The 144,179-nt window shown below is 45.8% G+C and overlaps 1 protein-coding gene across 5 annotated transcripts; it reads right to left on the reverse strand.

Annotated features, from left to right (window-relative positions):
- Window positions 1–4,725: 4,725 nt before the first annotated feature.
- LOC147617160 (catalytics) lies at window positions 4,726–117,089 on the reverse strand. Of its 5 annotated transcripts, XM_086776766.1 has the most exons (16): window positions 116,711–117,089; window positions 97,797–97,869; window positions 97,649–97,670; window positions 53,536–53,614; window positions 53,305–53,337; window positions 52,931–53,079; window positions 21,819–21,975; window positions 21,074–21,314; window positions 20,155–20,396; window positions 19,718–19,984; window positions 18,740–18,850; window positions 18,416–18,640; window positions 5,783–5,986; window positions 5,532–5,689; window positions 5,305–5,399; window positions 4,726–5,060 (listed from the first exon to the last, which is right to left on the reverse strand). In XM_086776766.1, exons 1-16 carry the CDS (start codon window positions 116,987–116,989, stop codon window positions 5,047–5,049), a joined length of 2,349 nt encoding a protein of 782 aa, XP_086632892.1. In that variant the 5' UTR covers window positions 116,990–117,089; the 3' UTR covers window positions 4,726–5,046. The 5 variants fall into 5 exon arrangements, with proteins under 5 accessions (XP_086632892.1, XP_086632891.1, XP_086632890.1 ...); XM_086776765.1 differs by lacking the exon at window positions 5,305–5,399; XM_086776764.1 differs by lacking the exon at window positions 5,305–5,399 and having other exon boundaries at window positions 5,513–5,689.
- Between the last annotated feature and the right edge of the window lie 27,090 nt (window positions 117,090–144,179).

Genomic DNA, 144,179 nt, shown 5'->3' on the forward strand with positions numbered 1-144,179 from the left:
TGTGACTACAAGTCAGTGGTGGTTACTCCCATGGAGGTTGATGCAAAGCTTTCTATGGAAGATACCTCTTCACTTGTGGATATGGAGGAGTACAGAAAGTTGTTCGAGAGTTTGGTCTTTCTGCACTTGTGGATATGAAGGAGTACAGAAAGTTGTTGGGGGGAGTTTGATCTTCTTGTGCAATACATGGCCTGATAACTTTGCAGTTGGTGTTCTTAGCATGTTCTCAGACTGGCCTCGAGAAAACCACTAGAAGACATGGCTAATATGCAGGTTTTAAAGTACCATTGGGTATAACATCCCTCACAAATCAGGCAATTCCTTGACTGAATTTTGTGACTCAGATTTGGGTAGGAGATTGTGATAGTAGAAAATATGTTTTTGGTTATTGTTTTCTTATTATTAGATTTAGAATTACATCTTGGATGATGGCTCCTCAATCAGCACTTGGTTGATTTTAGCTTGTGGTGGTTGTGGTAGTAGAATAGGTGGCGACAGAGGTGACATGTCTTGTGTTCGAAACATCCCCCTAGGTAAATGGTATGAGTTTGGTTGTCCTACAGTCGCAGTGATTTGCACTAGTAATGCTGGTAAGGCCAGTGGTGCTCTGGGTGCTGGCAGTTGTGCTACGGTTTGGAATTTCGGATACCTGCACATGGAAGTGTCATGGTTTTCTAATTTTACACAATGAGCGCAATAGAGTAATGGCCTTACTCTTAATTAAGGGCATTCAGTGGTGGTGTGATTCATTCTACACATAGAACACCATTCCAGATCTCTACGAGGGTAGAGATGAGCATGCCCATGCTCTGATGCTTCTCTTCCATCCTTCACCTTCAATTTGTCCAGTATGGCATTACTGAGTTCATTCACAGTCATGTTGGTGACTCAAAACTCGCAAAGTCGTCGCTGCTGAAGTTGCCTTGACATCTTCATGTAGTGGCAATTCAAGCATATTATCTTCATATTCGATTGCCAACTTACAGCATGCATCCACAATAATCGGTCGGGCTAACACTTAGGAAGTATAAGAGCCAACCATCTTGGAGGAAGTATTAGTATATTTAAATTAGAGAGAGACCATGCAATCAGAGTATGACTCAATTTTTGAAAAAACACACTTAGGATCTTGTGGATCATCTTGTAAAATAGAAGGTTATTGGCACCAAGTGGGTTTGGAAGGCCAAGTTGGTACATTAAATAAGTACAATGCAAGGCTTGTGTGGAAAAGGGTTCATTTTTCAAGAGACACTCGCCCCCATAGCTAGATTGGTTGCTCATGGTAAGTGGATGGTAAGTGGCAAGTATTGCAAATGGATGTGTAGTCAACATTTCTAAATGTCCATATCAAGGAGGATGTTTATGCGGTGCAACCACTTGGGTTTGACATACCCGAATCAGAAAACAAGTATGTAAACTCTAGAAGGAGCCCCACAAGCATGGTACCAACATATAGATACTTTATTTGTAAGTATTGGCCTTTTTTAAATCTTCTCAAATGCAAATTTGTATATTTTCTTTAAGTAATGTAGGTACATGATCATTGTCCTCCTATAGGTGGATGATGTCATTATGATGAGACCATGAAGAGAAGATCTGGCATGATACAATATATGTTGAGTTCATAGTTTGAAAGGACAGACCTTGGGCTTATGTATTTCTATTTGGGGTATTTGGGGATTGAGGTCTGGCAAGAGTCACACAAAATCTTCATTTCTTAGCAAACTATGCAAGAGAAATTATGCAGGTATTTGGCTGTGACTACAAGCTAGTGGTTACTCCCATGGAGGTTGATGCAAAGATTTCTATGGAAGATACCTCTTCACTTGTGGATATGGAGTACAGAAAGTTGTTCGAGAGTTTGGTCTTTCTGCACTTGTGGATATGGAGTACAGAAAGTTATTGGGGAGTTTGATCTTTTTATACAATACATGGCCTGACAACTTTGCAGTTGGTGTCCTTAGCATGTTTTCAAATTGGCCTCGAGAGAACCACTAGAAAGTAGGGCTGATGTGCAGGTTTTAAAGTACCATTGGGTATGACATCACTCAAAAATTAAGCAATTCCTTGACTAGATTTTGTGACTTAGATTTGGGTAGGAGATTGTGATAGTAGAAAATATGGATCCACCCTTACGTGGCCCATGTTGAGCCTCGATACTATATATAGACTAGTTTGACAACCTTAGTTGATCATCAGCGTCATTGTGTTTAGGCACTCTTATAAGCAAGAAATTCTCCGCCTAGCGTCTGTCTAGATCACCATCAAACCTCACTTGAAGCACATAGGTGGATAGACAACCATTGGTTTGTAATCAATGTTTGTAAGCAATAAAATGTTGCTTATTCTCCACTTCTTTCTCCAATTTAGTGCTTTGTATTATGTTGATCATGCTTTTGTTAATGTGTTTTCTGAACTCCATGGAAAGCTTCCCCTGAAAAAATCATGAAAAAAGGATAAATATATGTAGTTCAAGAAAATCTGATACCATATCTTTTATATAATTTTCAAAATTCAATAAAACTTTAGTAAATATTTTTAAAAGAGTAATAAAATTTAGGGTTTATATAACATACATTTATGTAATTCATTAAATCTTGTAAAATTAACCAACTTTATAAAATTAAGGTTTATTTAACAGTGCATTTAGGTATCATTGTATCATATTGAATAATATATTAAATCTTGTGAAATTAGCTAAGTTTATAAATTATGTATTATTAAGATTAACGTGATCAAATGGCACTCATATTATGTAAATGCCAATAGGTGCCCAATGTTTGTAGAAAGTGTGAAGGTTAATAAAACCTCAATAAATATTACTAATAAATTCACCGTGAGAAAGAGATTGAAGATCTTTCCACCCACAACCTTCTAGGTATTGGCATGTTTTGCTTGGATAAATGGCAAGAGAAGCACACTAGATTTATTAGCAATCCCACCGCCTCATTGAAGGTGCCTTTTGTAAGCTTGTAGATGTTATTGCTTGGGTTCCATAACGCTTTGAGTAGGCTCGTTTTTGACTATCCTATATAAAAAGAGCTATTGAAACAAAAATCCCATAATGTACATCAGGTTTTTATTTCAAAGGGACCCTTAATACGCTAATCCGATGTGTTGCATTGAGTTTTCTTCTCCGAGGCCTCTTTTTTTAACAAATTAAAATATGGAGTGTATTTTTCCCTCTTTAAGGGCCTTGAAACTCAAACCTAATGTGATGCATTAGCTTTGCATTTCATGGAAACTTTTTTTCAAAATAAGTTAGTTGAGAAAGTGACACCTAAGCCTAAGAAAGTGTGGAGAAAAATGTAAGCCACAAAATTGAACCAAGAGAGTCTGCACAATCTTCAGATCATCCTATCTTACCTATCCCTTTGCAAAACCCACAAATACGCGTAGAAGTGGTACCCTTTTCTGACCGATTAGTTAAAGGATGATTGACAGGGAAATTGGTGGATCCACACAGTGTGTTGATTCATGGACAAAACTAGAGGTGGTCTCCTTGTCCATAAACTTAAGAAGGCTACTCAAGATTGCTCCTAGTTGTAGGAGACAACTCACCAAGAATTGGTAAGAAGAGTGCATATATAGTTAGAATGGCAGATGATAGATTAAACCCTAAGTCTAGGAAAGCAAAAGATGTACAAATAGTGGATCTTTTCTTAGGCCTCCTTTTTCTGATGCATACTCTTTATTTCTAATGCATATCTTCTCACATCTATGGGAGCATCCTGGTGATAAATGGTGCCATTGTGCCACAATAGAATATCCACTGAGGCCCCTGATGCAAGGGCTTTGAATCTCCCGGAGAAGAACCCCTCTTGACATGGAAGCGAGGCCATCCATCCCATGAATGTTCCAAGAAATTATCCACTTTACTATGCACTGGCTGAATGTGAGCCAGGTGATCATGCCCTCAATGAAGGGTCAATCAGACCTAGCCCTAATGTGGGTATACTCGAGGCTCCATCCATATCAACGTCAGAGGGACTACCACATGTGACAACACAAACACGCCTAGATGGTGTCTTCAAAGCCTCAAGACCTACCTAGACGGGCTCTTCAAAGCATTACCACTCTCAAAGTCATCAAATGTACAAGTGCACTACACTAATTAAGAGGACCCTTATGTCCCCCCCCCCCCTCTCCAACCAAAAAAAAAAAAAAAAAAAAACCTAGATAAGATAACTATATGTGAAATTACCAGCACATATTTAATGTAATAATGTAAAGTTTTTCCCTATATTACCAGCACATCTTTAATCGAATAATGTAAAGCTTTTCCCTATAGGAACTATAATCGTTAGGTTAATCGCTTCTCCAATTGCATATACATGTACTTTATGTTCCAAGCTTGTGTTTACATAGGTCCACAAGTTCACTGTGTACTAAACTTCAAGTTTCTTTCAAGGTGATAAATTATTGAAGTACAAGTACTTTTTACAAAATGTTGCCCAGAATCCCACCCTTTAGTCGTATATGAATGTACGAGGTTAAAAAATAATTACCATAGCACTTTAAAGGGAAACACCATAAAAATTTGTTGATTTTAGCACTTTTAAAAGAGCAGATGCTTGATGACTGTAGGCAGGTTACAGATATATCCCTATGACCATGCCAAGGGCAGAGGGTTGAATGGGTAATCTATTGATGGTTGGGCCAAGATGGGCCCCGCCAATGACAGGTGCAAAGGTATCTGTAACCAGCCTTAAGTTGATAATGTGATACAGAGTGAAAACATGACATTTTATTTATATTAAACTTGAATACTATACATGACAAAAATCCTGGACAAAATCAAACCACAGGCGATTCTTTAAACCGTCTCATGACCTGATTCCACTTCCCAATTTAAAACTCGTTATTTTTGGAGCTGAAGGACTTTGAAGAAGCTGCACAAGACTAGTTGGATCATCCACAGGCGCATGGCAAGTGAAATTCTGACAAACATACGCCATGGCTTTGCCTGCTGGACATTTCTGAGCCATTGAAAGTACTGCTGGGTTGTGCACCAGCCAAAACTCCCCATCCTCCGTACTGCTAGGATCAATGGGAATGATCTGCCAAAAATGACAGATTGTGTGTTCAAGACTTGTGGTTAAAAGCAAGCAACTTGCCTCACTGAACAGGAATATCTCTCGAGCAAATACGTGCTTGCAGTCTGTGTGCATGTGCATGCACATGCACGTCCACATGAGAGAGAGAGAGAGAGAGAGAGAGAGGAGGAGGGGGGATTTTGTGACTCACCCTTAGTGTGCAGAGAAGTAAGAGAAAAGGGGTAGTATCTCTAGAGATGAGTCTTACAATTCATAGCCAAGCCAGCAGACCACATATAATACAGAGCTGCAAGGAATGTGACTTGAACCCGAGATCTCTCAACTAGGAGCTTGATGCGTAGACTGCCATGCCAGCACTCCACAAAAAGAACAAAAGGAAAGGGGGGGTGGGGGGAGAGAGTTTGGATGATGAAAACTTAAGAAAATGGAACTAGGAATTGGAAGCATGAACTCACAACTTTGTCTGGGTCATACGATGTATGGCATGCACTGAGGAGATCTTGAAACTTGGGCGAGCGCTTTGGTCCAGCTATCACAATTTGGTGCTTGGTTGGGACACCCAGCAAATCGGCTGCGCAACACATCAATGGAACAGCCACTGGTAGCTCTTTCATCCTTGTCTCAAAAACAGCCTGCCTCAGAGAGTTTAGCATCAAAATGCCTTGCCCATTAGTACAAGGGCCCATCACAACCACTCCACATGGATGGGCAGTATTCTAGCTTACCAATAAGTGCTCTGCAGTTCTGCGGAAATATTCAGCCTGATCACCATATACAAGTAACGAGAGGCGAATAAGGTTGATTGCCGAGACCGAATTTGGTGAAGGCTCTGCTCCATCATAATCATCCTTCACCCGGAACAGTATGGAAGGATCCCCCTCTGGGGTACTATAGTACCCTCCACCCGCTTTGTCCAAAAATAGGGTATCCTGCACAACAACTATCCATGTCAATGGGGACATTTTTTTAACAGACAAATTTGCAATCAGGAAAACATCAAACATAAAAGTATTTAAATGAGAGAATTTCGTGTGTGTGTGTGTGTGTGTGTGTGTGTGTGTGTGTGTGTGTGTGTGTGTGAGAGAGAGAAAGAAAGAAAGAAAGCTGTATTAACATCTACTAGAGGCCGAACTCGACCTATGAGACAAATCAACGTACAATTGTCAATGTCTTCTGGATGTCCAAAAAAAAAAGGACAAAATGAACATAAAATAAACTATGAAAGTACTGAGCTAGTGGGGGGGTGTGATGGATGGAGCACTATTGCTAGAGGCTCAGTATGCAACCTATATGCGTAGGGTATACAAGAATGCAATGCAGATCTGTCTAGCTCCAACCAGTACCATAATGGGGGTGTAATATGTGATACATAGGCAATGGCGAGGCAAAAATACCTCGGAGCATGATCTCCGGGTGTGAGTGTAAGTGAGCTAGCCGCTCCTGGATATGGTGCTGATGTCGAGACTGTATCTCTGTGATCTCCCTCTGATGTAGTCTGCGAGTCTGGTAGCCTGGTTCTCTCGGTCTCCGTCTAGCTCGAAGTTCCGCAACGCGCTGAAGTGTAACCCCCTCTTGTGTCAAGGTAGGCACTGGGATAGATCTCTGGAAGAAATCAGTGAGCTGGAGCTGTCGCCCACCTCTCCTTGTGTTATGAGTCCGTAGCAGTATCTCTCTGTGGCGCTGTGTCTCTAGCACGAACTGGCCAAATCTGCACTAGTCTGCGGACTCCATGATCTGGTAGAGTGAGGGATGTCCACTAAAGATGGTGGTGTATCTCTCTCTAATGACACTATATGCTCTGCATCTGCATACATAATGTTCCTCACTCTCAACCTCCTCTTGGCATAGACTGCATATCCTCTCTGCTCTGGGGATCCATGCTACCCTACCTGCCTCAATCTCAAGCTGGTGTGATGGCACTCTGAGCTGGCCAATCGCCACTCGGGCACTGTGAGGCATGTACACATCCATGTATCCAGGTCTCTGTATGAATCCATCTGCTGAGATACGCATAAACTGATCTCTGTAGTATAGCATCTTCGACAGTAGAGGCTGACTGGGTGTAATCCAAGTCTTTTGAGTGTATCGCTGCCATAAATCCTGTTCCTCTCACTGTGAGAGAGCTGGATGTGTGGTGCATGCATATCATATTGGAAAGGTGGTAGGTGATCTATGTCAAGACCATGCTGAGTGAGCCACTGTATCATCTGTGAATACCATGATCTCCTATATCCACTCTCTGCGAGCTGCCTGGACGCCTCAAAAGCTCTATGTGAGAGTCGATCTGATGGCATATCTCTGATCCTCTGTATGAAGCAGATCGTTTGGAAGAGGGCCTCTACTAGCATAGGAGGTGCAGTAAACTCCGTCCAGACAATGTCATGTGGGACGGAGGGTTTGCTGCGGATCATCCGTGAGAGCATGAGAATCTGAGGCCTCTCTATCTGAGACCATGTGGAGGTGGCGAGCCCACGTGCCCATACTGCTGCAGCATACATCAAAGTAGGGGTGACTAGTGTGTCAAGCAACCACCCCTTCGTGCGGGGCTCCTGGAAGTGTGCCTGGTGACACTGTCTCTCTAGCATGGCCAGAGCTACATACCCTCGTGTGAGTCTATCCCTGGCTGCCTGTGCCATAGTAAATCTTCCTGGCAGAGTCGTAAATGTAATCCCCAGGTACACATATGAGTCTACCACCTCTACCTGTCCTCTTGCTAGTATGAAGATGGCCTGTCGTCGAACCGGCCCTGAGGTGTGGAAAATCATGGCCTTGGTTTTCCCAAGGTTCATTGTAAGCCCCCTTTGTGTGCAAAAGTCATCGAGTGCATGGAGATGGTGCTGTAGTCCCATTTGCGACTGAGAGACCAGAATAATATCATCTGCATATAGCATAGTGTGGACTGTGGTACTTGAGACGTCTACCCCGTCCCCACCACCGTGACCAATGAAGTCAGCCACCTCATCGATGTATAGCCCAAATAGTGTAGCAGAGAGTGGGCATCCTTGCTTCACACCCATGGTGCTAGCAATAACATCAGATAGCCCCCGGAGGCATCGTATGCGCCCGAGGACTTGCTCATATAAAGCATAGATGCCCCAAACCATCTCTGATGGGATCCCCAATGACTGTAGGCGCTGGAAGAGTCTCTCTCGTGGCACCGTGTCAAATGCTTTGCGGAAATCCACAAAGCAGCAGTAGAGAGAGAGATAGAGATTAAGCGTCTACTAAAGACCCAATGGGCCTATGAGGCAAAAGTGATACAATAATGTCCATGGCATATCTCATCATGGAACGGAAAGTAAAATAGAACAAATCAAAACTCTCTCATTGGAGTGATACAAATTGTCCATGAAAACCTCATCATGGAATATGAGGAACATGGAACACAAGAGAAACATTAGGCCCCAATAGATGTTGTACTGTAACATGCAGTGGAAGTATTCGTAATTTGAGGATTCTGTCATACTCTAGGCGATGAGGTCTTGAATGCTGATTATGATCTGAATGAATAAATGGATGATATGCTGAGCTATTTATATAGACATGGGGTGCTGGTCGGCTGGCTACAGGGCTGACCGACTGCACTTGTCCAAGAAAAATATATAAATGATGTAAAAAATGCCCAATAAATGCTGAAAATATGGGAATAATATTGGATAAATACTAATGGCTGCTAGATGATATCTGAAGGCTTTTGCAATGGTCTAGATGGCCTACATGCATATGGAATGAATGCTATGCATAAATGCACACATGTCCTGATGCAAACTCTAAGGCTTCTACTGACTCTACATGCATGAATGCATCTCTTCAAGTGGGTTAAGGGACTTGGACTGACTAAGTGACTGTCTAAGGCTGAGAAAGACCTACGTAGCTCGTGCCTGACTTACCCTGGACTAAGGATTACAATGGGGTCACAGCGTACAACAATTATCATCCTAAAAAGGTACTAATAATGTACAATGTTGCATTGATGATGATGAGCCATCTTGTCACCATGCACTACAGTGCAAAGTGCATGTGAAATGTACCTCTCTCCAAAAGAGATTAATGCCTACAAAATACCCAAAGACCCAAAGTTTCTATGAGACCCAAAATGATGCATATGATCCAAGAATAAATAGGATGACAAAAACGCATTAAAATGGTCTTCCGGCCTTGCTGGTGACATTCTAGCAAGCAATGGCTCAACAAAACACTACTTAAAAAGTTCAACCATTAGCATCAGGTAAATCCATAGGCACATAATCATGTTCAATAACATCACATGCAAAAATCAAGTACGAAGAAACACCCTTCTTCATAGTTTATTGATTTGAATGTTGGATACAAGCATAGAGGTGTGGTTGTTGAATGAAGAGTTATATCTTTAGACGAATAGATATGACCCTTAGATGACGACCCATGTGATGGGATGTGACCCTTCACTGGTGTCCTTACAGTAAATCAAGGATTAAGGATGAATTAGAAAGAGATTAATCACAAATCGTGACATTCCCTCCCGCTTAAAATAAGATCGAGGTTTATATACGTGACTATTGTTGCTGAAAGAACTCTCGAAGGTAAAATTCCAAGTATTGTTGTAGAACTTCATTACATTACCAAGTTGAACCTGACTCAATTAAATCTTTTCATAGTACCAAGAAGTCTGTAACAATCCTCTGTCAAGTTTCTTACTGTCGAACATCAAGAATTAGAATCGTGTGCTAATCTTCGATCTCGGGAACATGAGCTGGAACATCTGGTATAGGCAAATCTCCTTGAACCTATTTCTTGATCCACAATAAGTTGAATTTTTTCCCATATGAAAGCAATAAATCCAACCTATAACTCAAGGGAGAATCTCCTTAAACCTATTTCTTGATCCACGATAAGTTGAATTTTTTTCCCATATGAAGGCAATAAATCCAACCTATAACTCAAGGAAGAATTCTTCTTAACAATCAGAAAAGGACCATAGTAACATGGTCCTAACTTTGAAAAGTTTGATTTCACTGTCTTGTAGCAATAATGAAGAGCGACGAACAAAAGAACCATATCACCTACTTGAACTTCATCATGTTGGTGATGTCAATTAGTTGTTCGATGATACTGTTTCTGAACCCAAATCATCTGATCTTGAACTTGAAGAATAATGTTTTACATTTCTTGAACTAATTGATCCGCTAATGCCAGCTTGTGTTGAAGAACATAAGCAGTGGCTTGAAAAGGAGTCATACTAGTTGTATTTGTGAGCGCACACACTAATAGGGAGTGTTCACACACATCAATAAGAGCTTCGAAATACCCAACGCACCCTCCTTCGGACCAAAGGTGGAGATGCTTGAGAAGACCTTCAATAGCCAATACAATTTGGACTCTAGACTGCAACGCATGTTACAAAAGATCATAGTGTGCCAACACCTGAAACTCTCATGTCAGGCTTGATATAAGAGCTTGACCACACATGGTTCTTCCTACATCATTTTCTCAAAGTAATCCCCCTTGAATCTAAGTAGGGATATGTTGTAAACAAGGATTTCGGGGGACATCCTGGACATGGAGCCCTTGACTCATACAAGAATAGTTAGAAAGCCCACACGTAATCTTCATCATCAAGAGAAAGATCATTCATCACTGTGAGAATCTTATCCGGTGTGTCATAGATGTCTCTGCTACATCTTCGCCTTCGTCTTCTACTACCAAAGTTACATGATCTTCAAATTGCTCCTTGGCCATTCCCTTGTCCAAGCTTTCTACAGTAAGTGCATTTTTTGGTTCTCCGGAAGGTCATGTCTGGGGACTTTGACTTGATGGTGTGGTGTGACGAGGCGAGAATTCGAATTCTCGCTTTCCGGGAGTTGATCAAACCCAACCCTAATTGCTCGGATAGCAACCAATGCACATTGCTGAGTGATAAGGTGGTTTTTTTTTTTTTTGGTGTGTGTGTGGTGGGGGGGGGAGGGGGGGGGGGGGGGGGGGGGGGGGGGGGGGCGCAACCACACACGTGGCCTATAGTGCCAAGTGGACTCACCACCACTATAAGTCAGAAAGGCACCATGACCCCAAATCCTCATGAAAGCCTCGCAACACTTCCCCATACAATCAGAGCCACCCTGAAGCTTCCCCCACTCTCCATAGAGGGTATGAATGATATCAAGCCAGATACTCCATATGGACTCCGCTAACAGGGTGAGGGTGCCCTCCATGGCATCGCTAGAGCAAGCTCTCCAAATGTGCCAAGCCGCAATACTATTGAAACTCTCCCATCTCTAGCTGAAACCAGGAGTCCAATGATCAGTGGATGGAGCTAGAACTAGCACTGCAAAATACAAAGATGAGAGACCTGCAAGGCAAGTCCCCCACCCTCCTCATATGCCATGGTGGCCTCGGTTTTAGGGGACAAAGAAACTATGTGGGAGGGGGCCCAATCCATAGTGAAAGTGCAGAGAATCCGCTGCCAAACCTGTTGAGCCTTCAAGTAGTCCCAAAGGCAATGACGCTCGGACTCTTGGAGATGGCCACACCTCGAACAAACTACTGCCCTAACTCCTATGAAGTGCCAACCGCCAGGCTCCTGTGCGCTAGCTGCACAGAAAAAGAGTGATCTTTCACAGATGAGAACTGTCCCACAACCTCTCCCAGAAATCTGAGAGAAAGTGAGGGAGCCCTAAGGCTGCTAGTGCCTTGCTAGTACTGAAGTGGCTTCAATCTCAGGCATATAAATCATGCAGCCTAGCCGTGTGGTGTAAGCAAAGAAAGGGGTGATGGGAGCCTCCTCACTCTCATAGGGATCATGCCATGTCCACTCCCCGAGGTTCCACTGGAGTCATGTGAGAGGGCGACCCTCCTGAATCCATAACTGCCAGAATCTCTCTCTGGCCGCCTTGGCCAGTGGAGGGTCTATGTGCCATTTATGTGCATGGAAACCAATCACCCTCACCCCTTGCAAGGTGCATCCACTGAAATCCTCCGAAAGGGGCTCTGCTCTCTCAAGTATGGCATGTGGTCCGATAGAGAAGTACGGCGGAGCTCTCATCGACGCCATGAACGGCCACAAGTATGACATGCCTGGTAAACACTCCCAACCACTGCGGGGGGTGGGAAGGGAAGGGGGGGTGGGTTGGGGGTTTTCTAGGATCGGGGCCAGCCACTCCCCACAATACGTGCGACAACACGTGACCATTGGGCAAACGGACCAAGGGGTTCCAAATCAAAGGTTGACGGAGGTGCTCCTCGGATGCAACTAGAGTGGACTACTGAAGGGCCAGCCTGAGGTGATCCCAAGCGTGCAAGAGGCTGGCTGCAAATTTGTCCTCAAATGCAGGGCTAAAGCCACAAGCCCACATCTCCATGAAAATCCAACTCGTACTCTCCTCCCAAAACCGGGATGCAAGTGGAGATCTTGGCAAGGAGTCGGTCCTTCCACAGCTCGTCACCCAAAAGAAGACCACGAACTATCAACTTGCCCTAAAGGACGCGGCTTTGAATAGAGGGGTCAATGATGCCCAAGCTATTGGAAGAACAAACCCCACCAACTGCCGCGTGGTAGGGGGCCTATCCCATATATGCTAATGAAGTTAAGAGTCCTAAGGGTTCATATGCGCAAAGGTTCAAGGGTCCTCTTCCATCCCCCGACATTTATGTGGACTGAGGGAATGCTGAGGTGGGGGGAGCCTGTGTCGGTGGGCATGCGTTGATCACTGTGGTTTTTTGAGTCTTGTGCACCTTGTCCGTCCGACCCAACAGTGGTATCAGAGCAGGTTGGTGCTCATGCTTGCGTGGGCGGTTGCGTCTCCTCATGAAGTCTTGCTCTCTCGACATGTGTGCAATACCTGCAAATATTGGTATTGGCTGCCGACCTTGCCGTAGTACAGCTGCTTGCGGGAGGGAAGGTAGATCTTGTCTCTCTACCCTAGGGAAATCTAGAAAGAGGCCAGTTCCCGGAGGACAGGGTGACGTAGAACCCTCTGCATGTAGGCTTCCTGTTCGTAACCAGGCAGGTTTCCACACGCCCCTCTCACTTTAGTGAGCACGGACCCTCCCCCTTTCAAGCTGGCCCCATTTAGGCCGGAGTAAAGGAGGGTTTTAAGAAGGTTTTTGGGTATATCATCTCCCCATTTAGAAAAGATGTGGGCCCAGAAGGTGCGGAACGGTACGCCTCCCACGTGCGAGGGGCCGCAACCTCCCCTGTGAGCCCCACGTATATGCCCATGTGGCAGGCCACCATGTCTAGCTCCTCCAAGGCTAAGCCTTGGGGGAGGAGGTGTCTCCCCATTATGGCCTTGAGTACCCTTTTGAAATCCCTACGTATGCTAGCTATGGTGCCCGACCCTATCCCGTATCGGGGTATAAGCCTAGGATAATTGGCCTAAATAGCATGTAGCAAGTGTGGGCTGGCATGCCGGATGCGCGATTGGCTGGCGAGGCCGTTGATGGGGCCGGCATGCCGGATGCGATTGGCAGGCAGGCCTTGTTGACGGAGGTTTGGGTGCCGGGTGGTGGTGTGTATCGCCATAGCTGGCCGCTGGTGTCGAGGGCGGGTATCGGAAGAACAAACGCCACCAGTTGCCACATGGCAGGGGGCCTATCCCATATATGCTAATGAAGTTAAGAGTCCTAAGGGTTCATATGCGCTAAGGTTCAAGGGTCCTATTCCATCCCCCCACATGTATGTGGACAGAGGGGATGTTGAGGTGGGGGGAGCCCGTGTTGGTGGGCATGCGTTGATGGTTGTGGCTTGTTGAGTCTTTTGTGCCTTGTTTGTCTGACCCAACACAAACCCCCCTTGAGTCGTGGCTGAATGATCACTCTCCAAGCCACCTTGGCCCGGGCAGGCCTCCCATTCGCTACTAGCCCAAAGAAAGTTGCACATCAACCGCTGAACATCACCAATGCAAGCCCAAGAGAAGGCCCAACAAGAGGTAATGTACCACATGGTGTCGAGAAGAACCTGGTTCGCCACCACCACGACCCGGCCAGCTAAGGAAAGCCAAGCTAAACTCCAGTACAACAGCTTTTTCTGAATACTCAGAAGAAGAGGGGCTAGCTACTACTCCGAAGAAATATCCATACTAACCTGGCATCCAAAATAACGAACTATCCAAGATAATGAACTGGAGTCTTGAGATTCACTCAAAAGCCTCAAGTAGCCTCCAAGTGAGGGCAGGCGCTCAGCCAACCCAAAATCCACATGACTTGTGCCAGTTAATCTATGATAGAAGATCTCTATCGCCTCAACGAATCTCTGGAGATCCCCCTCATCTCCGGATAGGTATGCCGCTATGTCATTGGCAAACTTTGAATCAAGCACCTCCTGCGTAGCGCACGGATGGGAAGATGTAGCCCTTGAAGCCTTGTCTCCTGAGTGGAGAGAAAACTGCACATGGCCTTGGCAACACACAAAAATAGAGGTGCCAATGGACAACCCTGTCGGACCGAGTGAGAAAGGATCTGTCGTCTCTGGCTCCGTGAATGAGAACCTGGTTGTAAGAAAGGATATGTCGTCTCTGGCTCCCTGAATGAGAACCTCGCTGTGAGAAGCCGAATAGAGCCCAGAAACACCTTGGACCCATTCCTCGAGAAGAAGAGTCCACCCTGACATAGGCCTTCTAATAAACAAGAAGGAGAACTATAAGATCCTGCTCCTTCAACTTGGCCGAAGCGGTCGCCTCCCAAAAAGTGAAGATGATGTTCACAATGCTTTGATCCTAGACGAAACCCGCCTGTGTGCCATGAATCAAATCGGGGAGAAAAGGCTGCAGTCGTTGGCTCATGGCTTTGGCTAGGATTTTGTAGGCAGTCCCTAGGAGGGTGATGGGCCTCCACTACCAAATCTCCAATCTTTCACCACCCTCCTTGGTAATCAAACGAATCAATCCCTTTGACAGCCTCTCCAGCATGGAGTCCGTGGTCATAATCTCATCTTAAAGCTGCCTTCCATGAGATCCCAATGCCAAAGAAATAAAGAAACCGGAAGCCCATCTTCTCCCCTCCCCAGGGGCATTTGCCCCTGGGAAGTGCTTTCAGAGCCTTTGCAAGCTTCTCTGAAGTAAAGGGTGTCAATAGAAAAGTCCAGAGAGCGGGGGGGACCACCTCTCTCGTGTGTTGCCACACCCCTCACAGACATCCAACACCTGAGAGAATAGGGGGACACCCGTGAGAAGAGAGCTGCAGAAATTTGTGGCAATGGCTCACACCCAAGGGGATCCTCAACTATGAATCCATCTAGGCCTCGCAACGTGCGGATACAAAGACATCTTGGCTGACCTTGTCACCTACTTGTATCCAAAATTAGGCTTTAGCATGGTATCTGTACTCCACTCTCCACTCCTCAATGGAACTAAGCTCTATACAGACTAAAGCCAATTGGGCCACAATCCACACGTATCTAGGGTACTCTCTTGAAGCCGTTGTAAGGAGGCTAGGCTCCAACGGACGCTTCCATCACGTGCACAAGGTAGTGCCATGTCTAATTCTTGATCATATCCCTTGTTACGCAACAGTTAGACCTAGTCGGCAGCATCATATGGACAGTCAGCAACATGAAGACCCCACACATGAGAAGCATCGCATTTCATGTTACATTTTCCTCAGTCATGGATATCCAAAATAGGTTGACAGCATCATCAGTGCCAACCAGTATTCTAGAAGATTATATGAAGAAGTAGCATGTTAGTTCATTGATGATCTTTCTCCCTTTCAAAGGTTGGTCATAAGTAGTCAGTAGCCCTTTTGGGAAGGCCTATGACCAAGCATACATTTAACCTTTTCCTATGTACATAATACACATTGAAAGCCAGTCTATCTGTCTCTCTTCTCTCATGTGTTTATTGTTAATGTTCCTACAGGGTGCTTAAGGGCTATGATTAAGGCATGAAGGCTTTTGCTATAATGCATTGCTATCGAAGCTGCAAGTTGTGACCAATTTGGCTACCCAAAAGTGAGAGCATTCCGTGGATGGTAAAATTGCGGTCAGGAAAAACCACCCAGGCCTCCACAATGTCAGGAGAGACATCGGCAGAAAGCTACAAAGAAGATATGGAAGGAGAGATCTACAGAGGAGATACCACCACTACAAAAACGCTTCCGCAAAGCAATGAAGACTTCATGAAACAAAATAGATTGTTAGTGAAGAAGTGGCCAAAGAAAAAAATAAAGCTGAGGCGGCGGCTGAAAAAGCCAAGGAAGCAGCTGAAAGCCAAAAGAGCTCTTAGAATTGGAAAGATTGTTCCTCATCATGGAGCAACAAAGGCAAAAAGAAGATGCCAAAAAGGCGGAAGAACGACGGGCCAAAGAAATATATATACCGTCATAAGGCCAGATGAATCTGAACTTATGAATAATTTTAAAAGAAGGAAGAAAATCACCAAAAAACAAACAAAATTTTTAATAAATTAAAAAAAAGCTTAATAGAGACACCTGAGAAAAAATAATAGTAATAATAACTTGCAAAAATAGACAAATACATAACTAAACCACACACGCCCACATACACACAAACAAATTCTTTATTGAACCACAACAAAAGAATTTCTAACAAACAAGCTAAATTTTTAATAACTAATTAGCAAAAACAAACTTTAAATGACTAATTCACTAAAACAAAACAAGTAAAGACAAGAATACAAAAAAGTGTGAACGACGGAAGAACGATGGGCCAAAGAAGCTCAATGTGAGGATGAAAGGATACCAAACGCAAGGCTGAAGAAGAACAAAGACACGCAAACCAAACAACCCGAGAAAGGCTTGAACATGAAGCGATGCAACTCCAGAACCAACAGTTGATTGTAGCCGCTATGCAGGCAAACATGATGTCTCTTCCCCCTACACTGGCATACCAAGGACTGAGTTTTTCCACCACCCCAATCACCATCGTCATACGAGCTCAACCAAACTTTAGTAAGTATGATGGTAAGTGTGGTCATGCTGTAGTCATGCAATTCATTCATCAATTTGTAGCATATTTTCCATTGGCTAAGATTTCAGATCCTCAAGATCGCGTCCACCTAGCGGCAACTCACCTTTCCACGGCGAGGCGGTTACCTAGTGGCAGCATTGGTTGAGTCTACATACAAACCCGATCACAGGGGCTCCTCAATATGTATGGGAAACGCCTTCGTGTCCGATCTCAAAAAAATGGTTTCTACCTCCCCAATATACCAACCTTGAGGATGCGTTCTCTCCCAAAATGGGTCTCCCCTCCTGACATAGAGCAAGCACGTCAGCACAGTAGCTAGGTATCTCCAAGGAGGATAAATTGAAACAGTTCATTAGATGTTTGGATACTAACATTAGGTTTATTGTACGTAATTTTGAGCCACAGTCCTATGACAAGGCTCTCACTCTTGCTCAGAATCAGGAAATGATGTTGAACGGAGGTAAGCCCAAATAGATCCAAGCTAGATCCAAACCCCAACAATAGTCATCCACCACCCAACAGTCATCATCTCAAGGGGAGAAGGGAGGCAAAGATTTGACCCCAATAATACTCCCCAAAGATCCCCCAGGTGCCTTTACTATGCCAGTCACTACCTATATAAAGCCATCAACCCCCATATCATATCTGGTGGAAACTGAAGCTGTTGCAGTTGTCTCAACAAGGGGGACCAAGGCCCCGATAGTACTCTGCAAATATCCCCAAAGAGCCCCCAGGCGCCTTTACTATGCCAGTCACTGCCTATATAAAGCCATCACATCCCATATCATATCTGGTGGAAACTAGAGCTCTTGCAGTTCTCTAAGGTGGGACCGAGGCACATAGTCAAAGGCTTTGTGGAAATCCACAAAGCAAAAATATGCAAGTTGTTTCCATGCCCTCGCCTCTTCTATGATGGCCCGTAGGGTAAAGATGTGATCAAGTGCGGAGTGGTTTTTCTTGAAGCCTGCTTGCCTTGATGCTCTTGAGAGGCTAGAAATCTGATCTCAAACTCTAGTACTACCCCATAAATCTTGGCCATTGTATGGCCAATCATGATGAGCATGTAACTATTCGGATCCATGGGATCTCTTGCTTTATAAATGGGAACAATGGTGTTTGTGGTCCACGTGGGGGGGAGCCTTCATGTCTAACCAATGGGATTTTTGAGACCAAGAGTGTTCCATGTAAACTGAAGATAAAAACATAAGAATAAAAACATAAAAAAGCCAAAGAAAATAGGCTTACTTACTACGTGGGTCCTATACGTCCAATGAGTAATAAGGCCACTAAAATTAGTGAGCGGATAAAAAAGGAAGAGAGGAAGGGAGATGCCAAAGGGGTACTTTTTTATGTTTTTTGCTAAGCCAAAATTCAAATACAAGACTTAAGGCCTTCCTTTCACAAAGGGAGGCCAAGAACAATGCACAATTCTATGGAAACTGGAATGAATCATGTTTACCTGAATATCTTGAAGTTCAAGCGCCCAAGAGAGCCATTTTGTTTGCCCTCCCGCTTCAAACAGGTCTAAAAGGCCCCCTATTAGGAAAGCATAGTCGTCCAAGAAACCTGGGGCCATGGAGGGCCCCTGCCGGAAGCTCCGTCTCAATTGTTTTGTGTTCTCATCAAAGAGCTTCTCCTTTAAAAATGCTGCGGCCATCTCCGCAATGTCCAAACAGTCAAGCAGCTGTGCAGCGGTGGAAGGAAATATTCCACCTATTAAAAATTGATGGAAAAAAAAACATGGTGCAAAAAAATAAAAAATAATGAGCATGATGATTCTTACATCAGATCCTGTGACTGGAAAATAGTATGAAGAACCTTTGGGTTCCGCCCTCAACATTCTAGAAGCCCTTGCAAAGGCCGACATGGCAAGCCCGTTCCATGCAACTATGACCTGCATGTTGGCATGATGGAAACCTAATCCATTTGGGAAAACAGACACTAGAATCATAACTTGGAAAACTAACCATAGTGAGTTTCAATGAATTGCTGAATTTAATTAATCCTTAAAAAGGGATCAATTAGGTGCAAGTGAGTTTCAATGGAGTGCTGGAGTTAAATAATACTTAGAGAGAGATTAATTACGTGCAATCTCATGTGGGCACAGTAGAAACCAAATCCATCACTTGGAAAAATGACCACTTGGCATGTCCCTGACCTACAATCTAACCATAGTCTAACCATAGTGAGTTTCAATAAAGTGCTTAAGTTAATTAGTCCTTAAAAAGGATCAATTAGGTGCAATCTTGTGTGATAAACTATTACAATCTAGCCATACTACATAGTCTAGCCATAGCAAGTTCCAATGAAGTGCTTAAGTTAATTAATCCTTAAAGAAAGATCAATTAGGTGTAATCTTGTGTGATGGACTATTACACTCGTTTAATCCCTAAGGACAAATTTATTTACATGCAATCTCATGTAATTAACAATAACATTAGTGCCTTGGAGCACTAAAGTTGATTAATCTTGAAGGAGGGATTACTTAGGTTCAAATTCATGTAATTAACAATTCCACTAGTGAGCTCTGGAATGCTGAAGTTAATCCCTACTTAGGAACAATTTCAACTAATGAACTATTATACTAGTGAACTTCAATGGAGTCGTAAGTGTTACATAATTAGGTGCAATCTCATGTAATTGATTATTAAACAAAACTCTACAAAAAGATATAAATGTCGTTAATCCAGATTAAAAATAAACCAAGTAACTATTAATAATCCAAGAGTAGAGACCTAAAAGCTTTCAAGTGGAGTCGTACCTTATCATCTAGGTGCGGACGTGGCCTTCTTGACCTGTAATCGAAGAGCTCTTTACGGCAAAACCCTAGAATTTTAGCACATTCATCTGGGGATTTATTGAAATTTGAGCACAACTCATCAAGTCCAATGCGCTCAATAAGGGCATTCTTCCCAACAAACTCTCCATGTGGATCACTGAGCCGTGAGAGATCACAATTCCCATTGCGTTTCACGAAATAATTTGTCATGAAAAGCTCTGCATTTTCCTTCCCCAGAACCTCTTCGATCTTGATTCCGAAAGAAATCATTGAGCAAAAAAAACACACAAGTTTGCAAGATGCATTCATGCACACACACACGCCCACCGCCAGGCCCAAACACACGCATGCACAAAATGTATATAAAGTTATGGAGTGTGAAGAATGCTAAGGAAAAACAAGGGAACTGCTTCCCTTACCTCCTGACTGGTCCACACATAAAAGGCACCCTCTTTTTTTCTTGCTGCTCCCTCTTTCTCAGCACTATCAGCATCTTCAGCTGAATAAATCCCACCTTCAGGGTGAAGCATGTCTCTCTTCAAGTAATCCAATATGTCTCGTGCCACATAAGCATAAGTCGGATTTTTTGTGATGCACAAAGCATCTAAGTAAGCATTTACTAGCTGCCCTTGATCATACAGCATCTTCTCAAAATGGGGCACTGTTGAAAATTCAGAACAAAGAGGTGATTAAGTGCTTAAAAACAAGCCTTAAGTATAATTATATGCTTTATACAAAATCTGTGATATTTTTGTAAAATATGACATGTATTTTATATATAAATATATATATTTATTTGATATATATATCACATTGTTATATAGGATACAGTAAATTTTGTATTTTATTTTATCTATTACTATCATGTGAATTGCAATGTATTTCACATTATACAAATACAACATATTTTTACATTTTCTATATTTGTTTTCATATTATATAGTAAAAAATTTACGCACTATGCTTTGCAAGATGTCATTATTTATGATTCTATATTATCATTATAACCCATTCTCATTTTTAGCTATTTAAATATTATAGATTGTTATAAGAGTGAGTGTGTGTGTGCTAAGAGTAAGCATTGAGTGAATAAGTGAGCTCTTAGAGTGAATGAGCAAGCGAACGGGTCTTAGGGTCAGCAAGCTGAGACTGAGATGAGAGAGAGAGAGAAAGAAAGAAAAGAATGAAAGATTTTATTAACGTCTTCCAAAAGACCGAACTCAGCCTATGAGACAAATCGGAGTACCTGTATGGAGAGAGAGAGAGAGAGAGAGAGAGAGAGAGAGAGAGTATTTACTTAATCACTTATTTATTTATATAATAGTAGTGGTTACAGACCGTGCCAGTATTCATCCACACTGTATCTGTGAAAACCACCCCCGACATGATCATGGATCCCTCCTTTTGCCATGCAGTGAAGAGTGTGTAACGCCATCTCTAGGGTCTTGGACGCAGCCGCCTCTTTTCCTGCTTGATTTAAACGCCTATAGTGGCGCATAACAACATATAATTCCACTGGTCGAGGGAACTTTGGTGGTCCTCCAAATCCACCTAACTTTGGGTCATAACCTTTGGTAAGCTGGGAAAAAAGAAAAAGAGAGAAAATTTGAACCTTGGGCAATGGTTCAACAAAAGCAGCTAATGATATCCCAGATTATTGGAGAGATCAATTGGCTGCATTCTATAAATGTATATGCATACATGCAAGGCCATTCACCCACCCACCCACCCACACGCACACATATGCATGCATGTACACAACCAGCTACCCAGCTCGATGCATTCCATAAATGTACAAGCATACATGCATGGCCGTTCACCCACCCATGCGTGCACAAACACACATGCATGTGGACAACTAGCTACCCAGCTCGATGCATAGCCACCACCCCCCCCCCCCCCCCCCCCCCACACACACACACACACATTCATCATGTAAAAGAGCCATTATGGTCCCCAAAAGGGATTTTTCCCCCTTTGTGGGACTTTGCCCCCTAACCACTCAACTACACTTTAATAATGTGTATGCATTAACAAACATATGTTGAAAAATGATTTATTTCATAAGCATTCTTTTGCTGACCTGGTTAGCGCACAATTCGACAGCTTGCTGTGGAAAACCTTGGGCAAGTTCAGGTGACGACGCAATTGCAGCTGTTGCCTCAGCAAGTTGTTGCACAACCTGCTCTCCATTTTGTCGAAGTGCATCTTTCTTCGTATCCCAAACTTCCTTCACGCGTCTGAAACAAAAATCAGATTTATTTAACAAGTGAAAGAATTCGCCAAATACTTGCATACATACATAAATAGCTGTATATACACAAGCGTGCGTGCGCGCGCGCGTGCGCGTGTTTTTGAGCGCATGTGTGTAGATACATATATATGCACAAATGCACGTACATTTATATGCATACTGTACATATAACCACACGGTTAGCCAACCTAATCCGGGGGCTAGGGGGCCCAGAGATTAGGAAAGCAGCCTGATTATAAGGCTCAAGGCTAATAAAAACTCATAAGTGAGTTATAAGTGAATAATCACATAGGTATACCTTATATTGGAAAAAGCTATGTAAGTTAGGGTTATGGGTGGAGTGGGTCATTGTATTGTTGTAGCCTTGTGCTATGATGTCAGTACCTAGGCCATGAGAATGCTAACCCACTCTTGCCAGTCCATATTTATTCAAACAACCTTCCATCGGTCCTTTAGGACGGGTCATAGTGGTATGGGACACTAGGGCCCCTTGGTTGGGTTTGTATGGATAGGAGCCTTGGCCCCTATGCTCGGGGGTGATCCAGCGTTCTCAGATCTACAATTGGGTGGTAAGCCTAAGTGTGATGTTACTAATTTGGATTATCCATGTGTTTATGTTGTGTTTAGGGGATCTTGGAGAGACAGTTGGTATCAAAGCAATCTTAAACCAACGAGAAAGGTGGTATGGTGCATGGAGCGAAGTTCTGAAAGCTTTCCAGCCCGCTTTCCTAAAGGTCCGCGCAAGATTCAAGTATTCTTCGTATGACTCGCTTTTGAATTTATGATTCATGCTGCACATGGAAAGGGTGTTGATGTTTGTGTTTGCATGAGTTATTGAAACCGGCCTCTGGTAGAAACCAAAGTGCGGTAGACTAGCAGTCACCCAAACACAGTTGTAGTCCAGCAAATAAGACAGACAAAAGGGAGCTAGAGTGCTCCTACACAAAAAGAAGAATGACACCTGTTGGTCCCAAAGCTCGGCGCCCCTTTCGGTATTTCTTTATTCACATTCAATGGAAGAGTTTAATTGAATACATCATGGCCATTCATGGCTTCTACATATGCATGTCCAAACTACTAGTCCTCTAGACCTCTTAGCATAGAGGTTTCACACAGCCCCATGTCCCAAAACACCACACTGTTATTCACCTCTAATCAACCAAGATAGTACATCCATGAGGCCTTGAATACGCATCAAACTGGCCCATGCACATAGCCAAAAACACAGCCATACATCAGCTCGTAATCTCTTCCAAAACATGCTAAGTTTACTCATGTTTCTGCCCTCTTAGGCTGCAAATCCCTCCTCTCACAAGGGACCAAGAGAGACACTCCCGAACAACCCACGAGCCGGAAGAAAGAGGAGTTTGAACCCGTGTGCGTCTGACACCGCCCACAAGCCTGTAAAAAGAGAGAGAAAAGAATAGTCAGCTTCCTCTGCACAGTAGCAGTCCACCGCCTTCCTTTTACTCTTCCTGCTGTCCACTGTCTTCCACGAGATAGAGAGAGAGAGAAGCGTGGAAATGGCCTGCAGTCCAGCCCACCTATTGGCAATAGCATGCCCAGCACTGTGCACCTTCTGTCCTGCCAGTCCGCCTCCTGCAATCCAGCCGGTCTCCTGCAGCCGTACCTGCTCACAAATGCTGCAGTCCGACTGGGTGCCCAAGGCGATAACCAGCCAGTCGCCTGTGTGCCTGTCTCCTGCCCCGCCCTTCACAAGAGTGTGACAGAGAGCCAATTCAGCGTGCAGTCCTGTGCATCCAGTCAAGCAGCCTTTCCCAACGAAAAAGCCAGCCCCCACATATGCTGCAGCCGCCTTTTTCCCAAAGAAAAAAAAGAGAGTTCCAAAAATAACGTGGGCTTCCCCTAAAAAGGGCCACGATTCCCTTCAAAAGGTTTTGAGAACCTTTGTCCCCTTGTCCCCTCCACACATGGGATTGTTTTAATAAAACCCTTGTCCCAAGTTTACTTTAATAAAACTCTTGCCCCAAGTATGAACATTAAAAATGTCTTGCTCACCGACCACCATGCTCACACTTATGCTGCACAAATTCACAGGGTCATGACAGTTATGATTGGTCCCGAGGGAGGAGAAGAGGCTGTGCGCTTGAAGTGTCCCCCCCCCCCCCCCCCCCCCCCCCCCCCCCCCCGCGGCCAAAAAAAAACAAACAAACAAACAAACAAACAAAAAACAAAAAAAACCCCATTTCTAGGCTTGGCCTTGGTTTGCGCATGGTTGATCGAGTGTTTTTTAAAGGCTTGCTAGCATCGACGTGGCACAAAAGAAATAAAAAAAGCAACACATCAAAGTTTTTTTTGTATTAGAAAAAACGTGGATAGATTATGCTCGTTTTTGGGTACGAAAGCATGAGTCTCATTTATAAAACAACACTAGACAAAAACGCACAGCTCCTCTATAAAAAGAACCCAACACTTCCTCTTTTCTCCACATTGGCTCGACGCTTGTGGAGAATGTGGAGGAGCACTGACAAGTTTGGACCAACCCGCAACAGTCCTGGCTTGCGACTGTCGACATTTATTTTTCCCGTCTTCTTCACGGGAGCACCCTATTCTCTACACTTTTTCTTCTCTATTTCTTCTCACCATGGTGGATTTACAATTTGATGATGATGTAGACCATGTCGAAGACAATCCAAGTGACGACGTGAAGTTTAGTGAAGTCGAGTATGTGGAAAAAGATGAATTTGATCAGCTTAAGGAGGATTTGGAGCTTGTGCATGCACAACTTGAGTTGGTGCGACATGTTGTTATGAATATTTAAATGACCCCAAGATCGATAGCACCTTCTTTTCCTCTTGATATTTTTGGGGGCGACAAGGAGGAAAAAACTCAAGAGTATGTGGACTCTTGGTTGAATAGATGGAATACTCACTTTGAGTTTCTTTTTTTTCTGGATTCCTAGAAGGTTCAGATGGTACAAGGTTTCTTCAAACGGAAAGCCTCGACTTGGTGGAATGCAACAGAAACCCAATACATCACAATATTAAAGAAGGCCAATGCTTCAATTCCAACCAGAAGGCCACACTCACAAATTTTGCTTGTAGGCAAAGGGTGGCACTAAGGCGGTGTGACTGAAGCTAAAGGTAATCGTAAGTTTACTTCTCTTGATCCTTTCGAGTTAGATCATAGTACTTACATTGATTCTAACTTTAGTTCCGCAATTTTCAGTCCCAATGACCTAATTCCTATGTATGGATCGGTCATGGGGAAGAGTGTGGTCATCTTCTTTGACCCCAGAAGTACTCACAATCTCGTTAATACCAAGTTAGTGCAGAATTTGGGAGAACTGATGCACCCAAGTGATCACGTCATCGGGTGAATTTGGCGGCACAGCATGGACAAGTGTGGGATAGACAAGTGTCCTAGTTAACTATCATGATACAAGGTTATTTTGAGTGTCAAGATTTTTTGCTTATGAATCTAGATACAGTGGACCTCTTATTAGGTAACAAGAGGTTCTATGCCAAGAACCAAGATGTCCATGTGGATTGTGTTGGGTATTTCAGAGTCTCGTATGAGTTGTCCCATCATGTGTGTGTGAACAGCCTCTAAAGGCTAAGTGTGCTACTGTGTGTGTGAACACTCACTACGACTCAGGTGTAAGTGTAACGTGCGTCAACATCACATGTGTGTATCACTTGTGTTTAACAAGTGTCCTACCAATATGTCAAAAGATAAGGCTATCCTTTAGCCTACAAAAGGCATGTACTTGCAATCATTTTCTATTCAATAAAATCCATCTTTGTGAGCCGTGTAACATAATTGTTCTTTCACCTTAATTATTTCATTTAGTACTTTCACTCTCTCTCTACTGCACACACGCTACTTTCATGGAGTATCATCCTCCATAGCCGCCCTGCCACAAACCCTAGCAGCCTCTGTACAAACAAATGGTACCAAAGCAGCTTCCTATACTTGTGTGCATGATGGGCTCCGTTCTGTACTGATCTGTTAACCCTCTGTATCATCAACCCGCTGCCTGCACATGGCCATCTCCCATCTCATCAGCTGCTGCACTTGGAACTGTGCACATGTGAAGCCTGTTGCACCTGGCCGTCACGGTTGTCCGCCTTCCTTACCTGATCCGCTCCGCCTGTGTGTTCTCCTCGCCGTGGTCTGCTCATCCACACAGCTTGTGCCCTCATCGCCTCTACTGCCAATCACCTGAGCCTTCTCTGCTCTCGAGACCACCTCTCCAGAAGTCAAAGGGCATGGGTGGACTGCAATGACAAAGCACTTGCCCATATTGGTCCCGGTCTTACAGACAATTTAATACATCACATCAACTTCGACAAAACTGCACAAGAGGTATCGAACGAGTTGGAAAATCTATTTGACAATATAGTTGTTCAGGAGGTTCAGCCTCCACTCTCTAGGATGCCAACATGGCATGAGCCTCAATCTCTAGAATTGTACAGCCCCTACCTCAGTTAGCCACTACTTACCTTGTATGCAACTGATGCGGTTAGTTTTGGGTTCTTTTTCCTCTACGTTATTTACTAAGATCATGGTAAACCATGGATACAACATATTTTGGTCTCATAGATCGTCGCGGTCTTTTGAAGACGTTAATGTGAGACAAAGGAGCATTACATATGTCATTGCCCAGCATACTATGAGATCCGCAGGGGGTTTCATTGTCTATTCCATGAGGGATTTGGCCCACTTTCCAGGATCATTGACTTCCCCAACCAATGTTGCCTAGGGCTCTTCCTGCTCGAGCTTCGCAAACATAGAGACCATCCCCAACGTCTTCCGGACCCAAGAGCAGAAGGATACCCATACAAGGGCTCCCGTGGACCCACCTCGCACCCACCACGCCCGAGAGGAATAACATTGGATCAGGCCTCCGCATTCCAATGTGGACAGCATCCTCGGCCCCCCAGACATCAGCTACAATCCCATCATCAACTCCAGTTCCAGGACATGCTCCATCGCCATCAAGCTACCTTTCCATGTGAAGTAGCTCAACGAGACCTCTCGCCCATAGTTGCAAAGAAACGCGTTTCATTCAATTTGAATGAAACGAAATGTTTTGTAAACGTTTCATACGAATGAAACGCGCTTCATTCATGTCCACCTAGGAACTGTACGATTTAGGCGTTTTTTACCCAGATTCTTTAGTTTTAACTTGAAAACATGCTTTAATGTGTAAATGATGCATGTTTAATATTGTTTTGCAGGAAAGGCAACATATTTTTTGTTGGGTATGAGGGCAGCTAGCTTGTACACACACACACACACACACAACCTCAAGCGCAAAAAAATAAGAGAGTGCTGGAAAAGATGTACTCAACAATAATGAAATGAAAGTACAAGTGAGTACATATAGTAGCCTAGGGCAAAGTGCCCAACACATATAAGTGTGTTCACACAAGGAAAAAAACCTATGTCTAGTCACAGGGAAAAAGTGCCCGTGAGTAGGCTGGGTTCACACCTGAACTAGCCGGGAGTGGACATGACCAACAAACCCCCGTCAAGTGAATGGTGTGAACAGGTAGCAGCAGGGTGATAAAGCTGTGAATGCTGCCCTGCACTATGCTCCACAGTAAGAGTGAATTGTAGTGCCAAAGGGAAAAGCAAGCACTATATGACAAGGAAAGGAGAATCCCCAATGTCATAGTGCTAATGCTAGAGCACAGTAGTACATAAACGCATCACCTAAAATGCATGGCAAAGATCATGTGGGCAACAACTGCATCAAATCAAGAGGCATCGCATAATACCCCCCTGAAGGTAAGCATCCAAATGCCAAGCTGAACTGCATGTAATTCATATCAATGACAACAAGAGAACAAAGCATAGCTCTGTAACTGCACTAGTGATAAGCATAAGAAGAGGTAGTAGATATACGCATGTGTAAAGGCAACAGGATCCAGAAGTCATGCTTGTGAGACATGCAATGTAAGCTGCAAGAGAGAAACTCATCAATGGAGGATCCGATGAGGAAAAATCAGCAATGGTAGGGTTGACAAAAGTAAAAATTCAGCAATGGTAAAAGCTCAAAATGGGGAGAAAAAGTGGGGGCTCGAGGCGGGCATCAACCAATGCTATGAGAGGATAGGTAAACTCTTAGCGATGCCATGATCAATGGCATGTATGGGAAGTGTAAAGATGCATAATCCCACAATGAATAATATACATGTGACATGTCAAAACCATGAGAGCAAGCCAACACTGGCCAAGTGTGTAAAAGGCACTCCCAGTAAACATCACATGTGAGAAAGTGACAATGTCAACACTGTAGAAACAATCCCGTTGCAAGGGAAAACAGCATAAAAGGCATCTCCAGTAGACATCACATAAGAGAAAGCGTCTAGCATAGACAAGCATAAGGGTCAACAAGCATAAGTGACCATAAGGCATCACCAACTACATGTGGGCAAGTAAAATCCCCCCCTGAAATGCATCTGCCAGACAATGCATACCAAGGAGTACAGACTATAGAGCATAGTTACCAACAGCAACGGCATCAGAAGACATCTCTGCAAGTGATGAAGATGTAAGGGTCAAGGCTGATACATGTGTAGCCAAATTGGCCTGATCTGCATCTGTGGAAGAAGATGCCAGCTTGTTCTTTTTTTCACTCTCAATACGCTTCCTACATTCATCTATGGTGTGCCCTGTTTTCCTGCAATAATTACAACGCTTTTTCTTTTCAAGCTTGTCCTCTGTCTTGGGAGGATCCGATGAGCTAGGTTTAGGCCCAGATCTATTCCCACGAAAGGGAGCAGCCATTGCTGACTCAGTAGACATTATGTTGTTCCTGTTGGAACGAGATTGCTCTACACTGAGCAAGAAAAAAAAGAAAGAAAGAAAGAAAGATTTTATTAACGTCTTCCAAAAGACCGAACTCGGCCTATGAGACAAATCAGTGTACCTGTGTGGGGTATCCTCTCTCATCCCAACAAAAATGAAAAAGTACTGAACTAAAAAGCTAAATCTGGGTATGCAATAAGTACAATGAGTGGAAGGTTGTCAAAAGTGACCGCATTAGGTGCATTGCCAGCCAACAACCGCAAAGTGGTGCCAAATGTTTGATAAGAGTCGGGCAAATTACCCAAAAACTGTCTGAACAAGATAGCCATCTATCTAGACCTCATCAATGTTAATGAGCTGCTCTTGTAGGTCTTTCACATGCGTAAGGTACTGATCGATAGAGTCACCTTCAAGCATGCGATCAGTCTCAAGCTTGCCCCGAAGGTAAGCTACACGAGCCTCATTGCGACTTGAATACAATGCCGCCAAGGTATCCCAAGCACCCTTTGCAGTGGTGCAAGAACGAATGCGCAGAATGATATACCTACGGCACGAGAGAGCAATCAACGTATGGGCCTAAGCATCCCTAGCATCCCAAGTACGCTGCTACTACTGAGTAGGAGGACGAGGAGGTAGACCTGCAGGAGGGTGAGCGGGAATCACTTCACCTTCCGCTAGAGCAGGTGCAAGAGGACGCTCCTCAGTGCCATCCACATATAGCCATACATTCTTGGCAGCCAATACATGACGCATCATATAAGCCCACATAGGGTAGTTATCCCCATTGAGCTTGTTCTCTTGAGATAGCATTCCAAAGAGGTCATTATTACTATTGGCCATGATAACACAGCAAATTTGTCACAAGTCACCACGAGTAGGCAATGCCCAGCAAAACCGTAAGAATGCGGGAGATAAATAGCAAGATCATCAATGGACTAAAAGGGAACTCCACCACGAGAAATACATATGCATGTCCCAAATCTGCAAGTGTACTGCACGATGATTCAAATCTGTCAACGTGTCCACAATGGCATACATATAGTGCAGCAAACCACAAGTGTATACATGTGCCGTGAAAAACATGATCAGCTGACACCTGTAAGAGCTACAATTGCTCAAATCCTGGCAAAATCAAAGGTAAATTGGTCAAATGCTGCAAAGATGGGCTCAATGTAGAAAAGCCCCAATTTTTAGGCAGCCAAATCTGAACCGGATTTGCACTTGTAAATCTGCTAAAGCAATTGTCACCTATACCATATGCTATAATGCCCCAAAAAATTGGGGGAAATGCCCCAATGCCAAGTAAATGAGCCTGTAACACCCAAAAAATTGGGAAAAATGCCTCAATGCCGAGTAAATGTGCCTGTAATATCCAAAATGCCTGCAAATAGTGCCAATTTCTGCAAAATCCCCAAATTTCTAGTGCAATTATGCACCAAATCTGCTGAAACCAACGCCAATGTGTGCCAATGTTGCAATTGTAGGCTCAATGGTGAAAAGCCCCAAATTTTAACAGACAAAATGTGCAATTTCAAGTCAAAAACTGCCAAATCCCACAAACCTATAAATCTGCAAATTTATGTGGGCTGAAATTTTTGAAAATTTTCAAATGCCCCAAATTTTGTATGTTGTCAGTGCTCGCCAGGTACAATCAAGAAGCAAATGCAGTCGGGTTGGTACAGTCGGCCAAGTACAATCAGGCAACAATACGGGTAGTGCAAGGGCGGAGCAAGGCAGTGCAGATCTGAGGCGCAAGCGGCGAGCGGCGCAGCAATATGGGCAGCGTAGAGGGCGGTGGGCAGCGCTGATACAGTCGACGGCGGCACTTCTACAGTCGCGCGACATGCAGCGGTACAATAGGCAAGGCGACGGGTACAATCGACGCGCAACAGCAGCTGTAACAGGCACGTGCGAAGAGAGATAAAGTGCGGGCAGATCTATACGTAGCAGAAAGAGTACTTGCAGATCTAGAGAGAGAGTGTGCGAGCAGGAGAGAGAAGGTGCGTGTCTAAAGTGTGCAATAGGCTACAGCACGGTGCAAACCCTAACCCTAATGTTGGGGGGAAGCAGGGTGTAACCCTAACCCTAACCAGGCTCTGATACCAATGATGGGTAGGAGGGCAGCTAGCCTACACACACACACACACACAACCTCAAGCATAGAGAAACGTGAGTGCTGGAAAAGATGTACTCAATAATAATGAAATGAAAGTACAAGTAAGTACATATAGTAGCCTAGGGCAAAGTGCCCAATACACATAAGTGTCTTCACATGGGGAAAAAACATGTGTCCAGTCACAGGGAAAATGTGCTCGTGAGTAAGTTGGGTTCACACCTGAACTAGCCGGGAGTGGACATGACCAACATTTTTTACATATTATAAACTTATACATAAATTTTGGGGCCTGTAACCCCCCTGTTTTGTATGAAAAGTTTTTGAAACGTCTGGGATTTGAAAGAAACGTTTATGAAACGCGTTTCATGAAACGCTTGGTAACTATGCTCTCGCCCTTACTCATTAGCCCCATGCTTGATATTTTGGAGAGTGGTATACCATCTATGGGGGCTGATCCTCCTCTCATGTTTTATGTTTCATGCTCCTGGTATTCCATGATGAGATTTCCATGGACAGTTTTGCATCACTCCAATGGGCCCATTGGGTCTTTCGGAGTCTCCCCTCTCTCCGAAAGACAGGCTGAAAGTTATCAAGGACATCCTGACATGCTAGGAAGTTACACAGGATAAGGAAATTATAGAGCTCAAGGAAGCCCATGCAACCAAAGTGGGAGAGTGGAAAGCACAAATTGAAGACCTCAAGGAGGAGCTACATGTATGTAAAGCACACATGAAAGAAGGGGAAATTAATCCCTCCCTTGCCTTGAAGGTTGAAAGCCTGAAAAACAAACTGCAGTTTGGTGGCCACAAAGAAGGAGATGGAGAAAGCATGGCCAGCGGTGGTTAAGCAAGAAGTAGAGAAAGAATGGAGAGAAGTGGTGAGAAAACACCCCACACCCACCCCCACCCCCATCATACATGATACCTTGGAAGAGGAGAGGAGGAAGGTCTGCACTCTTCATGTGAGGGTGACAGGACTAAAGGAGGGGGGATCCCCCAAGACTAACACTCTAGCCCTATGCAAGAAAGTCAAAGTGGAGGGGACCCTTATGTGGACACATGACGTGTGGGACGAAGCACCTCATGGGAGCCCCCCCTCATCTTGAAATTCCCGGACCTTGCTACCCGAGAGGCCATCATGGACACAAAGATAGCTCTCCAAGGGGAGAAGATATACCTAGGGGATGGTCTTACACAAACCCAGGTAGAGCATAGACGGGAACATGCCCAAGGTACACGAGGCCCCCAAGGCGAGGAAGTGGGCAATATACAGGAATGGGTGACTCATCATCATACAGCGGTGTCCCAAATAGGGGCACGGGGTTTGTGGGACCACACTTGGAGCTGGCAGTTTGGAACTGCAATGGGACACCGTAATCGGACATTGGGGGACTTAGGGAAGTTTCTAACAGAGGAACATCATCATCTTCACAGAGACCCACTAGAGCCTAGAGAGAGGGCTACCACACATTTCAAGATATGAGTGGGCCTCCGCCTCCGAGAGGTGGCACGCACATGCGGTGGGGTACGCGGTTCTCGTCGAGTGGTGGTACTATTCAGGGCACACCTACAACCCATGATCAGCATAGTCCGCATGGACATAGAGGCATGCTCTATGTGGGTGAGGTTACAAGTCATAGTGGAGAGATGTATACACATTGCAGTATGTTACTTCCCACCAAGAAGTCCTCATATGCTATTCTGGAGGAGGGAGCGCAATTTTATCCCCTCCATGCAGACATCATTGAGTTCTCACGCTTGGACGAAGTTCTCCCTTCAACACCAGGACTCAGAGCGAGAAAACATCCGTATATAACAAGGAAAAGCCAACCATGCAAGAGAGACTCGGAGGAGATTTGCATTCAGCAGGCATTACAAGATAAGAGGGGACATTAAAGCATTAGGGAGAGAGTTCCTCATGGGGACCACAAATGGCTTAGCCATCTTCAACGGGTTGTCCCATTGACCTCCTTCCGAAGCTCTCACATGCTTCCCACAAGGCAGAGGCTCGAGTATAGTGGATTACCTGATGGGATGTCCCATTGGCCGCCTTCCGGAGCTCACATGCTTCCCACATGGCGGAGGCTCAAGTACAGTGGATTACCCGATGGGATCTCCAGCTTTACCCACATCCATACATGCCTTCACCATTCCCACCTGCCCCCTTGGAGCCGACCATGCCTAACTCTCCTTTAGGTCCATCTTGTCTTGACCATCCTCACCACCACCACCACTGCTACGACCCTGTCTTTTTCCCTCTGGACAACAAGCAGGTGGGCACGGGCACGGGATGCACAGTGTGGACAGGCATCAGTTGAATGAGAAAAGGAAACTCATAAGTGTGGCCAGCCCAAGTGTGAAAAAGGACAAAAGGGATTTTGAGGTTATAAGGTTTTTAAAACCTTTGATGATAAAGAAAATCTTATTATTTTTGAGGCATGCGTTTTTGCTAATGTTGCTTTTGGCGTTTTTGAGAAAAGCGATTTGAATCGCATGCTTATAAAAGCAAAGGTGGCGGAGACTCGTGGTGTAGTGGTGGTGAGGAAGTGTGGAGATCGCCGTATGGATCTTTAGGGGTGGCGGATGGTTTATGTACCGCTGCCGCCGCCGGGTACAGCCGCCGCCGCCGCCGGGTGCTGCTGCCGGGAGTTGCTACTGCAGGGCGCTGCTCCACATGGGCAGCCAGGCATGCGTCAAGCAGGAATTCTCTGCAGATAGTTGGGCAGCCAGACGAGTGTCAGATGGGAGGCTCTCTACACCAGGTGGCTGCATGTGTGGAAGCACTCAGCGTGGGTCTCACTCTATCTCTCTTGAAGATGATGAGCTGAAGGAGGCACCGAGGGGCTAACAGCCAAGGGGTCTCTCTCTCTCTCTCTCTCTCTCTCTCTCTCTCTCTCTCTGCAAGCAGACTTTGTTTACGAGATTGGAATGAAGAGGATCAAGTTAAGATGCACAGGATGATGTTCTTGGAAGAGATGTGTGTTGCACTTCGACTTGGACCTATGTGTATTCAGAGTTTGCTTGACACGTCCTCTATCTTTGTCCTCTAGGTTTTTAGCATCGTGATTGGATGGTGCATTTGAGGATTTATCTGTCATGGAAACAGGACATTAATCTTTCGTGAAGAAATAGGACTTTGGTATCGAGGATACAGGACTATGGTTTATGGATACAGGTCTATGGTTTATCAGATACACGTCTTTGGTTTCGTCTGGAAAGCATGTCTCTGGATTCATGTGAACAGGTTCTGGTTTTCTCGAGGTTACACGCAACTTGTGACTGTAGGAAGGACACAAGGTTTGGGACAGCCCTATTGCTGTTACGGAAAGGGTTTGTGGAATCCATGATGGAGAAGACCTTTTCAAGCAGGGAGGTGTCGTACAAGTGTGCCTTCTCTATAGAATGCTTTGTTGTACTAAGCGAGAGTTCTTATTTGGAAAGTCCTGGGTGAAAAGCTAAAAGGGATCCTATTGGTAAAGGATTCAACAGGTTGTACTTTGTACTCATATTTGATCAACTAAAGAAATACCGCAAGGGGCGCCACTGCGTTTTGGGGCTAGTCAGTGTCCTTGTATTATTTGCAGGAGCATTCTAGCTCCCCTGTTTGTTTTCCTTTTCCAAGTTCCCATGGGTGATGAAGTGTTTTGTGTGCGAGTGTTTGTTCCACTGCCCGTCAGATTTCTGAAGGCCGATGTCATGTGCACAGTGTGTATCTACCGTGTGCTACATGCACGCAAGACTAGTTTCGAGGCTTGGGGAAGCTTGGAACTAGGCAGGCTCATTGACGAGCTGAGTTAGGGATATACTAACGGGCGGGCACCCAAGTATGGACGGGCGGGCGCCCAAGTGTGGACGCCCGATGACCGGCCAAGAGCCTATAAAAGGGTGGCCAAGGTTAGTTATTGGGATATAGAGAGTCTCGCGATTTTGTGAGAGCTCTATGGTCTTGGAGCCTGGATCTAGTGTAGACGTGCACCTGCTTTACGCAGCCGAGGCCGGCAGCAATCTTGAGGCCCGCGAGGGCAGCTTCGTGGCGGTATGGGACGTCGCGAGAAGGAGATTGGTCGGTACATCAACCTAGTTAGCTCAGCTCGTGGCTCGGTGGGGACAGCCAAGACTGTGGGCTCGCCCACGGCTATCATGGTTGGGAGGTGAGTCAGGCCTACACCCCCTTGTTTGTTTGTTTGTTTGTTTTGTTTGCAGGATTCGAGTCTCGAACCAAGGACGATCACGAGGAGATCCGTGGGGATTTGACAGTGGTATCAGAGCATACCTCGTGAACGAGCAAGTCGGTAGGTAGAGAAGATGAGGTCGAAGAAAGGTATGTGTTAAAAAACTTGCTGTTTTTTCTGTGCATACTGCTGTTTTCAGATTCAGTATGTGTTTTTCTTCATCAAAGAAACCCATGTTGATGGGAGGTGGTAGTCTAAGTAGGGTCGTTTGCTTTGCAAAGAAGAGAAGAGACTTGTTTGTGCAGTCGCATGAACTGCAGGGAGAGAAAACAGAAAAAGCACGATGCTTTTTTGGTTGAACGCGTAAGAGAGAGAGCGAGAGTAGTGCTGGTTGACGTGTTGCTGGCGGGTGTGCATCTTGGTCGAAAGAGGCCCTGCTGGCGGGCGCCCAAGGCCGTGTAGGCAGCTGCGTATCCAGGCGGCCTAAGGCTTGCATGACCAGGCGGCCAGGCTGCGTAGCCAGCCCAGGCACCGCCTACGCCAGGCGAGCAGCGCCCAGGACAGCCCAGGCCTGCGCAGGCGCCCCAGCCAGGCCCCTGTAGGCGGCCAGCTCTATGTTGGCAGGCGGCCCAGTGCAGGTAACGGCTGGCGTACACAGCCGTGGCCTCCATCTATAGGCGACGCCGGTAGGACAGCTGACGACCGGCGAAGGTGACGACAGCCAGCACGTCGACGGCTAATCCACGAGGAAAGAAAAAAAAAAGGAAAGCACACGCCTTTTTGGGCTCTCACTTTTTTGAGCTTTTTTTTTTTTTTACCCCTCCTCCAAGGTTTCAAAGGTGTTTTATTTTTTTAAGAACCTAGAATATATATATCCATATATATATACATATATATTTAAAAAAAACACAAAAGCAAAGCAAAAGCTAAGCCTAGCTTTTGGTGGGGCTATCTTTATAAACCCCTTAAGTGGGCTTCTTGCCACACATCTCTCAAGTTTTCAAGCTCTCAAGCTCTCAAGTTCACTCGCACTTTTGTTGTGCAAAGATCAAATTTTCTCTCCACTTACCCTCTTCACGATGTCGACCCAAGAATCGGAGTTGCAGCCCCTTGTGGAACGCGAAGGCTTGCCAGCTACGGAAGGTACCGATGCCGATCTTTTTGACGATTTTGTGTCAAAATCAGATTTCCAAGAGTTCAAAGTAGCTCTCGAAGCTTCTTCGTCGGAACGTCAGGCACAAATCGCAGCCCAGATGCAAGCTTTGGAACTCCATCGCTCTATTGACCACTACCCTCTCTACTTTTTCGGGTATGGATACCTTGGCTTCTGCGTTAGGCCCCAATATCACTCTGGAACCGTTTGGGGGCGAGCAAAAGCAGCGCACCAAGGAGATCGTGGACACGTGGCTACATAAGTGGCAAGTTCACTTTCAGTTTCATCCATATGATGATGGAAAGAAGATCCAGTTAGCAGCAGGTTTCCTGTCCGGCAAAGCTTTGCTTTGGTGGAAGGAACTCAACCCTAAGCCAACAACTTGGGCACAATTCGAAGATGTCTTCAAGAAGGAATTCCTCAAGAAAGAGGATGACTATGATGTTGTTGTCCGGTTTTCAGCTTTGACCATGACTTCACAGCACCTCACTTATGAGGTCTACCTCCAAAAGTTTCGTGACTTGCAGATGAAAGCTACAAAGATAGATCCCACTACTCTTTTGGGTTTTTTCGACTGGTTTACCAGACTCGTACCGATTACAGGTTAAAAATAACAAATGTAAAACATTGGACGAGGCCATTCATTCAGCTCGTATCTATGATGATACAATGGTCTCTTCCAAGTCGAAACCCGTTACCGAGCAGGGGAACAAGCATAAACGAAAGTTCTCCGCACCTATGGCTAACACAACAGAAGGAAAGTCTTCGGACCAACCTTCGAAGGGTTCCAGTTCGACACCATCGAAGAAGAAACAACTCCTTAGGGCTTTAAAGCTCAAGAAGGAAGGACGTTGTTTTATATGCGAAGAAAAAGGACACATGCGTAACAAGTGCCCAAAGCAAAAGGGTACCAAGACAAACGCAGGACCCAAGCCAAAGGCAGCTAACCAGTTGTCTTTGACAGAAATTGAGTCTTGATACGACACCCAGCGATCATACCTATGAGGTACGCTTACATGCGGGAAGACAAGTATGGGATCGAAAAGTGGAGATGCTTCCAATCCAGATTCAGGACTACAAAGATACTCTGGATAGCTATACAGTGCACCTAGAGAATGTAGACTTGTTATTAGGGATTGAGTGGTTTGAGACTCTTTAAGTCCAGATAGATTGGTCTAGTCATATTTTTTCTTTTCAGCATAAGGACACCAAGTATAGTATTTTAGGTGATTGTATTCATCCCTCTCAGGGACCTCTTGTAAATACAATTGATTTTGGAAATATAATGGATTCTTCTTTGTATACCGCTTTCCATTGTGTATTGATTCCACTCTCTTTATTTCTCATACCTTCCATGGATGTCAATGAATTAAGTGTGTTTGAAAGCAAAGAATTACAGAAGATACTTGATTCGTTTCAAGACGTAGTTCCAAAGGAACTGCCATCGGGTTTATCACCTAAACGGGCAGTAGATCATCATATTGACTTGATCCCTGGTGCTCATCCTGTCAGTATTCCACCTTACAGGATGAGCCAAGCTGAGGAAGATGAGTTGGCTAAACAACTCAAAGATTATTTGAGGATGGGCCAGATCCGTCCAAGTAAATCACCTTGGGGTGCACCTGTGTTACTTAGGAGAAAGAAGGACGATCACGAGGAGATCCGTGGGGATTTGACAGCCGGTTTCATGGTTCCATCGCTGAGATATCGTCGACTTTCTCAAGGAGGCGAGCCCGTGGTCGTCACATCAAAAGCTTCTTCATGAGGAAAGTGAAAAGGCAGTGCAAGAGACAGTGCAGGATTGTGTGTCTTTGCCTATATGAGGTAAAAGAGCAAAAGCTAAAGATGAAGCTCACGAGAAAAGACACCAAGGACAGGGAGTAGTCAGCTAGGAACAAGAAGCAATTGAAGTGTTATGGTGCAAGAGGTGGGTTGAAGCCTATGACTTTCAACATTTTGTCACCAGTGGTATCTTCACGGAGGCTTCATGGGTTCAAAAGGCAGCTTCTTTCTATGTTTAGCAGTGGCGATCTACTATGCTTCATCAGGAACTTGTGCTTACCACTTGGGTGGAGTGCAAGTAAGTTTTGTCACTAGTGGTATCTTCACGGAGGCTTCATGGGTTCAAAAGGCAGCTTCTTTCTATGTTTAGCAGTGGTGATCTACTATGCTTCATCAGGAACTTGTGCTTACCACTTGGGTGGAGTGCAAGTAAGTTTTGGGTGCATGTGGATGTATCAGATGAGGATCAATTGGTAGTGGAGGAACTTGATGAGGTTCTTATTCCCGAGCAGATACTGGCACACAAGGAAAGAAAGGTACGAGGTAAAGTTTCCCAATTGTGAAGTTTAAAGAACTGTTCACTGATGGATGCGAAGTGGATGGAGGGGGGTGACTTAGCAGATTCACCTCAGGTATTGCAGGTTTATTTTGATGCCTTTGAATTGGAGCCGACTCTTGCTACCGTTCATTCAGGTTCAGCAGAGCATGCTGGAGCATTGCTTGATGCTCAAGAGGGAGGTAGCACCTCCACTCCCTTGTTATAGACAGGCTCAATTTTCATCTAGAAGTCGCATTGCTTGATGCTCAAGAGGGAGGTAGCACCTCCACTCCCTTGTTATAGACAGGCTCAATTTTCATCTAGAAGTTGCTTGGTGACATCTTTGTATTCACGCGAGGTACTGAGGCTGACAGTACATCTGCTTATGGGACTTCTATGATATTGTGTACTAGTCACATGAGATGGTAAAGTTGGGTATGGTTCACAGTCGGCCACACCTTGAACTATAACTGCAACTATGAAAAACTCTGTCTACGCTTCTGGTTAACAGAGATGGCTTTTGCCTTTGGAACTAAGGTATGACTGAGGAAGATTGGGACATTGATCTTAGTCATATGGTTCTGGCTGTTCTTGACCAGGGTGTTGGTCAATTGGATATTGAGATGATGCTATTTGTGGAGTTGGTCTCCTTTGGAATGGCATGGTTTGGTTTAGCTTAAAGTCTACAACAACCTGAGCTAACACTTCGAGACTCTATGGAGGGCATAAGTCTTGCGAGCAGTCCTAGAGTTGGTTTGGTTCATATATGGATTGAACTCTATTTGAGCATGTATTTATACACTTTCTGAGGTATTATGGTATTCTGGTGCCATTGGATCCTGGTACCCTTGAGAATACATTGGGCAATACTCTGGATGTGTCAGGATGAGATGCATGTATGTTGGTATGATACATCTGGTACTTTACCATGTTCATGGTGTATCACTGAGTGTGGCTCCTGCAGGATGGCCATAAGTAGAGTGGGTAAAGCATCAAGAGAGACATATGTGAGAAGTACTTCGTGGATGTATAGTTTAGATGCATTGAGTGCTTTCATATGCTCATGTTGTACCATCAGTTGTGGGTCCTGCGGGATACCCATGGGTGTAAGGCTTGCGAGCAGCCCTGAGACAGTTATTGTGGAGTGGGTAGAGCATCTTGAGGAGCATATTGTTTGCGAATGCATATATGTGTCATGCATATGTTTGTCATATGTAGAATGATGCATGGTTTTGCTTTTGGCTAACACAGGTTACGTGTTTCCACTTGGTTTTAGACTTTTGCTACAGGTTCTGAAGGAACAAGCAAGAGTTGTTTCACTTTGACGTGACAGTGTGGCCTTATTGTTTAGGATGATTGTTTCATCACCCAATTACACTAGAGGGGCATTGCTTTGGTCATATGGGGAAGATTTCTTCATTGGATGCTTACTATGTTATTGAGTGCAATCGAGGACGCTTGCTATTTTTCAAGAGGGGGTATGTTACGACCTTGTGTTTTTCCCTCTGGACAACAAGCAAGTGGGCACGGGCACGGGCACGGGCACGGGCACGGGCACGGGCACGGGACGCACAGTGTGGACAGGCATCAGTTGAATGAGAAAAGGAAACTCATAAGTGTGGCCAGCCCAAGTGTGAAAAAGGACAAAAGGGATTTTGAGGTTATAAGGTTTTTAAAACCTTTGATGATAAAGAAAATCTTATTATTTTTGAGGCATGCGTTTTTGCTAAAGTTGCTTTTGGCGTTTTTGAGAAAAGCGATTTGAATCGCATGCTTAAAAAAGCAAAGGTGGCGGAGATTGTGGTGTGGTGGTGAGGCCGTGTAAAGATCACCGTATGGATCCTTAGTGGTGGCCGGATGGTTTATGTAGAGGTGCCGCTGCCAGGTACAGGTGCCACTGCTAGGTACCGCCGCCGCCGCCGGGTACAATGGCCAGGTACAACCGCCGCCGCTGTCGGGTAACGCTGCTGCCGCAACCGTCGAGTGCTGCTGCCGGGAGTTGCTGCTATTGGGCGCTGACAAGGTGCCGATGCACATGGCCTGTTGCAGGACGCTGCTGCACATGGGCAGCCAGGCAAGCGTCAAGCAAGAAGTTCTCTGCAAATAGTTGGGCAGCCAGACGAGTGTCAGATGGGAGGCTCTCTACGCCAGGTGGCTGCATGTGTGGAAGCAGTCACAGCGTGGGTCTCACTCTATCTCTCTCTATCTCTCTTGAAGAAGGTGAGCTGAAGGAGGCACCGAGGGGCTAACAGCCAAGGGGTCTCTCTCTCTCTCTCTCTCTCTCTCTCTCTCTCTCTCTCTCTCTCTCTCTCTCTCTCTCTCTCTCTCTCTTCGCAAGCAGGCTTTGTTTACGAGATTGGGATGAAGAGGATCAAGTTAAGATGCACAGGATGATGTTCTTGGAAGAGATGTCTGTTGCTCTTCGACTTGGACCTATGTGTATTCAGGGTTTGCTTGACACATCCTCTATCTTTCTCTCTCTAGGTTTTTGGCATCGTGATTGGATGGTGCATTTGAGGATTTATCTGTCATGGAAACAGGACATTAGTCTTTCGTGAAGAAACAGGACTTTGGTATCGAGGATACAGGACTATGGTTTATGGATACAGGTCTAAGGTTTACCAAATACAGGTCTTTGGTTTCGTGTGGAAAGCATGTCTCTGGATTCATGTGAACAGGTTCTGGTTTTCTCGAGATTACACGCAAGTTGTGACTGTAGGAAGGACACGAGGTTTGGGACAGCCCTACTGCTGTTAGGGAAAGGGTTTGTGAGATCCATGATGGAGAAGACCTTTTCAAGCAGGGAGGTATCGTACAGGTGTGCCTTCTCTATAGAATGCTTTGCTGTACCAAGCGAGAGTTCTTATTTGGAAGGTCCTGGGTGAAAAGCTAAAAGGGATCCTATTGGTAAAGGATTCAACAAGCTGTACTTTGTACTCATATTTGATCAAGTAAAGAAATACTGCAAGGGGCGCCACTGCGTTTTGGGGCCAATCAGTGTCCTTGTATTATTTGCAGGAGCATTCTAGCTCCCTTGTTTGTTTTCCTTGGTTCCCATGGGTGATAAAGTGTTTTGTGGGCGAGTATTTGTTCCACTGCCCGTCAGATTTCTGAAGGCCGGTTTCATGGTTCCATCGCCGGGATATCATCGACTCTCTCAAGGTGGCGAGCCCGTGGTTGTCATATCAAAAGCTTCTACACGAGGAAAGTGAAAAGGCAATGCAGGAGACAGTGCAGGATTGTGTGTCTTTGTCTATATGAGGTGAAGAGCAAAAGCTAAAGATGAAGCTCAGGAGAAAATACACCGAGGATAGGAAGTAGTCAGCTAGGAACAAGAAGCAATTGAAGTGTTATAGTGCAAAGAGTTGGGTTGAAGGCTATGACTTTCGACATTTTGTCACCAGTGGTATCTTCAGGGAGGCTTCATGGGTTCGGAAGGCAACTTCTTTCTCTGTTTAGCAGTCGTGATCTACTATGCTTCATCAGGAACTTGTGCTTACCACTTGGGTGGAGTGCAAGTAAGTTTTGAAAGCCTGTGGATGTATCAAATGAGGCTCAGTTAGAAGTGGAGGAACTTGATGAGGTTCTTATTCCTAAGCAGATACTGGCACACAAGGAAAGAAAGGTACGAGGTAAAATTTCCCGTCGCTATCTTGTGATAATTAAAGAACTGTTCACTGATGGATGCGTAGTGGTTGGAGGAGGGTGACTTAGCAGATTCACCTCAGGTATTGCAGCTTTATTTTGATGCCTTTAAGTTGGAGCCGACTCTTGCTACGGTTCATTCAGGTTCAGCAGAGCATGGGTCTGGAGCATTGCTTGATGCTCAAGAGGGGGTTAGCACCTCCACTCCCTTGTTATAGACAGGCTCAATTTTCATCTAGAAGTCGCTTGGCGACATCTTTGTATTCACCCGAGGTACTGAGGCTGACACTACATCTGCTTATCGGACTTCTATGATATTGTGTACTAGTCACATGAGATGGTAAAGTTGGGTATGGTTCACAGTCGGCCACACCTTGAACTATAACTGCAACTATGAAAAACTGTCTACGCTTATGGTTAACAGAGATGGTTTTTGCCTTTGGAACTAAGGTATGACTGAGGAAGATTAGGACATTGATCTTAGTCATATGGTTCTGGCTGTTCTTGACCAGGGTGTTGGTCAATTGGATATTGAGATGATGATATTTGTGGAGTTGGTCTCCTTCTTCGGAATGGCATGGTTTGGTTTAGCTTAAAGTCTACAGCAACCTGAGCTAACACTTCGAGACTCTATGGAGGGCATAAGTCTTGCGGGCAGTCCTAGAGTTGGTTTGGTTCATACATGGATTGAACTCTATTTGTGCATGTATTTATACACTTTCCGAGGTATTATGGTATTCTGGTGCCATTAGATCCTGGTACCCTTGAGAATACATTGGGCAATACTCTGGATGTGTCAGGATGAGATGCATGTATGTTGGTATGATACATCTGGTACTTTACCATGTTCATGGTGTATCACTGAGTGTGGCTCCTGCGGGATGGCCATAAGTAGAGTGTGTAAAGCATCAAGAGGGCCATATGTGGGAAGTACTTTGTGGATGTATAGTTTAGATGCATTGAGTGCTTTCATATGCTCATGTTGTACCATCAGTTGTGGGTCCTGCGGGATACCCATGGGTGTAAGGCTTGCGAGTAGCCCTGAGACAGTTATTGTGGAGTGGGTAGAGCATCTTGAGGAGCATATTGTTTGCGAATGCATATATGTGTCATGCATATGTTTGTCATATGATGATGCATGGTTTTGCTTTTGGCTAACACAGGTTACGTGTTTCCACTTGGTTTTAGACTTTTGCTACAGGTTCTGAAGGAACAAGCAAGAGTTGTTTCACTTTGACGTGACAGTGTGGCCTTATTGTTTAGGATGATTGTTTCATCACCCAGTTGCACTAGAGGGGCATTGCTTTGGTCATATGGGGAATCTTTCTTCGTTGAATGCTTACAGTGTTATTGAGTGCAATCGAGGACGCTTGCTATTTTTCAAGAGGGGGGTATGTTACGACCTTGTGTTTTTCCCTCTGGACAACAAGCAGGTGGGCACAGGCACGGGCACGGGACGCACAGTGTGGACAGGCATCAGTTGAATGAGAAAAGGAAACTCATAAGTGTGGCCAGCCCAAGTGTGAAAAGGACAAAAGGGATTTTGAGGTTATAAGCTTTTTAAAACCTTTGATGATAAAGAAAATCTTATTATTTTTGAGGCATGCATTTTTAGTAAAGTTGCTTTTGGCGTTTTTGAGAAAAGCGATTTGAATCGCATGCTTATAAAAGGAAAGGTGGCGGAGACTCGTGGTGTGGTGGTGAGGCCGTGTGGAGATCGCTGTATGGATCTTTAGGGGTGGCCGGATGGTTTATGTAGAGGTGCCGCCGCCGGGTACAGGTGCCGCCGCGCCGGGTACCGCCGCCGCCGCCGCCGCAAGGTGCCGCTACTTCCGCCGCTGGGGGTGCTACTGCTGCCGCCGCTGCAGGGTGCCGCTACTGCTGCCGCTGGGTGCTGCTGCCGCTGGTTGCTGCTGCCGCTGGTTGCTGCTGTTGGGCGCTGACAAGGAGCTGATGCACATGGCACAGCAGGGTGCTGCTGCACATGGGCAGCCAGGCAGGCATCAAGCAGGAATTTTTCTGCAGATAGTTGGGCAGCCAGACGAGTGTCGGATGGGAGGCTCTCTACGCCAGGTGGCTGCATGTGTGGAAGCAGTCAGCGTGGGTCTCACTCTATCTCTCTCTATTAACACGTCATCTATCTTTCTCTCTCTAGGTTTTTGGCATCGTGATTGGATGGTGCATTTGAGGATTTATCTGTCATGGAAACAGAACAAGTTGTACTTTGTACTCACATTTGATCAAGTAAAGAAATACCGCAAGGGGCGCCACTGCGTTTTGGGGCCAATCGTTGTCCTTGTATTATTTGCAGGAGCATTCTAGCTCCCCTGTTTGTTTTCCTTTTCCAGGTTCCCATGGGTGATGAAGTGTTTTGTGTGCGAGTGTTTGTTTTTGAAGGCCGGTTTCAACCACCCATCTCCCACTACACCCAAATTCACTTCCACCATGATGGGGACTCGACTTACTCTGACCATCTCTACGGACATCTAGCATGTGTACACTCCAATCTCCCACTAGCCGACCTCACCTCTCAGCTCACCACAATCCTACACACCTCTGCCAGAGCCGCATCTCTAACTGATCCATCGCCAGACCCCTACGAGCACCACGCCCCAGAATGATTGGTATGACAAGGAATGCCCCACAACACGTGAGCATCTCTTACATGAGGTTGCAACTGGAAAAATCCAAGAGCGAGATGCTCAAAGGATTAACCAATACACAACCAGACGTAAGAAACAAGCACATGTAAAGGGCCAATACAAGGACTTATACCAATCTCACAAAGGTGTGAACTGTAGCTAGGGCTAGAAGAAAATCTAGGAGAAATGCCCACCCACACCCATCACGTCTCCATCCATATGGCACATATACATGATCATTGTACAAAGTACCAAATATGCCCCCCATCCCACCACCATCACATCCACCTTTTTTACACCCGCCATGGTGACCCGAGCCATCCGGAGACTCAAACACGGTAGATCACACGACCATGTGGGCCTCTTGGCAGAGCACATCTCCCATGCCCGGGAAACTCTGGCACCCCTCTTGGCCCATATGTTCAATCGGGCTCTTTCGGAGGCTTCCCACCATAGTCACAAGGGATGGGGGACGGTAATGAGGGATGGGGACAGGGGACGGTAATGGGGGACGGGAACAGTACTTAAAAAATACTTTTTTTAAAAGTTTTTCTACTCTACATTTACTCTACTTTGGAAGTACATCAAAACGAGCACAAATTTACACTAAAATGGTAAGCTTTTGAGTCATATTAACAAAATACGCCAATCAAAGAGTGCATCTTGAGCAATGACCAATGAGACTTGAACTTCCTTGACTCTAGAGGCTTGAAGGCTTGAAGGTGTGTGTGTGAGGAAGTGTGTGTGTGTACTTGTTCTTATATAGATAGGCAAGAAGGAGAGGCAAGTCTTGAAGAGGGAAGGCAAGAGGGAGGTGGCATTAGGGACACACGTGGCATGGGCATTAGAATTTGAGGCAAGAGGGGGGTGAGGATAGGTCCTAGGATAAGGGCCCCCAAGACTCAAGAGGGAGGTGAGGATAGGTTGAGGCCCAAGTGACAAGAGGGGTAAAAAGGGGCAAAAGGGGCAGGAGAACAGAGTGGCCAGAGGGGCAAAAGGCCCAAAAGGAGGGCCAAGAGGGCCACTATGGCCCTTGTGACTATGGGCCAAAGGCCTTGAACTATGGCCCAAAAAGGCCCCCAAGAGGACGTCCCCCAACAGTCACTTTTGGACTGCCTAACGGTCACTTGACCGTCCCCCCAAGATCCGTCCCCCACACTGTCCCTGCCCAGATCCATCCCCGTCCCCCCGTCCCTTGTAAGGGATGCCTCTAGGAGGGACATCCGACCGTCCCCGTTTCTACCACGTCCCGACACAGCGTCCCCACGTCCCATCCTTCCGTCCCCTACGTCCCCTGAGACTATGCTTCCCACCCACTTCTTGGAAAACCCATATCAGCAGTGAGCACAAGCATCCATAAAGCCGGAGATCCCATGGACCCCAACAATTACAGGACTATTATGTTTGGCCACACACTGGCCAAACTTTATAGGTCAGTACTTGAGATGGAGCTTAGCACACTAGCAAAGAGACATGGGCACAGAGCATTAGGGCACGCAGGCTTCTACAAGTCATTCTCCACTTTAGAACACATCTTCACCCTCCGAGCCATCATAGCGGAGGCTAGAGCATGACATCGATGGGTTTACAATTACTTTGTGGGTTTCTACAAAGCCTTTGATATCGTGCCTTGAGCCGAACCACCGCAGAGACTCCAAGATTTGGGGGTACCATCAAACATGATCTGGGGGATCATTGCATTATATGAGTCAGTCATATGGCGGGTGATAAGCCCAAGAGGATTAGGGTTTAGGGTTTAGGGTTTAGGGCATGGTCACCATGAAACTCGTTTCGCTAGCTTTGAAACTCATTTCACGTTTTAGTGTTGAAACGTTTCATGTGCACATTGAAACCATATCGTTTCATGTGGGGAAAAAGGTTGTGATTTTGTGTGCTTTTTAGCTTTTATAATTCTCTCTTTCCTTCTTTCATCCTATTTGTTCTTTTCTCTTCTCTTTTGTATGTCTTCTTTGTTTATCGATGATAAATATACTAATATCATCTTATAACTATTGGCTTGTACCTTCACATTTTACGTATATGATCGTTTCGGTCCAACATTTCATTGTCTACCTACCTGGTGTTGAAACGTTTTGTTCCAAAATAAATCGTGTTTCGTTTCGATAGTGAAACGTTTCGCGGTGACCTTGGTTTAGGGTCTCTATCAATGAGGATAGAGAAAGAGAGAGCCATGGAGATACCTCGTGAGGAGAGAATATGCACTATATGCCAGAGGGAGGTCAAGTCAAAGAAGCACTTCAAATGTAGGTAGCACACCATGGATATGATTAGAAGCAGCACTACTTTTGAGAGGTTCTCCGAAGCAGGTTATCAGGATATGGGCTCCACATGGACCGCCTCCCACCCTTCAATAGTTTGGACTCCCCTTTTCTCTAGCTCTCTTATGAGGACACCAACTGGGTTATCCAGTTACATCTGCTCAGCCTCTACACCCACTGCACATGGATCACACCTTTGGAGCTCCCATCAAAGATGCACTCCTACAGAGATCACTTCCTTGAGCTCACTACAATGGATTCATCGAGCAGTCGAGCTAACTGAGTGTTCACATGTCCCATGCCATGCGGATTGCGATTGACGGGATACGAGTTTCGTCCCACCGCCTCAGAGTGGAGACATAGAGAGCTGAGTGCATCTTTCGAGCTGTGGAGCTCATACGGAGACCTAGGGAGGAGAGGATCTGCCGATTATGCCACATAGGTTGAGACAGGGGAGCAATACATATGTCGCTGCCTAGTATACTATGAATGCACTCTTCCAAGCAGTCACATACCTCCATCGCATCAATCACATGAATCTCCATAGGTATCCAAGGCTTGGCCTGGAGTCCTCAAGACAAGGGCCACCCTGGCGATGGTATGCTCGAGTTGCCACTTGATTCTCAGGATATGGGCTCCGCATGGACTTCCTTCCACCCCTTCAATACAATTTGGACTCTCCTTTTCTCTAGCTCTCTCATGAGGATACCAACCGGGTTATCCAGTTAGATCTTCTCAGTCTCTACATCTATTGCACATGGTTCGCGCATTCGGAGCTCCCATTGAAGATGCACTTCTATAGAGATCACTTCCTCACGCTCACTGACGATGGATTCATCCAACACCCGAGCTACCTAAGTGTGCACGTGTCCCATGGCAAGGGATTGTGATTGCGGGCTTCATCCCACCGCCTCAAAGTGAAGACATGGAGAGTTGACCTATGGGGATTTATGTGACTGATGCGATGGAGGTATGTGACTGTCTAGAAGAGTGCATCTACCACCATTGGGGCTACAGCAAACTCTGTGTCAAATCCCCACGGATCCCCTCGTGATCGATCTTGGTTCGAAACTCGAATCCTGCAAACAAACGAACAAACAAAAAACAAGGGGGTAAAGGCCTGACTCACCTCCCAACCATGACAGCCGTGGGCAAGCCCACAATCTTGGCTGTCCCCATCGAGCCACGAGCTGAGCTAACTAGGATGACGTACCGACCAATCTTCTCCTCGCGACGTCCCATACCGCCACGAAGCTACCCTCGCGGGCCTCGAGACTGCTGCCGGCCTCGGCTGCGCAAAGCAGGTGCACGTCTACACTAGATCCAGGCTCCAAGACCATAGAGCTCTCACAAACTCGCGAGACTCTCTATATCCCAATAACTAACCTTGGCCACCCTTTTATAGGCTCTTGGCCGGTCATCGGGCATCCACACTTGGACGCCCGCCCGTCCATACTTGGGTGCCCGCCCGTTAGTATTTCCCTGACTGAGCTCGTCAATCAACCTGCCTAGTTCAAGCTTCCCCAAGCCTCGAAACTAGTCTTACGTGCGTGTAGCACACAGTAGATACACACTGTGCACATGACATACTCTCCTTCCTCTAAGAGCTCACTCTTGAGCTCACTAAAAAGCCAGGGTAATCTCTCTGAAGAGTAGTCAATGTCTCTCATGTAGCGTCCTCCTCAACACGATCCTTCCACTTGATCTTGTATTCCGTGATAAGCGTATTACGCAATCTTCGTTCACGAAATCCAAGAATCTTTTCAGGTTCGTGCGGAACAAATGTCATGTCCTCGACATCTATAATTTCTTGAGGAGTAACTAACTGATCTCCTCCACCCAATACTTCCTTAAGTCTACTGACATGAATTACAGGATGAACTTTCACATGAGAAAGCAAATCCAATTCATATGCAACTGAACCAATCCATCGTGTAACACGAAATGGTCCACAGTATCTAGGGGATAATTTCGGAGACCTACATGTCCGTAAAGTCTCAGAATCTTTCGGAACTCGCAAATACACTATCGTTCCTTAAGAGAACTCTCTAGGTAAACGATGTCTATTAGAATAAAACCTGTCTCAGTCTTGAGCACTTCTAATAGATTCCTTCGCAACTTGTAACATTTCCTGCATATCTTGCAAAAACTTACGTGCTGCATCATGCTGAAGTCCTGAGAATCCTACTGTAACAGGTGATCTTGGTTGAAAACCATACATAAGCATGACAAGACTAAACCCTGTACTCGTATGCTTAGTACTGTTACATGCAAATTCTAACATAGGAAGATAATCCCCTCGTGATCGATCTTGGTTCGAAACTCGAATCCTGCAAACAAACGAACAAACAAAAAACAAGGGGGTGCAGGCCTGACTCACCTCCCAACCATGACAGTCGTGGGCAAGCCCACAGTCTTGGCTGTCCCCACCGAGCCACGAGCTGAGCTAACTAGGATGACGTACCGACCAATCTCCTCCTCGCGACGTCCCATACCGCCACGAAGCTGCCCTCGCGGGCCTCGAGACTGCTGCCAGCCTCGGCTGCGCAAAGCAGGTGCACGTTTGCACTAGATCCAGGCTCCAAGACCATAGAGCTCTCACAAACTCGCGAGACTCTCTATATCCCAATAACTAACCTTGGCCACCCTTTTATAGGCTCTTGGCCGGTCATCGGGCGTCCACACTTGGGCGCCCGCCCGTTAGTATTTCCCTAACTCAGCTCGTCAATCAGCCTGCCTAGTTCCAAGCTTCCCCAAGCCTCGAAACTAGTCTTGCGTGCGTGTAGCACACGGTAGATACACACTGTGCACAACTGGATAATGTCATGTGGGATTGATGGTTTGTTGCGGATCATACAGAGGAACATCATGACCTCAAGCCTCTCAACTCATTGCCAATCCTCATCGCATAAAGCTGGCCCCCAGAAGGCTGCTCCATACATCAAGGATGGTGTGACGAGGGTGTTAAAAAGCCAACCCTTTGTCCCAAGTAAGCTCTCAAGGCCGCATATCTTTACGTCACTCTAGCATCTGTTGTGGGAACCAAGGTGAAGCATGGGCCACTGAAAGTGACACCAAGGTAGACACATGATAAGACAATCTCCACAAGATCCCCTCTATATGTGAAGCTCACTCAAGATGTGGAGGGGCGGGAGGTATTGAAGACCATTCCCTTGGTTTTACCAAGGTTAACATTGAGGTCCCATTGAGTGCAAAAATCAAGTACGGCATCCAAATGTCTCTGAAGCCCCTCGGCTGAATCTGAAAGGAGGACAATGTCATCTACGTAAAGTAGTAGGGGGATCAATATGCCTGCCAGCGTGAGACCAGACCCACCTAGTCTATCAATGAAGCTCAAGATCTCATCAATGTAGAGGCCAGAAGAGTGGGTGGTACAAGGCAGCCCTGCTTCACCCCAATAGTGTTGAAAACCTCTTGCAATGTACCTTCTCGGGCTCTCACTAGTCCAATGACGAAGTCATAGAGGGCGATGATGTTCCAAACCATGTTAGATGGGACTCTTTACCTCCTGTAGATGCTGTAGGCGACCGGCTCAAGGTACAGTATCAAAAGCTTTGCAGAAATCCACAAAGAAAAATCCACAAAGCAGGTAGTGAATCCTCTAATGGCGTGCTCTACCTTCCTCGATGGTGGAACAAAGGGTGAAGATGTGGTTAAGGGTAGCGTAGCTCCTTGAAAGACTGCCTTTCCTGAGGCTCTGCATCCCTCTCTTAGCGAATGAAGTTAGCTCCACCTCTAGCACCGATCCATAGAGTTTCGTGAAAGTGTGGCCAATCTTGATTGTCATGTATTTATTAGGATCAAAAGGATTTTCAGCTTTGAGAGAGAGTAGAGAGGGAAAAAAGAGAGAGAGAGAGTAGAGAGGGAAAAAAGAGGGAGTAGAGAGGGAAAAGAGAGAGAGAGAGAGAGAGAGAGAGAGAGAGAGAGAGAGAGAGAGAACATATTGCATGACTCAATGATTGTTGATTAATGAGTTAGCCTTCACCAAGTACATTGCTTTTATAGCCTAGAGGTTCATCTACTTCATAAACTCACATTGAATGCATACTTACCCACTTTCCTAAGAGTGGGTTCACACACACACACACACTCATAGGGAGTGTTCACACACATATAGGGAGTGTTTGTCAAAGTCACGCAGTAGACAGCAGCACGCACACCACCCTAGGGCACTGAGCAACGTTAGTGGTTGGGCTCCCATCTCCTAGTTGTTGCTCCCCCCCGAAAACCCGGCCGGAGGAGATATCTATGACAAGGTGCCACCACACCCTATATATGGCTCTTCAACTTCCCATGCTCTTGCATATGGAATAATAATCCACAACTTCGAGTCATGCGATAACCCGAGAGTAGCTACGAGAATTGCCACCTTTGCCACCTCCAACAATGTTCACACACATATAGGGACACTTACATATGGCTCCAAATCCCAACAACGATTTGGTAAAACGCATGTTTTACTCGCCGAAGATGAAGGCGTATATCCAGGTCTATGTCATGAAATGTCCTCCGTGTCAAGTGAATAAGGCCAATCACCTTAAGGCTGGAGGATTGTTGCATCCTTGGATATCCAGAGTGATAAAGTGGGAAAGTATTTCCATGGACTTTACGTATGTGGAATTACCTCGATCCAGTAGAGGACATGATGCTGCTTGGGTAGTTGTTGATCGACTAACAAAGATGGCTAGATTCTTACCAACTATGTCAACAATAAAGACCCTTGAAATGGCGCAACACTTTGTTGAGCAGGTTTTCAAACTTTATGGGTCGCCTTTGGATATTGTAAGTGATAGGGACTCGAAGTTTACTTGACATTTCTGGTAGTTGGTTTTCCAAAAATCACAGACTACATTGAGTATGAGCATCCTCAATCTGATGAGCAAACAAAGAGGATGAATCCGGTTTTGGAGGATATGCTTCGGGCATACGTCGCACATACCATGTGATTGGGAGAAGTACATCTCTATGGTCGAGTTTACCTACAACAATATTAAGCATACGACTACCGGCAGACACAATCCGTTTATGCTTATGTATGGATATGAACCCCGATCCCCTCTCACCTTAGGACTGTGAGGATTTGAAACTAGATGCGACTAGAGATTTGCTTGATATGCAAGAGATGTTTGTGCATGCTATTTGAAGGTACACCAAGAGTTCCGAGACTTGGACGCAAGGAAGTATCCAAAACTATCCTCTAGGTACTATGGACCTTACAGAATCCTGAAAATGGTTGGTGTGGTTGCTTATAAAAAACTTGAATTGCCTCCTTGAGACAAGCTCATCCCATTTTTCATGTGAATACTTAAAGAGAAATTGGGCGGCAAGGATACCATTGTGTCAACTCAAGAACTTGTTGATGTTGAGGACTTGTCCATTGTTCCACATGAGCTCATTGTCGTTTTCAAGGAGAGGAAGCTTAGAAATAAGTTGATTCCTGAATATAAGATTAAGCGGAAAGATAGGGCAGAGGTGGGAAACACTTGCTAGTTTGAAGCACAGATTCCTTGATTTCATTTCTGAGGACGTAAATGTTTGAGGGAGGGAAGTATGTTAATACCTAATGCTAACCACAAGGTTAGCCGATCTACACAGACAAATAATATGAAAAATTTCCTATGATAAAATATAAAATACTCATACACACATGCATGCACATATATACATGTAGAATGTTTTCCACAACCAAAAATTAAGAAGAAACATATTTTAATGACCAATTACAAAAAAACAAATTTTTTAAACCCAAAGGAGTTTCACTGGTTATAGTGCAAACCCTTCCCCCCCCCCCTCCCCCAAAAAAAAGGGACTCACCGTAAAATAGACTTGAAACCTGGACGGCCATATTTATCATCGGGAGGAAAATAAGTACCGCCGACCATCGGCTTCAGTTCGGGGGTGAGAAAAACACTCATTGGCCACCCACCACCTCCTTGGGTGGCTTGAACATAAGTCATATATACCTGAAAAAAAAACAATGCAGACACATTAGCCCCTAGTATAAAAGTTTTGATCATTTTAAACTAATTAAAAGAAGCACACTTGAACCATCATTTTTAAATTCTAAAAACAAATAAAGCACAAATAACATGGTGGACGTCTATAAATAAATGTATAATAAATTTCACAGCCAAAAAAATACATGAAAAAGAAAAAAGAATGCAAGGTAATTGGCCAAACAAACCAACCTTATCCACATCAGGCCTTTCCTCTCTGTCAACCTGAAACAAGAAATAGACCTTAGACTAGTTTAAAATTGAACAGGCTGTCTTTTTTTTTGGAGAGAGGGGGGAAGGGGGGGGGGGGGGGGGGGGGGGGGGGAGGGGATGGGATAGGATGCACACAAGCGCACGCACATGAATGATTATTACTTTTAAGAATTCAAGATCAGAGGGCTGAGGGTGACCAAAAATCCTTACCTTTATACTTACAAACCAATCATTCAAAATCTTGGCAACCTCTTCATTCTCAAACGACTCAACCTCCATAACATGACACCTGCATCATTACAACATCGTGACATTGAGAGGAATTGCATACAACTTTTGAAGCCGTTTCACAACATAATTGAAAGTCAAAAGCACTACATGCTGGCTGCATTTTCACAAGATGAGAGTGTGCTTTGATGGCAGATAAATTGAATACACTGGAAAGCTGCTCTAAAAAGATGATATTGCTTCCAGCCAACTTCAGGCAAACCAATTGGTACTACAACCCCTAAGCTATCCCAGTAGCTTGATCTATGAAGCCCCTTGTACTTGGATTCAATGCTCATTGCCACTATATTCAGAAGAGCACACGGCACTATCATGCATGTCATGACAAATTCAATGCAATGCTGGTGTGTGAGCATGCATGCATGCCTGAGAAAGAAATATTAACGTCTACAAAAGACCCCAAGGGTCTATGAGACCATAAGCGATACAATGATACCATGGGTATACTAAGCAATAGAAAAAGGAATTGAAAAACAACTATCACTGTTGTATATAATGTGATATCAGCATATGATCATGTGTACGAGGTAAACTAGCCATGAAGAGCCTCCTAGATCTGTATTTGTTGGATGGAGGGTCTTGATGCTCTGGGTCGGGGGCATCTGACCCGCAAAGTAGATTGTGCTCTATCACTAAGGACCCCTCTCAGGCACGTGCATACATGTGCATGAGAGAAACAAACAAACAAACAAACAAACAAACAAAGTTCTACTAATGTCTGCAGGAAGCCCAAAACGACCCATGAGATGAATACATGATTACATCGCCGCAAGAAATCTTTCGTGCTCCACGCGTCACCTTGTGCCATCTTGTGAAGCAGCACAGGATGTTGCCACGCACAGTCGTCCATCGATCGAATCTCCAATGCTCTCATCTGCAACTCGAGTGTCGAGCTCGGCTATGGTGGTAACCCAGCAGAAGGATTGTCCAGAAGAGGATCTGCTATTGGAATGAAAGAGGAGAGGAGAAAGGAGAAGACAGAGAAAAAGGGGCTAGAATGCGGGTTCTTTCTTCCAGAGCCAAGATCTATGCCTTCTGCTCTTCCAACTTGGTGCTCTGGTTTGCAATTGCTTGCATCATCATTTGGAACATGTCATACACACTCATGTCTACCGCCCTCGAAGGACTGCCTAGTGCTCCTTGTTTCAAAGTTCTTTGTTCTCTCTCTTCATAGAAGCTCGCCATAGTGGCAATATGCACATCCTTTCCGAAGCACAACAAAACCATCCACTATGCGTGTGGGAGACTTTCTGGAGGCTTCTAGAGGCTAAAAACCAACCATCCTTCTAGGGACAGGAATCACACCGAAAGGGGTGGTCCTCCAGAGTCTAGAAACCAACCACACAAGCGGAAAAAAAAATCTTTCTTTTTTTCTGGTTTTCTGGCTGATACTTCACACTTGAGGAAGGCTCTCATACCAATGTAACATGTGGAAGCTCAGTGGATAGAATCGGTAACTTCAGTGTTCAAAATTCAGCAATCTTTGACGATGAAGATAACGCACAACATAGAGAGAGAGGTGCAAAAATAGAGAGAGAGAGAGAGAGAGAGAGAGAGAGAGAGAGAGAGAAAGAAAGAAAGATATATTAACGTCTACGAGAGGCCAAAGTCGGCCTATGAGACAAAAAATAATACAACTGTGTTCTTCCGGTCATTGGAAGAAAAGAAAAAGAAAGAAAAGGAAAAGAAAGAAAAGAAAAAGTGTGCATGTGTTTGGATACAATTGTGAATCATCATGGATCGGTGGAGCCCATATACAAACAATATAAAGGGGGGTGGGGATGTGGATGGAGTGCTAAGGCAAGATGCATCTCTATATGCTGAAGGGGTAGTATAAGCATGCTATGCAAATCTATGTCTAACTCCATCCAGTGCCATAAGAGGGATATAAGATATCATACATCGCCGATGCTGAGTGTCCCCCACCACGAATGGTGTATTTGCTTTATTAGAACAATGTACAATAACGCAAATCTGTAGATCTGAGGATCTATTCTTAACCTGCACTCTTCACCTTGGCTGTAGCACTCCCCTTGGCTGCCATGGCCCTTGGAATACAGAAACCCCTTGTGAATTATGAGATGAATGACTGAAAATCATGCCTATGCTTTTATAGGTCCTAAGATGCTAGTCGGCTGGCTCAAACAGGGTCCCGCCTGTTATAATTCCTCACGACCTGAAAATACCCCTCATTGGGCAGCGCTTTTCACGCCTTGCCCTTCTGGCCACCCCATGCGCTGTCCTGACTGACTGCAGGCAGCCACTATGGCCTGCGCTGGCTGTTGGGCAGCCCATATGCCTTGGCCGCCTGACTTGGCTAGCCGACAGCCTGCCAAATCCCTTCCTTGGGCTGGCTGACAGGGCCACAGCCATCCCTTGGCTAGTAGCCAATGCCCACAAGTCTCTTGGACCCTTGGGGTGGCCTAAGGCCTACCCCTTGCCCATTCAAAGGATGCAACACCCCTTCCTAGGGTAGCCCTAAGGGCTGCCACATGCTTCCTATACAGATGCCTAGTGTCTAGCTACAAACCAAACACTCAGAACACCTGACATCATTCCAGAGGAAGACTCACAATACGCAACTGGCACTGCTTCATGTGCAAGACAATGCACACTTGACCAAGACCATGAATGGGATTTGTACACCTGACCTTGGACGCTTAGAGTGGAACTGTGGTTGACTTGTCCCGGACTAAGGCTCACATGGGACCAGTTTCCACTCCAAGTCCTACACATGCTATTTAGATATGTCCACGTGGCATCCAAGTGCGGGATGCACGTCACAACATCAGTACCATCATCATCGATAGCAACATTAGCATCATCATCATTAGCTTCAGCACCATCATCATCCAGCACGGAGTGCATGGAACGCCTGTCGGCAGCTTGTAGACACGTTGTCGGCAGCCAGCAGGAGCCATGGCAGCAGGTGGGGCAGCACCTAGTTGAAGGCCAGCAATGTGGGGCAAGCAGCAGAAATAAGCACAGTTTTTCATGGCATTTAATGCCTAATTTCTTGTCCAATACTGGCCGACAGCATCTGTTGCTGGCCGACCAGCATCTCCAACACATATATAAGCATCATTCAAGTCAATCATAATTCAGCAGCCATTCAAGTCAGTCATAATTCAGCAGCCATTCAAGTCAGTCATTTCATCATTCTGCATTGTAGCCATCAGTAGAAGTCATGTAAGGGGCCAGAAGTCACCCCTCGAGGGCTGACCAAGGGCCTAATCATTTACATTCAGCCATCTTTTGAACCATATGAAATACACGAAAACCTGACACCAACTATCTCTTTCTTCTCTCTCCTCTGTCTTAATCATGTTTTAATCAGCATCTTGTTCTTAATCAGGCTTAGGGCTATGTATCAATACAACAAAGGCTTCCGCACATGCAACAGATTGGATTTTCACTCGCCATGATTTCCTGTAGCAGTCCTTGGTTTAGATGGGGGGCCCGTGCTCATTTTCTCAATTGGTCCCCAGGGCTGGCTGACCCTCTCCCCCTCAGAGCATTATAATAGTGGATCTTTTCATGAGTGAGGATTCTTGGCGTTCATGATCACTAGTGACACATCGACCCTCCTTCGGTCAAGGTGTCCCGACAACAGTTCCTAGCCACTATGGCTTTGGGAGAGCCGACCTTTGACTCGTATCTAGTGGGATCCAGATGAGTGGGAGTGGCAAGGCCCCTTTAGCTTGGGGAGCCCTGCCACCCCCTTTTTTCATTACACAAGAAGGATGGGTTGCATGATCTAGCTTCATGAGATAGATGGTACCCTGCTGGCAGCTGGCAGACCACTAGCATTTCTTTGGAGATTTTTGGAAGCGTCTATGGGACACCTACTAGCCTAGGAAGGTCACACTCTTCCTCTAGCAAATCAGCCCACTGTAGCCTTGTTGTCGACAATTGGTTTTCCATGGCGGCACATAGTGAGTAATGCAGCCACCCCACTGAGTCGCAACGGCACTACCTTTGGGATCGTCCCAACGCCCAACAGGTTTGGCAAAGGATGCATGCGCGGAAGCCTTGTTGAACTGAACCACATCATAGCATTCATGATCAGCCACTAAACATAGTCCCAAGGTGGTGCACAGATCCAACAGAAGAATGCGGTCAAGGTAGCATAGGGAGTGGTCTACAATAGGCGAAGCTGGAGGGAAGCATTTTCTGGGGGTATGTACTCAGAAACAGTAGATCATTAAGCTCTTAGATCGATTCCAAAGGCCTAACAACAGGCATGATCAATTTCGGCAAGTGACCCGCCGATGTGTAAAGGGAAAGGGATACTAGGGATGGGGACAACAGTGGAACAAATGCTCAATTCTCCACCAAGACTTGGAAGTGGAGATCAGAAGTGGAAGGTGTTTAGACAAAGTGTCAAAATTAGATGTAGAAGGTCAAAGTCAGAAGTCCAAGGAGGAAGGATGACAGAGTGTCCACCCCGTATCAAGTTTAGCAAGAGGGGATGTCACGTGCACACCCGTGCCATGGCTAATCTTCACCATGAACAACATAATCCCTGATTAGGACATCATTATCATCATAAGCAATATGGAGGGCATGGGAACCCAGTTGGCAACCACCATCAAAGGCATCCAGCCAGTAGTCGACAGCCATCAAGGGAGCCTAGGCATGCAAGCGCCAGTCTACAAGCAGACTGCCAGCAATATGCGATAAGTATGGAAGTAAGCGCAGCAATTGAAGGGACATTTTATGAATACTTTGTCCAAGTGCTGGCCGACAGCAACAACAGTAGGTCGAACAACACCTCAAGCATATATATAAGCATGAAGTCATCATTTGCATCATCATTCATATTTTGCAGAAGTAGCATTTAGTAGAAGCATGTAGAAGGGGCTAGTGGTCACCCCTAAGGGGTAGACCAAGGGCCTAGAGTATGTACATACTTTCATGTCACCTTTTTGTACCATATAATAAAAGAAAACCCTAACACCAACTCTACCTCTCTCTTCTTCGCTCTCCTCTATCTTATCATGTTCATTCAGCATCTTGTTCTTAATCAAGCTTAGGGTTGTGGATCAATACAGCAAGGCTTCCGCGTATGCAACATTAAGAAGTGATTCTTCCATATCCTTCTATGCTAAAAATATCTCAACTCGTACAGAATTTGACAAAGGTGCTTTAGAAACTCTTGATCCTTGCGAAAATCCGAAGGTTTTGATGCGAATGGAATTTCCATATAGACAAAGGTGCTTTAGTAACTCTCCTAGATTCTAGGAATTGCATGCTTTAGGTCCAAGACAGCTTCCTTGTAAAGATTCACATGTTCATGTTTTGTTCAGATTTGAGCATCTGGTTTCGCAAACCACTCATCACTCACTCGTCAATTCGACCATTGGAGTGCAAAATCGCCCTCGAAACCATTCATCACTCATACAGGCGGTCTGGTCAATTTGACCACCCAAGTGCTAAATCCAGTCATCTGGGCATCTCAACTCTGACCACCCGACTAAAAACTTTGGGCGTTCTGGCCAATGGCCACCCATATATAGAAATAAGCTGTCACGCGCACCCATGCATTGTGGTACACAGTGACAAACTAGCTCATCAACAGTGCAAGAATTATGTACAAAAGTAGCACCTTTTAGGATATTTTGTCATATGCTGTGACCCCTTTGCGATCCCCAATCCAAGGCATGTCAGGCACGAGCTACGTAGGTCAGTCTACCAACCATAGAGGTCAATGTCGGGTGAGTCCTCTTAACCCAATGTGGAGAATTCAGCAAGTGTTCATCATATAGGTGCATGTAGAGGTCAGCCATAGCAGTAGGATGCATTGTAAACATTCAATTGCATTCCATATAGTAGTAGGGGCCAGCCCCAAAGATGGACAAGCCTTGCAAGGGGTAGCCAACACCCCTAGCCAGCCTATAAGACCAGTCGGCCAGGTTCATTATGGCCTAGACAGCAGTCGGCCAGGATAGGCAGCCAATCGGCCCGTTTATGCAAAACAACTTGACCAGCATTAATTCCTATTTTATGCAAGTCATGGACTTTTCTGCAAGCCAACAGCATACTAAGGCAGCTGACCAGCCCCTGTGATCACATACAAGAAGGCAAAACCTGTTTAGTCCCAAAATTCAGCAAATAAAATCAGAGATTATCAAGAAAAGTCAGTCAAGCATGTGTGCATAGGCTCCAGCCTTTGCATACCTACAGCCACTCTTGTGCTTTCAGCCCAAGGCAAAGAAGCTCAGTCTCTTCAAGAGTATTCAGCACACCACCCTCAATATCGGGCCGGTGTATTCTCTCGAAGATAGCTTCACAATCACCTTCAGCTTATGCACAGTTCTGCCTAGTGTTTGATCGCTTTGTCCTTGCGTCAGTCAGTCAGTCAGCCAGTTTGTCTGCTCAGGCTTGTGGACATAGTTTAGCTTGTATACAATTCTCCAGAAGAAGAAATAAAGCAAATACTCCTGCTTGCAAGGGGGGGTGGGGGCCTTCAGTGGGTAATTCGGGACCCCATCTGGTGTTGTCTCTACTACATCTCTTTTAGATTCATGTATGTTGTTTTAAAGGATTGCTAAAGACTCACTAAACTCAGGTTTAAAGAAAGGCTTCATTGTTTCACACGGTCCTAGCTCGGCGCATGCTACATTGGTATTAGAGCTTGGGATGTGATTCAACCAGGTAACCTAGGGTGAGAGCATCCTGTGGATAGTTGTTGAGATCAGGAAAAACCACTCGCCCATCCACCATGGCATCAAGCTCCGAAGACATACATATATACCTAGATGAATCCAGGAACATGCCCAAATTCACCTTATAAGAATGTGCAATTTATAACCTCATGGTAGTCATCCATAAGACATCACTAAAGAAGAAGAACCATTCCAAGAAACGCTTCCGCAAAAAAAGACGAAGACAACCAGAAGTTAAAGGAGCAGATAAGGAAACTTCAGATTCAACTAGAAAGAGTCCAAATGGGAAAAAAATTTGGCAAAATTACAAGCAACCTTGGCCCATCAGGAGACACCCAAAGAACGAAGTGCCTCAATGGAACAATGGTATCGATGGATGGCTGAAAAGGAAGAGCGAGACCGTGAAGCAAGACTGACCCAACAGCTGCCAAAGAAGGCCAAACGCAAGGCCAAAGAGAAGCGATTGCGGGCAGGGCTCGAAGCGAAGGCGAACCACGATCAACAGGCCCAAGAAGACTTGAGGGACCAATTCCAACAAACACACCGGGCTCTAGTAACTTCTTTCCACCCTCCTCAATCCTCCACAACCCCAGCCATAGCCTCAACAACAGTTATCCGTGCCTCACCGAACTTCACCAAGTACGATGGCAAGTCCAACCATTCGGTTGTGACTCAGGTTATTCACTGGTTTGTTGCCCACTTTCCACTTTCCAAGATGACAAATATCCAAGACAAAGTCCATCTGTCACAAGAAGGAAGGGACCCGAAACGATAATAGACCAACCCAACACTTCAAATACCAGACAGAGCAAGAAAAACACAACGCCTTCAGGCTCACTCCACCATCTGCCGTATAGTCGGCACTCGCCCCAGCAGAGGGGAGATCAGGGATCTACTTCAGGCTCGCCTTCTTGCAGATGTGGGCAAGATCCTTGATGTACAGCTCTTGGGCCGGGGACATTATCAGATCGAGTTCGAGGCCGCCCAGAGCGTTGCCAAGGTCATTGCCATGAGTCCTCTGGATATCAGGGGTGCTCGGGCTTTCTTCAGGCCTTGGCAGCATGGATTTGACCCAGCTGCGGCGGAGCAGGGAGAGCGCCTCTTCCACATTACAGTTTGTTTCCCTGGTCTCCGCCGGGAGTATCTTCCGCTCCTCTCCAGGCTCGGAGCACTGGTGGGCTCGGTTCTTGAGACGGGCCCCTCAGCAGCTTCAGTGGTGGCCAGAGCAGCTGGGCTACCTTCGGTCAGAGTGTTAGTATCTGACATCTCCTCCCTTCCTAAGGTCATTCAGCTACCTAGGATAGGGGGGGGGTGGATAGATCAGAGAGTGGAGTTCTCGGGGCTCCCGAACCAGTGCTTCATTTGCAGGCAGGTCGGTCATTTGGCCAAGGCCTGCCCTCGCAGGAGACCTCGGCCCTCACCACAGCAGCAGGCCACGGATGGCCCGCCCACAGATTCGGCTCGGCAGGCTGCCTCAGGGACACCTGCTCAGGCCACAGAGACCTCGGAGTGGCAGCCTGGACAGGGGCGCCGTCGAGGGAGACAGCCACCGCAGCACGCCCAGGTACCGCTGCAGCAGCAGCCACAGTCTCAGCCTCACTGGGTTCCCGTGAGGAACAGATTTGCTCCCCTTCAGGAGGAGACCCCTGCAGCGACCGAGGACCAGGAGATGCCAGCTCCCCCTCCTTCACCTCCTCCACACCCATCCCCTCCCACCGCCTCGCTTCCACCATCGCCTCCTCCCGCCCCCGCTCCGGTCTCGGCAGCGGCTCCCTCTCCTCCTCCCTCGCCTCCCCCTCCTCCCCCTCCGCCCGCCTCGCCTTCCCGGGAGGTCCTGGCAGCTCCCTGGCGCTCACCTGCAGTCCGGAGGGCGCTGAGCACTGACCTCGCTCGAGCATCACAGAGGAGACCTATGCCGATTAGGGCCTCACGGATTTCTTCTATTCGTAGTCGGCTGAGTCGCCTCGGCATTCGACAGCGCTCGGCGGCGTTTGATTATACCTTCACACGGCTTTTTGGAGCAGAGGGCCCCCATGAGCCAGCACCCATCCGAGTGCATGTAGTGATACCTCCGGCCCGCGGGGAGGAGGCACTAGACTCAGCAGTGGCCTTCTCGTTCCCTCTATGTGGACCTTGTGACCGGGAGTGGACTCTAGAGCTCGCTCTCAGCACGTTGAAGACTCAGGCAGTTGAGTTTTCACATCACATGAGCGATTTGGAGGTTACAGATGTGCTAGGCCGACTTTGGGAGTTGGCTCATTTTGTCTTGGATCCCGAGGGTGTGGATACATCCGGGATTCGACATTTGGTCGTGCGCATAGTTGCAGATTTGGCGCGCGACCCAGGATATGTGAGCATTCACGAGGTTACTATGTCAGAGCAGGAGGCAGTCGCCATGGGTCACAGCCACTGGCGCCTGATCCGGGATTCTTGCAGTACACCGGGTGGGCAGACTCGCAGCCGTTCGGATGGGGACTACTCTCCATCCAAGCCGCTTGCGAAGGCCCGCCGTACGGCTGAGACAGCATCCACCTCAGTAGGACATCCATGAGGATCATCTCATGGAATGTACAGGGCCTTGGCGGAGCACACTTTATACGCTATCGAGGCTGCTTGAGGCAGGAGCTACAGAGATGTCTGGTTGGTGGCAGCATTGACATTCTGATGATGCAGGAGCACCACTTGGGTGAGAGCAGGATCCGGAGATATGGTTCGGTGATGCCTGGTAGATGGGACACTTTCTGGTCTGCAGGGTTTGGTCCGTTGGGTGGACAGGGAGGAGTATGCATGGTTATTGCAGATGCATGGCGGCAGGCCATTGTGGACCGAGGGATCATTGTGCCTGGTAGAGCACAGTATGTCATTCTGAGGATGCATGATGAGCGATTGGGTGTGCTCAACATCTATGCGCCCAATCATGCTAGTGCCAGAGCAGAGTTCTGGACTCAGGTTACAGATGCATTGCCAGAGGCCGCACATTGGTGTGTTGGGGGAGACTTCAACATGCTTGAGGACCCGGCAGATAGGGTGGGAGGCAGTCATGTTACAGTGCACGGCACGGAGCTTGCAGCTTGGGACCGGTTTTGTATGACACTGAGGATCACTGATGCATGGCAGCATGGGGCTTTCTCCCGGTCTCAGGACAGTCTTAGTTTCTCTCGGTCGGATCGCCGGCAGGGAGGGACTAATCTATCTCGGATTGATCGCTTTTATGTGGGCGATTGGTTGGGGGAGCGAGGGGGCTCCGTCGGCATTCTTGCTGGCACCTCATTTTCAGATCATGCGCCAGTTATACTGACTTTGGAGGAGGGGACACGGGAGCCCAGCTTGCAGTTGAGGATCCCAGAGAGGGTACTTGCAGACCCCAGTCTCGCTGAGGACATTGAGAGGATCTGGCATGATAGTCAGTGCTCTGACCAGGATGCAGCGGGCCAGTGTGCCCAGGGACTCATTGATCTTAGCTCTTTTCTACACGCTGCAGCTTTGACACGACTGGGAGAGATTCGCGAGCGGGAGCAACGGCTGAGACGCAGCCTTGCTTCGCTACAGCGCCTTCAGGAGCAGCAGCCTGCATGTGAGTGGGTGGCGTCCCAGCTGAGCCAGGCACGCCAGGAGGTTAGAGAGGCAGAGGAGCAGAGACATGAGTTTTACTATCGTCGTCAGGCCTCTCAGTGGACGCAGCTTGGTGATAGAGTGACTGGGGAGTTTTTTGAGTTCACTGGACCCCGTCATGCGCGAGCAGGGGTTCGCCAGCTTGCTAGACCGGATGGATCGATAGCTACTGAGCTCGGGGAGATCAGAGCCATTGCCACTGCTTTTTATCGTGACTTGCTTTCAGCGGAGCCAGCCACTGAGGATCGAGATGTATGCAGACAGACTGTGTGGGCCCATGTGCAGAGGAGGGTCACAGACCATATGCGCACAGTTCTAGGTGCGCCTCTGTCAGAGATTGAGCTTGCCGAGGCCTTGAGGGTCCTGCCGCGACATAGTTGCCCAGGGGAGGACGGACTGACGCCGGCCTTTTTTATGCGCTATTGGGACCTTTTGGGGCCAGGCCTCCGCAGGGGCTTTCAGCATGTTTTGGACACTGGGGTGATGCCGCAGAGCTTTTCAGAGGGCTTGATCTATCTTATCCCCAAGGGGGAGGGAGTATCGGATGACATTCGGCATTGGAGGCCTATTACGATCCTCAATACTGTATACAAGGTCTTGGCAAAGGCCTTGAGTTTGAGGATCCAGCCCTTCCTGGGGGAGTTGATTCATGCTACTCAGACAGGATTTGTCAAGGAGCGCAGTATCCTTGACAACATCTTTACTTTCTGGGAGGCGACGGCCCGAGCTAGGTTTCTTGGCGAGGACTTGGTCGTGATGCTTCTCGATTTTGAGAAGGCATACGATAGAGTTGATTGGGGATTCTTAGAGGGCACTATGCTACGCCTGGGCTTTGAGCCAGGATGGATCAGAGGGGTGGCAGCTTTGTATTCCACAGCTCGCAGCCAGGTGCTGATTGCAGGAGGTCGGGGGCCGAGTTTTGAGCTGACCAGATCAGTCCGTCAGGGGTGTCCTCTCGCCCCTTTCCTTTTTCTCTTCTTTGCGGAGGCTATGAGTATGTATTTGACGGCAGAGGAGGTTGGTTTGAGAGGACTTCTGCTCCCAGTCCGGGGGGAGGATTTGCTTGATGCTGAGTTTGCAGACGACACGGGCTTATTTTTGCATGGCCAAGAGGCCAATCTTATTCGGGCAGAGCAGTCGCTCCAGGTTTTTAGTGCAGCTTCGGGAGCATTGATCAATTGGCGCAAGACAGTGGCCTTTTGGATCAGTAGTGCTCCCACTCCGGCATGGAGTCCGGACCCCGGTTTTAGATGGATTCCTCCCGGCACAGCAGTGCGGTATTTGGGATGCCAGATTGGCCTCGATTTGTCACCTGAGCAGCAGATTGCCCCGCTTCTTCTGAGCATTCGGAAGAAGCTATTGTATTGGAGTACAGCTCGACTATCCTTGGCTGGGAGGGTGGTGGTGGCAAATCAGGTGCTGTTAGCGACCATGTGGTACATTACGTCTTGCTGGATTTTTTCGAGCTCTTGCATCAGCCAGGTACAGAGGCTGATCAGGAACTTTCTGTGGTCTGGGCGGGACGGTCAGCCAGCTCGGGCAAAGGTTGCATGGGCAGTTATTACACTCCCGCTGGCTCAGGGCGGTTTGGGCATTATAGATCCAGTTGATCAGAGTAGAGCCTTACTGGGGAAGCTTATTGTTCGGGGGTTGCTTCCAGGCGCTGAGCCTTGGAAAGAGCTCCTCTTGCAGCGATTGCAGGCCCGGGCGCCTCCTGCAGGGGGTACTTGGGCACCAGAGATTCGCTGGATATTCATAGAGATGAGGAGGACAGGCCTCAGTAGAGGATGGGAGGACAGATTTGCTTTGAGTATCCTGAGAGCTTGGGAGTTGCTGAGACCGGGGCTCTCTCAGCGGCCTCCGTCTTGTGTTGAGGAGCGGGCCAGGCAGCCGCTCATCTGGAGCCCAGCGGTTCGTACAGAGCAGGGTCATATGCTGGGTTCTCGGCCTCGTCTAGCCTGGGGACCTTTAGCGGCAGGCCCAGCTCGTAGTTTTGGAGACTGGCAGGCTTTCTGCAGTCTACCAGAGGAGACCCAGGTGGAGAGGCTGAGTCACTTCAGAGGGGGGTTGATTATGCGGGATGATATTCAGGAGGCACTTTCAGAGGAGTGGTTCACACCTCTCGAGCCAGTGGCCCCACGGTGGATGGGTGCCTTCACACAGTTGGAGATCCTGATTGCTGTCAGAGCTAGCACTGAGGATGGCAGATGCCTCTATTATGAGATTCAGGATGAGGGCCGACTCCAGAGAGTGGAGGTGGAGTCGCCCTTGGTTGCAGAGTGCACCTTTCAGAGGATTCGGGTAGTAGCTGCCGCTTCTCGGAAGTGGCATATTGACCCCGACCCTGCTGACGTGCTCCCGGATTGGCGTATATGGGCATATGCAGCACGCCCCTTGGCCCGGCTACAGTGGGACCCCGGAGAGTACGAGTGGCATGATCCTTATGCATCCCTTGAGGCCACAGAGATCACTTTTTTCCAGTATACTGTTCGGCTGGGACGGCATATTTTGACGGCGAGGAGGACGGTTTCTCCAGCGGCAGCTGGGCATTGGCGATTGCAGGGACTATCACAGGAGTTCCTGGAGGATTTCTGGGCTCGACTCTGGGCTAGTCGACAGGCCCGCAGGATCTCGGCTTTTCAGTGGCTGGTCGCCCACAGGGGCTCAGCAGTTGGCACTTGGCTTGTTTATAGCGGTCTTCCGGCGGCCTGCGTCCGATGCGGCCACCCTATGGAGACACAGAGACATTGCCTTTGGGACTGCCCTCAGGCACAGCAGATCTGGCTGCGGATGCTGCGTATTCTAGCCCCCCTCTCTCCAGAGGGTATGTTTACGTGGGGTGCCGCTGCTTGGTCGACTTTGTCAGGGCCTGCTATGGGCTATGAGATGGAGCAGGGCAGTCAGGCCATCAGATTTATTAGGGGCCAGCCTCGCCTGGTTCCGGCACCGGATTTCTCGTCCGACAGCTGGACACAGGAGAGGGATTTACGATGGGAGCTCCTCAGTAGCCTCACCATCTGGTTCACCTGGAGGGCCCGGTGCTTCACGGCCTTTGAGGGGAGATTAGAGCCACCAGCAGAGACTGTTCGGGGGATTTGGCAGGAGTTGATCCACACCCTGCGAGGACAGTACGACCGCATCCGGGGAGACTCGGATGAGGCGATTTTACGGCGCCAGGCCTTTCATACCACTTGGCGCTGCGGCCCGTTCTACACCCTACACACGGGATCCCCCCGTTGGCACTACAGGCCACCTGTTTGGCTCTTCCCCCCCCCCATTGTATGATTTAGCCGCTCAGTCCTTTAGACTGATGCTTGTATTTTGCAGCACCTAGGGAGAGTCTCCCGGGCTGCCATGATGTATTCACTGCTCTTCTCTCTGTTAGGAGCAGGAGAGATCTCTTTTGTAGCCCTACGGGCGTTTTTTCTACATAACTAATGAAAGGATCTTTTCTCGGAAAAAAAAAAAAACACAACGGAATAACCATAAACAATACAATAACACCGCACTGAGCCAGATTGGCCACCCCCCCGTAGGAACTTCTTTATTGAGAGAGAAGCTTTTACAATATACCAAGGTGCGAGTGCATACAGCACCAGATTTTCCACAAACCATCAACAAATCTCCTACTCAAATATCAAGGCACCAATCAGCACCATAAACCTGTGCAAATCAGCCTCGAAAAAAACAGCCCGGTCCAGTGTCAAATCCAACGCCGAACTCTGCCAAAACAGCCCCAAAATTGAGCCATAAATCAGCCCCAAAATCTTCTATATAAACAGGCCCAAAACTACCCATGACAAGGGAGAGAGAGAACTGCCTGCTGTACGGCTAGCGCAAGAGATCGACACCAGGAGCTGTTGTACGGCCAGCGCAAGAGAGAAGAGAGAGAAAAAATCTGCAGTCGGCCAGCAGAGGAGAGAGAAAACTCCAAGAGGGATGTGCATGCTCAAAAGAGAAGGCCCCATCCTTATTTAATGAAATCAACCAGCTATTTGTGGGGTGCTTTTTTCCTTCCTCTGCCCAAAAATAGTGGATGTGCCCAAAAATACTAGTTTTATGCTTTTTTCCTAACTTGTTGGCCAAGTTTGCTATAGGCGCCTCCTTCTGTCCACATATACATGCCCAAATTAATAATAAGCCCTGCGACATTTAAATGGTGTGTGAACCTCTTGACTCATAAACCTTATAAGTCACTTTATATGGTAAAAACCCCTTATTGCTCAAGTTCTGTAGCCATCTTTCAGGCCAAACTTTGCCAACCAATGCTTCAGCTTTCTTCCGTGGAAAACCCCCGTTCACACCTTGGTTTCAGACAGTGTGTGAAACACTGATCAAGACTGATGAAGGGACCAAATGGTGACATCCCCTCCATCTTATAAAGCAGTTGTCCGCAACTGTATAAACCTGATACCACTTAGATATCCTTCAAGTAGATGCATTGCCAATTCCATAATATTTCATAATTCCAGGCATTAAAGCCATAAATCCAGATCCACGATCCAAAGTCAGATACGGGCACAAGAGCCAACCGTATCAAGAAACAAACTCATAGTCACAGGGGACGGAAGGGACGGACTGTTGGAACGGAGGGACGCCGAGTCGGGACGGTTCAGGAACGGGGACGGCAGGGGACGGTCGGACGTCCCCCTGGAGGCGTCCCTCACAAGGGACGGTGAAGGGGACGGCAGTAGGAACGGGGAAGGCTGTGGGGGACGGCACTGTGGAGGGACGGCAAGGAGCCATTCTACGCAGTCAGACTGGTTTCTTTTGCTCGTTTCTAGCCGTTTGCGGGGCCATTTCTAGCCGTTTGCCTTGGCTATTTCTAACCGTTTGGGGAGGCCTTGAGCCTTTGAGGCTTGGGCCTTGGGCCTTGGGCCTTGCCTCTCTCTTGCCTTGAGGTTTGGCCTTTAGGCTTGAGCCTTGGGGCCTTGGCCCTTGGCCCTTGAGGCTTGGCCCTTGAGGCTCTGTCTCTCTCTTGCCCTTGCCTCTCTCTCTTGCCTATCTAATATCTATATAAGAACAAGGCTACAAGGCTACAAGCACACACACACCCCTTCAAGTTTTCAAAGTTCAAGCAACTCTCTCTCTCTAGTTATTTCAGTTTCAGTTAGTTGTTTTTAGCTTTTCTTACACAGACATTGTATCAGATCCACCAATTGTTGTAACCTTTTTGGTCTCATAGGTCATTTTGGCCTTCTGAAAACGTTAATATATCATTTCATTTCTAGTCTCTCTCCCTCAAGCTTCTTCTAACTTAGTAACTTCCAACTTCCAAGCCTCTCACACAAGGCCCTACTCTCTACTATCTAGACTCTCTCTCTCTCTCTCTCTCTCTCTCTCTCTCTCTCTCTCTCTCAAGCCTTTTGAGTCTTCCAACTTCCAAGCCTCTAGGCCTCTAGGCTCTCTCTCTCTCTCTAGTAGACGTTAATATAGCTTTCTTACGTTAATACTTCTTTCTTTCTTTCTTTCTCTCTCTCATTTAGTATCTACTTAATTATTAATACAATCAACCGTCAACGCCTTCACTATTTTTTTTTTCCCATGAAAAGATCCTTTCATTAGTTATAAAAAGAAAAAAGCCCAATGGGCTCCAATCAAGGCAGCTAGGGAGACTCTCCCTAGGTGCAGAAAAGTACAAATAACTGAGAGGCTATATCATACAATAGGAGGGGGGAAAATCCAAACAGGTGGCCCGTAGTGCTAGCGGGGGGTACCTGCGTGTAGAGTATAGAAAGGGCTGCTGCGCCAAGTGGTGTGGAAGGCCTAGCGTCGCAAGATCGCTCGATTCGAGTCGCCCCGGATGCGGTCATACTGGCCTCGCAGGGTGTGAATCAACTCCTGCCAGATAGCCCGAACAGGCTAGTGGCTCCAGTCTCCCCTCAAAGGCCCTGAAACAACGGGCTCTCTAGGTGAACCATATGGTGAGGCTGCTGAGGAGCTCCCATCGTAAATCCCTCTCCTGTGTCCAGCCGGCTGTCGAGAAATCCGGTGAAGGAACAAGGCGAGGCTGGCCCCCAATGAATCTGATGGCCTGGCTGTCCTGCTCCGTCTCGTATCCCAGAGCTAGCCCTGACGAAGTCGACCAAGCAGCGGCTCCCCACGTATACATTCCCTCTGGAGAGAGGGGGGCCAAAATGCACAGAATCCTCAGACAAATCTGCTACGCCTGTGGACAGTCCCATAGGCAATGTTGTTGTGTCTCCAATGGGTGGCCGCATCGGACACAGGCTGGCAGAAGGCCACTGTAGACAAGCCAGGTGCCAACTGCAGAGCCCCTATGGACAACCAGCCACTGGAAAGCCGAGATCCTGCTTGCCTGTCTGCTAGCCCACAGCCTGGTCCAAAAATCCTCCAAGAACTCCTGTGAGAGTCCTTGTAGCCGCCAATGCTCCGATGCAGCTGGAGAGACCGTCCTCCTCGCAGTCAAAATATGCCTCCCCAACCGAACAGTGTACTGGAAAAAGGTGATATCTGTGGCCTCGAGGGACGCATAAGGATCATGCCACTCGTACTCACCAGGGTCCCACTGGAGCCGGGCCAAGGGACGCGCAGCATATGCCCATATGCACCAATCAAAGTCCACATCTGCAGGGTCTGGATCAATATGCCACTTCCGAGAAGCGGCGGCCACTACCCGTATCCTCTGAAAGATGCACTCTGCAACCAAAGGCGACTCCGCCTCCACTCTATGAAGTCTGCCCTCATCCTGTATCTCATAGTAGAGGCATCTACCATCCTCAGTGCAAGCTCTGACAGCAATCATGATCTCCAACTGTGTAAAGGCTCCCATCCACCGTGGGGCCGCTGGCTCAAAAGGCGTGAACACTCCTCAGTGAGAGCCTCCTGAATGTCATCCCTCATAATCAGCCCCCCTCTCAAAATGACTCAGCCTCTCCCCGCCTGGATCTCCTCCGGGAGACTACAAAAGGCCTGCCAATCTCCAAAACTGCGTGCTGGGCCTGCCGCCAATGGTCCCCAGGCTAGACGAGGCCGAGAACCCAGCATATGACCCTGCTCCATGCGTACCGCGGGGCTCCAGATGAGCGGCTGTCTGGCCCACTCCTCCTCACAAGTGGGAGGTCTCTGAGAAAGCCCCGGTCTCAGCAACTCCCAAGCTCGCAGGATACTCAAGGCAAATCTATCCTCCCATCCTCTACTCCCATCCTCTACTGAGGCCTGTCCTCCTCATCTCTGTGAAGATCCACCGTATCTCTGGTGCCCAAGTGCCCCCTACTGGGGGAGCTCTAGCCTGCAGCCACCACTGAAAAAGAAGCTCCTTCCAAGGCTCAGCGCCTGGAAGCAACCCCCGAACAATAAGCTTTCCCAACAAGGCTCTACTCTGATCAGCTGGATCTATAATGCCCAAGCCCCCCTGGCCAACGGAAGAGTAATAATTGCCCAAGCAACGGGCTGGCTCACCATCCCACCCAGACCAAAGAAAGTTCCTGATCAGCCTCTGTACCTGGCTGATGCAAGAGCCCGAGAAAATCCAACAAGACGTGATATACCACATAGTCGCTAAAAGCATCTAATCTGTCACCACCACCCTCCCAGCCAAGGAAAGCCAAGCTGTACTCCAATATAAAAGCTTCTTCCGAATGCTCAGAAGAAGCAGGGCGATCTGCTGCACAGGTGACAAATCAAGTCCAATCTGGCATCCCAGATACCGCACTGATGTGCCAGGAGGAATCCATCTAAGACCCGGGTCTGGGCTCCATGCCAGAGCGGAGGCGCTACTGATCCAAAAAGCCACTGTCTTGCGCCAATTGATCAATGCCCCCGAAGCCACACCAAAAACCTATAGAGATTGCTTTGCCGTCTGTAGATTGGCCTCCTTGCCATGCAAAAACAATCCCGTGTCATCAGCAAACTCAGAATCAAGCAAGTCCTCACTCCGGACTGGAAGCTAGAGTCCTCTCAAACCAACCTCCTCTGCTGTCAGATACATGCTCATAGCCTCTGCAAAGAAAAGAAAAAGGAACGGAGCGAGAGGGCATCCCTGACGGACTAATCTGGTCAGCTCAAAACTCGGCCCCCGTCCTCCTACCATCAACACCTGTCTACGAGCTATGGAATATAGAGCCGCCACCCCTCGAATCCAGTCTGGCTCAAAACCCAGGCAAAGCATAGTGCCCTCCAGAAAAACCCAGTTGACTCTATCGTATGCCTTCTCAAAATCGAGAAGCATAACGACCGAGTCCTCACCAAGAAATCTAGCTCAGGCCGTCGCCTCCCAAAAGGTGAAAATGTTGTCAAGGATACTGCGCTCCTTGACAAATCCTGTCTGGGTAGCATGAATCAAATCCCCAAGGGCTGGATCCTCAAACTCAAGGCCTTGGCTAGGACCTTGTAGACAGTGTTGAGGATCGTAATAGGCCTCCACTGCCGAATATCATCTGACACTCCCTCCACCTTGGGGATAAGAAAGATCAAGCCCTCTGAAAAACTCTGTGGCATCACCCCAGTGTCCAAAACATGCTGAAAACCCCTGCGGAGGCGTAGCCCCAAAAGGTCCCAATAGCGCATAAAAAAGGCAAGCGTCAATCCATCCTCCCTAGGGCAACTATGACGCGGGAGGGCCCTCAAAACCTCACTAAGCTCATCCTCTGAAAGGGGCTCACCCAAAGCTGTGCGCATACGATCTGTGACCCTCCTCTACACATGGACCCACACAGTCTGTGCAAGCATCACGTGCCTCCGTGGCTGGCTCCGCTGAAAGCAGAGCAAGATCCAGAGTCCACTCCCGGTCGCGAGTGCCGCAAAGAGGGAAGGAGAAGGCCACCGCTGAATCAAGTGCCTCCTCCCCTCGGGCCGGAAGTATCACCACATGAACTCTGATAGGTGCTGGCTCATGGGGGCCCTCCGCTCCAAATAGGCGTGTAAAGAAGTAGTCGAAAGCCTCCGAGCGCTGTCTAGTGTCGAGACTACTCAGCCGACTGCGGATAGAGGATATCCGTGAAGCACGAATCGGCATGGTAGATCTCCTCTGCGGTACACGAGCAAGGTCGGTGCTCAGTGCCCGCCGGACTACAAGTGAGCGCCAGGGCACTGCCAGTGCCTCCCGGGGAGCTGAGACAAGCGGAGGGGGAGGAAGGGTGGGGAAGGAGACACTGAAAATGCGGGAGCGGGAACGGGAGGAGGCGAAGGTGGAAGCGAGGCCGGAGAGGGGGACGGGGGTTGGGGGGGTGGTGGTGGAGGTGGAGGTGGAGGTGGAGGTGGAGGGGGGGGCGCTGGCATCTCCTGATCCTCAGTCTGCGCTGGGGTCTCCTCTTGGAGGGGAGCAAAGCTGTTCCTCACTGGAACCCAATGATGCTGAGGCTATGTCTGCTGCTGCGTCGGTCTCTGGGCATGCTGCTGTGGCTGTCTCCCTCTACGCCGCCCCTGTCCAGGCTGCCAATCAAAGGTCTCTGTGGGCTGAGCAGGTGTCCCGGAGGCTGCCTGCCGAGCCGCATCTGTGGACAGGCCATCGGAGGTCTGCTGCTGCGGTGAAGGTCGGGGTCTCCTGCGAGGGCAAGCCTTAGGTGGCCGACCTGCCTGCATATTTTAACACTGGTTCGGGAGCCCCGAAAACTCCACTCTCTGATCGATCCATCCCCCCCCTATCCTAGGTAACTGAATGACCTTCGGAAGGGAGGAGATGTCAGGAACCAAAACTCTAACCGAAGGAAGGCCAGCTGCTCTAGCCACCACTGAAGCTGCTGGAATAGGCGATCTCCCTGCTCGGCCGCTACTAGCTCGAAACCATGCTGCCAATGTCTGAAGAAGGCCCGAGTGCCCCTGATGTCAAGGGGACTCATGGCTAGGACCTGGGCCATGCTCTGGGCTGTCTCGAACTCAATCTGGTAGTGTCCGCGGCCCAGTAATAACTGAACGTCCAAGATCTTGCCAACATCTACAAGAAGGCGGGCTTGGAGAAGATCCCGGATCTACCCTCTGCTGGGGCGGGTGCCAGCTATACGGCAAATGGTGGAATGTACCTGGAAGCGTTCCACCTCTGCGGCGAGGCTCGCTTCCTCTTCTAGAAAAAAAAAAGCCTGATGGGGGTATCCTCAGGGGCAGGCGAGGGGGCTGCGGAAGAGTCCCTCTGAGGTGAGGCGGGAGGGGCCCCCATCAAAGTCTGAAGCTGAGTCGAGGGCGAAACGGAGACGGAGGGTCCTGCAAAAACCAAGCTGCACGAAAACGGGGGGAAGCGCAGAGCAGGGAGGGAAAGACCGAAAGCGAGGGAGGGAGGGGCGGATGACAGAGGAGAGAAAAAAGGGTGGGGGGGGGGGAGGCGAGGGGAAGCGGGAGCGGGAGCCGGCAGCCGGCAGCGGGAAGGGCACGAAAGGGGGGGCGGGAAGGGCGCGAAATGGGGGTGGCGAAAAGGGGAGAGAAGGGCGCAAAAGGGGGGCGGGGGTAGGCGGGCAGGCGGGCGCGAAAGGGGGGGCGGGGGACACGAAAGGAAGAGGGGGCGGGTGGGCAAGGGCGGGACGCGGAGGGGGGGGGGCGCGAGCAGGCGGGGATGAAGGAGAGGGCGAAGGGAGAGGGCGAAGGCGAGGGCGAGGGCGAGGGCGCGGGCGCGGGCACGGGCGAAGGCCGGCAGGCAGGGGGGCGAAGGTGAGGGACGAAGGCGATGGCGAGGGCGAGGGCGAGGGCGAAGGCTCGAGCAGGGGGGGGGGGGGGGAGCTTCAGCGAGCGTAAAGCCAACGCCTTCACTCTTTGATTGGCGTATTTTGATGTACTTCCAAAGTAGAACAAGTGTAGAGTAGAAAAACTTTTAAAAAAAAGTATTTTTTGAGTGTCGTTCCCTCCCCCGTCCATGTTCCCTACTTATGGCCGTCCCCCGTCCCGTCCCCGTCCCCGTCCCCGTCCCCCGTTCCTTGTGACTATGAACAAACTGTATCCATATCTTGAGTCAACAACTCTGATAATAACTAGACACAGGTATAAGAGCCACCTGTGTCGCATGTTGAGTCAACAACTCTAATATTAACCAAACACAGGCACAAGAGCCAACTGTGTTCCAAATATCCATAAATCTATAAATCCATAAGTAGCTTTAAGTACCTGCAAAAGAAAAGTACGCAGAATCCATAGCCACAAAACATCTTGCCATGCGATTGGACTACATAAGGGCACCACCCCTATGATCCATACACATGCCCAAGCCAAACATGCTTCACATGTCCATATGGTTCACCAAGGCAACAACCCTTCCATGAAACCATACATGCTCGCCAGGGTTTTCCCTTCCACGAGGCTTCACTCATCAGGGTCACCAACCCTTCCATGAGTCCACATATTAACTCACTAGAGTCACCAACTCTTGCATGAGTTCACAGGGTTACCAACCCAAAGTCACTCACTAGGGTCGCGAACTCTTCCATGAGTTCATGAAATACTCACTGGACAGAGTCACCAACTCTCCCATGATCCCATGAGTTTCGATAGTAAGAGATCAGAGTCACCAACTCATCTCACTAATTGCAATCACCAACGCCTCTCACTGGACATAATGAGTTTCGATAGTGAGAAATCAAAGTCACCAACTCATCTCACTAATTGCAGTCACCAACTCCTCTCACTGGACATAGTCACCAACTCTTCCATGAGTTCAGATACTCACTCACTAGAGTCGCCAACTCTTCCATGAGTACAGTATAACATAAGATATCAATCAATCACCATCGAAGACAAACCATCTCCTCAAGGCTTTGAAGGTCAAGGAGGGATGTTGTTGTTGGTCATGACCACTCCCGGTTAGTTCAGGTGTGAACACAACTTACTCACGGGCACTTTTTCCCTGGACACAGGTTTTTTCCCGTGTGAACACACTTATGTGTGTTGGGCACTTTGCCCTAGGCTACTTTATGTACTCACATTGTACTTTCATATTATTGAGTACATCTTTTCCAACACTCTTGAGCTTCACAAGTTCTGCTCTCTTGCATTTGGTGTGTGTGTGTGTGTCTGTGTGCAGGCTTCTTCCCTCATAACCAACATTGGTATCAAAGCAGGTTAGGGTTAGGGTATTACTGCATTAGGGTTCTGTCGGTTAGGGTTAGGGTTTTCTACATTAGGGCTTTGGTATTTAGGGTTTGGGTTTCACCCTCAGCCGCCCTCAGCTGTCTCTGCAGGTCTCCGCCCTCAGCTGCCCGCCGCTGCCCTGTACTGCGCCTTCAGATTCGCCACTGCCCCTGTGCGCTGCCGCCGCTCAGATTTGCGCCGCCCTCTGCGTGCACCGCCGCTGTCATCGCCACCGGCCAGACTTGTCAGCACTATGCGCAGCACCGCCGCCGTCGCTTCCATCACCGATGCCAGATCTGTCCTGCGCCGCCCGTACGGCTCTGCACCAATTGTATCTGCGTCGTATGCCACCCAGATCGTATGCCGCCCAGATCTGACGCTGCCCTAACCTGTGCTATGCGCCACCCCTCTCCTCAAACTCAGTGCCAGCAGTAAACAGTAACCAGTTTGCTATTTTGTTAATTTCTTTTAAAATTTCAGAAATTGCTAACAACTATTAGCAAATTGGGTGCATTAATTTTGAGGCTTTTCATCCTTGAGCTCAAAATTGCAAAATTGACATACATTGGCATTGATTTTGCCTGATTCGGTGCGTAATTGAACTGAAATTTGGGGATTTGGCAAAAATTGACACAATTTGCAAGTTCTTTACAGCATTTGCAGGCATTCTAGGTGTTACTGGCACGTTCAGTTGACATTGGGGCATTTCCCCCAAATTTTTGGGTGTTACAACATTATTGCAGCATTACTACGTGTTTGAACACACTTGTGACCGCCATGTCTGGGAACACTAGTGATTTATTTGGTATGCTTTCCGTTGAGGATAAGTTGGATGGCACCAACTATCCTATGTGGGCATACATGATGAAACATGTACTTGTTGCAAAGAATTTGTGGGTTTATGTATCAAGGACTAGTGTCAGGCCCATTGCTCCTGCATGGGCAGCAAGTACTTCAAGAACCATTGATCCAGGTGATGATGTATCTTCAGGTGGTGCTACATCTTCTGCACTTTTGCCACCCACTCCAAAACAGCTCAGATGGGATGTCAAGGATGCTCAGGCACATGCTTTGATTGCCCTTTCATGCAAAAGGTAGGTTATACCGCACATTCGTTCATGCACCTCTTCTAAGGGTGCATGGGATGTACTTGCTTCTTTGTATCAGGTTCGCAATGAGGCCCGTATTGCCTATCTTCGCAAGAAGATTGAGTCTAAGCATATGGATGAGGGTGATTCAATGGACAAGTTCCTTACCCGCATCAAGGATTTGCAAGAGCAGCTCATCAATATTGATGAGGTCATTCCAGATGGTTCACTTGTATCTACAGTGCTTTAAGGTTTGCCAGAATCCTATCAGGGTTTTGCTACTACGCTTCGTCTACTCATGAAGGGTAATCCAAACTTGTATACCTTTGATGAGTTGGTGACTCTCTTACTGCAGGAGGAGTAGTCTCGTTCTACGCTTTCTGCTGATCAGGCATTTGGTGCCTTTGATTGAAACAAAGGTAAATCTGGGGCTTCTAATGGTAAACCTAAGGGCAAACCACATGCCCATTCAGATTCTACCTCGTCTAAAGAGGGTGATAACAAGAAAAAGAAGAGATGTAACTATTGCAGAAACCTGGCCATCTTATTGAGGAATGTAGGAAGCGCATTGAGAGTGAAAAGAAAAAGAAGCAGCAAGGTTTGGCTGCTACTGTGTACACTAAAGAAGAGGCAAACTTTGCTCATGAGGTGCATTAGTGGTTACATGCAGTTTGCCTGCTTCTTGTATGTCTATCTCAGCTAGAGATTGGTACTTTGACAGTGGTGCTTCTAAGCACATAACTTCTTGCAGAGATCTATTTGCCAATTTGCAAGATTCACCTCCAAGTGGCATAGTTATGTGTGCCAATGATGCCTCTTACTCCATTAAAGGCATTGGCAATGTGGAACTAACAACATGTAATGGGGATAGCTTTACTCTTTGTGACACTTTATATGTACCAGGCATTAAGAAGAATCTCATTTCTGTTTCAGCCCTTGCATTATCTGGGTTTAAGGTTCATTTTTCTGACCATTGTTGCTCAATGTATGACAGCAGAGATTCAGTTCTCTTATGCTTTCTCGGACATTATGCAATGGCTTCTATAATGCTATGATTGCATCCACCTCCCGTGTGTTGAGTGACACTGAGTTATGGCATTTTTGGTTTCGTCGCTTGAACTTCCCATCTCTTGTACGCTTGCAGAAAAGTAAGGTATGGTGCATGAGCTTCCTCCTATGCAAGTTCCCTTCAAGCATGTATGTGAGGGATGCATCCTTGGAAAGATGCACAAGAATTCCTTTCCTAAAGATGGGACTATGAGGGCTGTCCGACCATTACAGCTTGTTCATAGTAATCTTTGTGGCCCCATGAGGGCTCCATCTTTTGGAGGACACTTGTACTTCATCACGTATATTGATGATGAATGGGAGAGTTAATTAGGGTTATTCATGTGGGAGACATACACAGAGAGAAGAAGAAGAGAGAGAGAGAGTTGTGGGGATAAGTCAACTCATTGGAAATGAGTGTGTGACTCCCCTATCACACATGTATATTGCACTAGTACACAGTGTGCACTTAGTACATTAAAAGTACTAAGTGTACTATGTACTATAACTTATGGGCTTGTACACACTATAAGGGTGGGCATAATGCCTTTACCCCAACAACCTCCCACTTAAAGGCAAAGTGCCCTTAAATGAAGGAAAAGAAAAATCAGCATGTACATGATAATATACAAGGCCATATCAAGGCTGAAACTGGCCTCATCCAATGCCCATCAAGTGTCTGCAATGAGCAAACCGCTCCGGAGGCAAACTCTTTGTCAACAGATCAGGTTGTCATCCGTATGAATCTTAACAAGCTGAATTTGCTTGTTCTCTATCACCTCTCTGATGAAGTGATACTTCACATCCACATGCTTCGTCTTTGCATGAAAGACAGGGTTCTTTGCCAACTGGATGGCACTCTGACTGTCACATTGCAACAATGGAATATCCCCTGTATAACCCAAATCAACCACTAACCGAGATAGCCATAATGCCTCCTTGCAAGCCTCTGTGGCTGCAATATACTCGGCCTCTGTAGTAGATAAGGCTGCACACTTCTGCATCCTAGATATCCATGACACAGCACCTCCTGTGAGTGTAAACACATAACCGGTAGTAGACTTCCGGTTATCTGGATGACCAGCATAATCTAAATCCGTGTAACCATGCACTAATGCATCCTGTTTGCCAAAGCAAATGCACATATCCTGTGTGCCCTTCAGGTATCTCATGACACCTTTCACTGCTTCCCAATGCTTCTCGCCAGGGTTGGCCATGTATCTAGAAACCACTCCCACTGCAAATGCAATGTCCGGCCTAGTAGCAACCATGGCATACATGAGACTGCCACAAGCTGAAGCATACGGAATCTTGGCCATATCAGCCCTGCCACTATCTGACTATGGGCTATCCATAGCACTGAGTTTCACATATGGAGGCAAAGGAGTACTAGTCTTCTTCCCCCCGTCCATATTGAACCTCTGCAAAACTTTGCCAATGTATTCCTTCTGAGACAAATACAACACATGCTGATTTCTGTCCCGAAGTATCCGCATACCCAAAATGTGATTTGCATCACCCAAATCCTTCATATCAAAGGTTTGATGCAGCCTCTTCTTCAAGGCATCCATCTCTTTACGAGATTTTCCGGCAATCAACATATCATCAACATACAAGATGAGGATCAATAGACTGCCATCCAAAGCTTTCTTGGTGTATAAGCAGTGATCTATGTCACTTCTCCTGAAATTTTGAGATTTCATGAATGTATCAAATTTATGATACCATTCCCTTGGTGCCTGTTTGAGCCCATCAAGACTCTTTTTCAACTTGCATACAAGCTTCTCCTTTCCACTTACTGCATAACCCTTTGGCTGTTGCATATATATCTCCTCATGGAGATCACCGTGAAGAAAAGCAGTCTTCACATCCATCTGAATCAAATCCAGATCATCATGTGCAACCAAAGCTAACACAGCTCTAAGTGTGGTCATTTTGACCACTGGAGAGAAGATCTCATCAAAGTCCACACCATATTCCTGCTTGAAGCCCTTAGCCACTAACCTGGCTTTGTATCTTGGCTTTGCATCACGTGCAACTTTGAGCCTGTAAACCCACTTGCAAGGCAAAACCTTCTTGCCTGTAGGCAAATGCACCAACTTCCATGTTCCATTTTTGTGCAGAGAATCCATCTCTGACTTCATGGCACGCTCCCAAAGAGGCTTGTCTGCCCTCTGTAAAGCCTCCTTATAACATGAGGACTCCCCACAGTCAGTAAGCATCAAGTAGTCAACCCCTGGAACAAACCTGTCAGGGGCTCTGGAGGGTCTTGTGGACCTCCGTACCCAATGACCATCATTTGCAGGTTGCTATCCAGCCTGCATATCACCTATTGGTGGCTCCTGTTCCATGCCATAAGACTGAAATATCATGCCCGGTATCTCCTCTATCTGTGGGATATCCATAGGGATATTTTCTGCCATCTCTGGCTGTCCATTTGGACCATTTTCAGCACCATTTAAGGGCTGGTTTTGCTGCTGTAATGGCTGATTTACAGCCCTTGGTTGTTGTCCATGATGTCCATCATCATCAAAGATGACTCTGCCAGGCTCTTGTTGCCTTGCAGGCTCCTTATACATGCATGTTTCATCAAAAATGACATCATTGCTACGTATAATCTTTCTATTCACAGGATCCCAAAGTCTATACCCCATTTCACCTCTGTCACCATATCCTAGGAATATGCATTTGTGAGACTTAGGATCAAGTTTGGTGCGCATTTCCCTGCGTATGTGCACGTACGCAACGCAACCAAACACTCTCAAGTGCTTGTAGGACAGAGGCTTCCCTGTCCATACTTCTTCTGGCACTTTCCCACCAAGCCTCGTGTTAGGTGACCTGTTTATAAGATGAACGGCTGTCATAACAGCTTCAGCCCAAAAACCATGAGGTAACGCAGCATGTGACAACATAGAACGGACCTTCTCCTGAATGGTCGTGTTCATCCTCTCTGCTGTCCCGTTTTGTGGAGGATCATAAGGAGTAGAGAGCTCCCTCTTGATGCCTTTAGCATCACAAAAGTCCTGAAACTGTTTGGACATATACTCTCCACCATTGTCGGAACGCAAAGCCTTCAGTGTTTTACCAGTTTGATTCTCAACAAGAGCAACAAACTTCTCAAACACTGAGAATGTATCACTCTTCAAACGAAGAGGATAAACCCACACCTTACGTGTAGCATCATCAATAAATGACACAAAATATTTTGCCCCTCCCAAAGAAAGCTGAGGAATCTCACATACATCTGTATGCACAAGCTCTAACTGAGCATCTTTCTGTCCAAGAGCTTTCTTGTGGGGGCACTGGAGTTGCCTGCCATATATACAATGCTCACAAAACTGAAAACTTGAAAACTTTAGAGAAGGCAAGTAACCAAAACGAGACAATTGCTCCATTCCTTTGACACTCATGTGTCCCAACCGGCTATGCCACATAGCGATTTCCGGCAACTCGGTTGCATTTACATTAGCATGGTGACAAACACCTGCACGCATGAAGTAAAGAGTGTCCACCTTAGAGCCTCTGGCAACACCCAGTGAGCCCTTACTAATTCCACTTTCCACGACCAAATGTGGTAACATAATCAGCATCATCAAGCTGTCCAGTAGAAAGCAGGTTCTTCTTGATCTCAGGCACATGCCTGACATCATGGAGCATAAGCTGTGAGCCATCTGAAAACACAAGCCTCACATCACCTCTGCCAAGAATCTTGCATGCATGGTTATCACCCAAATAAACTACTCCTTCATTGGCAGCAATATACCTCACAAACAAGTCTCTGCAACCTGTGACATGAAAGGAGGCACCTGAATCAATGATCCATGAGTGCATACCATGACCATCTCCTGTAAGAAGTGAATGGGCATCAAGTGAAGACGTGAATAGGACCTCATCCTCACTGTCACCTGCATGTGACACATTGATTTCTTCAATCTTGACTCCACTTTTGCCCTTTGGTGGCTTTGCTTCTTTGGCTTCATCTTTGTCTTTGTCTTTGCCTTTTCCCTTTTCCTTTTGATCATTTTTCCATTTGTAGCATTTCTTTTTGATGTGTCCCTTCTTGCCACAATAATAGCATTCCAAGCCCTTTTTGGAGCGAGACTTGCTTCTTCCCCGTTCTTGGCTTTTACCCCTTTGCTGGGATCTCCCACGTGCATTCATTGCATTGAACTTTCCAACAGAGTTGTTTTTCCTGTTCATCTCTTCTTGAAGAAGAGCACCCTCAACATCTGCATATGATAGCATAGCATTCGAATTGCTAGTGGCTGTCCTGAATGTGTCCCAACTCTCTGGCAAAGTGCATAAGAGAAAGGTGGCTTTGAACTCATCGTCCATTGCCAACTTTTGATTTATAACTTGGCTGACAATACCATTAAACTCATTTAGATGGGCTGTCATAGACGCTCCTTCCTTCATCTGAAGACCGATGAGTTTCTTCAACCAATACACTTTGCTTGAGGCACTTTGCTGGGCATACAAGTCCTGCAATCTTTGCCACATTCCCCAAGCTGTCTTCTCTTCACGAATGCTGAAAAGTAAAGTGTCTGACACAGACAACATGATGGTGGATCTTGCTAGCTCATCCATATCTTCCCACTCTTCAGCAGTAAGAGAAGCGGGCATTACACCCCTTTCTTTGATAGGCTTGTGCTGCTTCTTCTGGAGCAACACATTATAGCACTGGGTTTGCCAAATATCATAGTTATGTGAGCCTTCAAGCTTCTTAATGTGAAGCAATGAAGAGCTCTCACCTGTTGTTGCCATAGCAATATGCAACCTGTGCAAAATGTGCAAACACTGCACCAAAAGCACACAAAGTACTCACAGTTGTTCTCCCAAAGATTATCTCCCACTGCGGAAGCACGAATGCAACTTTACTCCCACTGTATGTGATGAAATCACCAAAATCTGGTTGCTACAGATTTAGGACAGCACCTTAAATGTGCTCTGTTGCCCTTCCAAAGTACTGTACAACAGTACCAAGTGCTCACCAATGATGTACCAAACCTGTACCAGCAAGTACAACAGCTGAAATTGAGATTTTTGCTCACTCAAATCAATGTGCAGCCATGCCAAAACTTGTACAAATCTGTACCAGCAAGTACAGTAGCAATAAATGCTCTCCTGGCTGTCCAAATGAGTGAAAATCAGACTTTTACAGTCCCGACCGCTGCATACAACAGTCCCGAACACAAATTGGGCAAAAGCCCCTTGACTGCAAGCTGATTTCTGAGGATTCAAGGCATAAAAGTCTTGCCTGCTGCTTTGCCAAGCTTAACAAGCATAAAATCTTGAAAAGCCCCTTGATTTAAGATCAATTTCTGATCATACATGGTACATTAACGCACATGAAGACATCCAGAGTCTTCGCTATGCTTTCCCCTGGCCACATATACATCCCGTACATAAAAGCCCCTTGATTTACAGGCACATTGAGTGCTTGACAGGCATCAACACATTGCCCAAAGCATCAAATGCGAGTGCCTGCATGCAAATCAATCCAATCGGCACAAAAGCCCTTTGATTTGCACATCAATTTCTTGCAATTTTGGCCTGAATGTGAGATTGCTCACATCATACAGCATGTATGAATGCCCAATTGCACAAATACATCAAAAGCTCCAAATTTTGACATCCAATTTCCTGCAAATTGATCCTGATTGTGACCAATGTCACCCAATTTTGCCAATTTTGCTCAAAATTGAGCAATTCGGCACCTGTACCTCCTCAATTGATTGAATTGATAAGAAATTCCCAAAATTGAAGGCAAATACCTCTTAATTTTCTGATTTTCTACAATTTGCAGGCTGAATTTTGTTGTTGCAGGAGAGGGGGGGCACGTCTGATGCTGATGCTGATGCTGATGCTGATGCTGATGCTGATGCTGTTGTACGGATACGCCTGCTGCTGTGCAGGTACGGATGCCCCATTAAAGCCTTGAAATCTATGATTGCCTATGAGGCATGGAATGGCAGGATTCCAGTGGTGACTCATATGAGAGTCTTTGGGTGTTCGGCATATATGCATGTGCCCACACAACAAAGACATAAGCTTGATGCAAAGGCAATCAAATGCATTTTCATTGGTTATAGTACTGAGAGTAAAGGAATACATACTCTATGTGCCTAATACAGGCAAGATCATTGTGTCAAGCGATGTTACCTTTGATGAATATGCATCTCAACCACTTGTCTCATGTACCAAACAGCCGTCTATTGGGCCGGAAGATGTCTTTGATACTTGGTTGCCTTTATTCAATTCAAATGTGGACAATGTAGACCCAGTTTCAGCTCATTTACAGCCACCTACGCCTGCTGAAAACCAGAAAAATCAGCAACTCAACTTGCCCCGAATTGATCCTGAAATGCCTCAGATTGATCACGATACCTTGGGTGATGCATTGGCAGAGGAAGATGCAGATACGAGGAAGTCAAAAACTGTTCCTAGATGGCTGGTTGACACTTTGCGTGATAGCAAACAGTCTACATTTATGCCAAGTCGTACACGTGCTGCTTCTCGCCATGCATCTTCACATTATGTGGATACAGCTCTTTGCCACCACTTGTGATGAGGAACCCATTTCTCATGTTGATGCATTGGAGGATGACCATTGGGTGGCAGCCATGCGTTCGGAGTTGGACTCCATTGACAAAAACCGTACTTGGGAGTTATGTGACTTGCCTCCGGGCAAGCGTGCTATTGTCACAAAATGGGTTTTCAAACTTAAGCGTAAGCCTGATGGTTCAGTTGATCGCCATAAGGCTCGCTTGGTCGCCAAAGGGTATGCCCAACGTGAGGGCATTGACTATGAGAAAACCTTTGCTCCCACTTCACGTATGACTACCATACGTAGTGTTATTGCACTGGCTGCCCACAAGCAGTGGCATGTACATCAGTTGGCGATTTGCAGGAGGAAGTTTATGTGTCTCAGCCTCCTGGCTTTGTTCAAAAAGGTGCAGAAAATAACATGCCACAGGCAGTGGCATGTTAAAACTGCTTTGTTGAATGGAGATTTGCAAGAGGAAGTTTATGCGTCTCAGCCTCCTGGCTTTGTTCAAAAAGGTGCAGAAAATAAAGTATGCCGTTTACATAAAGCACTGTATGGTCTTAAACAGGCCCCTCGTGCTTGGTACCACAAAATTCATACATACTTGACTGCCAAAGGGTTTCAGAATAGTTCAGCTGAGAGTACACTTTATGTACACCACATTGGGAACAATGTTCTCATCCTTATTCCTTATGTGGATAACATGCTCATCACTGGCCCTGAAGAGGGTGATATTTCAGCTTTTAAAGCTGATTTGCAGCATGCATTTGATATCACAGACATGGGGCATTTACATTACTATTTGGGCATATAGTTTATACCTTTTGAGGGGGGTATCATGTTATCTCAGTGCAGTGCAGATATGTTGAGCAACTCCTTGAGCGTTTTCACATGACAGATTGTAAACCTGTTTCTAATCCTATGGAACCAGGTCTAAAACTGTCACTTAAGCATGTTGGTGAGCCTTTTGATGTTGCCACCTATCAGCAAGCTGTGGTATGCCTTACCTATTTATGCTCTACTCGTTTGAACTTTGGACATACAGTATGCTATTTCTCAGTTGAGCAAATTCATGCATTGTCCGAGCACTATGCATTGGCAAGCGTGTAAGCGTGTCTTTCGCTATCTTAAAGGCACTGCAAACTTTGCCTTGTTTTATGGTAGTTCTTCTACACTATGCTTGCTTGCATTTACAGACAGTGATTGGGCAGGTTGCTATGACACACGAGTGTCAACCAATGGTAACTGTTTTCTTCTTGGTGACTCATGCATCTCATGGCTCAGTAAGAAGTAGCCTACAGTGGCTACTTCTAGTTGTGAAGCTCAATACAGGGCAGCCTGTACACCTACTATGGAATGTGTTTGGCTACGACGCCTTCTAGTCGATCTTGGTGTTGGACAACAATCCGCTACCACCATTTACACTAATAGTCAGAGTGCTTTGGCAATTGCACGAAACCCAGTATTTCATGCCCGCACAAAGCATATTGAGGTTCACTATCATTATGTCAGGGAAACGCTCCATGCAGGAGAGATTGACTTGGCTTATGTGTAACTCGCGGCGGGTGCCCGGGGGACTAGGGCCTTTTACACACTTGTTGATACCATCAATGCATGTTAAAACACTTAAACATGGCCACAGCCTTAACACATATCCATCATCACTTTGCATAAAACATAAAGCTGGACAAAACATCCACAAATGCTGAAAATGGAGCTTGCACGTGTGACACCGCATAGAGGCCGGAATGGGCCGACCCCCCCCCCCCCCTTGGAGTATTTTATTACCCAAGGAGAATAATATCATGTACAAGCTTTGAGGGCCTTACTCTCCCCACGGGAGATGCCGGATTATCCATATACAAATGCCATAACACAGCCCAACACGAGGTAACCAAGCCGGAACATAGGCTGTAGAAATGCCGAGCCAACAATATAATCCATATACCTCCGTGTGGGTACTGATTCTTCCCCAAAAACCATGGGTCTTCATGCAATGGAGAGGGTACAGCTAGTACAACTCTCCATTCAGCTGGTACAGCAGGTAGAATGGTTGGTACAGCCGGTACAATGGCTGGAACAGCAGGTACAGTGGCTGGTACAGTCGGTACGGTGGCTGGTACAGCCGGTACAACAAGTACAGAAGCTGGTACAGCCGGTACAATGGGTGGTACAGCAAGTACAGAAGCTGGTACAGCCAGTACAAGGGCTAGTACAGCAGGTACAGTGGCTGGTACAGCCAGTACGATGGCTGGTACAGTAGGTACAGCAAGTACAAAAGCTGGTACAACTAGTACAAGGGCTGGTACAGCAAGTACAAATGCTGGTACAACAAGTACAATGGCTAGAAATCATAATAAATGATTAAATACCCTTGCCTTCAGTATTTCTTCGCGATGGAAGCCTCCAAAACAGTCCCAAACAGCCGGTATTCTTCATGGGCAGCCTTCAAGTGAGAGAGAAAGAGAGTAGCCATCATTAGGGCAACCTGTAACGGTGGTAGAGGCTAGTGTGGAGCAAGAGAGCCTCCATTAATGAAGAGAGAGGGCTCCAATTTATAGATTTGGGCCTCCCATGAGCTAAAATGGCAAGAGAAGGCTACAATGACAAGTGGAGAGCCACACAATAGCTGAAGTGACAAGTGTGAGGCCACTTGTCTCACTTTGATCCATTTTCTAACAAGTGTCAGGCCACTTGTCTCACTTTGATCCACTTTCTTGCCACATGTCCCAATCTAAGAGATGGGTTCTCCCATAATCTTTAGCTCTAAAAATATCCCAACTCGTAGACATTCTGTCATAGGCACTTTGCCAACTCTTGGTATCTGCTCAATTCCAGATGTAATGACGCGAGCAAAATTTCCATCGGAGTCGGGCCAAAAATAGCAACTCTCCTAAATTTTAGGAGTGTGGTCCTTTGTATTCTAGGATAATCCCCCATTCCCAAAGCTTGTACTTTCCAAATATTTAAACATCCTAGAGTCCACCAAACCCCTTTCAGACTGGGAAATGTCCAGGCTGGTGACATCCTCCCCAGCTTCTTAAAAGTTGTCCGCAACTTTAAGCTTCAAGCCATATATTCAAGATATAATCATGTCCCATCAAGTGGGCGAGACAAGATAGTCTCAAAAATCCAATATAACTAAAGAATCCATGTCCCAAAGAAATGGGCGAGACTAAATAAGTCTCCATAATACCAATATCAAAATCATGTCCCAAGATAAATGGGCGAGACAAAAACAGTCCCATAAGTCCAGATATCATAATCATGTCCCAAGTAAATGGGCGAGACAAATCAGTCCCATATGTCCAGATATCATAATCATGTCCCAAGTAAATGGGCGAGACAAAATAAGTCTCCTGCCAACAAGACGTCGGTCCACATGACCCTTGGCATAGACATAAGTCCCGTCATGTCCACTTTACCACTTGCACTCCGTGTTGGTACTCTGACCACACACCTTGGATGAGAGGTGGGCTCAAGTAACAAGATAAAACAATCACTCGCAGGCATAGATAACCTGGAGTTCCATAAGCATTTCTGCTACTTGAAAATATTCCGCCTGCCATCATAACACACCATGTGTGCATGGCCGGAATCCACACGAGCACCGCCCGAAAGTCCACAAATGTCCTGCCATGTCCTTGGACTCGTATGCATCCACTCATATGATCCATACACATGCCCAGGTATAATACATACATGCATCCGCATGTTTCTAGGCCTGACACGCATCCGCATGTCCCTAGAATATAGGGGTTTGTGACATTATATGTCTACACATGCCAATAAGGCAGATGGGTTTACAAAGCCTCTTTCGAGGGAAAAGTTTGAAGCTTTTCGCAAAGCTTTGAGCTTACAGCCTCTTCCAGGGTAGTCTGCTACACCCTGTCCCCGTTCACACCATTCACTTTAGGGGGGTTTGTTGGTCATGACCACTCCCGGCTAGTTCAGGTGTGAACACAGCTTACTCACGAGCACTTTTTCCCTGTGACTGGACACAGGTTTTTTCCCATGTGAACACACTTATGTGTGTTGGGCACTTTGTCCTAGGCTACTTTATATCCTCACATTGTACTTTCATATTATTGAGTACATCTTTTCCAGCACTCTTGAGCTTCACAGGTTCTACTCTCTCTTGCATTTGGTGTGTGTGTGTGTGTGTGTGTCTATGTGCAGGCTTCTTCCCTCATACCCAACAGTTGCTTCATCTGCGAAGAAAAAGGACACATGCGTAACGAGTGTCCGAAGAAGAAGGATGCTAAGACCAACGCAAGACCCAAGACGAAGGCAACCAACTAGTTGTCTTTGATAGGTACTTCAGTCACTGTACTTTCTCGCCCTAGTTCACATTATAATTGTCTGTTCAACTCTAAAGTTTTTGGGTTGCACGATCTCCTCTAAGTTTATGGAGAAGTGAATGGCCATAGAATCCACATTCTTCTGGATCCCCGAAGCTCACACAACTTTGTTAATTACAAACTTGTGCAAAAATTGGATCTAGGTACGACGCCTAGCGATCATACCTACGAGGTACGCCTACCTGCAGGTCGGCAAGTGTGGGATCGAAAGGTGGAGAAACTACCGATCCGGATTCAAGACTACAAAGATATTCTGGAGTGCCATGTTATGTATCTAGAGCATGTAGACTTGCTATTAGGAATTGAGTGGTTTAAGACCCTTAAGGTCCAAATATATTGGTCTAGTCATACTTTTTCTTTTGAACATAGGAACACCTAGTATTGTATCCTAGGTGATTGTATACATCCCTCTCGAGGACCTCTTGTAAATACCGTTGATTTTGGAAATATAATGGATTCTTCTTTGTATATTGCTTTCTCCTGTGTCTTGATTCCACTTTCTTCATTTCTCATACCTACTATGGATGAAACCCGCCTTCAAAAATTTAACGGGCGGTGAAACAAACACTCGCACATAAAACACTTTATCACCCATGGGGACCTGGAAAAGAAAACAAACAAGGGGAGCTAGAGTGCTCCTGCAAACAATACACGGACACCGATTGGCCCCGAAACGCAGTGGCGTCCCTTGCGGTATTTCTTTACTTGATCACAATTTGAGTACAAAGTACAACTTGTAGAATCCTCGACCAATAAGATCCCTCGAAACTTTCACCCAGGACTTCCAAATAAACACTCTCGTTATTACACCAAAGCATTCCATAGAGAAGGCAGACCTGTACAACACCTCCCTGCTTGAAAAGGTCTTCTCCATCGCAACCATGGATCTCTCAAACCCTTTTCCAAACAGCAATAGGGCTGAACCAAACCATATGTCCTTCCTTGTAGCCACAGCTTACATGTAACCTCGAGAAAACTAGAACCTGTCCACATGAATCCAGAGACATGCTTTCCATAAGAAACCAAAGACCTGTATCTGATAAACCATAGACCTGTATCCCATAACCATAGGCCCGTTCCTCGATACCAAAGTCCTGTTTCTTCTCGAAAACCAATGTCCTGTTTCCATGACAGATAAACCATATATGCACCATCCAATCACGGTGCCAAAACCTAGAGAGAGAAAGATAGAGGAGGTGTCAAAGCAATCCTTGAATACACATAGGTCCAAGACGAAGAGCAACACACATCTCTTCCAAGAAACATCATCCTGTGCATCTTAGCTTGATCCTCTGCATCCTAATCTCGTAAACAAGGCTTGCAATCCAGAGCCTCCCACCTGACACCCGCCTGGCTGCCCGACTGGCTGCAAAGAATCTCTTGCGTGACGCCCACCTGGCTGCCCGTTGCTGCCCGACTGGCTGCCAATTGCTGCCGGACTCGCTGCCCATTGCTGCCCGTTGCTGCCCACCTCGTCACCCTGTTGCTAGCTGTAGCCCAGCCGCCTGGTGCCCCTCTGCTGGCTGTAGCCCATGTGCAGCAGCACCCTGTAGCCATGTGCGCAGCAGCCACTTGTAGCCATATGCGCAACAGCCGCCTGTAGCCCATGCGCCCTGTTGTAGCCCTTGCGCCTCAGCCTGGTAGCTGCCTAGTCACCTACCTGGTAGCCCAAGCGTAGCGGTGCTCACTCCACACGGCGACCACCTCAAGGGGATGCGCGCTGCTCCATGCACCACCCTCCACCTTTATAAAGAGGCGATCACTTTTTCAAAAACGCCAAAAGCAATCAGCAAAAACGTATGCTTATAAATATATCAATATTTTAAGCCATCAAAGGTTTAAAAACCTTATAAACAATAAAATCCCTTTTGTCCCCTTTCACACTTGGGCTGGCCACATTTGTGAATTTCCCTTTCATATCCAAGTGATGCCTGTTCACACTGTCCATCCCGTGCCCACCTGCTTGTTGTCCAGAGGGAAAAACACAGGGTCGTAACATACCCCCCTCTTGAAAAATAGCAAGCGTCCTTGATTGCACTCAATAACATAGTAAGCATCCAATGAAGAAAGATTCCCCATATGACCAAAGCAATGCCCTTCCAGTGCATGTAAACAATCATCCTGAACAATAAGACCACACTGTCACATCGAAGTGACAACAAACTCTTGCTTGTTCTCTCGGAACCTACAGCAAAAGTCTAAAACCAAGTGGAAACACGTAACCTGTGTTAGCCAAAAACAAAACCATGCATCATTCTACATATGACAAACATATACACATATATGCATTCGCAAACAATATGCTCCTGAAGATGCTCTACCCACTCCAAAATAACAGTCTCAGGGTTGCTCGCAAGCCTTACACCCATGGGTATCCCTCAGGACCCACTACTAATGGTACAACATGAGCATATGAAAGCACTCAATGCATCTAAACTATACATCCACTAAGTACTTCCCACATATGTCCCTCTTGATGCTTTACCCACTCTACTTATGGCCATCCCGCAGGAGCCACACTCAGTAATGCATCCATGAACATAATAAAGTACTTGATGTATCATACCAATATACATGCATCTAATCCTGACACATCCAGAGGATTACCCATGTATTCTCAATGGGTACCAAGGTCCAATGGCACCAGAATACCATAATACCTCAAAAAGTGTATAAATACATGCACAGATAGAGTTCAATCCATATATGAACCAAACCAACTCTAGGACTGCTCGCAAGGCCTATGCCCTCCATAGAGTCTCGAAGTGTTAGCTCAGGTTGCTGCAAAAGCTAAACCAAACCATGCCATTCCAAAGGAAACCAACTCCAGAAATAGCATCATCTCATGTGACTAGTACACAATATCATAGAAGTCCCATAAGTAGATGTACTGTGTCAGCCTCAGTACCTCAGGTGAATACAAAGATGTCACCAAGCGACTCCTAGATGAAAAACTGAGCCTATCTGTAACAAGGGAGTGGAGGTACTACCCCCCTCTTGAGCATCAGGCAATACTCCAGACCCTAGCTCTGTTGAACCTGATAAGCCGTCGCAAGAGTCGGCTCCAACTCAAAGGCATCAAGAGCTGCAATACCTTAGGTGAATCTGCTAAGTCACCCTCCTCCATCCACTTCGCATCCATCGGTGAATAGTTCTTTAAACTTCACAAGATAGCGACGAGAAACTTTACCTTGTATCTTTCTTTTCTTATGTGCCAGTATCTGCTCGGGAATAAGAACCTCATCAAGTTCCTCTGCTTCCATCTGAGCCTCATCTGATACATCCATAGGCACTCAAAACCTGCTTGCACTCCACCTAAGTGGTAAGCACAAGTCCCAATGAAGCATAGTAGATCACCACTGCTACTAAACATAGAAAGAAGCTGCCTTCCGGGCCCATGAAGCCTCCATGAAGATACCACTGGTGACAAAGTGTCGAAAGCCATAAGCTTCAACCCATCTCTTGCACCATAACACTTCAACTGCTTCTTGTTCCTAGCTGACTACTTACTGTCTTTGGTGTCTTTATTCCTGGGCTTCATCTTTAGCTTTTGCTCTTCACCTCATATAGGCAAAGACACACAATCTACACTGCCTCTTGCACTTCCTTTTCACTTTCCACATGTTGAAGCTTTTGATGTGACAACCACGGGCTCGCCTCCTTGAGAAAGTAGACGATATCCCGGCGATGGAACCATGAAACCGGCCTTCAGAAATCTGACGGGCGGTGGAACAAACACTCACACATAAAACACTTCATCACCCATGGGGACCTGGAAAAGAAAACAAACAGGGGGAGCTAGAGTGCTCCTGCAAACAATACACGGACACCGATTGGCCCCGAAACGCAGTGGCGCCCCTTGCGGTATTTCTTTGCTTGATCACAATTTGAGTCCAAAGTACAACTTGTAGAATCCTCTACTAATAGGATCCCTCGAAACTTTCACCCGGGACTTCCAAATAAAAACTCTCGTTATTACAGCAAAGCATTCCATAGAGAAGGCACACTTGTACAACACCTCCCTGCTGGAAAAGGTCTTCTCCATCACAACCATGGATCTCTCAAACCCTTTCCCAGACAACAGTAGGGCTGAACCAAACCATATGTCCTTCCCTGTAGCCACAGCTTGCATGTAACCTCGAGAAAACTAGAACCTATCCACATGAATCCAGAGACATGCTTTCCATAAGCAACCAAAGACCTGTATCTGATAAACCATAGACCTGTATCGCATAACCATAGGCCCGTTCCTCGATACCAAAGTCCTGTTTCTTCTCGAAAACCAATGTCTTGTTTCCATGACAGATAAACCACATACGCACCATCCAATCATGGTGCCAAAAACCTAGAGAGAGAAAGATAGAGGACGTGTCAAGGAATCCCTGAATACACATAGGTCCAAGACGAAGAGCAACACACATCTCTTCCAAGAAACATCATCTTGTGCATCTTAGCTTGATCCTCTGCATCCTAATCTCGTAAACAAGGCTTGCAATCCAGAGCCTCCCACCTGACACCCGCCTGGCTGCAGAGAATCTCCTGCCTGACGCCCGCCTAGCTGCCCGTTGCTGCCCAATTGGCTGCCCATTGCTGCCCGCCTGGTCACCCTGTTGCTGGCTATAGCCCAGCCGCCTGGTGCCCCTCTGCTGGCTGTAGCCCATGTGCAGCAGCACCTTGTAGCCATGTGCGTAGCAGCCGCTTGCAGCCATATGCACAGTAGCCACCTGTAGCCCATGCACCCTGTTGTAGCCCTTGCGCCTCAACCTGGTAGCCCATGCGTAGCGGTGCTGACTCCACACGGCGACCACCTCAAGGGGATGCACGCTGCTCCCTGCGCCACCCCATCTTTATAAAGAGGCGATCGCTTTTTCAAAAACACCAAAAGCAATCAGCAAAACGCATGCTTATAAATATATTAATATTTTAAGCCATCAAAGGTTTAAAAACCTTATAAACAATAAAATCCCTTTTGTCCCCTTTCACACTTGGACTCACCACACTTGTGAATTTTCTTTTCATATCCAACTAATGCCTGTTCACACTGTCCATCCCGTGCCCGTGCCCACCTGCTTGTTGTCCAGAGGAAAAAACACAGGGTCGTAACAATGGATGTCAATGAATTAAGTGTGTTTGAAAGCAAAGAATTGAATAAGTTACTTTACTCGTTTCAAGATGTATTTCCTAAGGAGCTGCCATCGGGCTTACCACCCGAAAGGACAGTGAATCATCGTATTGATCTAGTCCCTGGTGCTCAACCTGTTAGCATTCCGCCTTACAGGATGGGCCAAGCTGAGGAAGATGAGTTGGCTAAACAACTCGCAGATTATTTGAGGATGGGCCAGATCCGTCCAAGTAAATCACCTTGGGGTGCGCTTGTGTTACTTAGGAGAAATAAGGACAACACCTAGCGATTGTGTAGATTACAAGAGACTCAACAAAGTGACAATCAAGAACCGCTATCCTCTCCCTAGATCAAATGACTTGATTGACTGTTTATCGGAGCGAAGTAGTTCACAAAGATCAATTTACGTACTGGCTATCACCAGATACGTATTCATGAAAGGCACGTCGAAAGAACCGCCTTTCGGACTAGGTATGGCCATTACGAGTTTCTCGTATTACCTTTTGGGTTGACCAATGCTCCAGCCACTTTCCAGCAAATGATGAACGATCTTTTTCATGAACATTTGGGCAAGTTCGTGGTGGTGTTCCTGGACGATATTTTAGTCTATAGTCGTACTCTTCAGGATCATGTTAGACACCTCACGATTGTCTTGACTATTTTAAGACAGAATCGACTGTATGTTAAATTAAGTAAATGTGAGTTTTTTATAACGGAAATTATTTACTTGGGACACAAGATCACAAGAGACAGGTTGAACATTGACTATGACCGAGTTCAGAAGGTTTTGGCTTGGCCAATACCGCACACAGTGAGACAACTTCGTTCTTTTCTCGGTTTTGTTGTTTTTCTTTGAAAATCTGTGCGGGAGTACTCTCAGCTCACACTACCGATGACCGACTTGTTGAAAGGTCCTGGACGTAAGTCGAATCTGCCTATCCCTTAGAATAATGATTTGGATATAGCCTTCAAACTTTTGAAAGATAAAGTCAAGGAAGCCCCTACCTTAGCACTACCCGATCCTAGTCGGCCTTACGTTCTTGAGACTAACGCGAGTGACTATGCGATTGAGGCTACTCTATTCCAAGATGGCAGACCTGTTGCTTTCGAGAGTCGAAAGCTGGACGACACTCAATCTCGTTGGCCAACTCTTGAGAAGGAGCTTTATACTATCATTTACGCTCTCAAGGTTTGGAGGCATTGCTTTGTAGGACTGATAGTTATTTTAGTCCATATTGACAGAGAATCCAGGACGGAAGCTCATTGATTGACCAAGACTCAGTGACTGAGCAGCCTACCATTCAAACTACGGGAGACCAGTGGATGATTCAGAATGGTTTACTGTTCCGTAATGACAAAATTTGTGTACCACAGGTCCCAGACATTAGGTCCAAGATTCTTAAGAAGTGTCACGACGCCCCTTCTATTGGACACCCCAGGGTACACAGGACATTAGCTTTAGTGAGACACGCTTTCTATTAGCCAAAGATAAGAGGGTATGTAGAAGATTATGTCCTCAAGTGTTAGGTTTGTCAAGTAAATAAATCTGAATGCTTTAGACAGGCTCGGATGTTGCATCTTTTGCAAATCCTGGGTAATAAATGGGAAAGTATTTCCATGGATTTTATTACCGGATTGCCAAGAACACGTGAAGGCCACGATTCTATTTGGGTTGTGGTGGACTGCTTGACAAAAATGGCTAGATTTTTATCTACGCAGATGACTGTTAAAGCTACGCAATTAGCAAGGCAGTTTATTGAGCAATCGTTTAGACTGTTCGGTTTACCGCAGGATAGTGATAGGGACTCTAAGTTTACAAGTGACTATTGGAGGCTTGTTTTTTAGAAGTTGGAAATAACTTTGAATGTGAGTTCCTCAAATCATCCTCAATCTGATGGCCAGACTGAAAGGGTGAATCAAACTTTGGAGGACATGCTTCGTGCATATGTCTCCAAAAGACAGGGTTCATGGGAGGATTATCTTGCTATGTTAGAATTTGCATATAACAATACTAAGCATGCGAGTACAGGTTTTAGTCCTTTTATGCTTATATACGGATTTCAACCTAGATCACCTGTTACCGTGGAATTTTCAGGACTTCAGCATGATGCAACACATACTTTTTTGCAAGACATGCAAGAAATATTACAAGTTGCGAAGGAATCTATTAGAAGCACTCAAGACAGAGATAGATTTTATTCTGATAGACATCGTTCACCGAAAGAATTCTCTGAAGGAACGATGGTGTATTTGCGAGTTCCGAAAGATTCCAAGACTTTACGGACAAGTCGATCTCCAAAATTATCCCCTAGATACTGCGGCCTATTTCAGGTTATACGCCGGATTGGTTTAGTTGTATATGAATTGGATTTGCCTTCTCATGTGAAAGTTCATCCTATATTTCATGTCAATAGACTTAAGTACTGGGTAGAGCGGACCAATTAGTTACTCCTCAAGAAATCATAATTCTTGGATTTCGTGAAAGACGATTGCGGCATACACTACTCACGGAATACAAGATCAAGTGGAAGGATCGTGTTGAAGAGGACACTACATGGGAGACATTGACTACCCTTCAAAGGGACTACCCTAGGTTTTTACTGAGCTCATGAGTGAGCTCTTAGAGGAAGGGAAGTATGTCATGTGCACAGAGTGTATCTACCGTGTGCAACACGCACACAAGACTAGCTTCGAGGCTTGGGGAAGCTTGGAGCTAGGCAGGCTGATTGGCAAGCTAGACTAGGGATGGACTGACGGGCAGGCACCCAAGTGTGGACGCTCGATGACCGGCCAAGAACCTATAAAAGGGTGGCCAAGGTTAGTCAATTGGTCATAGAGTTTCGCGAGTCTTTGCGAGAGCTCTACGGTCAGGAGCCTAGATCTAGTGCAGACGTGCACCTGCTTCATGGAGCCGAGGCCGGTAGCAGTCTCGAGGCCCGCGAGGGTAGCTCCGTGGATGTATGGGACGTCATGGAGTAGAGATTGGTCGGTGCATCTTGCTAGTTAGCTCAGCTCGTGGCTCGGTGGGGACAGCCAAGACTTGTGGCTTTTGCCCACGGCTGCCATGGTTGAGTGGTGAGTCAGGCCTCCACCCCCTTCACGTTGTTTGGCTTTGTTTTGCAGGTTTCGAGTCGTGTTTCAGGATTGCTCTACCAGGAGATCCTTGGGGATTTGACATTGCGGGATCTACCCTACCCTAAAAGGGCTACCATGCAGAGGTTAGACTGATATCCAAGTGGCAATTTCATCCCACTTTTGGTGGTAAGAAGAAAATAACCTTTTATTTGGAGTAATGCCACTCTTTCTCTGAAAGACCAACAATGTTCATCAACTTGATCCTTTTCTAGCCAAGTGGTACACCATTCCCCAACATGCAACCTTACATGCTGCCACTGCAGCCCCTCTGCACTCAGCCTCTCTGGAAGGTCCTTGCCTAGCGTATTAACCGGACACTCTTGTGGCATCAGCTTCCAGTATCAGATTTGAATACAAGGTAAATCGCATAAGCTATACCCCACTCTGTACATGCTATTTTGCATTCTGCAGTTTCATTAAATTCAGTAAAAGTGCAGAGAACATACCAATGGCAGGTGCTGTAGCCGACTTCACGGTAGTGCCAAAACCATGTAAAAAAAAGCAGGCAAAGCATGTCCAAAAAAAAAGATTTTAAGAGCAAAGGGATTAACCTTGTGCCGAAAGGGAAAAAAGGTTGAATGTTTACAAAAATACCTGACAAAAAAATTGGTTTATCCTCTATCCTTGCTTTTGCAAACGCCTCTTCACCCCAAGGAAACCAATCAACCTGTGCCATTATGCCATGTTAATGAATATTGGCTCCCTGATGCATGGAAGAACCCTAAATAAAAGATGTGGCTTACCTGTATTCTATATGCATACTAAATCTTCTCGGTTTTTGGCATGGGTATGTTTATAATTGTTGAAAACCAAAAACTATGTTTTTGTTTAATTCAAATTTAAGGTTACATTTTTTGAACAAAAAAATAAATAAATAAAATTAACACCTGATTCCTAGCTGTTAACTTGGCAGAAGGGACAAAACCAGTCTGACAGCAACAACACCGGTGAGTAGACCTGGCAACAACGCGTTGCTGCAAGAGTGTGTGACTAGTAGAAAGCAGGCAAGTGCTCCAAGACAACAAGCCCCCACAAGGACTGCTCTCCATGCCTCTGCATATGCAGCAAGGCAGTAATCCCATGAGAAGACTGTTCTCCGCACCTATGCATGTGTAGCAAGGCAACTGACTGCATACATAAAGCCCACAAGGACTGTTTTCCACACCTGTGTGCATGTTATAAGGAGGCGGGCTAAATGTATAGTTGAAGTGGATCAACAAAGCCTCGGGTACTTTGTTAGCAGTCATCTCCTGTCTGTACCCTAGTACTCACTGAGGGCCTCTGTTGTGGGTGTGCCCGCCCAGGAGTTCTCTCCATTTTTCCCCAGTTTTCCATGTTTTTTCCCCCGTTTTTATGGTCGTGACTCGTGGGGCAGTAGTGTGCTGGCCGGACGACTCCTCTTCTGGCTGACTGGTTTATGTCCTGGCCGACTGGTTTACGCAGGCTGACTGGCTATTTTTTTTCTGGTCGTGGACATGCAGTCTGCTGTCGGCTGCCTTTAGGCTGGCCGACCAGCACTAGTGGGTGGTATAAATACCACCCATGGTCCCCACTCATTTTTTGTGCCGGATCTTGTGTATAGAGCAGAGTTTATACAGCTTCTCTCTCTCTCTCTCTCTCTCTCTCTCTCTCTCTCTCTCTCTCTCTCTCTTCTGCGTTTTGCTCTCTACTACATTTGTCTCATATTTCCGCTGTGCATTCCGACATGGTATCAAAGCCCCAGGTCGCTTGAAGCTTGGAGACACTGGGAGCTTGAGGGTTTGCTGATTTGTGGTGCTGATTGGAGATTGCTTGGGCTGTTCGGGACTTGGAGATTGGGTAGAAGGCGGCCATCACCGTTGGACAGCCACCTTGCATATTATTTGCAGCCTCTTCATTTTTTTTCCCACCCACCATCCCTTCACAAGACCTTGTGAACCCTTGAGATGGCTGAGAAGCACGTGAAGATCCCTACTCTCCCCACATTCCCAGTGGATCAACAGTTGGACGGGACCAACTACAGCATATGGAAGGTAATGGAGTCTGTCTTGGAGTCTTATGACTTGGCTGATTTCATTGTGGTTGGTGTTCCATGGCCGGAGTTGGAGGACGAGGAGCTTTTACCCTCTACTCGGAAAGAATGGGAGGCTCAGGCACAGTTGTGGGATCGTGTCAATGCCCGTGTGCATTCTTTCATCTTCCTTGCACACCACATGTGATTAATTATATCAAACATATGACGCTGGCCAGAGGGATTTGGCAACATTTGGCTTCTTTGTATAACATAACAGGGTATTACCCATGAAGCAGATCTCCTTGGAAGTGCAGATGCGGGTGATGAATCCTGCAAAGTCTTCGACGATGCAGGAGCACAAGTTGCAGGCTCTTCAGCAAGAGGTTCTTCAGGCTTGCTGGGAAGGAGATATCTTCAAAGGACATGGCCATCACTTTGTTGTCTCATCTGCCCTCTCAGTACTCAACTTTCTACTCCTCTTTGATCACCAATGGCAAGCTCAGCACCATCACATGGGAGGAGCTTGTGCCTATGGTCTTGGACCAGGAATACCATTTTACAAACCCTCCACAAGGCGGAGGTTCTGAGGCCTTGATTGGCCAGCGATCGAGAGGTCGTAACAACAAGGGCAAAGGGAAGTCTTCTAAGAAGCAGCCCGATTCAAAGCGTGATAATTTGAAGGCTGAGCGGACTTGTAACAATTGTGGCAAGAAAGGCCACTATTGGAGAAAATGTCCTAAGCGGAGTACCCAGAAGAATGTTGATTCTTCAGCTTCAGCTACCAAGACTCCAGCTTTTGTGCACTTGGAAATTTTGGACACAAATGCTTCATCTTCTTCGAGCAGGGAGGCAGTTGGTTTCACCGCCAGGGATACTCGGGAGTGAATTCTCGATAGTGGTGCTTCAAGCCACATGACTCCTTCCTGAGAGTTATTACAGGATCTTAAACGACAGTCAGGTCGCATTTTCATCGACGACAATTCCACTATACCAATTCACAGTGAGGGCAGGATGGAGATTATTCCCGATGGCAAAGGGGGGAAGTATTCCTCTCGTGTTCTTTATGTCCCAACACTTGGTTTTTATCTATTGTCCGTGCATGAGATTTGCAAGACTGGCTTTCGGATTGAGTTTGAGGAGCATTCTATTGCTCTACGGGACAAAGAAACAGGCTAGGTTGTATGGGAAGGCGCAGTGGAGAATGGTATCTACAAATTCTCAGCACTCTCTTCTCTTACAGGCACTCAGATCGGTGACTTGTGGCACTTCGGTTTCGGCCACTTGAATGTGAATGCGCTACGGCGGGCTTTACCGGACCAGATGGTGGATGGTTTGCCAGATGTTGGCAGCAGGCAGGGACATTGTAGTTCTTGCATCCGTGGTAAGCAGCATAGGGAATCTTTTCCAAAGCAAGCTACTAGGCGAGCTTCGAAACCTTTGGAGTTGGTACACACTGACTTGTGTGGACCTATGCAGACCCCATCCTTGGGAGGTTCTTTGTACTTTATGCTGCTGCTTGATGATTGCAGCAGATTTACATGGGTTTATTTCCTTTCCCAGAAGGACCAAGCTTTTGCTCGGTTCAAGGAGTGGCATGTTATGGTGGAGAAGGAGTCTGGATTACAGGTAAAGACTCTTCGAGCTGACAAAGGAGGAGAGTTCTCTTCTAATGCGTTTGTGCGGTTTTGTGTGGAACATGGCATCAAGCTGAAGCTGGCCAATACAGGTTCACCTTCGGAGAATGGAGTGGTTAAACAAAAGAACCAAACTGTGGTGGTGTCACGTGCATCCCGCACTTGGATGCCACGTAGACATTTCTGTACAGAAGGTGCAGGACCTGGGATGGTGAACTGGTCCCATGTGAGCCCAGTTCGGGACGAGTCAGCCAGGGATCCATCTCAGTCGTCCGAGGTCAGGTGTGCATTGTCCTGCACATAAGTCCAAGGTCAGGTGTGCACTGTCCTGCACATGAAACATTGCCAGTCCGCGCTGTGAGTCTCCCTCTGGAATGATGTCAGATGTTCTGTGTATCTAGTTTGCAACTGGATGCCAGACCTCTGTGGGCATGTAGGTTTGCATGTAGAGATGGGGCCAGCCCATAGGGCTACCCCAGTGCGAAGATTTGCACCCTTAGTGTGGGCATGGGGGAGATGTAGAACCACCGCCAAGGGGCCAGGAGGGCCCAGGCTGTGCCCACCAGCCATGGCATGGGCTGGAAGGGCTGTCGGCCAGCCCTAGTGCTTCTGGACAGGCAGCCGACAGGGCTAAAAACCCTACCCAGCAGGTCGGCCAGGTGTAGGGGGCAGTCCCACACCCATGCGCAGAGTGCCCAGCAGCCTGGTACTGTCCCAGCAGGCATGCGCAGAGTGGCCAGCATATTGCCTAGTGTGAAAGCACAATATTGCATAATGTGAAAACATTTTATTAAAAAAAACCTAGCCGTGAGGCTTTATAAAGCTGGCCGACTGGATGAAAGGGGGAGTATAAATACTCCAGCCAAGAATCAATGAAAGCATCTCATAATTCACCAAGTGCTCAAGCAAAAAAGGGCCACGACAGCCAAGAAGTTGCTAACGCAAAGGGGTGAAGGACTGAAGGTCAAGGGCAAGATTCTCCAGCCAAGAAAAGGTCAAGTTTCTGTATTTGTTTTCAGATTTACATCATTCTAATAAAGCAAATACACCATCCGTGGTGGGGGCCCTACAGAGGGTAATTGGGACCCAATACTGTGTCCTCTCCATCTCCCCCTTCTCTCTCTATTTGCTGCACTTCTCCTTTCAGTTTGCGTTAATTCCGTCGCGAAAAGAGTGCTGATTTCTGAGTTTTGAAGTACCGATCCTTCTACGAAGCTTCCGCATATTACAATGGTATCAGAGCCTACTTCAAGGACAAAGATTTAGCAAAGAAAACCAGAAAATTTTTTCACCCGTGTGGTTGGTTTTTAGACGCCGGTGGACTACCCCTTTCGGAGTGACTCCTGTCCCTCGAAGGACGGTTGGTTTTTAGCCTCCGGAAGCCTCCGGAAGTCTCCCACACAGATAGTGGATGGTCAGATTGCGTTCCGGAAAGGAATTGCATTTTCCCGCTATGGCGAGTTTCGGCGACGAGAGAGAACCAGAACCATGGGACCAGAGTGCACCAGGCAGCCCAGCTAGGGCACCCGGCTTGAGTGTCACAGACATGTTCCAGCAGATGATGCGAGCAATCGCAGACCAGACAACCAAGTTGGATGAGCAGAAGGCGCGGATTTTGGCTCTGGAGGAGCATTCTCGCTCCCCAGCGTCGCGTTTTCCATCTCCTCCTCCCTCTCCTTCCATATCCCAGATACCAGATCCTCGTCACAGGGACCCTCTCGCGGGGTCACAGCCGCAGCCAAGTTCCTTGCTTGAGATGCAGATGCGTGCATTGGAGATTCGACAACGAGAAGACGACGCCATGCGACGAGTGGAACACGAGCGTTACCTCAGAGCTTTGGACGCCAGATTGACACCGGCGGCACCCTCGAATCATTTTCCCGAGAAAATGAATTTCAGTAAGTATAATGGTAAACTCGATCCCACTACTCTTTATTCATGGTTACATCAATTTGAAGCTTAATTTGCCGCAGTTAGGAAAACAGATACTGACAAAGTGATCTTAGCTAGTTGGTACTTGGAAGGTGAGGCCATTCCTTGGTGGACTCAATGGGCTCATGCCCACACCAGAGCAAGTATGGCAGCTTATGTGTGGGACGAGTTCGTCCGCGACCTTAAGCAGCGGTTTCTACCGCCCCACTACCTTGAGCGACTCGAAGACGAGTTCAGGGGAGCGAGTCAGAACGCGCAACCAGTCCTTCAGTTTGCCAATAAAATTTCGACCTTGTGTCTGCAATTAGGCTTATCTGCTATCTACGGACAAGAAAGGGCAGTTTTTGTATGGCCTGGACACGCAAATCCAATGGGAGGTGCGTATGTTTAGGCCAGCCACCTTTGAGGACGCACTCTCGCTTGCGCAGAGTGCAGAAATGAAACACAATGGTGGCAAGCCCAAGACTTCCCAGCCAGCTTCTCCCAAGGCTAACGCCTCGGGGGGCAAAAGCCAGAACCAGACGGGGTCTTCCCCAGGACAGAGCCCGGGAGCCTCTGGCTCCAAGAACTCGAACAATGCATCTAAAAGCTTACTCCAGACCAGAAAGCGGAGGTAGGCAAGACAGGTGGCAAGTTGAGTGCTAAGGAGCTTTCTCAGTACAAGAAGGAGGGTAGATGTTTCTTTTGTCACACAAAAGGACATACTTCTCGGGATTGTCCGAAGAAGCCTCCAAAGGCCGCCGCCGCCTCCACAGCTTCCGTGGTGAGCACAGCTCCCACACAGACCCCAACGGCTACCCCTAGTTCTTCAACCCCCGGTGCTTCAGTTGGAGCAATTATTAGCCGGGAGCTCGAAGATAAGCAGAAGGGCGCCCATGACCAGGAGTATGAGTGCAACGAATTGCTCAAGTCCTTTGGCTACATAGGTGGCCAGAGAGTCGTCGTCTTGTTTGACAGCGGCAGCACGGAGGATGTGATCACGGAACAGGCCGCTAGGCGTGCCCGTTTCGAGCTGACTCCCGTGGACAAACAAGTTGAGGGTTTTAGCACAGGTATGACAACGAGCGTCAAGTATGAAGCTCTAGGTGCTAAGTTAGTGATTCAGGGCATAGAGTTTGTGCGTGACTTTATGGTTGCCCCTCTTGTAGGAGCAGACATCATTTTGGGTATCCAGTGGTTTCACAAGTTTCTTCCTGATGTCAAGTGGGACAAGCACACGTTCCAGATCGATCGGAATGTGTCAAACCCCCCCCGTGACCATTAAGTGTGAGCCAGGTATTCCAAACTTTCCGCTCATAAGCCACTTGCAAGCTAAGCGAGCAGTCAGGAAAGGCGCACAGTGTGCGATGATTTACATCCAGACAGCCCAGACGGTGGCCAGTGCTTCCGAGAAGTACTCGATTCACCATGAAAAGTTCCAGAAGATTTTTCTTCGGGACAGTCTCCCTCCCCAGCTCCCCCCGTCCAGACCGGAGGATCACAAGATTGACCTCCTCCCAGGCTCGGAACCCCCGAGCAAGTTTCCGTATCGCCTTTCTAAGGCAATGGAATCGGAGTTGGACCGCCAACTCCAAGAATTGTTGCAAGCTGGCTTCATCCGCCCCAGCGTGTCGCCATTTGCAGCACCGATCTTGTTTGTCAAGAAGAAAGATGGGTCTTCTTGGTTGTGTGTCGATTATCGTGCACTCAACAAGCTGACTATCAAGAGCAGATTCCCGATGCCTCGAATTGACTATATTCTTGAGAGGCTGAATGGAGCAAAGGTGTTCTCAAAACTGGATTTAAAAAGTAGGTACCACCAGGTACGGATTGTTGAGAGGGACATCCCCAAGACAGCCTTCCGTACAGAACGGGCCCACTATGAATTTGTGGTCATGCCATTTGGATTGACGAACGCCCCCGCTACCTTTAACCACATGATGATGCGTATTTTCCGGGAGTTGATTGGAGAGTGTGTGTTCATATTTCTGGACGACATACTCATATTTTCAGCTACACTTGAGCAGCATGACATTGATGTGGAGAAAGTCCTTCAGTTGCTGGAAAGCAACGAGCTCTATGTCAATGAAAAGAAGTCAGAATTTTATCTGTTCCAGGTACATTACTTGGGATATATAATTAGTGCTGAAGGCATTCGACTTGATCCGGCTAAAGTGGCCGAGATTGTTAACTGGGAAGTACCTCAGACCGCTTATGACATTAGATCATTTGTGGGTATATGCCAGGCATATTCCACCCACATTGACAAGTTTTCTGATCTCTCGGCAGACCTCACCAATCTGCTAAAGTGAGTGAAAACAAGAAGGCAAAAGATTCGAATGACTCCACGAGCGTTGGAGGCATTCCAGAACCTCAAGGTGGCTTTATCAGAAGCGCCTTGTTTAGCCCTTGCCTCGTGGGACGAACCATTTCAAGTGATCACCGATGCGAGTAACATCGCAATTGGAGGTGTATTGCAACAAAATGGTCATCCGGTAGCTTACATGTCTCGTAAGTTACTGCCCGCCGAAAAGAACTACTCGGTCTATGATCGTGAACTCCTAGCAGTTATACAGGCCTTGAAACATTGGAAACATTTCCTGTATGGCCGTGACTTCGAGGTTCGCACTGACCATCAGGCATTGCACTGGATTCAGACGATGCCAAGTGCACAGTGGAGTGATCGACAACACCGCTGGAGTCAGATATTCCAGCAGTTCGGTGGTATGATTGAGTACCTTCCAGGAAAGGCCAATCCAGTGGCCGATGCTTTGAGCAGGAAGGGACAAGTATCTGCGATTCAAACCACTAGACTTGACCTTGTTGGTACAAGACTAGAAGACATGAAGCACACGTATGCGGATTCCGAGGAATTCGGTACACAGTGGGAACAGGCATTGGATGCCACAGGACCATGCCATTTTCTGATACGCGATGGTTGGCTTTTCTACAAAGGCCGACTATGTGTCATGAAATCATTCCGGGCAGCTCTTCTCCATGATGCCCATGACGCCATTACAGGTGGTCATAGGGGCATGAATTCGACTCTGGAGAAATTAGAACGGCAATACTATTGACCAAAGATGAGGCGTGATGTGTTTACATATGTACAACGCTGTGACATTTGTCAAAAGGTGAAAGCTCCTCGTGGAAAGAAGATAGGGTTGTTACAGCCTTTGCCAATTCCTGAGGGTCCTTTCCAAGACATTTCAACGGACTTTGTCACAAATCTGCCTCCCAGTCCGAGTAAGCGTAATACGCAGTGTTTTAACTATTGTTGATAGGTTCAGCAAATTTGTTATGCTTATTCCTTGCAAGGCCAATGTGACCGCCGAGAATGTTGCCCAGCTATTCATTCGGCATTGGTACCCGATTGGCGGGATTCCTAGGACCATAGTGTCAGACCGAGATGCCAAGTTTACCAATCATTTTTGGAGAGCATTGTTTAATAATTTTGGTACTAAGTTGAATTTTTCCAGTGCATTCCACCCACAGACAGATGGCCAGACAGAGATATACAACCAGTTGGCCTTTGATGTGCTGAAGTGTTATGTCCACGATCAGCAAGGTAAGTGGGAATCGTTTTTGCCTTTAGTTCAAGCTGTTTTGAATGACTCTTTTTCTTCAGCTATTGGCAGGACTCCATATGAGGCAGCGTTTGGAAGGCCTTTCCAGTCTTTGTGTTAACCAGGACTTCGTCTTCAGTACCGGAGGCGAACAGAGTGACGGAGTCTTACCAGGAGATCCTAGAGTCCGTTAAAGACAGATTGGCTAAAGTGCAAGAGGCCTACACTCGACAGGCCAATAAAGACCGAAGGGACATGAAGTTTTCGGAAGGGGATTGGGTGTATCTTCGGATTATGAAGCAAAGATTGAAGCAGGTGGGCAAGCGATGCCCAAAGTTGTCTTTCAGGAGCTTCGGACCATTTCCCATTCGGAAAAAGATTAATGAGGTGTCTATGCAGTTAAAGCTACCTCCGAGTTGGACTATGCACGATGTATTTCATGTCAGTTGGTTAAAGCCATAAGCAGGTCCACCCCCTTCAGAGGTAAAAGACGAAGCGGAACCAAACATTATTGATGAAGCAGAAGTAATGGTTCCAGAACAGATCCTTCTGCACCGTTTCAGGCATGGCTCAGGCCGAAGACTACGACAGTTTCTCACGAAGTTTCAGGACCGAGGAACTCATGAAGCGGTATGGCTCGACAAAGAATTTTTCGAAGACTATCCGGCATTATTGACGGATTATTTGGAGGCTATGCAGCTTCCGTCAAGTTAAGCAGAAGGGGATGTCACGTGCATCCCGCACTTGGATGCCACGTAGACATTTCTGTACAGAAGATGCAGGACCTGGGATGGTGAACTGGTCCCATGTGAGCCCAGTCCGGGACGAGTCAGCCAGGGATCCATCTCAGTCGTCCGAGGTCAGGTGTGCATTGTCCTGCACATGAGTCCAAGGTCAGGTGTGCACTGTCCTGCACATGAAACAGTGCCAGTCCGCGCTGTGAGCCTCCCTCTGGAATGATGTCAGATGTTCTGTGTATCTAGTTTGCAACTGGATGCCAGACCTCTGTGGGCATGTAGGTTTGCATGTAGAGATGGGGCCAGCCCATAGGGCTACCCCAGTGCGAAGATTTGCACCCTTAGTGTGGGCATGGGGGAGATATACAACCACCGCCAAGGGGCCAGGAGGGCCCAGGCTGTGCCCACCAGCCATGGCATGGGCTGGAAGGGCTGTCGGCCAGCCCTAGTGCTTCTGGACAGGCAGCCGACAGGGCTAAAAACCCTACCCAGCAGGTCGGCCAGGTGTAGGGGGCAGTCCCACACCCATGCGCAGAGTGCCCAGCAACCTGGTACTGTCCCAGCAGGCATGCGCAGAGTGGCCAACATATTGCCTAGTGTGAAAGCACAATATTGCATTAAAAAAAAACCTAGTCGTGAGGCTTTATAAAGCTGGCCGACTGGATGAAAGGGGGAGTATAAATACTCCAGCCAAGAATCAATGAAAGCATCTCATAATTCACCAAGTGCTCAAGCAAAAAAGGGCCAGGACAGCCAAGAAGTTGCTAACGCAAAGGGGTGAAGGACTGAAGGTCAAGGGCAAGATTCTCCAGCCAAGAAAAGGTCAAGTTTCTGTATTTGTTTTCAGATTTACATCATTCTAATAAAGCAAATACACCATCCGTGGTGGGGGCCCTACAGAGGGTAATTGGGACCCAATACTGTGTCCTCTCCATCTCCCCCTTCTCTCTCTATTTGCTGCACTTCTCCTTTCAGTTTGCGTTAATTCCGTCGCGAAAAGAGTGCTGATTTCTGAGTTTTGAAGTACCGATCCTTCTCCGAAGCTTCCGCATATTACAGGTGGAGATGGCGAGGACGATGCTGGAGCATCGTGATCTTCCTCGTCCACTTTGGGGAGAGGCTGTGGCTACGGCTGTCCATATCCTCAACCGATCTCCAACGACTTCAATACCAAAGATGACTCCATTTGAGGCTTATTTTGGCAAGAAACCAGATGTCTCCGAGTGATGCCTATGTTTACATTCCAAAGAAGCAGAGGGGGAAGCCTGACTCGAAGTCCCAGAAGCTTGTATTTGTGGGATATAACTCTCTTTCTAAAGGCTACAGGTTGTATAACCCAAAGCAGAACAAGGTTGTTGTCAACAAACATGTTGTCTTTGATGAGCATGTCCAGCTTCCACTGTTGATGAGCCGCCACTTCTTGGAGAACTAGATGAGTCTAAGGATGATTCCCAGTCTATTGTTCCAGCTAGACAACCTCAGTCAGTTGTAGAGGTTGAGCCCAAGGCTGGAGATGAGCCCCAGTAGCAACAGGAGGCTCCGTGTTCTGTTCGAATACCAAAGTGGTTGTTAGACACCTTTCGAGAGTCGGGTGTTATGAAGCTTCCCTCCAAGTGGACCCCAGAGGACGGACCTCGAAGATCGCACAAAGTTCGTGACAAAAGTCATTTAGCGGAGCTCTTACAGGTAAACTATGCTTTGATGTCTCGTATCATTCGAGACAAAGAGCCCACTTCCGTGAAGGAAGCTCTTTCTCAGGAGACTTGGACGAACGCCATGCAAGTGAAACTGGATCCCATAGAGAAGAATTAAACTTGGGAGTTGGTTCCGAGGCCGTCAAAACCGTCAGTCATTGGTGTCAAGTGGGTCTTTAAGACCAAGTATACGTCTGATGGGTCAGTGGAAAGGCACAACGCCAGACTTGTGGCTAAGGATTATGCTCAGTGGCTTGGCATCGACTATGAGGATACCTTAGCACCGATAGTGAGGATGACCACGATTCGAACCGTTCTTGCACTTGTCTCTTCTCAGCGGGTGGCCCATATATCATATGGATGTAAAATCTGCGTTTCTTAATGATGACTTATAGGAGGAGATGTATGTTGAGCAGCCTCTAGGCTTTGAGATTCCAGGATCAAAGGGGATGGTTTACAGGTTGCGGAAGGCCTTGTATGGTCTTAAGCAAGCTCCCAGGGCTTGGAATCAGAAGATTGATTTCTTCTTTCTACGGACAAGATTTCAAAGATCAGTTGCAAATCCTAACTTGTATCTCTTCGGGAACGCGGTTTGGTCACGTTGATTATCCTTTGTGTAGATGATCGCATTCTCACTGGCGGTCATGTGGAGCACATAGCAATGACAAAGGCTGCCTTGTCAAAGGAGTTTGAGATGACCAACTTAGGCTTACTCCATTTCTTCTTGGGATTGGAGATTTAGCAGCCTCAGAGGGGTTCTTTGTTTCTCAGCAACGATATGTCCATGAGTTGCTTGAGGCCTTTGGGATGGAGAACTGCAAGCCTATTACGTCACCGATGGACCCGAACACCAAGCTTACAATGAATGATCCTTGTGAGCAGGTTGATGCCTCTATATCGGAAGCTCGTTGGTTCATTGATTTGGTTGTTGAACACCAAATTGGACTTAAGCTTTCTCGTAGGGCTGTTGAGCTCATTCATGCAGACGCCTTTAAAGACTCATTGGGACGCAGGATTGTGGATCTTGCGGTATCTATAGGGTACGAAGGATCTTGGACTCTTCTATGACACTAGTGGGGGAACGACGGATGGAGTCAGACTCCAAGGTTGGAGTGACTCGGATTGGGGAGGTGATCCACACACAAGGACATCTACATCAGGCTACAGATTTACCCTTGGCTCAAGAGCTATTTCATGGAGCAGCAAGAGAGCCAACTATTGCCTTGTCGTCTACAGAGGCAAAGTATTGGTGGGCTGCTTGTGGTGCTGCTTGCAAGGTTGTGTAGCTGCGGAGGTTGCTTGGTGAGACTGGGTTTCCATAGAAGGAACCCACGGTCATCCAGTGCGATAACCAAATCTATATAGCTATTGCTCAGAACCCGGTCTTCCATGCCCAGACCAAGCACAGAGAGATATAATATCACTTTGTTCATGAGAAGATTCTGGCTCATGACATCTTGCTTGTTTATTGTTCGACGAAGGACAATACAGTGGACCTCTTCACGAAGTCTCTACCTCAAGCTATGCTCTGGCAGCACTCCAGCTCACTGGGGTTGGTTTCACATCCAAGAGCTGAGAGGGGGTGTTAGCAGTCATCTCCTGTCTGTACCATAGTACTCACTGAGGGCCTCTGTTGTGGGTATGCCCGCCCAGGAGTTCTTGTAACGCGCGGAAGTTCTGGGTAGTCTTCTTTCAGCCCTAAACACTCTTGGAAACCTTCCGATGCAAAAACGCACCATCTGATGCAAAAACGCAGGTAGAGAGAGAGTAGAGAGAGAGAGTAAGAAGTGCTGGAATTTCAGTATATCTATTGTACAAAAAGGGTACATGTCTTTGCAGCCATGGGCTGCCCTCTTGAAAAGGTGATAACACACCCAAAATCTGCCCTAGACTAGGATCCTAATGACTCTCACCCCTAGTGGGTGGAATGCCTAAAACAAAGAGCAAGGGAGGCTATTTATAGCCCCTTGGACAAAATAGGGAACTGGCCGACTGCTGGTCGGCCAGTTAATAAATCATTAATATCCAATAAATGCAGCCAGACTGGATCTCTTTATGCGCCTACTGCCAGCACCTTCTCCCCTGCAGCCGACAGCCTTTTGGTACTGCTGATGTCAGCCTCCATGCAGCCGACAGCCCTTCTGATCCATCTTTGCTCCAAGTCCTACTCCATGTCCATCTTCTACTGGTTCATAGTCTTTATCTGCTTGCCCCTTCTGGATTTAGCCCTAGAAATGTCCATGGCATCTGTGATGCACATGACATCCCCCTCTGCTAAACTTGATGACGGGAATCCAACCTGCTCTTGGATGACTGTCATCATCCCAATCCTGTTCCGAAGTCCCTCTGTCATCATCCATCCCTGGCAAACTTTTTCTCTGAAAATCCGATCTGTTCTCCAAACCACTCTGTCTCTGATGAAGATCTATGCATCTGGTCTTCCTCTAGTCCACAATCCATTCCTGCCCTGATTCTGAACACCGTCTTGGTCTTCGTTCCTGGAACTGAGTCTGGCACTCTCACATCACCCTTGGAGGATCAACCTCCCTTGGGACCGTTCCCTTAGAACCCATCTGGCTCACGGAACTGCCATCCCCATCTGGCACTGTGGAACACCACCAACAAACCTCCTGGGAGTTCTTCCCGATTCTGTGCTCCTCGCCTTGGGCTTCGAATCCGTGTACTTTCCTGTACCTTGGACCTGTACACCATCATCTGGGACTGAATCAGTGTTTAGCTTGGCTGAGCCTGATGCTCTGATACCAATGTAACGCGCGGAAGTTCTGGGTAGTCTTCTTTCAGCCCTAAACACTCTTGGAAACCTTCCGATGCAAAAACGCACCATCTGATGCAAAAACGCAGGTAGAGAGAGAGTAAGAAGTGCTGGAATTTCAGTATATCTATTGTACAAAAAGGGTACATGTCTTTGCAGCCATGGGCTGCCCTCTTGAAAAGGTGATAACACACCCAAAATCTGCCCTAGACTAGGATCCTAATGACTCTCACCCCTAGTGGGTGGAATGCCTAAAACAAAGAGCAAGGGAGGCTATTTATAGCCCCTTGGACAAAATAGGGAACTGGCCGACTGCTGGTCGGCCAGTTAATAAATCATTAATATCCAATAAATGCAGCCAGACTGGATCTCTTTATGCGCCTACTGCCAGCACCTTCTCCCCTGCAGCCGACAGCCTTTTGGTACTGCTGATGTCAGCCTCCATGCAGCCGACAGCCCTTCTGATCCATCTTTGCTCCAAGTCCTGCTCCATGTCCATCTTCTACTGGTTCATAGTCTTTATCTGCTTGCCCCTTCTGGATTTAGCCCTAGAAATGTCCATGGCATCTGTGATGCACATGACAGTTCTCTCCATTTTTCCCCAATTTTCAATGTTTTTCTCCCTGTTTTTATGGTCGTGGGGCAGTAGTGTGCTGGCCGACTCCTACTCTTCTGGCCGACTGGTTTATGCAAGCCGACTCGCTATTTTTTTTTTGGTTGTGGACATGCAATCTGCTGGCAGAGCTACCTTTAGGCTAGCCGACCAGCACTAGTGGGTGGTATAAATACCACCCATGGTCCCCCACTCATTTTTTGCACCGGATCTTGTGCATAGAGTAAAGTTTATACAACTTCTCTCTCTCTCTCTTTTGTGTTTTGCTCTCTACTGCATTTGTCTCATATTTCTGCTGTGCATTCCGACATACTTTACTCATGCGAACAAAGCTATCCGAGAAGCATATGAGGTGGGAAAACTTCCTCTCTATGTTTCATTCAGTTTTTCAACTCTGGGAAGGAGAATGTGGAGGCAGATGCATTGTCCAAAAGGCCACATTTCAATGTCCTATTATAGCCTCTAGGACTGACCATGTTAGTTAGAGGGGCTGGTCACCCCTCACATATATTTTACCCATATTTATTCCCCATTTTATGGTCCTGGGTATTTTCCAGGTCGTGGAGGTACTTTATCACCCGTCGGCTGCCTTCATGTGGGCATATATATAGCCGGCATGCCTCCCTCATCTCTCACTGCTTGCCTAGCTTTGTTTGCTGCAGTCCCTCACATACAAGGTTCTCCCCTCTTGCTCAGGACATGTATTCCTTTTGGTGATGATATTGAGAGCAGGTTCTCACCTGTGTTTCCTCTCCATCTCTCTCTCTCGCTCTCTCTCCTGTGTTTCCACTTTCCCTTCTTCCGCTGCACATTCTATCATGGTATCAAAGCGCCGGTGATCTTCAGTGTTGGATGCTCCCTCCTCTCCCTCCTGCGTTTTTGCGTTTTCAACAAGGTAGACAGATCTGCGTTTTTTCTCAGAAGTGCTGCTGGTCGCCTACCACTTCCAGGCGTTTCTTCTCAGCAACCCGTGGTCTTTATTCATCACTTTGACCTCTGAGAACACCTATTTTCTGCACTGTTTTCAAGGCAACAGCACATAGGTTGCTACGTTTTTCTACAGGTGGCTGTCTACAGCAGTTTTGCAGCAGTTTTCAGATTCATCTACCCCTATAGTGCAGGTGGCCTGTTTTGTGCAGGACAGCAGCCACACATGTGCTGTGTTTTCTTCTCCTACAGGTTTTCTGATGCTGTTTGCTGATCTGAGGCTTGGTGGTACCCTCTTTCTTCTGCGTTTCCAGATTCAGCCCTTTCTACTACCCCGAATACCTCTGCGTTTTCAGATTTGCAGCCATGGTTGCTGCGTTTTTCTGAATAGATCTTGCTGGTAGCTCTACCTTCACTTGGGCTTCATCTGTTGGACCCGAAGGTACCTTCTCTTCAACGTTTTTCCTCATATGAGGTGTGGACACTGGTTGGCCTGAATTTTCAGGTTTGTAGCCCTTGTTTGGCTGCGTTTTCTTCTCCAGTGGACACAGATCACTTGCAAAGGGGGTTTCTTGTTTGGATTGTGGCTTTCGAGGCAGTTTGGTACTTGAGGAGGATTCTGAATTTTTGATTTCAGTCAGCGTTTTGCTGATTTTGGAGCATCTATACCTGTGTTTTATTCCTAGCCTACACGGTTTCCCGGTTTCTTCATGTTCCTTGCCTTCTGTTGGTAGTGGAGTGCTATTTTTTGCTGGATAGCACAGTTTTGGCTGCGTTTTGCTTCCCACGAGTTTTCTACACTCAGAGGGGGCCTATCTCCAGCTACTTCACTTGAGGATCAGTTTCGGGAGCTATTTTGTATATGTGGAGATCTTCTTCTGTGACAGGTGTTTACAAATTTTGGAGGAGAGCAGTGATCTTTTCAGAGATCCTGTGCAGAGTTTATTTTGTCCGAGCCTGTGTTCTATGCAGTGTTTGCAGAACAAGGAGGGTGTTTTGCCCTTTGAGGTGTGATCCTTTCACATGGATCATTTATTTGTTGTTGATTCTTGGGATCTGATTCTACTTATGGAACAGTCTTCTGCTCTCAGTGATGCTTTTTTCTCAAACCCACCAAGCCTTTTTCTCAAACCCACCAAGCCTCTAATCCCAGTAAATGATTGCTTCCTTGTTAAAAAGGCTAGACTCCTTCAAATCCACCTCAAAAGCGAGGAGCTTTGGGGACCCTTCAAGCCACACTTTCTCAAACCCACCAAGCCTTTAATCCCAGTAAATGATTGCTGCCTTGTTAAAAAGGCTAGACTCCTTCAAATCCACCTCAAAAGTGAGGAGCTTGGGGAAGAAACAAGCCAATGAAACATAGGTGTGAGTGGAAGAACATCGAAACAAGAGCCGCCAAATGGTTCTTCAATCTCTAGACTCACTAGCTAGATCTATCACCACCCTACATTTTTATGTAGAAGATGTTCAATCACCCTATCTTTAGGTGGAGCTCCAGTGAGAAGGAGTGGGAGCCGCATCAAGAACTTCAAGATTCTCTCCCCATGAAGCAGTCAAACCATTTCAAAAGCCATAGTATTTTAAACATTTTGTCACCAATTGGCCGACCATTTGGTCCATCTCCAGTTTTTGCTATACGTGTGTTGATTTTGTTGATCGGCCATCTTTATCATTGTCAGCCTATTATAAACACAACTTGCAATAATACGTTACATTTTCATGTGTGTAGTCCGGATGCCTGCCCGACCAGTACGGCTGCTGGCCACCCCTATCTAGTGCTGCCCGCCGGCTGCTGCTGTTATACATAGCTGGCAGCTCCAGCCAACAATGGCCACCTGCCGTGTGGCACTTCTGCAATAGAAGTGCATCATACAAGTTGTGCTTGTTGTTTAAGTGGATGATTCAAGTGCCTTTAATTTAAGTGTTTAATCGCATTAATTGTCGTGTGTGAAATTCCCGTCCGGTTACAATCCCCACGTAAGGGTGTAGGATGGCTGAAAGGTGGCACGACCAGCTCTCTACACATTTGGAGGTGGTCATTTTTGGAAAAAGATACCTCTCCCTTCATCTTCATGAAGAAATCAACCCGTACCTGAAGTGTGGAGAGAAGTCCACCACTTTGGCATAATCGCTTGCTCTTCCGATGGAAATCTCCACGCTACTGATTTAGAATCACCGGGCTATTGTAAGGCTCTTTTCTCTGCTGTACGACCACCCTTGGACCAACTGCACACAAAGGGCTGTACAACCTGAAAAAACTGCCCTACACGCTACCAGCTGCACTACAAGAGCTTCCAAGTGCTGAATTACTGGTTCTTGCTGCTGCCTATTGACTGCCTGACTCCTTGAAATCTTCCTAAGGGCTAAATGGTGCTTCTCCTCTCCATTGGTGGCTGCGCAATTGCTAAATTCTTCTCTCTCATGGATATATGGTCAACTTTTGACTGTTAAATACCTTTTTTAAGAGAAGAAAGCCCTGTGTTTCTATGCAATTGGACTGGAGATCGAGATTGTTTTTAAGTCTAGATCCTCCGTGCACACTCTAACCCCAGCATCTAATCCTGGCATGCAGCCCCAAGCATATGCATGTCAGAACACTGCCAAGGTGTCAAATAGGAGCTAAACAGGGGCCCTAGTCTTGGTTGGACTGAATCTGCTGGAAAATAAGCCCTTCAGAGGCCATGACACTGGTCAGCTGGTAGGGAGTGATTTTGGGTAGCCCCCACTCATCATCACACTGCTTTGCAGCCCCTGCTCTACAGCATCCCTCTTGTGCTCTTGATGGATGGACTCCGTTGGAAGGGGACTATTCCCGACTTGGTCGGTAATACCACTTTTTGAGCCCTAAGGTGGAGGCTTCAGGGGACCTTAAAGTGTGAGTAGTAAAAGCATTACACCAAGGCTAGTCTTCTTGACCAATATCAGTTCCAATTTCTTGGAATCTTTGGGCAGGCTAAAAGGTGAGTAGTCGTGTTTAAGTGCCAGAAGGGTAGAATCATTTGTAAAAAAATTCTAGCAATATAAGAATATAAGTTGCTGGTTTTGCAGTTTGGTGGTGTAGCTACATGTATGTATACATGTGATAACAGTGAGAAGAAAGGGAGGTCCTATTTCCAGCCTGAACACAAACATACCCTCTAGCATCCCTTGGCGCCCACCAAAACTTCACACCCGACATGGAAGTACCACCTATTTGGAAGCATCACACATTCCATAGATGCCCGAACCACATATAAAAACCCTCCATGTTTTCAAAGCCCTCGAGAGAATACATACTATATACATATGCAAATAGGTCCTCTAATGTTCATATGTACATGAAAATACATGGACACACATATACACATGGTTTTTCATGTGCATGCAAAACACGGATAAACTAAACACAAGGCTTCTCTTTATGCGTATATGTACAGTGCTTCTCTTTGTATGTACAGCAACTGTATGTGCATACATTCCTATACACAAAAAGAGATGCCACGCATACTTGGCATGTGATTATAAAGTGATGTCACACATACATGGCCATAAAGGATAAAAACAAACATAAAGAATCTGTTTTGTTTTTTAATATCTTGAAAAAAGCTGTCAAATTATATATATATATATGTGTGTAGAGAGAGAGAGAGAGAGAGAGAGAGAGAGAGGGAGGGAGGGAACCGGATTGTGGGCATGTTGAAGAAGGTATGGACTATGCTCCTTGGCAAGTCTGTTGGCAAATTGCCGCTCATGGATTCTGTCTCCACCTTCAAATGCTGCCATGGCAAACCCTAATCTGGCTCTGCCACTTGCTATGCAGCGGACTGGTCCCACTGGCCTGGGTGGCAGCAGCAGCGGCAGCACCGCAGATGGCCCTAAACTGCGAAGCTGGAAATGCTTTGATATCAGAGAAAGACGGTACTGCACATGAATGGCACCAGGCCGGATCGTGCTCAGCATTGCACACGAGGCTGCCCCCTCGGCTCGCACTTGCTTGGCATAAAATAGAAGTCTGGGGTGCTAGAAAGATGCAAATGTCCCCTCCAACGTGGAACTCTCTAATTTGATAAAGGTTGATTTGATAAAAGGCAATTGATTAATCGCCATATCTGCTAAGGTTTGTGTACTTCTATGAGGGGAAGACGCTAGTTTGAAGGGAAAAAAGTATTTATTTCTTTTTCCACTCCGTTTCTTCTAGCATGAAAGGAGTCTTGATGTCTGTCTTTCTACTCAACATAAACTACGAACTCGAAACTCAGGAATCCCCAAAATCTGACTCAATGCGAAATAGAATTGATTGTTGTTTGGTGGATCTCCAATTTCCACCAAAAGAACGGGATGTACCACAAGATTCGAAGAGAGAACACATAGCCATGAAGCAATTGATCTGCTTACCGAGGGCTAAGGCTAGACCGCAGGACCTAGATCCATGACATCCGCCCCGCCGTGAGAGAGCGACCCCGGGAACAAACCAGAGGGACGACTATCTATTATTTCTTACGAGGAGCATGCCATGTGGCACCTTCTTGCTCTGCTACATGGCAGCTCCCCCAGCTACCCAAGCCTAGGCGTGAATTCACGCTAGCCTAGGTAAAGCAAAGGTTAGGTTTGGCACGTTAGCTGGGTAAATTGGTTGTAGATTAATTCTAAGGTGAGTGAGAGAAGAGAGTATGGCTATTAAGCTGGGTATTGCCCTTGTAAGAGTATTTTTGGAGACATCTAGATATCAAAGGTTAGAGAGGTTAGAGAAAAGGAGCATGTGAGCGCATTGTTATGAAGGTCCAGAGATTGCAAGCTTTTGCAATTGGCGAGTTGTGCGGGGACGGAGCCTGAGAGCGTTGTCTCACTGAGGTTGAGGGTGAGGAGCCTCGTGCATTGTCCTATTTTGGACGAGATCTATGATAACATCAATAGCTTCAACCTTTGTCTTCAATGTTTCCTAGCTTCCAATGATGTCAACAACACCTCCATCTTAAGTGATTCCGTGCTTCCAACTATGCCCAGCTTTAACCTCCATCTTCTCAATGTAGCCATATTTAGTAGTGATGTATGTGCGTGAACACACTAGGACCAGTCGAGAACTTTTTCCCTCTTTAGGAGGTTTCTCCTGTACTAGTATACACCCATCTTGGGGCATCTTTGTGCAACACACATTCATTATCTATTTATGATCTCATTGTGTGCTCCCTTGAGCTTCTCTACTATGTGTATGTGTCTGTGCGCATTCCTACAACCCTATTTCCAACATTTAGTATCAGAGCATACACTCCTCGCCCCCAGCTGTTACTATTGCCTACCCTTCACCCTAAGTCACCTGTCTTCTTGAATCGGATCAAGGATCCCTTTGGGGAGAAGAAAGAGGGCCTTGAACTATGCAATACTGAGTACTACTATAGTTTTGCAATCAGATTATCGCTCCGGGCTCGTTTTGGGGGTTGTTCGCGTAGTTTTCAATTTTTTACAAACATCTTCGGGGACCATATTTGCACTGTTCTTCATCAGATTATGGAGTAGTATTGGCAAATCTATCATAGACAAGTGTGCAGATACACGTGAAAACATCATCAGACAAGTGTGCAGATACACGTGAAAACATCATCAGACACGTGTGCAGATACACGTGAAAACATCATCAGACACTTGTCACACTGGATCTTGTATATGAGCTACACTTCAACGACATAGACAAGTGTGCAGATACACGTGAAAACATCATCAGACACTTGTCACACTGGATCTTGTATATGAGCTACACTTCAGCGACATCAATCTCTACATCTTACGAGTAAAAATTATACTCACTTTACTCTGTATTTCTTTCATACACTTGTTACATGTCTCCATTGTCAAGGTCTTATTAGCAGCCACCTTGGTTATATCAAAGGATCACTTAGCACTTGCAAGTTGTGTGATTACTTGCTTGGGTATTATCAAAAATGGCAGATAGTGATGTATTTCAAATGTTATCCTACTGAGGATAAACTTGATGGGACCAACCACCCGTTATGGTCCTATATGATGCGGCATGTATTGGTAGCCAAAGGGCTATGGAATGTTATGGTTAGTACTAAGAAACGTCATGGTTCCTTGGATAAACATGATGTTATGGTTAGTACTAAGAAACATCCTGGTTCCTTTGATGAACATGATGTAGAAGGCACATATGCAAACACAGACTGAATTTCACATGGTACATTACCATAAGACAGTACTTCCTACATAGGAACAAACAAAGTGGGATGGAAGAGATGCGTAAGCACATGCATTGCTTGCTTTGTCAGCCAAGAGGAGTCGTATAGGACTACTAAACATGCTTGGGATGTGCTTGTGTCATTGTAACAAGTATGTAATGAAACACGTGTTGCTTATCTACGCAAGCAATTAGAGTCAGAGCATATGAATGAAATAAGGTTTTACATGGCAATAGTGAGTAGTATCTCACTCCAGACGAGCCTGGTTGTTGTTAGTATCGGATCCGACATATGTAGTGTACATAAACTCGGGCTGAGTTAGGATAGGAGGCTAAGCCGGAGAGCTTAGTGGTAAATCCTACTGTATCTGGTGAGTTTTGACTTAACCGGAGTGTTAAGAAGTAAACTCAAAGTCTGGGGCTGAACTGGAGTGTTCGGAGGCAGACATATCTTTTGTTAAATCGGAGAATTTAGCAACAGATGAGCTTGGGGTGAACCATGGTACCCAGGAAAAAAGCTCTTCACACTAAAATAGTGCACAATAATTTTAGGGTGATAAAAATCCATCGCAGGAATGTTTTACAACTTTCCATAGATGATAGATGAAGACCATGTACTTTACGGAGTTAAAATACATAGGTGGTGACTTCGGCGCCACATTTTTTGTAGGAAGTCACCAGTGGTGTGGTTAGGTCAGCCGAGACTCCACAAGACCTATGCACTAGTTTTTAAGTTGACCTCTATGATAAGGACGTCCAAAAATTCGTGTTGTAATACCAGAAATTGTACTGCAATGTGCAATGGAGGGGTCAATTTGTGTAGTCACTTCTTAGCAGCAAGTGACTTAAGCATCTTGTTATAGATGGTTGTATATGGTACTCCCACTCGGGGGAGGTACGCCATTGGGTACGGAGTTACTCACAGACTAGTATGGAGCTACTAGTGTGATGATAGTGGGTACGTAGTTACTCACTACTAATACATAGCTGCTAATAAAATTAAGATACTCGAGTGAAAGATACTCTAGATCAACATTTTAAATTACCGAACCACAATCCATGAGTATCGAGGTACTCATAAATATGTTGACGTTGCTCAAATCGAGGGACCGATTTGTTCGATGGTATGGAGCAAGGAGAGTGGAGTAACTTAAAAGTTATGTTATCATATTATAGTAGTGATGTGTGTGAACACACTTAGGACCGCCGGGGCACTTTTTCCCTCACTAGGAGGTTTTTTCCCCCGTGCATTGTACATACGCCCATTATCTTCTAGGGCTTGTTATCTTTCATTTTTGGCACTCATAATACACTACTGTGTTGTGCTCAAGCTTCCTCATCTTCTTGAAGTTGTGTGTGCATTCCTGCAACCCTAATTCCAACAATTGGTATCAGAGCAGGCTTCTTCCTCCCGGGCAGCATCACCGGCACCTGCCGCTTCATCTCCTCCGATTGCGACGAGGTTTCACGAGCGTCTGCAGGTTAGTATATGCTTTGGGAGAGCCCGTAGGGCTCGGTCATTTCAGAATTTTGATCTGAGGTCATTTCGCCCTCCGTTTTTGCATTCCAAGTACTGCGCAGGCAATATCGTCCTACTGTGCAGATTTTCTGTCAAGATTGAAATCTGCAGGACAGGTGCCCATTCGTCTGTTTTGGGCTGTGCTACATAGCACAGGTCGATTTTATACAGGTTTACCTCTTACAGACAGCATTTACATCTAGAAGTACAGTCATTGGCCATGGCTGACAACAATGATGTATTCCGCATGTTGGCTGCTGAGGATAAGTTGGATGGCACCAACTATCCATTGTGGGCATATATGATGCGACATGTATTGGTAGCAAAGGGGTTATGGAACATTGTGCAGGGTATTGATGCACGTCCTATTGTGGCTGGGAATGCTGCAAACACATCAGAAACAGGTACTGTTGATGATGGTGCAGGCACAAGTGCTGTAGCAGCTGTTCGAGAACCACCACTTTCAGCAGAGCAGATTCGTTGGGATGGTAGAGATGCGCAGGCTCATGCCTTGATTGCGCTGTCTGTCAAACGTACCATTATCCCACATATTCGCTCCTGCAGGACTTCTAAGGATGCTTGGGATGTACTTGCCACATTGTATCAGGCAAGAAATGAGGCTCGTGTTGCTTATCTCCGAAAACAGTTGGAGAGTGAGCATATGAACGAAGGTGATTCTATGGATAGCTTTTTGACAAAGATCAAGGATTTCAAAGAGCAGCTCATTTCTGCAGATGAAATCCTGTCAGACAGTTCACTTGTGCAGACTGTTTTGAATGGTCTACCAGATTCTTATCAGGGTTTTGCTTCCACTCTTCGCTTGATGATGAAAGGCAATCCCAATGCCTTATCATTTGAGGAGTTAGTTTCTGTTTTGCTGCAAGAAGACCAGTCAAGGCAAAACAGGAATATTATGCGTGTCGCAGATCAAGCTTTCGTTGCTAATCAGAGAAGCGGGAAAGGTAAAGCTGGCTTTTCTTCTAGTAAGCAGAAATCTGCAAATGCTGCGCAACCAAAGAAGGAAGACAAAGATGAGAAGAAGGGTGACAAACAGAAGACATTTTGCAAGTACTGTAAGGGAAATGATCATGTCATCAAAGCGTGTCCTAAGCTGGCTGCGAAAGAGGCTAAGAAGAAAGAGGCTGGTATGGCTGTTGCAGATGCCTCTCCTTCTAACAATGAATCTGCTAATGTTGTGCTAGATACAGAATGGGCATTCAATGCGCAGTGCAGTTATGACCCATCTTTGCATGACACATGTATGTCTGCAGTAGATTCAGATGTATGGTACTTTGACAGTGGTGCCACTAAGCATATCACCTCGCAGCGCAGTTTATTCACTTTCCTTGAGTCTGCTCCCACAGGGAATACTGTCACTTGTGCCAATAACTCCTCTTATCCTGTTAAAGGAGTTGGACAGATTGTGCTGAATGTTGCAAATGGCAACACCTTTACACTTTTTGATGCATTGTATGTGCCAGGGATCAAAAAGAATCTGCTGTCAGTCTCCGCATTTGCCAAAACAGGTTTGGTTGTAAAATTTGTGGATGACAAATGTACTGTTCATGATCTCTCTTGTGGTGACATCATTGTAGCATCTGGTTCACTATGTCGAGGGCTGTATAAGCTCAATATGGATGGCAAATGTGTAGAGGATTCAGCATGTGCTATTATGGATACGCAGGCTATTTCAAATGCAAAACTGTGGCATGCACGTTTTGGTCATCTGAATTTTGCAAGTTTGCTGCGCCTGCAGAAATCTGAAATGGTGTCTTCTTTGCCTAAGCTTGAGGCACCTGTCAAGCATGTTTGTGAGGGCTGCATATTGGGTAAAATGCAGCGTGCTTCCTTTCCCAAAGATGGATCAGTGAGAGCTGAACGCAGATTGCAGCTTGTTCACAGTGATGTTTGTGGTCCCATGCAAACTCCATCATTTGGAAACTACCTTTACTTCGTGACTTTCATTGATGATTTTACCAGGCATGCATGGGTATATCCTTTGAAGGCAAAGTCCGAAGTGTTTTTGTGCTTCAAACAGTTTTTGGTTATGGCTGAAAATGTGTCAGAAAGTAAGATGGGCACCCTCCGTTCAGATCGAGGGGGGGAGTATATGTCTTCAGAATTTAATGCATTTCTGGCTGAGCGTGGGATAAAACACCAATGTACAGTGCCGTATACACCACAGCAAAATGGTGTGGCTGAGAGAAAAAACAGGTCTCTCATGGAAATGGCAAGATGTATGGTTAAGAGTCAAAGTCTACCACATGGTTTTTGGCTTGAGGCTGTCATGTGTGCCACTTATGTACTAAACAGGTGTCCCACCAAAGCATTACAGGTTGTCACTCCATATGAGGCTTGGCATGGCCGCAAGCCATCTGTTGGCCATTTACGTGTTTTTGGTTGCCTGGCATATGCATTAGTGCCTGTGCAACATCGCAGAAAATTGGATGACAAAGCTGTCAAATGTATTTTTGTTGGATATAGTGCTGAGAGCAAAGGCTATCGTTTGTATCATCCACAGACAAAGCGCATTTTGGTTAGCCGTGATGTTGTATTTGTGGAAGATGCAGTTCAGCCCTTGGTTTCATGTACTAAGGAGACAGATATCAGCTCACGTGATGTCTATGATACATTGTTGCCTCTTTTCAGTGGTGCACAGTCAAGTGCAATACCTCATGAGGCAGTTTTTCAGCCTATGCAGGTTTTAAATGATGGCACAGATCAGCCTATATCTGATGCAGATGTGCATGATGCACTTGAGGATGAGAGACAAGAGATTGAGGGCTCTAGGAATATGCCTAGATGGCTGGTGCAGACTTTGCGTGACAGCAAGTTGGATGCCCCTTTGTCTAGTCGCACTCGTTCTGGCTCTCATGGTGCCTCTTATGCGTCAGATTGTTATGCATTGGCTGTTTCTAGTATGTGCGATGAAAGTGAGCCTGTTTCATTTGATGAGGCACAAAGTTCAGAAAATTGGATGGCTGCTATGCAAGCAGAATACGATGCTATTATGAAGAATGGTACATGGTCTTTATGTGACTTGCCCCCTGGCAAGAAGGCCATTGGCACTAAGTGGGTATACAAATTGAAGCGTAAGCCTGATGGCACAGTGGATCGCCATAAGGCTAGGCTTGTTGCAAAAGGTTATGCTCAAGAGAAGGGCATTGATTTTGATGAGACTTTTGCTCCCACATGTCGTATGACCACTGTTCGTAGCATCTGTGCATTAGCAGCTCATAATGGTTGAAATGTACATCAGCTGGACATAAAGACTGCGTTCTTAAATGGAGATTTGCATGAGGAGGTGTATGTATCGCAGCCTCGTGGTTTTGTTCAAAGAGGGCAGGAAAACAAAGTGTGCAGGTTAAAAAAGGCTTTATATGGTTTAAAGCAAGCTCCACGAGCTTGGTATGAAAAAATACATGCATATTTGACTGCACATGGGTTTCAGAATAGTCCAACAGAAAGCACTTTGTATGCTAAACGTGTGGATGGTGTACATCTAATCATTGCTCTCTATGTCGATGACATGCTGCTCACAGGACCAAATGAGAGTCATATTGCTGATTTTAAGGCTGATTTGAATGCCTCTTTTGAGATGTCAGATTTGGGGCATTTGCATCATTATTTGGGGATACAATTTAAGCAGTGTGATGGAGGTATTGCTTTGTGTCAGACAAAGTATATTGAAACATTGTTACGGAGATTTGGCCTTGAAGACTGCAAGCCTATTGCTACTCCAATGGAGACAGGTTTGAAGTTGAGTCTTCATGATGCTGGAGATCACTTTGATGTCACACTCTATCAGACAGCTGTTGGTTGCCTCATTTATGTATGCATTACGAGGCCAGACATTCAGTTTGCAGTCTCACAGGTGAGCAGATTTATGCATAGCCCAGGCATTAAGCATTGGCAGGCAGTGAAGCGTATCTTTCGCTATTTGAGTGGTACTCGGCATCTTGGGTTGTTTTATCCCAAGGGGGGATCATTGCCGCCAGATTTACATGCTTTTTCAGATTCTGACTGGGCTGGTTGTTATGACACACGCGTGTCCACGAGTGGTTTTTGCTTCATGCTTGGAAGCTCATGCATATCATGGTTGAGCAAGAAGCAGCCTACTGTGGCCACTTCTAGTTGTGAAGCTGAGTACAGGGCAGCTTTCACAGCTACGGTTGAGTGTGTGTGGCTCAGACGCCTTATGGCTGATTTGGGTGTTGGGCAGCCATCTGCCACCACCATCTTCACTGACAGTCAGAGCGCATTGGCAGTTGCGCGGAACCCAGTGTTCCATGCTCGTACGAAGCACATTGAGGTGCACTACCATTATGTCAGGGAGAGACTCTCTGCAGGAGAGATCAGTTTGGCTTATGTGCCAACACAGGATAACCTTGCAGACCTTTTCACAAAGGCTCTGCCTCGTGAGAAGTTCGAAGCTTTTCGCAAAGCTTTGGGCTTACTCCCTTTTGTGGATTCGTCCACATAGCTAGACACTTCCCTATACATGAGTGCTAGCTCTTGTTCACCGCATCACTCCAGGGGGGATTTGTTATCATATTATAGTAGTGATGTGTGTGAACACACTTAGGACCGCCGGGGCACTTTTTCCCTCACTAGGAGGTTTTTTCCCCCGTGCATTGTACATACGCCCATTATCTTCTAGGGCTTGTTATCTTTCATTTTTGGCACTCATAATACACTACTGTGTTGTGCTCAAGCTTCCTCATCTTCTTGAAGTTGTGTGTGCATTCCTGCAACCCTAATTCCAACAAGTTACACATCACTAGTCCTAGTGAGTTGTCGAGGTCATCCGTAGTTTGATGATCCCCTCTACCTATCAGATAACATTCAATTTTGCAAGCCCTGGCATTTAATCCGTAGTGATTATGAGTTTGGTGTGAGATATGGTTATGAAGTTCTTACAAGAGTACTCGTTTATTTGCTTGTCATTGGTTATAGCTTGTCATTGGTTATAGCTTAGTAGAGATTGCCACCTGTGATGGGTAGGTAGCTTTGCCACTATAATGAGGAGGCAGCAAATAATGTTCTCATAGTTATACTTCATACCAACACCAAACAGGGATAGGATAAAATTCCTAAGTTCATCATCACGAAGTACTATGATGTTTACATTTATATTGAATGTATGATGTAATAAACATTGGGCTTGTGTAATTACCATCAACTAGCAACCTATGGCTTCGCAGCAAGCTCAGTCATTATCTCTGGATTGATAATGTGGTTATTAGTAGTTTGGAATTTTTCTTGATAGATGGTACAACCCACCCATATAATTCATAAGTGTGTAACCACTTATGAAGGGTAATAATATGCAACAATGAAGCACTTTGTTACAAGTGTGAAACCACTGATCTGTTGCAAAGCAGTTTATCAATAGTACCACTATATGTGCGTAGACACTATACCACATCTTCGTTGTTGCAAGATGTTTAAAAGTTTCTTGGAAGGATCCAAGAATATAACATATGATATTAAACATGGTCTAGATTTGTTCTTGGACCTATGACACTAGCGCGTAGTTCGCTTGAGAGTAGATTTTTTGAGGACAAAAACCTTTCTTGAGGGAAAGGAGGGATATCCTCAAATATCACATAAACTCGAATAGTTGTGTGAGTCCAGACAATACTTGAAGGGATGTGTCTGGTAATAGCAACAAAGAGTTGTAAGTGATTGGATGTAACTCGAGACACCCGTAGTGGTGCAACAATCTTTATCAAACATCTCCACATACTATATGGTAATAGCAACAAAGAGTTGTAAGTGATTGGATGTAACTCGAGACACCCGTAGTGGTGCAACAATCTTTATCAAACATCTCCACATACTATATGGTCTGCCCGCATCATATATGGTAATAGCAACAAAGAGTTGTAAGTGATTGGATGTAACTCGAGACACCCGTAGTGGTGCAACAATCTTTATCAAACATCTCCACATACTATATGGTCTGCCCGCATCATATATAGTATGGCATAAGAGATAGGAAGTTTGATTGTTATATTTGAAGGGAAATCTTCAAAAAGTTACATTTACTCTGAGTTAGAGTGGAGTTTAACCATCCGTAGATTGATGGTAGTTAGAAACTCAACAAGATTCTAGAGCATATGCTTGTGCAAAGATGTTTAAGCGAAAAGTATCTCTCAACTTTGGAACTAATCCTTGTGATGCATGATTAGATTGGCTCTAGTTTATTTCTCCTATGGCCGTAGAGCTTTCCAAGGAGAAGTTTTAACAAGTTGGTGATGCAACATGGTAGCGTAGTCTACAAATATCTAGTAGCATAGTCTAAGAACTTGCGCTACTAGAGTGCTCTCCAGTACATTAGCTTCTGTGCTAATGACGATGCAAAATCAAGGCATGAAATTTGCCTTGGGATTTTGGTTGAAATACCAAATCACGGCTTGCGTGAGTACTACTAGACATTTGCTTACCAATGACTTCCCCAGTTAATGGTACGTCGGATTGCCCGTAGCGGCGGTCGAGCTCGACCGGACACGTGGGAGAAATATGCTAATTACTCTATTGACGAACGGGTACTTACTTTACAAGGGTAGAGTATGTGTACCAACTATTGGTGACTTTCGGGCCCAAATTCTTAAAGAAAGTCATGATAGTCCAAGTGCGGGTCATCCTAGGATTCAGAAGACCTATGCACTAGTAAAAAGACAGTTTTATTGGCCTAGTTTGTTTAACGACATCCAGACTTATGTGCTGAAATGCAGTAAGTGCCAGGTCAATAAACATGAACGTCTTAAGGTTGGAGGACTACTCCATCCGCTGGAGATTCCTCAAGGGAAATGGGAAAGCATTTCCATGGATTTCATTACCGTTTACCCAAGACGAGTCGAGGGAATGACTCGGTGTGGGTGGTAGTGGACAGGTTAACTAAAATGGCAAAGTTTATCGCCACAAAGAAAACTGTTAAAATGCCAGAGTTGGCAAAACTCTTTATTGAACATCTCTACAAGCTATATGGCCTGCCCGCAGATATAGTGTCGGATAGAGATAGAAAGTTCAACAGTCATTTTTGGAGGGAAGTCTTTAAAAAGCTGGATACTACTCTGAGTATGAGTATGGCAGATCATCCGGAGTCTGATGGTCAAACTGAAAGAGTTAACCAAATTCTAGAGGATATGTTGCATTCTTATGTTAGTAAGAAGCAATCTAATTGGGAAGAGTACTTGCCCTATTGGAGTTTGCCTATAACAGCTCCAAACACTCAGCGGACTGGATTTACACCATTCATGTTAATGTATGGATTCCAGCCGAGATCTCCAATGGTTGTAGGCCTAGAAAAGGAGAAGATTCAATCTGTCAAGGATTTCTTTGAAGATATGGATGATATGCTCAGAGCCGCACGTGAGAGCATTCGTAGCGCTCAGGATCGCGCTAAAACTCATGCGGATAAAGGACGTAGAAAGGTGACCTTTGCAGAAGGTGACTTTGTATTCCTCAAGGTTCCTGCGCAGTCAGAAACCATGAAAACGAGAAAGTGTGATAAACTTTCTCCGAGATATTGTGGTACTTTTAAAATCCTTAAGAAGATTGGGGACGTAGCATATAAACTTGAGTTACCGGAGAGTTCTCAAGTCCATCCTGTCTTCCATGTCAGTAAACTGAAGAAATCAGTTCACGGGTTAGAGAACGCAGTTTCTCTAGAGATTTTGGTGGACTTGATAGAGCCACCAAAGATACCACATGAACCTGAAAAGATTCTATAGTATCGTGATAGACAAACCCGACATAAAGTGTACCAGGAGGTACTTGTTAAATGGACAGATAGGGATGAGGAGGTAGCTACTTGGGAACGCCGTAGTGCAATTTCCAAAAGGTTTCCCCAGTTTGTTTTCGAGGACGAAAACTCTTCTTAAGGGGGGGTAATGTCACGTAGGCTGTAACGCCTGTGTGACCGACGGCGGCAGACCGGATGGCCATGTCCGGTTCAGTGGGAGAGGACGCCCATGCGGAGTCATGGGCGACCAGGCTAGTGTGGACGGCAGGCCACACACTATATAGCCTGGGGGATGAGGGGCAATCCTCATTCTTCCTCTATGGCTGGTGAGCCAGAGGCCGTCCCTCTTGTGGTAACGCCCGTATAGCGGCATTACGGATATTACGGATATCTACTAACAATTTGCCTTCGTTTTTTGCACTTAATTTGTTTGCACTTAATTTTGGATTATCTTTCGTGTACTCTTGTACATATTCCAACTCGGATACCTAGTTGCTTATATATCTAGGTGAGTTATTTTTCTACCCTAACTTTATTGTGTTTTGGGTAGTTATCATTAGAAAGGCGCCAATAATTCCATTTCTATTCTAATGATGTACTCGGAAAGAGTTATTCCTTGATGTAGTCTCAGGAATATAGAGACAGGTTTTAGTATGTGAAAGTCTGGGATAAGGCCATCTTATTCCTTTTATACAGGATTTTATTCATATTTCCTAGACGGTATACTAGGGAGTTATCAAATTGTTAAGGTATGTATGGGTGGTATCATGGTGGTATGGGACGCTAGTGATCCCTCATATATATTATCTTATGGGATAATTTGGGCTCAAGATTGTTGCTTTGCTTACATCACTTAGCATGTTGACCTCAACATTCAAAGACAATCTCATTTTCTAAATTAACTAGAAATTATAGTGTGGGCATTCTCTAAATAAACTTCTTTTATCCATAGCCTGCATGTATTGATGAGTTTAATCTTGTTGGCATTTTCACTTGTTGAAATCTCTTTCTTTAGAGTTCAACAAGTTTATCTTATTGTGTTCGGATTAAGGAAATTTGGATTTTTCCTTTGTTGGCATTTCTTTCTCTAGTTTCGTACTTTAGGTGATTTATATAGTCAACCTGATGGTTTATGGATGGACATATGTGACTCATCGAGACGCTGATGACTCTCTATGTTGATATGGGTAACTCGAGACGTCGATTATTCCATGTGCAGATGTGGGTACGTCGGGGCGTCGATGAATCCCTAGTTTCTGCTGTTATAATGCCATGTTTTCCTACTTTATTTCGAATGGTTTACAACGAGAAAATTACTTTGAGTATGAATTGCTGATCATCCGTAGTAGTCTGATGGTCAAACATAGCGTATGAATGAGATTGTAGAGGATATGCTTCATGCATATGTCTCTGGAAAAGCATCAAATTGGAAAAAATATCTTCCAATGATGGAATTTGCCTATAACAGTTTTAAATATACGGCTATTAGTTTTAGTCCGTTCATGCTTATGTATGGGTATCAACCCAGAGCACTTATTGATGTCAGTCTTAAGGACATCGAGCTTGATGCATCGAGGGATTTCTTGTGTGATATGCAGGAAATGTTGACCGAAGCTCGAGATTCTATCAGGAGTGCTCAGGATATGGCACGGTTCTATACTGATAGAGGATGCTCAATTTGGTCTTTTGAACCAGGAGCGTTGGTTTATTTAAAAGTTCATAAAGATTTTCAGACTTTGTCAAACGGAAAATGTTCAAATTTATCTCCTAGATATTGTGCTCCATTTCGATTTATACATTGGATTGGCACGGTTGTGTATGAACTTAAACTACCTCCAATTGTTAGAGTTCATCCAGTCTTTCATATCGATAGATTGAAAGGGAAACTTGGAGGTGAGGATAACACAGTTACTCCTCAAGAACTCGATGAAGTCAAAGATTTATCCTATATTCCACATGAACCTGATAAGGTACTTGAATTCAGGGAAAGGAAACTTTGTAGTTGACTAATCCCTGAGGTTAAAATTAGGTGGAAAGATAGGAAAATAGAGGATTCGACTTGGGAGTTGGTTGAGATTGTTCAGCGTAGTTCTTCTTCTTTTCATTATTGCAAGAGTACAATGTTTTGAGAGAGGGGAAGTATGTTATATGCACATTATGTGTGCATATACTAGGAGGCTAACCCACATTAGGCTTGTGAGAGCATGGGAGCATGGGAACAAGCTCTAGTGGAGCATGGGTTAGGACTAACCTTAACCTTAAGGGTTAAGGTTAGGGTCAGGCATCCAAGGGTCACACATGGGAAATGGAGAGTCAAGAGTCACTTGAGGGCCCTCCTATATAATAGGGGCATGGGGCACACTCAAGGAGAGGCTTGGAGGCTTGGGCTTGTGAGTCCAAGGCTATGTTATGCTCTCTTATGTAGAGGATCATATCTACTCCCCTACCATTTCACACTATAGCTACATGCTATTGGATTGGAGTTATACCTCTTGATGGTATGGGACATCAAGGTAGAGGTATGATGTATTTCATTATATTTCATGTGTGCATCCCTTGGGCTCGGGGGTGGTCGGGTGGACAAGTTATGCCTGATTTATGCATGTTTATACATAACAATTATCTAGAGAGATCTTAGGGTCATAACATTACACATTAGAGATTGTGCTAGATAAGGAGTGGTTGGTATAACATGGTTTTGCCCGCTCGACCTATCATAAGGCTCTTTGCCATCTTACTCGAACGGGCACTTATCTTTTATAAGACAACACTAGGACATATAAAGCAGCCTTACTCTATGCTTAATGTCAAATAGGGAAAGTCTATAGGCTTAGTGTACATAGTTTCTTAAGATTAATAATAGAGGCCTGGCCATTTTTAAGTTTGGCTAGCCTAGTGTGAAAACTAGTCACTTGTATATAAATTCTTTTTGACAATAAGCATTACACAATTATTCCTGGGTAATAGTTTTCTTGTGAGCTCTCCTTATTCCGTCTTCTTGCTTACTTGTATGCTTTTTAATTCATGCTTAAATAGTTTTGATTGTAGATTTCCCTCTTTGATTTTAGCTTCTTCTTCCCTCTTTGATTTTAGCTTCTTCTTCCCTTGCTTGTTGTGAGATAGAACCATCGTGAGATAGAACCATCGTGAGATGGACCATCTCTTCTTGCCTCCATCTAGGCATTGAGAGATTACCCTTCACCCCTTTGTGGTAAGGAGCATTCTAGTGTGACAAACGGAGTGAGAACGTGATGGATGATGAGCTAGTGCACCCACCATGGGGAGTTACATTTAGCTTGAAGGCAAGACCCAAGGACACATGCTTTGGCAAGGCTAAGATGAGCTCTTGATTTAAACATATTTGGCACCACTGCCGAGTACTAGCCTGGGGCTTAGTTCTGTTTTTCTGTCCACTCCAAGATATTAGAATCACACAAAATTGGGAGGTCACACTCCAAAAAACATATTCTTTTGGAGAACTAGATGTATTTGTTTGTTGATTTTGATTTTAATTTGATGTTTATTTTCATTAGGGAAATCTATGTTCATTTATTGGTGGGGCAAAACCTGATGTTTTGGTGATTTGCATGAAATTAGAGCTTAAGAGACTTAGATTTTATTACTTTGATCCAAGAATTAGCTTAGAAATTGTGATTAGGAGAGGAATCCACTCTAAAAACATGAGCATTGAGATCCATTAGGTCGAATTAGAGTGAAATTATCAATTTTTATATGTATTCGGAAAATTTTCCTAGTTTATTCAGGCATTATTGAATTGGTGAAGTGATAGAGTAAAAACATGCAAAATCATAGAAAAATTAAAAAAAACACTCAAAAGTTTCATCACAACCATTAATTAGGATTAGAAACACTAACCACACCCATAAAGGTTAAAAAATAAAAAAACCACCAAAAGATAGGCCAAACTAGCTCTTGGGGACATGAGCCCACAATCTCACTTAAAAAGACGTGAATCTAGAGATGAAAGCGTGAGCTTGGACACATGAAGGATGAGTATAGAGATGTGAACCTACAATATATACCAATTATATTACAACCCATTAAACATTTTCAAACACACACCTATCCATGTCCTAAGAAGATTTTCTTGTTATACAATTTATACCGGCTTACAAACTCCAAGGAAAATTCTTGTTCTTTACAGTTATTGGAGAATTAAGTACCCAATAAGTGTAACCCTATCATAGGCCCAGTTCCTAGATCTTCGTACCTCAACTAGGTCTATTTTATATAAGGGAAGTACGTGAGCCCAAGGTTAGACAAAAAAAGACACGAGACTACATACGTAAACTTGGACACGTGAAGCTACATACCTAAGCCAAGATATGTGAGCTAAGAGATGTGAGCCTAGACATGTGAACCTGTCGACATGAGCCCACAAACATGAGCCTAGAGGCATGGACCTAGACATGTGAGCCTAGAGGCATGGACCTAGACATGTGAGCCTAGAGGAATGAACCTAGACACATGAGCCTAGTGACGTGAGACGTGAACCTGTAAAAATGAGCCTAGAGATGTGAGTCTAGCTAGAGGCATGAACCTAGACACATGAGCCTAGAGATGTGAACCTACATACATGATCCCAGACACATAAATTTATAGATATGAGTGTGCAAAGGGAGCCTAGAAATGTGAGCCTAGAGATGTGAACCTGGACACATGAGCCTAGTAGTAGCAAAATAAAAATAAAAAATTAACTTTATAAAAAAAGCTTATTTAAAACAATTCTCATACTTGATTTAGAAACCAACAGTAGGGACCTTTGATGCAAACCTAATCTGGACTAATTAATGGTGAAAATGACAATACAATCAATTATAGCACACCAAACCACATCTCCTCAAACCCACTAAGGCTTCAGTCCTAGTAAATGATCAACACTTATCAAAGTGCTCTCCTCTTAAGAAGGCTAGACTTCTTCAGATCCACCTCAAGCAAAGAGATTTGGGAAGAAATGAGCTAGGAAACACAAAACGTGAATGGAGGAACAATGGAACACCTAGAGATAGGAGCTGCTACCATAAGACTCCGAGCTTTGGAATAACTAACTGGCTCTGTAAATAGCACCTTAAAGTTTATGAAGAAGACATTCAACCACCCTATCTTTGGGTGTAGCTCTAGTTAAAGGAGTAGGAGCAAGACTTGGAACCTCAAGGTTTTCTCCCACAAAAAGTAAAACCATGTCAACAGATGCCACAATGTTTCAAACATTTAGTGTCAATCCTGCGCTTGGTTTCTCTCAAGAAGACCATGACCAAATAGCCTAATAACCACAATTTTATGGCAAACAAAACATGCCTCTTTTGCTATACTACCAGGGATAAATGTTCCACAGATAAACACACACATGAGCCCATTATAAAAACGCCTTTACCACAGAACCTTATTCCAAGGATAAATGTTCCACAATACACATAACAACAAGTGCACACATAGCAAGTAGGAGTCTCACTCTCCATAGGACCCTATCATAGGAGTGCCTTTACCACAGAACTTGGTTACATTTCTTTTCTATTTGGATGAGGGTAGGGAATATTGGGAAAGTTGTAAGTAAGAATCCAATGCTCGGGACTACCTCAAACTAAAGGGATCCACACGAGCATTCATATATTGTCTTTAGCTTGCTAGTGAGCATGCAAGTGCCATTAAAAACTAGGCACTCTCACCCCATAGAACAAGAGATTTTGTACCCTAACACAAAGGGTCTCATCATGTAACCACCTCCTTACGTTCCACCACCATGTGAATATGTAGAAGAAATGCTTAGGATGTCATTTGAAATGGGAAGGTAGGTTACAAACCAACATAGCACCTAGAGACTTAGAATTGGGTAAAACCAAGCCAATCCACATCTCAAGGATGATGACAAAATTCGATGGAACTGGAGCTCACATTCAATACCTAGAGAAGTTTGATCAAATTTGTGAGACCATGGGATGGATTGATGATAATACAAAGATATGCTTATTTAGGCTCCCGACGGCATAATTCACTTTCCATAGAAAGGGGACGTCACCTATGTGCATGAAACTCATAAAAAACTCCCATATTTAAGTTTCTCTAAAAAATAAACTATACCCCTTTCTAAGCATATGAGTCCCAATTATGAAATTCAAGTACACCCTATTTAAGGTTTAAAAATCAAATAGCAGATATTGATGTTATACATGTGTCAAGTTGCAGCCCATGTAAGTAGGATGGATGTAAGTGCTAGAAGCACAAAGACCTACATATACTCTCCAAAAATTTTTCCATGTGTGGGTAGCTTAAAAGAGTAGTAAACTAATCAACTTTTCAAACTACACCGCTAGATCACATATTGTAAACTACAAGAAGAAAAAAACCCTACTTTCATTCTCCCCTACTTCCTTCCCCCCTCCCCCCGGCCAGCATAAATCCCCCTCACCCCCTAACTTATCAACTTAAGCTCCCCTTCCAAAAACACCCCTCCCTTATACTCATGTGATACCATAAGATATGGCTTGTGAATCCCCTGGGTTCAAGCTTTGCCTTAAAGGCAAATCAAGCTAGTGGTTTAGATCACTAAATCCACTTGAAAATGCCAGCTTCTACAAGGTCTTGAGACACACTTTCATACTGAGATTCTTGCACAATGGAGCTAGATGGAGCCCTATTACATAGATATATAACCTCAAGTAGGAGGAGGGAGAAACCATGTGGGACTACATTGCTAGAACCAATGATCGATTTATGATTAATCTTGTAAGAGATTTGAATTCTTAGAGACATTCATTTCCCATAGCTCGATTAACCTTTTGCATGGTAGTGGCTTTTGTTGCTCATGGAAAGTTGCCTATAATGTAAATGTATGTGAAGTGTGCCTTTTTCATTAGACATCCCAAACGAAGGAGATGTATTATGATGAACAACCCTTAGTATTTGTGATGTTGTTACTCGGTTTAGAAGGTAAGGTCAGGCAAGGTATGTAGACTATGAAAGGCATTGTAAGGGCTAAAATAGGCCCCTCAAGCTTTGTGCAAGAGCTTGGTATAGGCGGATCAACACATATTTTGAGAGTATTCCCATGAATGGATGAAAATTCATACATTTTTCTCTTAGTAGTAGGGTAGGTACATGATTATAGTCCTTTATATGGACAACCTCATTTTTTATAGGAACATGAGGAGAAGATCCAGCATACTAAAAAGATGTTTAGAGTTTAAAGTGATGCATTTTTTTGGGGGATTAAGTTCTTAGTAGGAGCCATGAATAATAGGTACATGATTATAGTCCTTTATATAGACAACCTCATTTTTTACAGGAACATGAGGAGAAGATCTAGCATACTAAAAAGATGTTGAGTTTAGAGTTTAAAGTGATGGATTTTTGGGGGATTAAGTTCTAATAGTAGGAGCCATACCTTGATCCCCAAATTACATCTTCATTTCTCAGTAGAAGTATGCATGAGAAATATTAATATAAAGACTAGTTTGTTGGGTAGCCTTGTTTTGCTATAAAGTTCATTGTGTTTGAGGTACTATTGTAAGCCTCTGTCCATAGTCTATCTAGATCGCCACATCAAAGATCCTTACCTTGAGCACATGAGTGGGTGGTTATCCATTAGTTTGTAACAGAGTTTGGAAGTAGTAATATTGTTTACTCTCCAATTCTTTCTACAATTTAGTGTTTTGTATTGTGTTGATCTTGCTTCCACTATTGTGTAGTCTTACATGGTATCAAAGCATAGGCTCTGAGCAAAGCTTATTTTGGTAGTTTTTATTTGAAGGCAAATTTGGAGAGATGGCCCAACCTATATAAATAAAGTAGTTGCTCACTCGCCCTCTAACTTTTGGTGATGGTAAGTTGGATGGGACAAATTACACTCTCTCGAAGTTCAAGATTAGGTCTATTCTTGATTCATCTAAGTTGTGGGAAATGCAATATGGGTTGATGCAAAGCTGGGTCCTACTTGGGATACAACAAATTCACTATAGACCATAACATTAGATCCTACTCTCTCTTTGGTGTGGATGTGAAGGAATGCAAATACATTATGTGCCATTATCACTAGTATGAGACGAGGAACCAAATAAGGATTCAAAACCTTGAGAATCAACTTATAAGAGAAATGCATTTTAATGGAGAAGTAGCATAGCAGTTAATACTACAAAAAAATTATCTACAAGATCAAATGGCGATGATGGGGATTACTAAGACCAGTGAGAGGATGTAGGAGCATCAGAGTGTTATCCCTAAAGTATGAGACTTTAGGAACCTCATTGAACACCCTGTGTGCAACCCACCGAGTTCAACAATGTTAGTGAAGAGTGTTAAAATTACAGCAATGTGATGAGCTATGGTGGATCAAATGCTAGAATCAACATCATTAACAAAGAGATTAGATGATAATTAAGATGTGATTAGTGAGATAGCTTAATGTAGGCATGGATAATTAAGATGTGATTAGTGAGCAATTAATTGATAGCTTAATGTAGGCATGGATAATAAAAAACGAGCAATTTCTCATTAGGCCAATGCCTCAATTTATAAAGTTTACATCCAAGCATCCAATCCCACTAATTTCTCCTTGATTCACTCCACCTCTTTTGCTTGATTCTCTCCACCTCTCCACCTCTTTTGCTTGATTCTCTCCACCTCTCCAAGAATATCTCCACACCTCCTAAATCTCCTCATGCTACCCTTTATTCTCTCCTAGTAGATTCTTCTCACCTTTTCACAGGTTCTCTCACATTTACAGATTCTCTTTTACAGCCTCTAGCCAAGGGCTTGTTTCCGCATACACCTTGTTCACTTGTAAATTTCAACACCTCCCCTCAAGTGAATACTCCTAGCACACCTGGACCATATACCAAGTCTCCCTCTTACTTGATAGTCCGTGACCAGTGCCTCAAGTCCCTAAACTCATAGTCCTTGACACACACTCTCTCTCTATGTGTCCAAGGCTACTACAAGTGCCCGTGACCTTGACTAAAGTGCTCACACATACATCTACCACATGGCCTACATCATCGGTGGCTTAGAGGTGGTTTTACTCTGTTATTGGGACAAATTACATTGGGTTGTGGGGTTTCTCTCTCTCTCTCTCTCTCTCTCTCTCTCTCTCTCTCTCTCTCTCTCTCTCTCTCTCTCTCAGAAAAGATGATCCGACTCCACTTCCTTAGGAGCCTCCATGAAGTTTGCCGATGTCATTCCTTCTCCACTGGGTTTGCTGTAGCAGTCTCTTGCCATGTGTCTTGGCTTTCCACAGTTGTGGCAAGTGAAGGTCCTTCCTCCTACTCCGCCTCTTCCTCGTCCTCGTCCTCGAGAGAATCCTCCTCTCGGGTGAAGAATGCTTTTTCTTCTCCTGTTGTTGAGTCGAGCCATTTCTTCTCTTTGCCTCTGCTCTCTTGCTTTATTAGAGCTCCTTCTATCTCGTGTAGCTTCAATTTAGGTACATTCTTTAGTGTTGCTATAATATTTTCATATTCACCTTTGTCCACACTCTTCAGAAGCACTGCTAGTGCCTCATCATCTTCTACCTTTTTGCTAATAGCTGCCAGTTGTTGCTTAATGCTTTTATATCTGTTCAAGTGTGTGATTAAAGGTTCACTTTCCTTCATATCCAATTTGTAGAATTGCATTAACAGATTTATCTTTGAATTTTTAGCTTGTGTGCCAAATAATTTATTGAGTTCATCCCATGCATCTTTTGCCCATTGTATCCCTGTGATATGATGAATGATTTCATCATTTAAACTGAGTGCAATAAGTCCTAATGCTTTTTCATTCCTACTCTTCCACTCATTTTTCCCTCTCACCTCTGGGCATTCATCTCTTCCCTCAACTAGCCCCCACAGATTTTTCCTCATGAGAGCAGATACATGGTTTTTGTCTGCCATGTGTAAAACTGCTCCCCATTAAATTTGGCTATCTCTTGTGCTGTACTCATGATGATGTGAAGGGGGTCTTACCTCTTGATCTAATTTCAAGATTCAAGGGCAGTGTCTACCCTTTTATAACTCAATCTAGTGTTTAAGAGATGATTACAACAGATTTATCAGCATAAAATCACCAGAAATTACATTAAATCAAGGGTAACCAATTTGTATGGAAATGGTTGGAGTATCAAACCATCTTCGAATTGCAATATGAAGTTATAGGGATCTGTATCAGATACCTAATGGTTAATTTGAACCCTCAATTGTACCAAAAAATAGTGATTAGCACTGATTAGCAAATTAATCCTCTATTTTGTGTGCAAAAAATAGAGTATGCGGGGAGCCCAGATCTGAGGCCTTAGAGTTCAAATGAGCTCAAATCCTTTCAAGGCCATCAATAGCAATTAGTCTAGTAGAGGATTAAGCCAAGAAACACAAGATTTGGCTAAACATTGAATGCTTAATCTCTATTTTACCAAAGTCACCTGCAGATTTTATGAAGAGCTTGGATCTCATTGTAGACTTGATCAAATCAAATTCTGACTTCATCAGCTTGTAGAGCACCCTTGAAAACCCCTAGGGCCAAGAGGAATTAGACCCATTGCAACTGGAGAAGAAGAGATGTCATTTTTTCTCAGAAAAAAAGGCGCCTGTAGATTAGCAAAAAACGTGAGCTTCCGTAGGCGGTTTGCTACGCTGATTCATTTGGCTGGAGCACCAATGAAGTAGCTATGTATACCTAGAAGGGATTGCCCTAATGTTGCTCTTGGAGGGAGATCAAGTCCCTCCATTGGCTGGGGGTACAGAGGGCTAGTTGAAAATAGCTAAAAAAAAAGATTATTTCCTAATCATCTACTAATCCTAATTAGTTAGATAATGGGCTCATAAACTTGATGGATTCTAGGCTAGGCTCTGATGCCATGTTAAAATTACAGCAATGTGATGAGCTATGGTGGATCAAATGCTAGAATCAACATCATTAATAAAGAGATTAGATGATAATTAAGCAATTAATTGATAGCTTAATGTAGGCATGGATAATAAAAAACTAGCAAATTCTCATTAGGCCAATGCCTCAATTTATAGAGTTTACATCCAAGCATCCAATCCCACTGATTTCTCCTTGATTCACTCCACCTCTTTTGCTTGATCCTCTCCACCTCTCCTAGAATATCTCCACACCTCCTAAATCTTCTCATGCTACCCTTTATTCTCTCCCAGTAGATTCTTCTCACCTTTTCATAGGATCTCTCACATTTATATATTCTCTTTTACAGCCTCTAGCCAAGGGCTTGTTCCCGCACACACCCTGTTCACTTGTATATTTCAACAAAGAGGAGATGTGTTTCAAAGCCATAGATGGTAGTGATGCTCCATTATCTACAAATGAAAAGAAAGGCACGAGGAAGGGCAATAGTATCCCCAATGCTTCTAAGAATAATAATAAATCAAAGGTAAATTTTTTAATTGTGTGACAGGCCTATCCATATGGTTAAATCATGTAGACTCAAGGAAGTAGGTGTTACAGTCCCGTAACGCAGCTACGGGCGTTACCACAAGAGGGGATGGCCTCTGGCTCACCACCCAGCCATAGAGGAAGAATGAGGATTGCCCCTCATCCCCCAGGCTATATAGTGTGTGGCCTGTTGTCCACACTAGCCTGGCCGCCCATGACTCCGCATGGGCGTCCTCTCCCACTGAACCCTGGACATGGCCATCCGGTCTGCCGTCGGTCACAGGCGTTACAGCCTACGTGACATTACCCCCCCCTTAAGAAGAGTTTTCGTCCTCGAAAACAAACTGGGGAAACCTTTTGGAAATTGCACTACGGCGTTCCCAGGTTGCCACCTCCTCATCCCTATCTGTCCATTTAACAAGTACCTCCTGGTACACTTTATGTCGGGTTTGTCTATCATCATGATACTCTAGAATCTTTTTAGGTTCATGTGGTATCTTTGGTGGCTCTATCAAGTCCACCAAAATCTCTGGAGAAACTGCGTTCTCTAACCCATGAACTGATTTCTTCAGTTTACTGACATGGAAGACAGGATGGACTTGAGAACTCTCCGGTAACTCAAGTTTATATGCTACGTCCCCAATCTTCTTAAGGATTTTAAAAGGACCACAATATCTCGGAGAAAGTTTATTACACTGTCCCGTTTTCATGGTTTCTGACTGCGCAGGAACCTTGAGGAATACAAAGTCACCTTCTGCAAAGGTCACCTTTCTACATCCTTTATCCGCATAAGTCTTAGCGCGATCCTGAGCGCTACGAATGCTCTCATGTGCGGCTCTGAGCATATCATTCATATCTTCAAGGAAATCCTTGACAGATTGAATCTTCTCCTTTTCTAGGCCTACAGCCATCAGAGATCTCGGCTGGAATCCATACATTAACATGAATGGTGTAAATCCAGTCGTCGCTGAGTGTTTGGAGCTGTTATAGGCAAACTCCAATAAGGGCAAGTACTCTTCCCAATTAGATTGCTTCTTACTAACATAAGAACGCAACATATCCTCTAGAATTTGGTTAACTCTTTCAGTTTGACCATCAGACTCCGGATGATCTGCTGTACTCATACTCAGAGTAGTATCTAACTTTTTGAAGACTTTCCTCCAAAAATGACTGTTGAACTTTGTATCTCTATCCGACACTATATCTGCGGGCAGGCCATATAGCTTGTAGAGATGTTCAATAAAGAGTTTTGCCAACTCTGGCGTTTTTACAGTTTTCTTCGTGGCAATAAACTTTGCCATTTTAGTTAAGCTGTCCACTACCACCCACACCGAGTCATTCCCTCGACTCGTCTTGGGTAAACCGGTAATTAAATCCATGGAAATGTTTCCCATTTCCCTTGAGGAATCTCCCGCGGACGGAGTAGTCCTCCAACCTTAAGACGTTCATGTTTATTGATTTGGCACTTACTGCATTTCAGCACATAAGTTTGGACGTTCGTAAACAAACTAGGCCAATAAAACTGTCTTTTTACTAGTGCATAGGTCTTCTGAATCCCAGGATGACTTGCACTTGGACTATCATGACTTTCTTTACGACTTTGGGTCCGAAAGTCACCAATAGTTGGTACACATACTCTACCCTTGTAAAGTAAGTACCCGTTCGTCAATGGAGTAATTAGTATATTTCTCCCACGTGTCCGATCGAGCTCGACCGCCGCTACGGGCAATCCGACGTGCCATTAACTGGGGAAGTCATGTTGAAAGAACGGTAGAGGAGGAGGAGCCACACACACAGGAGCAAACCCTAATGTATATTCCAAACCCTAACCATAGAGGGAAGCAATGTCCACTCTCACACAAAGCATAATGCACTAATCCATAATCCACACAACACACAATGAGTTGTGTCCACACTCTACTAACCCTAGCTAATGTCCACACACTATGACCAGCTGGACACGCGGTCATTTATGTCTCACACATGTTCCTACCTAATCTGCCAGCATATAGCATAGCTGGCTCACACTGACATCGAGCTTGAATCTCAACAACCCCTCTCAAGCTCATGATGTACTGTCGATGAAGATGTAGATGAGCTTGGGATATCAACACTCTCAACACTCCCCCTCAAGCTCATCCCATGTACTCCCAACATAGTCCGGAAGTACTCAAACTTCTCCCTGCTAAGTGGCTTCGTGAAGATATCAGCCACCTGCTCATCAGTCTTCACATAGTGAAGATCAACTGTACCATCCAGCACCTTCTCTCTGACAAAGTGATAATGGACCTCTATGTGTTTGGTCCTCGCATGAAATACTGGATTCTTTGCCAACTGCATACTGCTCATGTTGTCACAATGTATGACAACTTTGCCATCAAGAGGCTCACATAAATCTGCCAAGAGACTCTTTAACCATATAGCCTCGCACGTAGCAATGGCTGCACCTCTGTACTCAGCCTCTGTATTGGATAAAGCAACTGTAGGTTGCTTTTTGCTACTCCAACTCACCACAGCACTTCCAAGTGTAAAAGCATATCCACTCGTAGACCTCCTGTCATATGCGCTACCTGCCCAATCAGCATCTGTGTAGCCATGTATGTCCAAGCTTTTACCACTCTCATAGAATAAACCATAATGTGCTGTGGTTTTCACATATCTCATGATGCGTCTCACTGCATCCAAATGTGGTTTCCTGGGGCTCTGCATAAACTGACTGACTAGCCCCACTGCATAACTCAAATTCGGGCGTGTGATAGTCATGTATATGAGACTACCAACCATCTTCCTGTACATAGAAGGATCATCCAATTCCTCGCCATAATCAGCCCGCAATTTCACATTTTGCTCCAATGGTGTACTCATAGGTTTACACCCTGTCATGCCATACTTCGCCAACATATCCAATGCATATTGGCGCTGTACTAACCAAGTACCTGCATGATCTTTCACCACTTCAATGCCAAGGAAGTATCTCAACTCACCAAGATCTTTCATGTCAAATTTCCCACTTAAAGCTTTCTTGACATGCATCACATCTGCACCATGATCACCTGTGATAATCAAGTCATCCACATAGATGACTAGTAAAACAATCCCATGCTCTGTCTTCTTCACATACAGTGAAGAATCTGCTGTAGAAGTCTGAAAACCAAGTGAGATAAGATATCTGCTCATCTTATCACTCCAAGCACGAGGTGCTTGCTTTAGACCATATAATGCCTTTTTCAACCTGCATACGTGAGTGGGATATCTAGGGTGTACATACCCTTCTGGCTGTGCCATGTATACTTCCTCTTGTAGATCTCCATTCAGAAATGCATTCTTAACATCCATCTGATGCATTTCCCAGCCATTAGCTGCAGCCATAGCAATGACTGCTCTCACTGTGCCCATCTTAGCCACTGGGCTAAACGTCTCATCATAATCCAATCCTTGGGTCTGTGCATAACCCTTTGCTACCAATCTAGCTTTATGTCTCTCAATAGAACCATCAGATTTGCACTTCACTTTGTAAACCCATTTACATCCAATAATATTCTTGTCCTTTGGTAGGGCAACCAAATCCCATGTATCATTATGGACCAATGCGTCCATCTCCACACCCATTGCTTTTTCCCATACATGCTCTCCAATAGCCTCTGTATAGCATGTAGGTTCCACATGCTTCACCATAGATGTCATGTATGCATAGTGCATAGCGAAATCTCTGTATGTCAACCTGTCAACAACAGGATATCTGACCCTCTGGGATCTCCGCAATGCATGCGGGTCACTCTGTACACCTGTGACTCTAGCATGTGGTGGCACATATCTGTCCTGTCTAGCACCAAGTGTGCGTAGAACAGGTATGCCAAGCTCCTCATCCAAACTTTCAGAACTGGATGACTCATATCCTGTGATTCCAATTCCTTCGACTTTCTTTTTGCCTTTATCCATAGCACTACTCCCAGTGCTTACACTTTCATGCCTCAAACGTCCTGACCATGGACGTACACTGCTGCTCTCAGCTTCTGCTCTGCTGGCCCAGACATAGTAGTAGAGCTAGAACTTGCTTGTGGTGGCAAGTTCACATGTACATCAGCCTCAAGTGACTCAATAACACCTTTATCTTTTGCTTTATACCAACTAGCAAGCTCATCAAACACCACATCACGTGAGATGACCACTTGTCTAGTTTGTGGATTATAACACTTGTAGGCTTTTCGATCCTGTGCATATCCCACAAATATACATTTCTCTGCTTTAGGATCCAACTTCCTTCTTCTTTCATCAGGCACATGCACATAGGCTATGCATCCAAAAACTTTAAGAT

Source organism: Cibotium barometz, chromosome 37 (assembly GCF_041138505.1).
Source record: "Cibotium barometz isolate CiBa-2024 chromosome 37, ASM4113850v1, whole genome shotgun sequence".
Classification (NCBI taxonomy): Eukaryota; Viridiplantae; Streptophyta; class Polypodiopsida; order Cyatheales; family Cibotiaceae; genus Cibotium; species Cibotium barometz.

Coding starts and splice junctions, on each gene's coding strand:
- LOC147617160 (XM_086776764.1), bottom strand. CDS start 116,989: ATGCTGAGCACGATCCGGCCTGGTGCCATTCATGTGCAGTACCGTCTT. Junction 53,615..97,648: donor GGCTACAGCACCTGCCATTG/GTATGTTCTCTG, acceptor GTAATGATGCAG/GTGTCATGTTATGGAGGTTG. Junction 18,641..18,739: donor TTCCAGTCACAGGATCTGAT/GTAAGAATCATC, acceptor ACCGCTGCACAG/CTGCTTGACTGTTTGGACAT.